We start from the raw sequence: 122,500 nt of genomic DNA, 5'->3' as shown, positions 1-122,500 counted from the left end.
TCAAACCAGAAAGCAGAATGAGACTTTTCCGATATAGTTTGTGAGTTGAGTTTCCGTGACTTTCTTTGGTCTAAAAGAAACAGCTGAAACACAAGGATGACGGAGAGGTGCAGCCAAAGCAGATTGTCCCCTCATCTTAGCGCTCATCCTGTGTATCCTTCATGAATACTTAACCGCTAATCCCCTCAGTCTTAGTGATAAAAAGCCCAAAACATTCGCGCCTCCAGCTCTGGAACTGTTGACCGTAATCATTTCTTTTGTTCTTTGCAGAAACTACAGTAAATTCACCCATTTTACAACGATCAATACAGCGAGAGAGAGAGAGAGAGAGAGAGAAAAACACACACTGCAGATGCTCGAACAGCTGATGCTGGAGGTTAAGTGTTCACGTAGAGGTATGCGCGCTCAGAAAAAAAAAAGAAAAGAAGTGTAAAGCACAGAAGTGATCTATGTCGTTAAGCACCTCGCCGTGCTTTTTGCCGGGGCACCCTTGACGAGTTGCCGCCGTGATTGGGTGGAAAAACAAGTATAAGGGATGTGGCCCTGCAGTCACCTGACCGTCAGCGCGGCGCGGGGACGTATTGCGCAGGTATACGACAGTCGGTAGTTATTCATCGTCCATAATGTTAACGATTACAGCATGTCGATAGCAAACCCAGGAGTTAAATGAGTTTGTGCACTCAGCTACGCCTGCGCCTTTTGGCGGTTCAAGGTCACTCCCTTCCCTCCCTTTGACAGGAGGGATGGTTCCCGTGGCCCGAGCTTGCGAAGCGCACACATCTCGCGCTCAAGGTCAAGCGTGCCACTATTTAGAACAAATAGATACATAAAGCACTCAATCTCGCGGGTCGGTTAAGTACGGGCCGGGACCTTGGGCTGGGATAAAAAAGAAAAAAAGTTGGCCCGGCAGCTCGTATATTTCGTCCTGTACTTGTATTTCAGCTCGACACTTTGTCATCCCCCCCCCTTATACCCCTCATCCCCTCCACTCTTCTTCCGCCCCACTCCAACGCTTTAAAGTCCCTCTTATGTGACTGAACGCACAAAAAGTTAGCATTGATTTTTGGGCACGTAAGAGCTCACCGGAGTGCAATGTGGACGATTTCGTCGAGCGCCTCTGGGACGACGAGCGCCGTGTTTCATCACTCGGCCCGGTGGCCGGCTGCATTTACCCCCTTTAAGCTGCTCTGTCGGACATACCATGACCAAAGCTGCTATTCGCCTGTGGACGGTTTGGGAAAAAAAAAAAGAAAACAAAAAAAAACAAAAACACAGAGGGCCTTTGTGTTGGAGCGAGAGCAGCACAAGGCCGAGGCGCGTGGCGAGAGGACACACTTGATTTGGAGTCAGTTAGCGGCTCATGCCTATCGTAGTGGACAATGGGTGCAGGGGGCAAGTGTCTCCCTCCCCTTAGCTTTACACTCTCTCTCTCTCCGTCTCCTGGCGTGCTCCCTCCCGACTCAACCCCCCCCCCTGAGGAGACACGAGCCGGGGGCTGGGCGCTCTGATGGCCAAGCGTGACATTTAAACCCCTGCCCTCCGGTCGCTTTAGGGGGGCTTTGTGGAGGAGATAGGGGCGGTGGGGAGGGAGGAGGTGTGGGGGGGGGGGCGGAGGGGATGGAGGGGGACAGAGAGGTCCATCTGAGCAGAGAAAGGAAGAAAAAAAAACAAAAAAAAGGGGGTACGGACAGAGGCTCGCCCTATAAACCCCCTGTCCCTCGATGCAACACCCCCCCCCGCCCCGCAGAAATCCTCAGTGTGTCAGTGCGGCGGGGGCCCCCATTGTGCGCGGGGGCCTACCGCTGAAGAAAAGGGCCCTTTGGTGGTAAACAATTCAGCTGTCCACTCTGATCACAACGGGGGCACATCCCATTGCTTTGAGCATCTGTTTCGTCGTAGGTGCTGGTCCCCCTCCGCCGCTCGCTCACCGCTGACCATACAAACCCGGTGAGCGGCTAAATCCCTGAATCTGCAGGCCCACTGCCACCTGCTCTCACCCCACTCCCCTCCCTCCCCGCCCCTTCTTTTTTTTCTCTTTTTTTTCTCATCCACGTATTCGGATCAATACTGTTGACTCCGCCGCGTTGTCTCTCAAAAGACGAGTTGAATAGCCCCGCGTTGGCTGTTTATTGGGGAGCGCATGCTTTTTAAATTGCGTACTGTGCGGAGGCCAACTGTACGAGCTGACTAAGGCCTGCATGGCAGACAAGGTGCTCTCTCTCTCTCTCTCTTCGTCTCTCTCTCTTCGTCTCTCTCTCTCTCTTCGTCTAGCTCTCGTCTTGACACACAGATCATTTCCGTGGCTACTCATCGCCCCCTTGTGGTCGTTGAGGATATTTCCTCCCTACTAAAAATTCATCCACCTGCTTTTTAAAAAATTTTTTTACAGTAAAAGGTTCTTCTACTCACACTATATCTGGAAAACGTTTAGACAGCGTTTGTTAAAAAAAATAGGGTTAGAAGATTCCTTGTTGCACACTGGCTTTTTTTCAATTCACATTTTGTGTATTTTTGGTCTCATACTACATATTTGTATCTTTCTTTATACTTTAAATCATCCAATTTCTTTCTTTCTTCAAACTATAATCACGCCTCATGTCTCTTTCATATTTTTAAATGCGATTTCATGTCAAATGCACATCGATGTACTAAAAGTAAAAAGAAGTCATCGTTCACAATGTAGTTTCACGGCGTTATGCTATTGTGTATCGTGTTATAATGGAAACGCATCATATTTCAAAGTCTGATCTGCAAAGTTACAATATCTGCCAAATAAGATGAAATATCTTCCTCTGAAATGCAGTAAAGCAGAAATAAAAAGCCCCTTTAACATGTGCCGACATACAGTGCTTTGCTAGTTTGATGTACTATAAATGTATAACGGTATAAGATTGTTTAATATAAAATTAATCTTGTTTTAAGCGGACTGCATTTGAGTGACATATTTCCTGGATCATTCTGCCTGATTCCAAAGGGTTAAGAGTGAGCTGGGTTCTCTGCTGGGGAAGCGCTAATCAGCTCGGAAACATTTGCTGCCCTTCTGGCAAGGTCAGAGAGGTCACGGTCCCTGGGCTGTATGTCCACTCCATCCCCCCCCCCTCCCGCTGTAAAGGCCGGCCCCCACCCTTGGGGCCCACAGGCCCTGCAGGCACAATCACTGCAGCGCCACTGTAGGCCCACAGAAGCCGGCTTTTAATCTGCGGATGGGCCGCGGCTGTCTGTCCATCAGTCTGTCAGGGTGCCTCGCCTTGACCGTACCCGCGCGGCCCTGGACCTGAGCTCCCCCTTCTCCTGCTGTTTGGCCAGCTGATTGATCTGTCAACACTGACCACTGGACGTGTGTCCCTGAATTTAATTTCAGAATTCATTTCTGGGAGACGTGTGTACAGAAATGATGTAGAGTCCTAGGGATTGGGGGAACACGTTCGATAGTGGAGGCGAAATAAAACACACCTTCTCCGACGTGAAGCACATGGTCGACCCTCAAAACATGTTGCTTTTTTGCGATTATTTAAAGGGGTCAAAGTATATTTTTCTAGTTTTCTTTCCTATTTTTTGTGACGTTGGATACATTTTATCGGTTCACTTCCTGTGATGCAGTGCTGTTGCAACGTCTATAACCAAGATGCGGATTATCTCCAAGACAGGACGAGAGGCCTGCAAAAAGGTGCCGTTACCCACACTGCATTTCATCCCTTATCAATAACCAGAGAACCCCCCGCCCCCTCCCATCTCCTCCGTCATCAAAGTAATAAAAAAAAATAAAAAAAACGGGTTGTAAAATGCCAGTGGAGGCTGGGCGGTGAGGTTAGCTAACCCTGATTCATTTCACACCTCATAAAATGCTGTCAATGAGTGCTGCTGCTGTGTGTTTGTGTGGTTGTGTGCGTGTGTGTTTCCCTGTCCATTCTGTTATCAGAAATACCCATAAAAAGGACGCACAGACAATGAAATGAATGCGATGCCCGAGACAATGCCCCGTGTAAGGAAGTAAGGGCTGATTTGATGGAGTCTCGCTTGCCCCCCCCTCCTTCAGACACAGATAGGCGGGGGCTGCTTGGATATGCATCACAAAGGCTTCCTGCAGTATTGATCCACAGTGGGTTAAGGCAGTCTATCAGTAAATGTCCCTCTCTTTGGGAAAAACAATAGGAGATTAAAAACACACAGCTTGTCTGGGCGGGAGGTTGCTGATGGAGGGTGGGGGGCGGTGGGCGGTCCTTATCTGGGCCCAAAGGTCACTGTGTACAGATATAATCCACTTTCACTTAACAGCTTCATTTAAGGCACCTTGCATGCAAATGTGTGGCATTTCCTGAGTCTTGTCTGAATACGGCGGGTTTTTGTTTTTTTCGTCCAGACAGGCAGGCGAAGTTGCATTTCCGTCCCAAGAGTTTAAACTGGCAGGAAGCTTAAACTGTTAAATCTTTAAGAAGACGACTGTATTTCCTCTTGACAAAACCAGAACGCGAGCACGTGCAGTTGTCTCTATAAAACTGTTTTATGACTTTATTACCTGATGCTATTACTGACATTCATGCTTCTCTATCACCTATTCTATAAATAGTCCATTTCAACATCCTGATTTTTATTTATTATTATGTATTTATTTTGTCAGATTTGGCATCTTCAAACTATCTTGGTGTTAAATGTTTTGTCTAATCGACTTGTATTGTTTAATTGAGGACCCCTTGGTACATCTCAAGGGGTTATTCATAAAAAAACAATTTAGATGTATTCCAGTCCATGAGGCCGGATTAAAAAAGAATAGCACACACACAACGCACACAAACACAGACTTAATAAACACGCACATACCACAATAATGCCAGAAAAATCTGACCCATCTTCAAGATGAACACAAAGACTCCTGCAGGAAAGAAGTCGTATTGATGTGTGCAGAGTTGTCTCTCTACATGTATATCTTCCTCATAAATGCCAACGTACAGCTAATAAAAATATGACTCACATAAAATCCTCACATGCACCACAGCGTCGGCTCCGTTTCATACTACGTTGGTGAGGATGTACAGGAGCATTTACAGTAACACGCATTTCTTTCCTCCTCTCAATGACTCTTATCAGAAATTAAAATATTTGACCTAGTATATTAAAATACATCAGAGGCAATATTTTGGGAGCAGTGTGACACAGACCTTGTATACTTTTATCATTTGAAATTACTTTTCATTTTTTATTTTAAAGGCGGGGCATTAATACTGAAAATGTTAGGGTGGTTACTTAGTTTTCTTTTTTAAATAATGATTACTTATTATGATAATCTCAACCGAGAGGATCATGCAATTGGTTGAATGTCTGTGTGTGTCCGTAAACTCATAATATTACATTCTTCTGCAGAAAGCTGCACAATAGTTTGCCAGCTCAGAGACTCTTTTTCTGAAAACACCTTTTTATAATCTATACTGCCATCGACTGGCTTACTCCTAACTCACAACTAGTGACCGTAGAGACACAACTGTGTTGTGAAGATCTAACGTTCCATTCGTAATCGGAAAGGCAAACTGATCTCAGACAAAGTTCTCTCAGTTTTTTTCTTTCTTCTTTTTTTATAAAACGGCAAAAAACAAAACTAGACGCTTCTTCTACTTAAACTATTTTAATGTGTATGAAGTCATGGTGACAAAAACAAATCGTTAAAATACAACCGAAAGACCATGTGAATATAAACATTTATTTATCAGCATTCTAACTTCGACGACTACGTTGAAGTAGACTCAAACAAACTTGCATCACAACCCCCAAAAACAATGCAATAAGAAGTGGAAATCCCTTTTTGTTTAAAAAAAAACACCTATGTAACATATTGTACAGTGAAAAAATTGAAATTTAAAAAAACATGTAATGTAAATCAGTACTTCAGCGGTGGCGAGGCGTGAGGTCAGTAGCATTCCCTGGGCTCGCTGAACTTGCGACGCTTCTCCGGTGCAGAGGTGGACGGCGTCTCCTGGCTGTTGATGATTTCGTACTGAGAGACCTGAAAACAGCAGAAGACACACCCGTCTAAACAAACAAACAAGAATCCAACTGCTGAATCGTGTGAGTCGACTGACTGACACAACATCCCACTGCAGAGAAATAGGCAGACTGATCGGCGCTGACTCATCTGTGAAGCCAACGGGGCTCCTACGCATTTTTCACTTTTCAAAAATCCAGTCGGTCTTAAGCAGAAACGGCTTTTTATGTAAAGTACAGCTCTGTATATTTGAGAGTTACAGGTGTGAATGAAATGTTTCTATATGGAAGATGTATGTGTGTGTGTGTGTATATATATATATGTACATATATATATATATATATATATATATATATATATATATATATATATATATATATATATATATATATATATATATATTATTTTATTTCTTTCTTTTCAGTCTCTTTTTTTGTATATTATATAGTATAGTATAATAATGTATTGTATTATAAATGATTGACTGAATAAAACACACACAAACAAAAAAGCTATCGGCCACAGATTTACAGACACTATCAACATTTAATTAATTAAGTAATTCATTACATTAAAAAGCTGGTTAGAAGGCTAACCTTAAAGTCTTAAAAGGTTCTCTTTGTTTATAAGCCAATCACAGAGAATCACAGGTCTTCTCGCTGTAACTGACCGTGGTGGACCTGATGATCTGTCCGCTCCGGGTCGTCCTTAGGCCCCCGGCGTTGGGGGACTTCTTCATCTCAATGTCCATCTGAGAGGGGAAAGACCATTAAAACATTTAATGGGGGGGAATCTCATTTTGAATAACACCCTTTTCTCAAAATTAGCTCTGAAAATATTTGACTTGTCATTTCAATTGTGTCTCTGCTCCCACCAGATGTGACAGAATCGGCCCGTTCACTTCTCGCTAATGGCCCTTAGAAGCTTTTCTTTGGATTTTATGTTTTCCATGAGATGGGAAACACCGGTGGATCCGGCTCATAGGAAATGTTTTGGTTTTTGCGCTTAAATCTTGCCTTCTGCAACAGAAGCTTGAAATTAAAGTTAAAAGATCACACATACCTCTGTGGCTTTCTTGCAAGTCTCGATCTTCTCATGACAGTTCGTCTGAATCTCTAGGGTTAATAAAAAAAATAATAAGCTGATTCCACTTGTCCAATCATATCAATTATTATTTCTGGCTAAGGAGGTTCTCTGTACGTTTCAGTGTTTGTTTTTTTAAAGAGAACTTCCAGCGTAAATGATATGAAATCAACAAGATGGAGACCTCTATAGCTGAATCTCGCCTATATCTGCCAGTTTATAGAGTCCATCATGAACAAGAATAAAGACATCCTCCAGAGTTTGTATGTAAGAACACAGTTGAGGTAAACTGGGCAGAGGACTCACCAGTGCGGTACTGGTCAGTGTCCTCGTTGTCGGGCCTCTCCACGTCTTCAATCACATGGGCCTGAAGATTAAAACATGGTACGCCGTCATCACAAAGTGTCAACACAGTATGACAACACGCGCATTTGCAACATTTAGGCATTTCCCAAATCATAAGTTGATGGCGCAGCCGTTCCCCATGTTACACAGCATCCTGTATTACTACAAACTATGTGACGTTAAAGTGGTTGTTTTTTGCCCGATTTATTCTTCTTAGTGTTGCAGTTTAACATTACAAAAAGTAATTTTGACAGTGTTAAAGCACACAAATATGAACACAAGTGCAGTACACTACTGTGGCTATTGGTTAATGATGAAGAAAAGAGGATAAGAGACAAGGTGGGGAGAATAACGAAGAAGGATAAGTAACAAACTTTATGAAAAGGGAGGAGGTGGGTGCGTTTGGGGGCAGGACGGCAGGGTGCACTATGATCTTATTATAAAATAAAAAATAAGATGGAAAGTGGTCGTTCTCTGGGTGTGGTCGAGGTGAGCTACTCGGTCCACACCTCCGTGGGACTCCGTTCAATAATAGTTTGTGGAGGGTTTTTTTTTTTTACCCCTTTCTTCCCCCATCTTCTGTTCACAATCTAAGTCCAACCAGCCCGATCTTTGTCCTTTCCTTTTCGTTTTATTGAATCTTACAAAATGTTAAATGTAGAGTAATAATAATAACTTGCTAAAAATCCTTTTTCGTGAACATTTGATCACAATGATCACTTTGTCCTGCTGAGTTGTCTGTGTGCTAACCTGAGACAGGACGCTCTCCTCTTCCATCTGCACGACCCACTTCTCCAAACTGTTAAAGCTTCCCTCCACCTGCAGACATTCAACAACATGCACAGCTGTCAGTCACAGACTGCAGGAAACCCGACTGGTTTGGAGACGACAGGTTTAAAATGCTGTCCATTCTCGACAGTGGATTTTAAAAAAACATTTTCAGTTTCTCTTAGTCACCTGCTCCAGCCTATGCCTCTCTGTGGCCATGTCCAGCTTCAAAGTGTGGAAAGGTGTGACCACCTCTCCCATGGTGAGTTTCACCGGCTCTTTGGAAAACTCAAGGGTGTCGCCGTCAGCCTCCTTGAAGCCGGACGGCTGGTAGTCCTGAGGAGTGACTGGAAGATGGACGGACAGTGAGACAGACAAAACAAGAAAGAAGCAGCATTTCGGCTCATACATTCCGACCCGACAAACACACATACACAGATGTTCTCATTGTGTTTTCCCATAATAAAAGAAGATTTTAAAAAAGGCAGGTTTTGAATACGTGCAAATAGCAGAGGAGAACCACTCAAGTCAGATTAGAGCCTCGCCTAACAATGTTGTGATGTTTATATATATATATATATATATATATATATATATATATATATATATATATATATATATATATATATATATACACACACACACACATACAAAACATATATATATGTATATATATGGCTCAATTTAACTGATCCTGCACCTGTTGAAATAACGATCACGATTACCATTGTCGTAGTAAGCCAGCTTCATGTTGAGGCAGACGTTGTCTGGCAGAGGGCCGAGGTTCTGCATCAGAGTGTACAGCTTCCTCACCAGCAGGATGCTGGCCTTCTTCGTGTTGCCACACAACATTGCCGACACCTGGTTGTCGTTCTTGCTGATGAGAAACTCAGTCCAGTGATTAAACTTGTCTTAAACCGGCATTCTCTTTACCGGCCATCAAGGGCTAAGAGGTCTATGAGAAAATGACTTTTCTTCTATCTTGATGTATTCCCTCAGTAAACATTGTAAATGTGAGTTTATGTCTCAATCTCTAGTTTCAACTCTTCTTCAATACAGCATGATGTTCATTTAGTAAGTTATTGGTCCATTTAAAGTAAAGCAGGGTATGCTTTGGGCCAGGCTACAAATTGAGTGACAGGTCGCTTCCAAAGAAGCATACGGCAGGCCAAATATGGTCACTTCCGTTTATCGGTGGCAAAAAGTCAAGATGGCAGCGGCCGAAAAGCCGAACTCGAGGCTTCAAAATATTAGTGCACAAACCCACGGGTGACACAACGACAATGCCCACTTCTTATTAAAAGTCAGGTACTTAATTTTTATAGTTAACAAAATGTCAATGTCAATATGTCGTATGGACATCTGTAGAAATGTGTATTAAATGTTGTCTAAAGATTTTTATTTGTATTTCTCATGTTATGTAATAGTACAGAAATAAAAAATTTTTTTAATTTATATCAAAGTCAGAAAAAGTGACAGAATTTTGAATACATTCTTCATAATTTAAGTCACATGTGACTTAAGGGGTTAATTCCTGTACTTGATGCATTCATGAAGTTACTTCCTGGTAGGTGAGTGTAAAGTCAAAGTCAGAGATATTCTAACTTGTATTCGTCCTTTTGTTAGTTTCTTAAGATAAGAGAAGATAATTCTTTATTAGTTTCGCAGTGAGGAAATTGCAGGATTACAGCAGCAGTGCACACAAGAGACACATAGTAAATAAAAAAATCAGTAATATAAATAAAAAGTAATAAAAACAGAAAGAATACAATAGCAATATTAAATATACAGTAGGAATTTGAAAAAGTATATAAAAGTACTTAAATGTATATAACTTGCATGAATATGGAATTATTTAATGTTTAATGAATTTCTCATGAAGATTTAAAAAAAAAACACCTTTCAAAGTCCATCTGCGCTCCTTCTGCGGTGTAATTGATCTTAAACTGGTAATATTCCGTCACTTTCTGAAAGACAGGTGCTGTATATGAGTACATGAGCAATAATCCTATAAACGGCTTGTTATCTGTTCAGTAGTTTATCATTGTTAAACATTAACAATGGCAAGAAGACAGTCTGTACATTACCTCAGGGTGGTCTGGGTCAGTGTAGATCTAAGGACCAAATGAAAAAGAAACATCCTGACTATTTCTGGATTTATGGTTGGTCTTGATAGAAACGACTAAATACTCAAAAAGTATGTACGGCCACAGTTTCTAGTATCTGCCCGCTTATCTCTTTCATCATGGCGCTGTGACTTTCCCAAGTAAGCATCCTCAACCTGATGTGTTTCTCAATAAAACGTGAAAAAAGACTACACAGAAGAATCAATTAACTGAATACTCACAGACATAATGACCGTCCGCAGCTGATGGGGAGAAAAAACAACAACAAATGACATAACTTTGAACACACGATGAGACACTGGACAAAACTAATTCATGTATCAGGACTTAAGAACAAAACACATCTTCTGATTTATTGAAAAGGTTAAATGTGACTTACATACTTCTTCTCTATGGCTTCAAAGCATCCCTGCATCCTGGGATAAAATTTAAACAACACACATCTGATTATCTTTGACACATACACACACACACACACAGTGGATATTGTTCATGAGACTTTGTCCAGCAGTCGCCGTTATTAACCATTGAACAATCTGAATGGCACCGGGACAGCTGCGCTCGTCTTTGAGGATCATCACTTTCTGATCTGCGGGAAGAAAAAAAACTTCTTCGCAGCTGTTTCCAAACGATACACAGACCTATGTTAGCTCACCGCGATGAGCAGACGAATAACTGTCCGTGGGCATTTTCTGACCTGCAACAAACTTTTTGCCGTAGGCTTTTTCTGGAAAAAGGCCTCGAAGGTAGGTGATGCCAGACACTGCGATGGCCAGAAGCTTCTTCATGAGGACCAGGGACTGCTGCTCGGAGAGAACCTGATTGGGCAACAGCTGAGTCTCCTGTATGACCGAAACAAGTCCGTCGCCTGTTAACGCCAACTCTAAAATGAACTAAACATCTGAACGAGTACGCCATTACTTGGTAATTAATTATATCATTAATGTTACATGTTTGTGATGTAACATTAACTCTCTGAAGTTTGAGATGACTAAAAAAATAATGTTGTGAAGTGGCAGCATTAAGCAGCATAAAATGGACACACTAAAAAGTGCATGTACCTCAAAATTTTAGTACTCACCAAAGTTATTGCTGCACAGCCTTAAACTGAAGCTATGGGTATAGCTATAGGTTAAGGTTTTTATATTTATGATTATACAAACAAATCGTCATTGTATCTTTACAAACGATATTGGCGAAAAATACAATGCACTGTTGTGATTTTGAGTCTTTGAGTGCTAGGAGGCGAGAATGTACAGTTATTTAACTTAAAACATTACAAATATATTTATTTTATTGTTTTTTACTTGTATTAATCATTACCAATTTAGACCTCTGAATTATAAAAGCAAACTCTAACTGCTAAATCAGATTTCTCCCTCAATTAGTCAAGTGCATGACATGATTATATATGTATAATAGATATTATGATGTAACGCTATATATGTTATGAAAACATATTCCTTGGGTGGTAGGAGGCCCTAATGTAGAAGAGGCCTTTCAGATGGATAGTAAATACTTAAAACATTTTACAATTCACTCTGACATAAAAAATTACATGATATTTTTTGTGTTTCTTGTGTTATTTGCGCTTACTTTTAGTGTTGTGTTGCTACATGAATGAAGTGGTTTTACCTGTGAAGTTCCAACTTGGCAAACACGGGTGGCCATTGTAGAAGTGAGAGGACGCAAAATAAAAGCTGAAACAAAAAAAGCAAACAGAGAATATCTGTTAGGCGGATTGAAGTCGAATAGGGGGATTCCTTTAGCTTTCAGCGAGTTTATTGCCATTCAGTTGTAACGTTGAACTATCAAGCTAGCTACATTAAACTACAGCTAGCAAGTGCACCTGTTACTGGTACACGTTAATTATCATGTTACATTTGCCGACTCAACCGATTTCTGACACACAAGGATGGAAGTCGTAAGTTACTTACATAATAACAGATGAACGAGTATCCAGTATTAGTACACCTTTTCTTTTTATACAGACTTGGAAGTAAGCTAACTAACATTAGGTTAGTTCACTAACTAGCATTAGGTGTTCACGGGTGTTAACGTAAAATAACGTTTCCCGCTAATTGTTTGATTGACAGGCAGCAACCCTGGGTCACAAGCATGGCAGTTATCCAAATTTCTGAATGTGACTTCATGGCTGCCAATCCTAACTTTAAACTCACTGTGGTGTAATTATTAATGTATTCATATAACACGGAGTATATTACATTTTAAACCAGCATGTTATATAGATAATATATATGTTCCGTTGATGCAGTGCGTACCTCCCGCCCTGTGACGCCACTTCGTAAACTCATTGGGCAATGGGTTGTCAATCACAGAGAACGGCCCGATTAATGATAATTCATTGGCTCTGCGCGAACCATTACTGCTCTCCTATTGGTTACTGTACATGTCGATGAGAATCAGGGAACACCCCTCCCTCGTTGGTGATGTCACATCTCGTTACGCCATTTTTGTTGGGGAGCAGTCGTGTCCAGAAAAGGAGGATTATATTCAGTACAGGTAGCGCGTATATCCACCTCTTCCGAGTCGTCTGGTGAACGGGACACTCTGCTTGTCCATCACACTCACACAATGTCGTCAGAAAACCTGGACTCGGACATTCAGGTGGACTACGAGGACGAAAAACAGGTGGGTTGTTCTCCTGACTGCTGTCATGAATGTTGTTGGCTAACCAGTGCTAGCTAGAAGGGCCGAACATCAGCTAGCTGAAGTGTGCACACTGCTGCACCAGGGAGCGAGAGAGAGAGGAGGGGTGTATGTGGGGACTCCTGGGAGACGTTGGGGGCTAATGCTCAGCCGCTCGGTGTGTTGAAAATCTCTCTCTCTCTCTCTCTCTCTCTCTCTCTCTCTCTCTCTCTCTCTCTCTCTCTCTCTATATATATATATATATATATATATATATATATATATATATATATATATATATATATATATATATATAAATATATATAGAGAGCTGTCCCACCTGACAGAGCACCACTTGCCTGTGTGTCACTTTGTTTTGTCCCTTGCCTTTGTGTCATTGGCTGGCGAGTCCACAGCAGCTCGCGGCCTCATTGGTGTGTCCTGGAGGTTCCCCAAAACATGTCACAGAGGGGGGCCGACTTCGTTTCCAAATGCGAAGGCGTGTTTTTGGTGTGTTTTGCTTGACATGATTGTCTTAGTCTCGACGTGCACATGGCTAGAGATCCCCCTGACGGTCTTCTCCTGACAGTGACAGCAACTGCAGTGTGACAGTGTTTCCGCAGTGATGTGCTAATGGTTCAACATCTGGATGATCTGTTGACATCTGTGTCGGTCAGAACATGCATTTCATTTATTTTTATGCTATAGTCTGTTGACGTTTGATAATAAATACATCATTATATATATATATATATATATATATATATATATATATATATATATATATATATATATATATATATATATAAATATATATATATAATGCTGATATAACCATGTCATGCACTTGACTAATTTAGGGCAAAATCTGATTTAGCGTTGGATTTTTGTCTAAATTGTTAATGATTCATAATACTAATAAATACACTACAACAAAAAAAAGGCATTTTGGACATAGCAATACTGATGTATTTACTGTCCAACTTAAATAACTGAAATACAGTCTAAGCAAATTTAGGGGGACATTAGGACCTCCTAACCCATGGATTCCAAATCACTTTGCACTAAGAATCTGTTTCTGCAGTTTTCCTGCATCAGGTCGAATATAGTAGCTCATAAATTTCTCCTCATAGACCCAAGTGAATCAGCACAGTCGGTGCCACACGTCCCCCTCCTCCTGAGGGAATGTGTTCATCGGCTTCTGTGTCCTGAGTCACATTTTATCCCTGTCCCAGCAAGCTTTGCAGGCTGAGTGCCCTATCTTGTCTCCATAGTAAAGTAGGTCTAAGCGGTGTGCTACTAGCTCACGGTATACGCCTATGTGCAGGGAGCGCATAAACGCACTTTGGAGTTTGTCCTTCCTGCATTTCACCGACTGTTTCCTGAGACAGTTTAGCATGCACTCAGAACACTCGGCTATGTGCACAAACAAGGTGTGTTCCGGTGGCCTAAATTTCTGACCTCAATATTTGCCTGAAAGTGACTTGAATGACTGGTGTCTGACCAGTTTGGCCAGTGTCAGGCATCCGGGTGTTGTAGGAGCTGGAAAACTTTGTCAACGTATTGTTTCTTGATCTTAATTCCCACAATCCTCTTAAAAAAAAGTGGAATACTTTATTTATAGTAACAGTTTGTTAAGACGCCTATGGACTTGTGTGTTCATTCATCATCAACTAGTTTTAGCTTTGACAGATGTATACATGATGCTCTTTTGCACACAGTCCTTATAAACATGATGGCCAAGGAGGGTTTGTTGTTAGTTAACTATCTAAGCTTATAAAAATCCTTTAAACAACTTTTTAAAAATGTTTTAGATGTGTTCTTCCCAATTATTATGGTAATATATGCAGCTGTAATAGAAGAATATTCATGTTAGGACTCATACTACTTTGAAGTATCTTCAGTTCACTATAGTTATAGTCAGTTACATTTTTTTTTAGCACACCTCAGAAAACAGGGTTTTCAAAAAGATTGAGGATGCTCAGTTTATTTCAGTAAACTTTACTTTAGGTGTTTGTGTAGTTGCAGCATGTTTTGAACTGTTGGGTGACCATGACTGATTGCCTGTCCCTTAAACAGCTGTTTCAGTTGTACTTAGAAGAAAAAATGTCTGAAGATGAACCTGCTGACTCTTTGTAGGAGCCCAGTTTTCTGCAGAGGAGGAGTCTTGATGTCCGTTTGTTCTTGTCTCCACAGGATTCCCAAGAGAAGAATGCAAACCCTGTGAAGGCAGAGGAAGCCAAGCTGAAGGCAAAATACCCCGGCCTGGGACAGAAGCCCGGCGGCTCAGACTTCCTGATGAAGAGACTACAGAAAGGGGTAGGTGACATGGTTTATTTACCTGCTCAGAGACGGGTACAGACTGGAGGCAACCAAAGACTATCTTTTCCACCTCTTCAATTAATCAATTGGTTGATCAGAGCGAAAAAATAATTATTACCTACTCTCGATGAACTAAATGACCATTGTGCACTCTACCTGGTAGCCTACATTAATTATGAATAAACTTAAAGGGCAACTTGCAGCACATCAAATTGTTTTTAATTAACATAATCATTTATACTTAAAAGAACGCTCAGACCAGACCGCTTGTCAGGTTTTATCATTTTTATTGCCCACACCCACGTGACCGATTATTAAAGCTAATTCCGCACAGCGTAACCTGTAAAAATATGCATGACCTGCAAACCACCGACTTCATGTATTACATGAACATGATCTTAAGGACTGTGGGAAGAGCGCAAGCCAGACATGAAAATCCCTCACTTATCGCTGAAATTCGCTGTTTTGAAACCAAAATACGTGACCTACGTGAATCGTGTAGATTCAATACATTTTGGGGGGGGGGGGTATTTATATTCAGTGAACTGCGAACAGGTGCACGTGCCAGAAGGGACCGCAAGTGCACGGTAATATACTATTTTATGGTATATCTAAGTTAAGTTACCCGAGAACTCTGTTGACATAGACTTAGCTAACGTTAACTACAACTTGATGAATTGAGTCATTGAACACAGCAGGAGAGAACGCAACATTAGCGAGCTAGCTAAAGCTCCGGTAGAAATTTTTTAGCTAACGTTAACATTTTTGAGGAGGTACATTCAGACGTCCGGATTTAGGCCGGACAGTCCGGATTTTCAATGCCCTGTCCGGCGTCCGGCGCAGCATCAAGCATGTTTTTACCTGTATGCATATGACCATTCTAATAAAGGTCAATTTTCTAGGTCTGAGTGAAAAGGACAGGTTAACTATTGTTCTCCAGAGCCCTCTCTGCCCTGCCTACAGTAATAATAATAATAATAATAATAATAATAATAATTGTTAAGTTCATGTTGTTCATCATAACAATAAAGAACATGAGCCAAACCAGTAGCCAAACCAGTAGCCTAACCCTTTATTTACAACATGAACTCTCGTTTCCTCCAGGCCTTAACACCAAGTATTGCTTTCTTGCCCCGGGAAGGTAAATTCCACGGCTTACTTGGCCTGGTAAAAACAAAGAAGGAAACATTGTTTTTTTTCAGAAATGAAGGCTTTGTAGCTTCCTTCGCAATACATACACTTTAAAATTAAACATGCAATAAGGGTGCAAGTAATACTTTACCTAAAGCTAATAGATTTCGAAAGTAGTGGCGGAAAAAAAATCGAAAAATTCTATCTCGAGTAGGGTTGGGTACCGAGAACCGGTGCTAATATGGCAGCGGTTCCAAGACGTCCGGTACCTACTTGACCGAAACACAACGCAGATTTTGGGGCTAGAGTTAAATAAAAGTTCTCCATAAACTAAACCTCAAGTAGACCGGAATGCAATGCAGCCACATTGGTGGCACATACAATATGAGGCAAGCTAGACAAATAACATCATAAAGGCATCGTTCCTTCTCGCTCTCTTTCGTAGGTCTGTCTTATGATACAATAATCTCACTGTAATAGTTCCTCCGGTCCGTACTGGCTGTAAAAAATATTACTTCCACAATGTGGTTTCAATTCAAGATATGGGGACAAAATGTACATTCCCAGCATTACAAGGAATTTCATACTTAAATGACCAGTATGGGAACGATGAATCTCTTTCAATGCGCAAATAGGCGTGTGAGGATCGTTTAAAGATCGACATCTGTCAGTTAAATCAACTGTCTTGTTGAAAACAGCTTGTTTCCTCGGCATACTTCTAATGCTGCAGTGGTGTTTCTCATCTCCTCTTTCACGCAGCAAAAATACTTCGACTCAGGCGACTACAACATGGCCAAGGCCAAGATGAAGAAGCTTCCCGTGGCAGGGCCCGACAAGAACCTGGTGACCGGCGACCACATTCCCACGCCGCAGGACCTGCCCCAACGAAAGTCCTCCTTGGTGACGAGCAAGCTAGCCGGCTAGCCTCTATCCTCCTAGAAGCACCGTCACCTCCCCCTGGGGGCTCCCGTCAGATCTCACCCGTGTCCCTCCCTACGTCCACCCCCTCCCCTCTCGTACCCCTTTTTTCATCCCCAGGCACCACTGGCTTTACCATGTCGGGCAGAGTTGTATGAGTTGAAACTCCATTTTGCTTGTATGTGGGTGGGACAGGGTAGGAGGGTTTGAGGTTGTTAGGTGGCCCCGTGAGGTCGCGGCCTTCTCTGCCCTCCCACCACGCACAGCTCTGCCCTGTCTGCGCACACTCTGCTCCACCGCCTCCCTCATGTCTTGGTTTTTCGGTGTTCCAAGATGCATCACAGTAGGTGTGTCATCAGGCAGGGTTCGGATGGGACGAGTTAATGCACTTTGTAGTCTGTATAGTATGCTTTTGTTCTTTTTTTTATTTTTAATTTTGCATCCTAAATAACACCAAAATAATGTGTGTGTGTGTGTGTGCGTGTGTGTGTGCGCGCGTGTGTGGGTGTGTGTGTGCGTGTGTGTGCGTGTGTGTGCGCGTGTATGTGTGTGCGCATGTGTGAGGGAGTTAGGAACCAGGATGGTTGAGCTTTAAGTTCCCATCCGTGCTGGTGGCTGGCTCTAGCGGGAGGGAAAGATGTGAATAACTGCTTGCATACCAAACTTGTGAGGGACGGCTGCCTAGCTTAAGAGCCCTTTAACTTCACTGACACAATTTTGGGGGAAATGGGCGAAATGAACGAAGGCTTCCCTTCATCCCACCTTCCCACCCCCCCAGAGGTCATCCGCTGCTGCTCGGCCAAACAGGGATTTTAAAGCACCACCTCTTTATTCTTTCTCTCTGCTCATGTTGCTTTCAATTCTCGACCCCCCTTTGCTCTCTGTTCTCTCTAAATATGCTGCATGATTGTAACAAAAAGAAAAGAGAAATTTAACATGTTAGGGTTCAGTTTGTTTTTGGGAGTGGGGTAATGTACTTGGTGATAGGAAGATTCAAAACAAACACACGGAGCCCCGAAGCGTCCTCGATCACACTTCCTTCCTCCCTTTCCCTTTCCTTTTTCGCTCTCCCGACAATCCACATATGCACGCTCCTTGTTAGCGGCCAGGGGCGAGACCCAGCTCAGTGTGTTATTATTCTTAATGGCTGGACACTTTGACACGTTGAGTCGCATCAAGATGCGTGTTTACTATGAGCCTGAAAGATTAGTGGGGGCATCACAGCACCCGGCGTCGAGCAAATATATGCTTTTGTAAATACAAACAAGCACGAAATTCGTGACGAGCTTCAGACATATCACTTTCTTTGCTTCTTCAAAGCACCGCTGAAGGTTAGCGGGTCAGAGTGACACACCAAACACACAAAAGGTCCCAGTGAAAAGACAAAAAAAAACAAAAGTTTTTATTTTGTGGTACCGACCGAAATAATTAACCAAGCTGCTTATTATATGCTTCCTCATCTTTTTGTATTGGAGATGGTTTTCTCCACATTGTAACACTTTTAGAATACACTATATATCACAGTATGGTACACTAACGTTAAGAAAAGAATATGACTACAACTGCTTCTCTGAAAAAAAAACTCGCACTTCCACCACCAGTAAAACAAACCGTCATGAACTCATTTTTGGTCTCAGGGGTGACAGCGGGCAAACCATGGCGACAACAGGTGTCGCCCCGGCTCCCGAGGTTGCTGCCGCCGCGGGGCTTAAAGTGGGACACTGCATGCCTGCAGGACACACTCGCTCCCAATACTTGGCAAAGCAGAGAGAGATTTTATAACACAGGGTTGGAAGGGATATGAGTGGGGGGGTGGGGACTCTGCATTTCTTATCCCACCTGTTAATGCGGTTCAACCTCTGAAGCTCTGAGAATCAGCCTCCTTGTATAATAACTGCTTCAGGGAAACCTTCCTCTCTCTCCACCATGTCAGCTTTGTGACACCATCAGACTCTCAACCTCTCGTCTTTATTTTTATTATTCATCGAGACTTCAAAATGTGTCAAATTTCGCAGTCGGGTTTTAGGGGGGGAGATTGGACCTGTACGTATGTGCTTGTCATTGTGTTGTATGAATGCACTGCTTTTACTCTGTTCCAGCCATTTGTAAATAGACTTCGACAGGAAGGGATTATTTGTGTGTGTGTGTGTGTGTGTGTGTGTGTGTGTGTGTGTGTGTGTGTGTGTGTGTGTGTGTGTGTGTGTGTGTGTGTGTGTGTGTGTTGTTTTCCTACCTGCTTTCCACTCTCTGAGTCAATGGTTCTGCTCTCCTTTCCGTTCAACACTACTTCTGCTCTGTCTTAGTGAATTGCAGAGGCTATGTGAATCTGTATCATATGAAAATACATGTAAATGCTGCTGATTCAAAGACAAATCTAAGCGACGATACCCTGTAAAGAACACCTGTCATTGTGGCCCGACAGCACGACTCCCTGAGCATCTCGGCTTCAGGGTCGTACGTGCTCTTGTGACAAAGCCGGTTAAGTTCGGACAAAACCTCGATGTAACTACTAAAATTTCAAAGGTGCATTGTTGCGTTTTTTGATTGGCAAAAACATCATCATCTAGCATCATATTATGTTTCAGTTTCACGCTTAAAAAAGTAACGATTGCTTGACAGAAAAAAAGGGTGTGAATAGGCGCTGACGTGTTCTGCGACACAGCGGTGGACAGGAGGGCTTGAATGCTACTCGATGTTTGGCTTTGCACAGAGCGGTTCCACGAGAGGAAATGGCAGGGTATGTTTCAAACCCAACACAGGGTGTCTCGTTCAGCTATGTAAACATGTGCCAGAATGTATCAAGAAATGACAGGCTGTGTCCTCCGAAGTACTTTTGTGCTGCTTTTAAAACTGATCTTGTCTTTCTTTGTCGTTTTTTGCAAATTATTGTTGTTTTTTTTTCTTGTTTTTTTTCTTGTGTTCTCTAACTGCATAATTAGTATATTTCATCCTGGCCCAAGATAACTGCAGGGAAATCAGAGGCACCCTTGCTTCAAAGAAAGAAGAAAAAAAAGGAGAAAAAAAAACATAAGGGTTTACATGATAGAGGAGGATTACTGGAGAACACGGGAATTATTTTAAGACTTCAGAAAGTACCAGTGTACTTGGAATGTTTCAGTTGTGTGGGATTAGGTGAGAGGATTTTTGTCAGTATTTGAAATAAAATTTTACATTAATATCATTTCCTCTTTGTTTTTTATTGGATGTTAGACCTTTTGCACCATGGGTGTACTAGTTGGTGGAGAGGGGGGGAGGGGCACAGACACGCAAAGGAGGTGCTGAAAGTAGAACGACCTCCCTCTGACCACCAGGGGGAAGCACAATCAAATGTTTATAACGTGACGCTCAAGAGAGAGCCCTGGCTTTTTCCATCATTCCTAGCATAACGTGGAAATTTCTAGTAGGACCAAAGGTTAGACTGTCTCAGACAGGGAGAACAATAAGTTAAGGCTTAAGGAAACGTGTCAATACACCCTCATGTGAAATATAAAGGTTATAATACATAAAGTTGTGTTATGCAGCAGTTCTGGTGGCATAACTCACAATTTAATCTGTTTCATAAATGACAGCTAACTCTAAAAGCTGAGTATAGGCTGCACCAATGTGTAACTTATTTACTGAAGTAAAATGTAAAGAATATATATATATATATATATATATATATATATATATATATATATATATATATATATATATATATATATATATATATATATATATATGTGTGTGTGTGTGTGTTTGTGTGTGTGTATGTGTGTGTGTGTGTGTGTGTGTGTGTGTGTGTAGAAAAAATATTTCAAAAATACATGCCATGGTTCAAATGCCAAAAAAAAAACCTAAATGTTATTATTATAACTTACATTGTTGTAATTATCTTTAATCATAATGAATGTTCATAGTTTAATTGTTTCCTAGAACTGCTGCATAACAACTTTATGTAGAAAAAATATTTCAAAAATACACGCCATGGTTTAAATGCCAAAAAACCCTAAATGTTATTATTATAACTTATAGTGTTGTAATGATCTGTAATCACAATGAATGTTCATAGTTTAATTGTTTCCTAATTTGGGGAATGTTTCCGGTCCCGCCTCCTCTGTCTACGTTTCTTTAGGCTTGACGATATCGTGGGAACAAATGGGGAAATACAAAATATCCCGCAAATAAACCTATAAACCTTCCTGTTTTCATTTTATTTTTTTAGGCTTTTAGTATAATCACAACTCAGATTCCTTTTTATTTAATCATTTTGTATTTTATAAAACATAGACAGACAGACAAAACAGTTTCAAAAGCCGTTGGTTTAAAAAAGAAATGTCGATGACGCAGACGTGGTGACGCAGGACGTGGTGACGCACCCACTCCGATATCTATTTGGAGGAGGCTCTGCGTAGTCTCACTTCCGCCATGTAGACTCAGTGAACGCACTGATAAAGGCTAGCTTAATTTTTTTCGGACACAGGCTAGCAACGTTTCTTTACCGCCCCATTTTAATCTTTTTTTTAAAGAAACAAAGTATAATCGTAACTTCTCAAGAGAATCCAAATGAATATAATTCCAAGCTCGAAACGGGCCGCATTTAAGATGACGGGAGTCATGGGCTGTTTTATGCTTCCTCAAAATGGAGTCGTGGAGGGACCCGTGCACTACGGCTCGGGAGATTCATCCCCGCAGGTCGCCATGAGCTCCGCTAAGGACTCGCACAACGGTAACGTGGGGTCAAACGACACGCCGAAGCGGCCCAAGCTCCTTGGGGTAAACTCGACGAGCGGGTACGCGTCGAAAATGATCGAGGACACGGACGACGGCGGCTCGCTGCCTTGCACCCCGGAGCTAGACGGAGAGATCGACATGTCGGATTCCCCAGCAGAGGCCGAGGTGCTGGAGAACGACACGAGGCAGCTCATGAGCCAATTCCTGCAAGACTTTACCGGAATTTCGAAATCCCAGTGGAACGAAAGCAGAGAGCTTAAGACGATGAAAAGGGTCGTGCAGGACGTTTTGGAGAAACACAGATATGCGTACAATGGTAGGTAGTGTCAAGTGTGTGTGTGTGTGTGTGTGTGTGTGGTAACGTTAAGTCGATGATGGCTGCTTATAGCCTTCAGTGTTTAACCTTTAATTATTGTGTTTATCTGCTTTTGACGCTTTTTTTAAATCGACTTTTACATTTAAAATGAATTCAGAAGTTATAACTAATTACACTTTATGTAAATGGAGGTGATGTCCTCACATAATGTTACTTAAAACGTACCAACAAGAAAGAGTTTTCACTCCCCATACCTTATTTCCCCCATGTTTCTTTAGGTATGATAAACAAATTGTCATTAGACGACAGTAGTGACGATGCCAGTTTTGTCAGAGCTGTAGCCACAAACCTCTTCGCGGACGGGACCACAAACTGGGGCCGCATTGCCAGCCTGGTGGCCTTCGGGGCCGTGGTGTGTCAATACCTGAAGGAGAAGGGCAGGGGGAACTGTGTGGAGCTGGTGGGACAAGAGATCTCTACGTACCTGCTGTCTGACCAGCGGGACTGGCTGGTCAAAAACAATGCCTGGGTGAGTTATGACTAATGACTGAATGACAGGATGTAAGGGGATGAATTACTGGTTACATAACAGCTCTCATTGTGCAACTGTATTGTTACACTCGGATCCCATCCAATAGATGTACTCATATATTTGTTATCTTTTGTTTCCAGGATGGCTTTGTCGAGTTCTTTCGGGAAGCAGACCCAGAGTCCACAGTGAGGAACACACTCATGGCCGTTGCTGGATTTGCTGGCATCGGGGCGACACTGGCCCTGTTGATCAGGTGAATTTTTGGACACTCAAGAGACTTATTTTCACATGGTGGACGAGTCCCTCGACAACCTTTCCTCCACATTGAAATTGGACTTTGATGGACATAAACCGCAGATAAGCGGTTCCTTTCATCCTTTCTCAGGCTCCCTGCCACCCCTCAGCTGCAAATAAGTACACCATTTTTGCTGTTGACAGAAAAAGGACGGACTTTTGCCCACAACAGTCCAATACGTGCAAACAATTAGGGTTTATTTAAATTACAGAAATTTATTTTTCTAATAAATGTAAAGAAAATGTGTTTATATGCAAATTAAAAAAAACGGTAAGGGACAGTCAGTTGACCTGATTTTTTTCTTAATTTTCACCTCATTATGTTTACCAGTTTGGCCATGATAATATCATAGTTCCCTGGCTGTAATGGTGTTTTGTAAGTAAGGCCAAACCAGGAAGGGAAAGCTGCATTTTCCCATCGAATGCGAAATGAATCCCATTTCCATAGAGCCCATTCATAACCCCTTGATCCTTTGTAAGGACGCCGCAACCTGAGGGAAGGAGGTGTGTGGGGGGAGAGGATATTTGCATTTGGGTGTAGCATTACTTCCTTGTTATGAAAATTTTGGATCCGCACTATGAGACGAGACGAGACGAAACCACACACAGGACTTTTTGGCTGAACGGCAGCCTGGAAAGTTTGAGTCTGTTGGAAGAAAATGAACAAGAACTGAGTTGGGGAAGACCCAGATTGTGCTGGTCGAGTGAACCAAAGCTGACCGTAGTTTGTTAAGGGAGGTGTGATGTTGGTCCTCCAGAGAATGAATGCAGACAATGATAAATGGCACAGATCTGGTTGTAAGCTAACAAATCTGTATAGATTGAAACAATAAAAAAGTAACTATTTACATGGCTTGACCTTGTTGATGCTGTCTCACTGCAAAGAACATTTTGCAGAAGTCAGGATGCATCTACACTCACACTGCAGAAATGAAGCCCTCACTTTAAACTCAAAAGTTGGACGCCTCCGCACTTGAAAGCCCTTGATGTGTATTCACACCCCAGCCCGAGTCGTTTCCTAGAAATTTGATGAGGCTGCCTGAGCTCTCGGCTGCATCCGCAGAGTTGCGGTGGTGGGGGTGTTATCTGCAAAAAGAGTTTGTGCACGACAGCTGACGGCACCAGCTAGACTGAGAAACAAGGGTAAAAAACTGTTCACAACATCCTGAAAATTGCACAGCACTACTTCCTGGGTTGGACCATTTCTAAGTCTACCTAGAAACTGATGACTTAATCACATATGCATTTGGTGAAGATATATAATATCATATTTAAACAAATATGACTTATTCGATTGGGTACTTGAACGCTTGTGTCTATTTTGGGCTTGGTTTGGTGCCCTGATGCAAAATTGCAGTGTTTTTTTCTTTTCTTCTCTTTGCTCTTGCAGCTCTGATGTGGCTGTGGACTACAGCTCCTTTCTGCTTTGGTGTACTCTCACTAGTAACATTTTTAACCAGGATTAAAATGATGTTCTTGTACTTATCATCTTAAAACTATAACATCTTCAGTGCAGTGACTCAAACCTCAAGCAGGGGGAATCCTTGGTGATGAAGTGAGGCTGCGCCCTTGTTTGTTCAGATCCTCCCGTTGTCTCGGGTTACAGGACAAACACAGCACTCATCGAGGTCTTGTGTGGAAATGGAGTAGAGCCTCTCCATGGAGACGATCCACAGCAGACCTCCCCGTGTCCTCTCCAGTGGCGAATGATGTTAGCCCGCCACTGTGGTTACCCCCCTGCATGGTTCATTGTGAAGAACGGGCTGCTCTGTTGGGGAATTGAGACTGAGGCAATACCATAGAGCAGTTTGCACCATTCCCAAGTGGATTGGGGGGTTGGAGTGGGGGTGTGTGGGGGGGGGGCGCAGTAATGTCTTGGGGCCAAATATGCAAAGCGTAGTAAGTCTTTGAACAACCCTGACGTTGGTATTGTATGGGAGCAATACAGTGCTTGTGCATACATTTTCTCCTCTACCTAGCATGTTCAATCCTTAATGTTTAATAATACATCTATCAGGGTGTAGAGCATGGTGTTAAAAGAAAAAAAGGATCCAATATGCTATACATTTGCAAACCACTTTATAGGCCTCAAGAAAGTCTGTCATACTGAAAATGAAACTTGTGGTTGGCAGTGTCGACGGGACGTTTGCAGTGGTGAGATGATTAGTTATCTTCCACGACAAATACATTAAAAAAAAAACAGCAAGTTGTCTGCAACATTATTCCGTCAAGAAAACTATAAAGCTCAATCGACTGTGTTGTGTTTCTGTGTTTTTCAGTGTTTACATTTTCCAGCTGCAGCAGACAAACTTGTAGCTTCTCTGCACAGTCAACAGCAGTGCTGCTGTAAATTTGAACGCTTGTTCAAAGGTAAACACATTCCTATCATGGGATAGTTTTCAAGGAGTGTTTTTGAGACTATTGTTTGTACATACTTAACATTGAGTACTGCAGGGAGTATTGATTATACTCATATCTTAGCTGCCCAGCCCAGAGGATCCAAAGTACTCGTCAGCACTCGATCTCCTCTGACTACATGACCTATTTGGCGTTTCTCTGCATTAAAAGTGCATTTAAATTCCTTTTTTTATTTTAAAGGAACTTCTTTCATTCTTTGTAGGCGTTTTTAAGGGTTGTGTGCTTTCTGGGGACTTCAACAAGGAAGTCTCTTCTTGACACACTTGTTGGGAACTTAAACAAATGGTTTCAGATCTCAATAAAACACCATTTCGTCAGGTCTCATTTCTCAACGTTTTCTTGCTTTCAACACAAACCAGCTCGCTGCAGTTTGTAACTTGAGCTTTGAGGAACGGCCTTTTTCTTCTTTTTTTTTTCCAGTCGGTTCTAGGCCTCTCCACTTCCCCGTAGCAACAGCCCGCCCCTTTTTTTTTCTTTTTTTTAAAAAAGCAACTTGTTTCTGGGAAGTCAGCTGACTAAAGTTTATCTTTAACAGGACTAGTCTGCTGCAGAGTTACTTGGTAGAAGTTGCGAATACTCTGAATTTCTGACCCTGAGATGCAGAGATAGTTTGGTCTACATTTTTGCGGTTTTGAAGTGGAGCTGTGTAAAAAGGAAACAGAATGTGTTAAAATAGAAACTTAAGTGCTCACAGGCAGTCCTGCGACATCCCATGTTACTGCAGCTGCTGCACTGGGAAAGACTTACTTTACTTCACTGCATTGCAATATTACACAACTTCTTCATGAAAGGGTAATTCCAGTGTTGGAAAATGCACACTTCTCTTCAGGGGACCCCTATTTTTGTGGTTGGAATGCCTCTGTACTTTACTGCACTTTGTCGTCATCAACTTCAGTGGTTTTTTGCATAAACACAATTAAAATCATTAGGAAATACATTAATGTTTATTTAAAGACAAAAACATTTTATGGTTTGGTCGAAACTTATTCCATCATGACCGTAGTCAATGAACACTAGTTCCTACTGACTAGAGCTTCAATAATAATAACAATGAAACGTTGGCACCATTATTATGCCAAAAAGCACGGTGCTGCAGCTGGCAGTTCACCGCTAACATTAGCTAGCTCTTGTCCTGACGATTTTCAATGCAGATTTGTTCACACTGTAGCATTACGGAGTGGGAGGAATCCCCCAGGTTTCTGTACGCCAGGTCTCCTGTCCAAAACAAACTGAAACATGACACAGCATGTGACTTGAGTGATGTCATTGTGCATGTCTAACTGTCGGGAAGCGTCAATAAGAGTAATGAAAACTCCCCCCGCCCCCACCACTGCCATCCCCGAAAAATATAGGTACAGGTTTGACGTCTGCTCATTTCCCTGTTTGAATGCCCAGAAAATGTTTATGTGCAGAGTACCTCGAGGGTGTCCGCTCAACGCTTTCCTCTACCAGTTAACTGAGCAAAACATGTGAAGTGAATCCTGTTTGTGCCAATTTGTATGTCTGTTTGGTGCTCAGCGATCAGTGTAGCCCGCATTTCTTCCCTTGGCTTTTGTCCTGAAGCTCGAGTAGGTCAAACTCCCCCATTTTTCATTCAGGTATTTTTGTTCTGCAATTACATGCGTTATTAATTCGTTACTCCCTGTGTGCGAAGAGGCTTTGTATTCCCAGGGAACACCTGTTAGTCAACCTGCACCATTTCAATAAAGCCCTATGCAAAAAGTTGACTTTTTGCATATGCCATCTCTGTGAAACAAACTCTGTTCCCTGTTATGGCAGCTATTTTTGAATTCCACACAAGCCTTCCTCTCATTCCTGCAACTGTCTATAAATGGACTTCAATGTTCTCCTGTTTAATCTAGTTTGATGTAAAGCAGACGCTGTCTGTCCATTAGCCCGGAGGCAAAGCATCTTTTGACCCACAGCAGCTGATTGACTGCCATTAGGAGGCTGGATTGACGATCTTGTGTCCTTTATCAGCACATTAGGCGCCTGTTTATTCTCCTATTTGCTTGCTCTGTAATAAAAGCATGCTTGTTGAATATTTACACATGTGTAAATATTAGTGAATGCAAATCTGAGAACATGTTGAACGCTTATGAATAGAAAAGTGACTTAAGTTCAGTCAGAAGAACATTTTGTCCAGATGCTTCAACCTTGTTCTCGTTTTTGTCTAATCACTTTTGCACACAAAGAGAAAATGTGTGTTTGTCACAGTCTTTGTTGAGGTTGTGGTTATACAAATGGCCATATTTGCTTTGTGTGCATACTCAAAAGTTTTCATGACCTGGTTAATGTTGGACAGTATTGAGTTATGGGAGGCAGAATTAGAAGAGTAGCTTTAAATAGACATTTTAAAATGGTCAGATATCGCAGGTTAAAGGGCTCTCATTCATCAGCGCCGCATGTCTAAACTCTGAACTTGTGGTGTTGGGGATACTTATCACATATCAAATGTAATCCACTGGATGATGTGTCATGTTCTTTTCTGAGCGGAGCCATCCCGTCTTTTGAAACTTTATTCTTTGACTGTTGACCATCGTGCAGTATTATTAGACGGCTTATCCTCGTTGGCAGCTCTGACCTGCAGGCCGCAGTTGCTCCGCATTTGTGTCGAGCAGGAAAATAACATCCAAGTGGGATCACAGAGCGGTGGGAGTCTGATCTGCAGTAGATAAAATATAACAATCTCCAGTAAGCTCACCACCATCACATGGCAACCTGTTAGTGGTAGCTAGGGCTGCAAAGGGGCGGAAAGTTACCGGTAAATTTCCGGAAACTTTCCACGGTAATTTTGGCCCGGGAATTAAAAAATAAATAAATTTGCCTACGTTTTTTTTTTTGCAAAAGCATATGACAGGGAACTTAAATGTAGTTGAGAACAACTCAGCCGAGCTCAGCTGGACCCTGAATGCAGCTGGTTGGAACATCGTTTGCCAGAAACATGAACGTAAACATAAAACATTCAGTTGTTGACGTTTTTGTCATCAGTGTTGCTTCTGAACGTTTCAGCCCGATGCCTGGAGAGTGTGAGAGCGCCGAGTTGCATAGAGGCCGAGAGCGGTATTGCAGACAGAGTTTTCAATTATAGCTGCAACATATTGAAAAAAAATAACTGAACGAGTTCATTTTTTGGAGCTGTGAACTTAGTTCAAATTTTTTGAATTATGAACTGAACTGGTTCATGTAGGTCCACGAAGAAAGCATTTAGACCTGAAAGGATTCAAAGAAAAACACTAAAGAAAGAAATTTGTGTTGGAGTGGTGATCATACGGAATACACCTTTTTTTTATTCAACGTTCATGTTTTCGTTGTTCAATGAAAGAATAAAGTTCGACTCACAAAATGTCAAAAAGGTCAAAAATGTAATTTTTAAAAGTTGTATTTTCAATGTTTGCATGCATGTCTGCTCATGACAAGGTAAATACAGTTAAATTACCCCAACATTTCCAGTTTATTCCCGTATATTCCCGTTAATTCCCGTGGAAAGTTTCCAACTTTGAATATTCCCGGAATTTTGCAACCCTAGTGGTAGCTACCTCAAAGCTTCTCGTTGCCATCGACCATGCATTAAAAACTAGCGGAGTATCTCAACATTTTTACGTTTTTAAAATTAGATTAGAAATACGGTGGTGGACTTGCTACGAATTTAGGAAAGATGTGCAGAAGGACAAAACGCACACGACATCAGGGGGACACTAAAAAGCGATGCGCTGCCGGGAGTTACTTGCTTGTTGTCCTGGTTTGTGTCTTCTGACGTTATTGAAGTATTTTTGGTTAATTTTAACAGTGTGGGCTTATGATTCAGATATGATAGCTGACATCTGCAATATTTCTGGAATGAAACAGGCGGCAGGAGACATGATACGCTAACCTCCGTGCTATGGTTAGCTAACTGTTAGCTGATAAGTTTAGTTACTGTGAGAAACCTTTAACCTTTTAATGCTGATGCCTCTATATGACATAAGTAAACAAGAATATCAGCGGGAGGTTTTTTAAAGGGACTCTGGTGCTCAGAAACACTACCACCTTTGTCCACAGGGACCGCCAGAATCAACAACGTGGAAGTTCTTTGTAATAGCTTTAAGCAAAGTGAAAACCTGAAGTGGTAGATTAACTTGCTTGTCTCCCATTGCAGGTTTTGACAGTTACTGTTATTACCAGCTCGCCAGCCTGTGACACAATTAATTGTCTATTTTTCTTTAAATTGGCAGATTAATAATAAGCTAAAATCTGATGCCAGTTTAACAGCAAATATATGCAACAATATCTGGATCATTGGATCACAATGTTAGGATTAACCAAAAGATGAGTTCATTTTTAAGTCGTTGTCCAACACGACCGACTTCACAGCAGAGATGCTCGATATAAAAAAAAAAGACACATTACAAGCTCCGCCACTAGTTTGTAATGGTATACACTTTCTGTCGTGTGTTTTTATGTTTTATTTTGCTAACAGAAGATATTCACACAGCTAAATATTTAGCGTTACAAAGATGAGTAACTGTTCAACAACGTTCGTTTCCAGCTCTCCTGGCAGCTGAGACACAGCAAGGTCTCAAACAAAGAAAGTTTTTTTTCTAATCTTCTGTTTTTGTGGCAGAATGTTCAGAAAATGGTGATTGTGAAAATAATTACTTTGACTATTGAGCGAAAGATTCACTCTGCGGACTTTGCCGAGAGGAATTACCCACAATACATAGCGTTTTGACGTTCAAACACGGGCTTCCAGTGGCTCCATTCAGAGGAATGCAGGCAAAGAACACGTGTTTTATTCATCAACAATTTCGTTTTGTTAATGAAACCGTTTTCACAAAAACAAGTATTTAATTTGACAATTATTGTTGTTGGTCGTTCAAATATAAAAATAAAGTAAAATATATCAAATAAATGTTATTGCACATCACAGGTTCGGACATTCTCACATTCATATTCACAGCATTTCAAGCCACTAAGTCCTCTGACAATGGGATTTAAGGTGAATTGAGTTAAGTTCCAGAGGATACAGTTTAAGACTTTAGGGGGGGACATGAGTCTAAGCGTGCCATCACTTTTTAATTTCACTTCGAATGGTTTCGTCTGCTACTTGCAGAGCATTTCTATGTTGTTTTTTCTCGATTTGCAGTGTTTTTTTTTAATCTAAATGCTGCAATAAATGTTTCCTTAACTTGCTTTCATTTCAAGCATCGATGTGTTTTGTTTTTTTTCTTCTTCTCTCCATGTGAGTTTTCGTGAATGTGTTTCAAAAACCCTCCAGTCCATTTGAGACTGAGACTGCAGCAGCGTGTCGTCAGCGTCTGCCTGCTCTCTGAGAACACAGTGTACTCGACGCTCGTGGGTGACCCTGCGTTAGGTCACTGGAGGCTTTCCATGTTTTGTTTCACAGAGGAGAGAACAGTTTGCTAACAAAGCCAGCATTCTGTCTGGAAGGGGAGTGATGTTCCCAGCAAAAAAATGCCCAGCTTATTATAGACAGGAAGGAAGTAGGAGGACATGTGTTCAAATAACAAATACCAAGCCCCAGGAGTGTAAACTGGCACGAATTCATCTGTCTTTACCCATTGATCAAGACATGCCAGTGTTTCCCTCTTCATGCTTCCGCCTTCTTATTAATCCAGTTTGAAATGAAAAGAAAAAAAAGTACTCTGACTTGATTTGCATAGACAAAAGTGCACAATGACGGAGTACACATTTGTTTAGTTACAGAAAAAGAAGAGAGGATTTGTTGGACGTAATGGTGTCGGATATACATTTTGTGTTTCTTACATTTTTACTTTCGGAACCCGACCGCACTTAAATTTCTGCTAAAGAAACCTGATTCATTGGCTGTTTCTGTAACAGCAGTGTGCAGCTCTGTCTCCTGAAAAATACAACAAAACAGAAAAGATGTTTCACTCATAGGGTGATGTCACTGATGAAGCCTCAAGTTCTGCGATTTCGCCTTCGCCGTCTTGGCTTTGTGCAACCTGATGAAAAGAAGTCACCATTTCTGGACTGAGGAGGAGTGACGTAGAGAGCGACATAAACTCATGTTCACAATGTTTACTGAGGAAATAAATCAAGAGTAACGTCGAGTCATTTTCTCGTAGACTTTTATACAACCAGAGTCGCCACCTGGTGGTCAGAGAGAAGTTTTAAAGCTTTAGTTACAAAGGACCGTAGCTTTGTATGAGACCGATTTGCAGTGTGACAGCAGATGTGCATCCGTCCAAAACAACGAAGTCAACATTCAAATACATTTGTTCCCTCAAAAGCGCTGACCCAAAAGATGAAAATGTAAAACAACTAAACTTTTTGAAGCTGAAGCCCCATCACACCTACAGGGTGCCCGCTAAAGTAAAAAACAATTTGGGTCACACAAAATGTGACACCTGACCATCTGCCCATCACCACATGTTTGACAGTAACCAGGTTATTGCAGTACCAATAAACACTAAGATTTCCTGCCTTAACTAGTTCTCTTCTGCATGTGTAACTCGTACGTTCTTAAAAAAAAAGAAGGTGCATTTTAAACACGCAGATAGCCAAAGTAGGGATGCAAATTCCAACGTTTTTGCCTGGTTTTCTTTTTGTTGGCGATACGGTTGTTAGGGTGCTATGAAACTGGGTGACAACCATCTGAGATGTAGGTCACCTATTTCCTTTCCTAGCCTCTGAACGCGTACAAATCGTGACAGAAGACGCGATGGCGACGGCGTCGTGTTTGCAGAAGCATCGTGACTTTCTCCGCGAGGCGTCTATTTCCATTGACTCCTGGGAATTCTGGGTCAACCTGCGACAGGCCCGGGCATGTCTGACCTCAGTGCTCCAAGGTGTGATGTTGTTACGTCTGGACAAACCATCGGGTGGGTTTAGAGGGTCAAATGGTGTCGGTTGCTGCTCGCCCGCCCTCACCTTCGTGTTTGGAGACCACCACGTGGTTGCTGAGCATTGATGGCGGTTTTTGACGTCTGCAGCCTCCAACATTCCGCAGAACAATCTGTGGCGCTCAGCGGTTCAAACACCATTGAACCGAGCTGAAGGGTGGACAATGTGTTTTAAAATAAACAAACAATGGTGCTGCTGCTGGTCATCTGTTGTTGTGGTCCTTTGGTGAATCATGTGGCTGCGAGCAGTGCATATGACTTATTTTTGCCTTCGTGAACTTGGAGTCATGCACCTCAGGATCACATGTTTACTTTTTTTTTTTTTTGCCAATGGCGACGGCTGAATGGATGACTGTGTTGAAATCCTTGTATCAGCTGGAGAATGACTCTTAGAGAAGTTCAAGGGATGACCTCATTGCCAGCAGGGTAATTACACCCCCCGGTTCTACCCTCTCATCCGAGGCTGGGATCAGCACTCGGTCAGCAAGAAATGAACACAGACGGACCCTTTCTGTAAATGAATCTCGTCTGTGCATCTCCCAGGGCTTGGGGATGAAAAGTCACTACTCGGGCAAAACCACAGGTTTTTTAAGTTGTCAGGCAGATTGCTGTGCTGAAGGCGGGACAAACATGATGACTGGTATCCCATTAATGCCTACAATGTGGAAAATATAACCATGATCACACAAAGTTGGATTTTGGCCTGCGTGAGGAAAAAAAAAGGGGAATTAGGACTACAACGTGTTCCTGCGAGGTCGGTCATTGCTGCTCAGTGTTGTGGCGACCATAGGCCTTCATCTTCAAAGATCTGTGGTTCAAAATGGTGTTCCTGGATCAGTTGTCATTGACTTTGTTCACCTGCACACTCATATTCAATGTATTTTTCTGAATAATATGGTAGTATGAATTTTAATATGGCCCGTGTAAACATTCGTTGGATATTATGAATCAGACTTTATTGATGTTGGATATGCTGATATTGTTCTAGTTTTAGGAGCATTCGTTGGACGTGTTTACAGAACATTCACAATATGACTCAACAGGGGTTTTTTTTACAAACAGCTCTGTGTGTTGAACACTCGCAGTCCACTAATGGTTTTGCAGAGATGCACCGAACAACACCAATTATTTGCCACAGGTTTTTTTCTTGGGAAGGATATGGGGACTTTTCCGCACCTTAGATAAGGTAACTGAAACCAAAACAAATACTTTCTAAGCACTTTTTAAACCTCAACCCAAAATGAAATGTATTTAACAGGACTAATATAAAAATCTTTCCATATTTTTATTATTTGGCTTTGACACAGCGGTGTTAAATCCAATGAGAGAGTCTCAAATGTACCTCAACCGCCTGCATATGAAATAGGAACAATATCAAGGTTGAGTCTCGACCTAGAATTGTTTCTTTTAAATTGTAAATGTACATCTGGTCGTTGGGATGTTGGCTCTCCTGCTTCATTTATCACTTTTAAGCGGGACAAACTCAAGATGAACTTGATCTCGTTAACCTGACCTAATCGCTGTCACATGTAGACGTTGTCAGGATTTCCCCGTTGGGCACCACTTGTTTTCAGCTCGTACTGTTTGATCAGCCTTCGGCAAAGATAGTAAGTGTTCATATTGCCAGTGCAGTAACTCAGTTGTCAACCAGCATTAGCGGAAAATTACAATCATCTATCATGTGGTGTGATCGCACACCTCGGATCACATAGTCAGCCATATTTACTGACAGAACATGAAATGAAAAAGTTTTGCATGCATTGTTAGTGCGCTTAATCCCTTTTATAATGTTTGTGTTTTGCATAGGTTTTTGGCTGGATTGAGTTCAGAAATCTGACGGCAAACATTGCAACGTGACCGGCATGAATTCCATCAGAGCTTGAGATTTGATCACTTGAGGCAGTTTATCATATTTCAACCCCTGGAGCCACAAAAGTATTTGTATACAACATTCATATCAGTATTGCCCCCGCCATGTTCTGGCAGTGAAAGCAGAACTAAATAATTCCACAGTTTTGGATCTGTGAGAAGAAATGTCACTTCATCAGTTGAGATTGTGGTTTTAACTCTTTTCATTCAGGTACCGATACCGATAACCTATCTAATCTCCTTCATAAATGTGTAGTTTATCATTTATTATAGGGGGTTATTACATTTACAACCTACAGTTTATGGCATCTCGGAGGAGTCGAATATTCATTCACCAAAATGAAGGACAGAATGTCAAATACACTGCTTTCTTTCTCTGAACATCAAACGACATTTTGGGACAAAAAACCCTCCCTCATGCTGTCTATTGGAAGTGGAATGAGATGTGATTCTGCAGACCAGGAACAAGCCCTCATGTCAGAATGATAGTTATTGTCCAGGCTCTGGTAAATGATTTACTCAGCAGATGAAATTACTGTTTTCAGCGCATGGTTCCCCTGTTGCATGCCATAGAGCGCAGCCACAAACCTTTAAAAGAAAAATACAATTAGGGGCTTTTCTATAAGCTTTGCTATTGTTTTGTCTCAAGGCCTTTCTGGGAATTTGGGTCAGGGCTGAAATCTTTCATCCTCCCCCATGGATGACGATAGGGGGGGATTACGGTACAGACAAAATAAACGCTCAACTGATAACCAAAGACACAAAGAGGCCTGCCACTTCCCACCTGCTACCCTCATATTACCAGAAAGAAAGCGGTTTGGTTAAAGTGTTGATCCCCGTGTTGTTAGTCAGTCATTTCACAGAGACAAAGAGGTTGCTCACTGTTACGGAAAAATGCTATTTGAAAAGATAATCCACTCAAATTCTCCTCTTGAATGCTCATCGGAAAGATTTCGAGAATTAACAGAAGAAATATTTGCGATATATTGTACTTTGGCTTAATCCAGTGTTTTAATCCTCCTCAAATTCAATCAAAGTTCTAATAAACCAGCTAAGAGGTTTAGCGGTTTAGGAAACAGTGTCCACAAACAGCCTGTGTTCATTGTTTGAAGTTCCTTTGAGCAACAAGGCTGCGGATATTTTTTATTTTTCTTCCCGTCAACAAATGTCTTGAAATAATAAAACCCACAATGAATGCGTCTCTTACAAGTATCACCTGTAGCCAAAGCCAGATGTTTGTTTTTCCTCTGCACCTACATCACCATTTATTCTCTGTTTTTTTCATTTTGACTCAATTTCACATCAGGATGTCCTCACACAGTGGTAGTAGCTATATCTGAATTTAATATGTCAATTGAAATCAATTTTTTATGTCATACTTAAGTAAAACAACTTTTATAGTTTATTTTAACCAGACCGAACTCTTTACCTGAACCTAACTAAGTATTTTACAATATTTTACAAAACCTAAGTATTTCCTGTGAAGATGGAAGTTTAAAGTTTTCCACTGACAATAGTTCCCAACAAGTGTTTGAGAAACATCTGAAATGACTGTTTGAATGAAGACTTTGAAGAAAAATAAATCTGACATTAATGACACATATTTAAAGAAAAAAAAAATTGTGTTATTACATCTCTGCATGCATCTTCACTTATCAACTAAATGTCCAGTTAGTAAAAGGTTATCAATAGGTTATCACTTCAATTGATCAAGTAAACGCTGAAGGACTCTGTTTTGATAACCCCTACGCAATAAAAACATCAACAATTTTATGTTTTTATTGGTTAATTGCAGGTAATCTTAAGGATTTATAATGCTGTTAATTATTTATACTTATAAGTCAGGATGGATGAACAGGAGAAAAGTACCAGCATTTCATTAATTTTATTAATTTCATAATTAAATATCCTGTGTAAACGGCATTAAATGTGAATAAGAATCATAAGACATTAGGTGTGAAATTGCTTTACGCCCTTCTCTCGGGGCCAAGCATGTGGTATTACCCGGATACCACTAAATCTTCTACACTAATATCTTTTCTCTAAATAAAGCGAAAGCTTATGCGGGTTGTAAATCAGATCAATGGGACAAAGTGCGGGATCAAACTCCCTGAGAAATGACTGCGTGGGTTGTGGGATTATCACGTCGGTGGGCGTAAAGCAATTATAACGGATCAGTATTGGTGTAGTTGACCGTTGACGTGCTTCTCAGATTAGAGACTTGTCTTGCTTTTCCTTCCAAACAAAAGCAAAACAAAAAAGTCAAATTTTTTGGTCTTTCCGGTGGATGTGATATTGAATGTTTCGAAGGTAATATAATGTTTCATTAGATTTCTATTTCCTGTGTGTAGAACACAAGCTCACCATAACAATTCAGCAAAGGTATAATGTCCGAGTATTCAAGAATTCAACGTCGTCAAAGTCACCCTTTAGGGTTGTGAACTGACGTTTTCAAGCCTTTTGGCCGACGCCATCTTGGATTACGGCAGTTGTAAATTACCATATTTTGAATGTGGAGCAGTGCCGCCGCCGTAGAGACCTGTCAATCACCTCGTAGCCCCACCCCTAAAGCGTACCCTTCTTTATGGTCCGTTTGACTCTAAATTACCATAATTTACGAAATGAACATCACGCTGTATTGAACAAGACCTGAAACTGGAAACTGAGACCACAAACTCATGTTTACTGAGGGAATAAATCGTTACTTGGCAGAACTGGAGGTTGTGCCTGCATAAATTCCTGTTGCGTAGCTGTTCATAATGTTAATTAGGCTTGGAAAAAGTTCAGATTGGCTTTCACACGAGCACCTAAAGGTCAACATTTCTTCCCATGGATCAAAAGCACCTGACCTTTTTAATTCTTATGTGTACTTTGTGAACGATCATAAAACATCGCAGCTCAAACCACTGAGCTGCTATCCGGTGTCCTGCAGCATGAAATGTGCACGTGTTTTGTATGCAGCGTGTGTACCGTGGGCCGGACGGCGAGTCATCTGATCCGAGTCCATTTGTTCAGGAGCTGCTGTTTGCGTTTCCTGCGTCTGCTTTAAACGGTGACCTGTGGTGCGTTTGCGCTTCATGTGGTCGGTATGAATGGAAGCTTTTCAGAAACCATGTTCCCCAGAGAAACATCACAAGTGTTTCTTCATCTTGCTGATTAAAAGGTTTGTTCCTTACCGATTCAGTTCTGTCCTGTACATTGCGTTCATTCAGAGTCATCTAATCTCATTGCTTAAAGTTCCAAGAACACGTTTCCTTGTCTGAAAAATGAGGAAGTGAATAAAATAAAGCCCAGTTACCCGTGAGGTATGAATGAGTATCAAGCGTTTCCTCATAACGGCGCCATTACGAAGATGCAATCCTGAGTTGCGTGGGAAAAAAGACAAAATTGTCACAATTCAAATATTTTTCATACGTCAAGCATCAAGGAGCCTTTGAGGAGTTTTACTTTTGGTTTTCTCAAAAACAGGGGCTTAAAGGAATAGTAAGACGTTTCAGGAAGTATTTATGTTCATTCTTATTGAGAGAGAGAGATGAGAAGACGAATACAACTCATGTCTGCAGGACAAATATGAAGCTAGAGCAAGGGGGTGGTTAGCTTAGCTTAGCGTAAAGACTTCAAAGGTTCCCTGTTCCTTATCCCTAACATGTCTAATATTTTCATTAAACACTATGGGCTACCAGTGGTAATTTCTACACTCTACACAGAGATGTATGTTTGTTTGCTATAGAAATGCTAATAGGTGGATTTTGGTCAGCTTTAGACAAAACTGCTGCAGCTTCTTACAAGGTTTTAGGCTAAACTAAGCTAAACTTATCCTGGCTCCAGCTCCATATTTAACTGTCCGAACATGAGTGGTGCCGATTATTAGGCAGTTTCATAAATCTTTCCACACAAATGAACACCCTGTAATGTATAGCTCGCACACGAAATCAATTTGTATGAAGCAGGAAGTATAAAGACGGCAAAGAAAATCACACAGAGTGGGAGGTCTTTCACCCAGGAGACCATTGTTTGTGTCTGTATGAAACGAGAAGTCAACGTTGATTTATTTGTCACGTAACATTCATACTAAAGTAACGCCACTTCTATATTTCATTCAACCCAAACCACAATCTTTTCCTGAACCTAAATACATTGTTGCGTTGCCTAAACCGAACTCAGTCGTTTCCTGTGAAGGCAGACGTTTATTTTTAAAAAGACTATTTGCACGTTGGGAGCGTGAATTGACACTTTTACTGGACTTTTTCAGTAAAAAAGATGTCACACAAACAATGAGGATACATTGCTCTAATCTCACCAGCAAGATATCACCATCACAGAGTAGTTGTTTGCATGCTAAGCTAGCTGCTGATTTTGTTCCCTTTTTATATATTTGATGGCAGATAAACATGTATTTTCTTCTTTTGCTTTATGTCTGTACTAGAAGCACAGAAAGAGTTTAGCAAATGAGAAACGATGCAGGAAATCGAGTGTAAAGTGCACATCGGAACCAAACTTTCATCAACTGCATCCTACTCCTGACCACATGCGAGTAAACAGTCCTGTTCACATTACTCTACCCCCAAACACACACACACACACACACACACACACACACACACACACACACACACACACACACACACACACACACACACACACACACACACACACACACACACACACACACACACACGCACACACACACACACACACACACACACCACACATGCGTTCAAGGACACAGAAAGTGAATGTCACACAGGCAGTGATGTCATGCGGCTCGGCTATTTTCACATTTTATGAGCAGAAAGAAGTGTTCAAACACGACCACCGGAACTGTTCAGTCACTTGACACCCAACTAGGGTGAGGGAGGGTTGTAGGAAATTATATATATATATATATATATATATATATATATATATATATAAAATTTGAGAGCACTATTTAGATGTCAGGGAGTTACAAATCATCTGCTGCCAAACACGATCAAACATGTTTGTTTCACGTTGTGATCGTTCTACAGCAGCTCAGAAAGGGCTTTGACCTCATGTACTTCTGACTGAAAGCAGGTTCCTCTGATAAACCTGTGATTAGGTTCTGTGACCTCTGCATATGAGAGCAAACATCAGAGCGGGTTTGATGTTGTTGCACGTCGCCTTTCATGTTTCTCTGAACCAACTCCATACTTCAACCTACCCCACGGCCCCCACACTAAAGGTTGTTGATCACCGCTTTACTTTCTGGTAAACAATCAGAAATCAGAGCTGATTGGAGCCGAGACCTGTGTGAGCGAAAGTCAAACAATCCTGTTTATTAGAGTGTCGGGTCTCGTTTTGATTATGATAAACTCACCACTCAGACTGAACAGGAAACAAATGTTCAGACAAGGTTGTAAACAACAATTTCTTTGATTATCTAAATGAATTCATTTCAAGATGAAACTGGGAATAAGCACACTTGAACTTGAGCCCATACTCAGGAAACTGTGCGGCTAACTGAAGGAGGGTCCGGCTTTTGTTGTTGGTGGTTTGCTTAAAACCTGTCTGATCGTTTGAATGTTTCATTGTTGTGGGTTTGTTCCCCGGTCCTTCAGAGGGTACAATAGTTCTATTATTGAAGCTCACAATGGCCCAGAGTACAACACAAGACTCCAGTTTTAATGCAACTGAATCATCTTCTATAGCTGACAAAAAGGTAATTATATGTGTTTGGTTCATTCGAGGCTTTGTCAGTTGTTGGAGTTTGTTTTCCTCCACTGACTCTCACAGATTCGTGCAGTTAATAATGTTGAGAAAAGTCATCACAGTCGTGTTGACATCAGCTCATTATACTCAGTGTTGCATATCTTGAGAGCGCATTATATTTTTAAGAGCCGGACCAAAGATCTGCTTCGACCAATTAAATCCAACCGCGATTCTTAATTGATATTTACACATCAGAAATGAAAGGCACTGCATGCAACCCTCCCAGCCACTATTTACTCATGTGTTACGTTATCTCCTGTGTGATCCAACAGGGCCTCCGCCCAACCAAAACACACCGGGTTCGGATAGTTTGACTTGAGAAAATAGGTGTCGACTGAAACTGCTTCGAGCTCGAGCGGTGGAACATGAGAGGCGTGAGACGGATGGGAAGGAGCGCTCCCGAGACGACACTCCCGCGTGACGACATGGAGCGCCGAATTAATAATAGACGCGAGTGTCTGACCGATCAAGGACACCCGCTTGAGGTGAAGGAGAAGCTCTCTGCTAAGACTCTATGCCCCCAAACTCCAAAGTCTTTATTCACAAGCTGTAAGCAGATATATATCCCTGTATATCTCATTTCCTCCCCTCGTTTGGTCTTTAGTGAATTCAGGTGTGTTTGTAGTCAAGCAGAGAGCGCACATTTGGGAGCTTTGGCGGGGAAACCCATCTCAACACTGCAGCGCACTTTGTATCAGTGGAGAAAACAAACTTCTGTCAACTATCTTTTGCATTATTCTTGTCTAGGGGAAGTCCAAAACCCCCAAAATATTCACTTCTTGCATGCCGGAACCAGCAAAAACATTCGATGCAGATATTTTCCTCCTTGGCTGAAAGCCTGAAATCCAATCGGAGGAGGCACATCAGATTAAGCTCGCTGCACGGCCCCCGCAGGTATGTGTTGACAAACCTCAGGTGTCGGTGTCACATGCATGGAGGGGGGGGGCGCGTTGCAGTCGTTCAGTGATCCGAGGTGTTTCTAGGCCTCGATTAACATCCAGCCGTGTCCCCACCCCTCCCCACCACCAACCCTGCAGAGTCCAGAATAACAAGCGCTTAGCGTGAAGGAATGCAGAGAGCCCTTCACTGGACCCTGAGGAGCCTCACGCACAGAGCAGCAGCAGGGTTGTGTTTCTCTGGATGACTCCCCGGCCTTAAAAGTGTGTTTTTCTCTCCATCACGCTCCGGTTTGCAGCCGGGTTTCCGCCTGAAATATGCAGTTCATATTGTGGCTGCATGGTTAACACGGATCGGTTATCAGAGTTTGCATCCACAAGATGTCTCGAGTCAAGTATGAGGCAGGCGCCTCGGGGCGATCACTCACAAATACGATTTGTTGACTGAACATAGCTTTCACGCAGTCGCGTTTTCTTAAGTTTCCGTCATTTCCTCGTCATGGCCTCAGGTCACATCCAGATAAGTATGTTTTTTTTTTTTCTGACAGCTTTCCTAGCAGACTGTGTGCTTCATCAACCCCCACACACATTTCTTTTCCTCTGCTTTACCTTAAAAAAAAAAAAACTCACACCTTCGGTGTTTTGAGTTAAATATCCGCCAACTTCTGCCTCCCACACACACATATCTGACTTAATTAAAAGGAGTCTGTGGACGGGGAAAATACACGTCTCTGTTTAGAAAATGTGAGGCAGTGTTTGGCCGTCTCCCCACATTCTTTCACTACGCTCGCCCACGCTCTTAAAGGAACGGCGCTCAGGTTTCATGTTTTTTTTGACGCTCCTATACAGATCTTTCGGTCTTTGCCTGTGCTGATAACTAGTTATGTTTCTGTGATGTTCCACCTTGAATTAGCCCTTTCAATATGATACACTCCAACGCGTGTAGACATGAAAAGTGGAGTTGTGATCAGAAATGTTGTTTATTTCCAGCAGCAGCAGCAGCAACTCAAGCTCAATCATCAGAATCCTTCAAAAATAAAAGCTCCATCCCCACAAACATCAACTGAATAAAAAGAAACACTATTACTAACATTGTTCCCGTTAAGTGAAAGTAAACTGTGCTGTTATTTACTCTAGCTATGTGTTACTGTGGGATTCATTACAGTAATTTACTGTAGAATGTAAGGTTTATGTACTTCAGCCAGGTCTGCTGGAGACATGCTGTATTTCTACAGTGTTGCTTTTTGTAATCTAAATTAATCGTTTCTAACTGTTACCTACTGAATCTACAGTTACCTAGTGAAACATTGTCTTCGAAGTCATAGTTGAATTTTAATTTAAACACAGTCTTTGTCTTTCCAGAAGAGGCAAATATTTTTCCGGCCATCTTTCACAGCAACGCATCCTCACTCCCGACTTGCTAAACACCGCCGCTTGGTTGCTTCTCGTCGCCGTCCGATACAGACGCACGAGGCGTCCTTCATTTTCCGTATGCCACGCGCCGGGCTTCCTTCAACTAACTCCAATGTACACCTGCCGGCGTCACTATTAGACAGACGGTCAGAGCAACAGACGAGGTGTGAAGGGCGAGATCGTCTGTGTGGGGCGGGTCACACAAAAACAAGACTTTCACCCAGAAGTCAGCTGTTCGTGTTGAATTGTTTTATTAAACTTAATTACTACATAGGGACACTGACCAAGCGGCGGGTACAAGTTGGGAGTGAGAGGTTGTCGTTGAAGCTCACAGGGACTGAAAGTGTCATTATAAAGACAAGCTCATGATTCACCTTTGTCCTCCCTCTGGTTTGGAGTGAGTCAGGCAGTGTCCGCGTGAAAAGAAATCGGTTTGAAGCCATTCAGATTCCTCAACCTTGTGTTGTGGTCATGTCGTCTCATGCCGGTGTCATTGAACTTTGTCCTAAATTTGATTAGTCAACTATGGAGCATCCTGCTGGCATCACGCAGCCGGACGCTGGGCTAAACAGGAAATGGGTGACCTCATGACTACATGACTGTGGTTTCAATCAGCTGTGCGGCTCAACGTTTCTGCTGCTTTAGCTCTGTTCCGTTTGCTTCAGCGGCATTTGTCTAAATTTCTCTTCCTGGTTCCTGTTATCCCTTGTGTTCTTGTTTCCATGAACAAGAATGAATGATTTAACTTCCCGTTATTGTCTGCGGGCATGTTTTCGTCACGCTCATCATCGCCGCGGCAGCAGAAACTTTGGACTTCATTCACGCCGACCACAAGTTTTTCCTCTCGCTTCACCTCTAAACTGGCAAACCGTGACGTCGTTTATGCTGCGTCTCGACGAGGCTGTCATCTGTTTGCTGGCCATCTGTCTGTTTTTTCTTTACCCCTCCAGCTCGTCTATCGGCTGTCAGTGTTTGCGTCCTCCTAAAGCAAATTTACCCTGTGGTGCATTTGAAAGACCAACTCACAAGAGCAGGCATGTCTTTGGCAAAGTCGTATACCTGTAAAACGCCCGTCAGCACACAGTTCCCTCTTTCACTGGCCCCATTTGATCTTTTTTTTTCTCGCTGCCCTTTTCGCCTGTGTTTATCCTGAGCGAGCTGCAACTCTGTGCAGAGAGCGCAGCGGTTTGTGTTCGGGAGGAATCTGAGGAATGACGATTAGGACGGAGACAGATAGAGTCCTGAAAGTTCCTGGGAACATGGAGTGCTAATATAACTCCACAAATAAGGGTGTGAACCGTGTGAAAGGTGTTACCGTGTGTTGGTTTGGAAGCTATTCGAGGCCTCTTCCGTAAAACAGGAATAGCGAGAGCTTTTACTTCGGCTGCAATTGATTAAAGCGACTGAGCCTTGGCCTTTGTCCCTGCTGTGCATAGCAAGGTAGACTTTGAAGCGTTGCCCTAAAAAAAGACAATTGAAAGGCGAAGCTGCCAGCTGCTGGATGTGCAACTGCCGTTAGCGCCTCTTAAGTCAAGATCCAACCTGCTCTTGTATTATTAGAGTCACTCTGGCTTCGTTTTTCCAGTTTTCCTTTTGTTTTGGGGAAACAGGTGTGTGTGTGTGTGTGTGTGTGTGTGTGTGTGTGTGTCGTGTGTCGTTTGCAACGTGTGCAACGTGACTGAGGCAGCAGCCGGTGTGCTGCAGAGGCTCAGTCAATAATGTTCCCACACATTTCTCTGGAGATGAGCCAGCGAGGGCCGTGGAGATAAACAAAGTCAGCTGACTGCGGAGGCAGACCTGCAGGGTGGGGGGACACCATCACCCAGTGCACATAACACAGCAGTCGACCAGCAGCTGATGCGCTGTTTACCTCTGGGATTACATTCACTTTCAAATGTACGCTATGCTAATACTAAATAAATGTACACGTATTGCATCCATGCAAATATGCAGTAGCTATTAGCTATGTAAAGAAATAAGGGAGGACTATTACCTGGGCCGAGAAGGAAGTGTTCCTTTTTGTGAGTTGTTGTCAGAGCTCCTCCTCGCATTGTTGACATAGCCGGGCTTCACATGCTTTACAGCTCTGCAGGGCGACTCCTCTGGTTGTATAGAAGTCTATATAAATGACTCTACTTCTCTCTTGATTTATTCCCTCAGTGAACTTTTTGAACATGAGTTTATGTCTCAATCTCTAGTTTCAAGTCGTCTTCTATACAGCATGATGTTCATTTAGTAGATGATGGAGCCAAATCGTGGAACTCAAGGCTTTATAACGTCCACAAACCAGCGAGTGAGGTCACGACGGCGCCGTCCACTTGTTTCAGTCTACGTTCCAAATCCTATGTTTGGCACCTTTAATGATACGTGACAATAGTCGTGTTTCCATTCACATATTTCGATGCACATTTTAAGAAATGTCATTCAAAAAATTGTATGGAAACAGCAAAATTTGATAAAAAACTTCCTTCGTCGCTCAGATATGTTTTTTACACTCGCCTGAGATTTTCTTATTTGTTTCTTATTTGTTGTAACCACCAGGGGTCCAGTGTGGCAGAATTGCACTCACTAATTACATTTCCATATTGTAGCAATCGACAGACACAGAAACCGTTTTCTACGCGCCCCCGCAGCTGATCCTTAGCGAATCATGAACTCAAAAATCTATCGAGTGCTCTGATAATGCTACACTCTTATGTGAGTGCTTTGATTAATAAACTGTTGTCTCATTGTTTGGTTTTAAAAAAAAAGAGCCATGTTTACAGAATATATTAAATACAAAACACAATCAACTGTCCTCACATATTTATTGGCGCACACCAACGTCACACAATTGTAAAAAGCAATAACAGACACACACAGAGCACAACGTTTTCCGTCGCTCGGGTGTTCAGACCTGAAGTTTGCACCGCTTGCATCATCGCTGATGTAAAGTTTTCCTCTGGCCTCTCTTCCTGCCCCTCAGCACTCCGCAGAGTCTGTCGTGCTGCTCAAGATGTTTCGGCTGAAGCGTCACAGGAGGCGATGGGGTGGGGGCCCCGGCTGCTTAGTGGTGCACATCATCTGCTGGTGTTTTTTTTTTTTTTATGTGCACTGGGAAGTACCTAAAAGTTGCTGTCAGTTAGAAATACTTGTGAACAGAAAACTGCAACTTGAACTATTCTGACCTCGGTCTACTGATAAATTTGACTGAATGCCGCTGAGAATGCTGCAGCTGTGGCTTGAGACAACTTGGCAGTGTCAGCGCGTTATTATCAGAGGTGTGTCTCTTCCTGTAAGCCAACACAAGCGGAGTAAAAGAAAGGGAGGATTAAAAAAAAGTCCACGCTTGTAATTATAAAAGGCTATGAAAAGCGTCATCGCTTAGTGATCATTGCTGCGGTGTTTCCACGGCGGACTTCCCAAAAAGATCCCCTACCGATCAACCAGCGTGAGCCGTGATGTGCCGTCCACTTCCAGTCATGTTTCTCTAGTTGCGGCTGAAAAAAATATTAAACTTGGCACAACTTTTTACTTTCCGAACATCAGAAGATTCCCCCGTGACAGAACCACCATTTTGCTACGATCCCGATATAGTACCACCATAATCAGTCCAAAATCCTCCGGCACAGTCCTGCAGCTGACATGCTGTTACATTCACAAATCATGCATCTGCAAGGGTTTCATTGTGCACAAGGAAAGAGATGTTGCGTGTTTGAGGGTAGTGCACGTTCAGCTTCTTTGAAAAACCTTCAAATTGGATCATTCTGTTTGAATGTGTTAGCCTTCAAGATTGCGTTATAGCTTACTTTAACAGGTTAAGTTTAGTGACCACATACACAAATATCTCTAACCACTCTAACTAACCACTCAGACGGAAAACCAAAACATGTATTTACCAGCTGTGACTGGTTTTGTTTTCACTGTGTGTGTCTCATCGTGGTAAAACGTTCTCCTGGTGACGGGAACTGCCACCGAGGCGCTGCTTACTCAGCAGGTGTTTATACGTCTGTGGATGGATTTGTTAACGTTAGCAAAACCCCGTCTTCTACAAAGTTACGTTTCCCTATAAATAAACTGCCTCCTCGATTATGTGTTTGAGAGAAAAGCATGGATTACTGTTACATGTGACTAATGTTGTAAAGCGCAACTAAATGACTTGTTTGGCTTGAAATAAGCACTTTTCTTACGTCGTTCAACTTACAGCCGTAAATTTAATTGAATCAACTTTGACTTGAGGGTTTCATGCGGGACACAAACACCGGTCTCCTGGGTGAAAGTCTTGTGTCGACTGACCCGTCTACACTGACTTCTCTTCCCACTAAGCAGAATTCGCCGAACTATGATGAGAAATATATCCGTGATACGTCAAAAACAAACGTGACCTGGGAGGAAAGTTCCCTCAAAACAATCGAACCCTCCGGTATGGGAACGTCGTCTTTGGGAAACCAGACTGGATAACGCCTCCACCGTACAGGATGCAGTCACAACGTTTTCTAGGCGTGTAGTTGAGACCAAAATGAAGGCCGAAAGGTTTGGCGGCCAGACGTGGAGCGGGGCCCTGATTTGGCACCGCGGCTGATGAAGGACCCAAGTCGGCCAGCTTGCGTATGTAATCCTTTTAGATCCCTATAAGGAGCAGAAAAAAATAGTCATGATTAGACCTGTCCTCACTCACTGTGATTCATGTCAAGGTTTGTAATCCCCTCCTTGTTGTGTCACTGCAGCTGTCTCTGTAGCAGAGCCCAACAGCTGATAGGAGATCAAGGCTCCAGGGAGCTGGATGACAACATGCACTCTAAATAAAAGGCTCCCATCGTGAGTAATCTGGATTGCACAACATGTTTAAAGACCACTTGTGTGAATTATTTGGCTGTCGTGTCACATCCCTTTAACCTACATTTAGAAGGCAAAGGCTTTCTTGCTGAGCTCATCTGCTTTTGCCGTTTTATTGTTTTGTTTTTTCGATTCCCGTCGAGCTCGGACAGTCCACCATTGGTCACAAAGCAGCTCCGGTGAGTGAAGAGGGTTGGTGTTGACTTTGCTCAAGGGAACCGGGTCAGAAACTTTTTCAACTTAAAGAGACGGGAGAGATCTCACACCAAGCCAGTCTTCCAGCGTGGTGTGAACCACACTGGATGGCAAGAAGCCATGCAGCACAACAGTTTATTTTAGGATAGCCCCAAACAAGACGAAACAAGAATCGACAGCCACTGCAGCAAGTCTTTGAGGCTGTTCTTAGGCACAGTAGTGCTGTGAGCTCGCTGCTAACATCAGCATGCTAACATCAGCATGCTAACATCAGCATGCTCACGTATCCTCATCGCATGATATCCAACCCTGTAAGCGAAAAACGGCAACACGTGTCAATTTCTGATTGACACATGTGTGCAGTCTTTTCTGAATGAGTTTCCATTCTCACGAGAAACTACTTAGTTGGGTTTAGGAAAAAAGGTTGTCATTTAGGTTTAAATAACCGCAAAGTAACTACATTAACTAACTACATCAGGCACGTTGCGTAAAAAGCTTCTCGTTTCCCACGGAGAACAACTAGCCGTGTCTTTGCCGAAAGATCACTGGTTGTTGAATTAAAGAGTTCAAAAACCTAAACCTGCATTCTCTCTAATGTCCATCAGGGGGCGACTCCCCTGGTTGTATTGAAGTCAATGAGAAAATGACTCGACTTGTCTCTAGATTTATTCCCTCAGTCATCATTGTGAACATGAGTTTATGGTCTCAATCTTGACTTCGTCACCCGTGGGTCCAAAAAAAAAAAAAGCCAAACTCGTGGATTCAAAGCCGTAGTCCACAATTCATCGGGTGACCATCTATGAATCACTCCCAACACTTCTTCCAGCCGTGGCGAGACATTATCAGTCTGTAACTATCAGCATGATGTTGTAAAAGTGGTGAAGAACCTCTCGGGGTGAAGGTCGATGGTGGACGGCTGAACGTTGGGTGGAGATTTTTGTGTCGATAAACGATAAATTTATATTGGATGGCTTTGCCAAAAGTCTCTCCAGACCAAAGAAACGTGCTAACTCAGAAAACATTATGACAAACTCGGAATAGGTCTGTTAAATCGGTCCGGTTGGAGGCCCCATTTCACACATCAACAGAAGATAGCTCCGGCGCCGCGTGTAGCAGAGCCTAAAGTTACACCCTCTGATGGCAAAATGGGTGCTACGTGGACCGCATGCTGGCAGGGCGCGGAAACTCTACCTTTAGATTGGTGGACTCCCCGGGCCGTTACTAGAGGAAGAAGGATCGTGCCCACCGTGTGGTTTCTCGTGTGCGGCTCCGCGAAATCAAGCGCACCTCCCGCTAACCACCGCGATCTGCAGCCACGCCAAATTGCACGCAGCTGGTGGTTCGCGGTAACCTCGTCAGGTGCGGCGGTTCACGATTTATTCTCCTGCAGTTATTTACTAAGGGCACAAGCAGGTTTGCACAATTGAAGTGTTGCAGACAGTGCGCACGCACACGCGGTTGACAAGCGAGTTGGCATGCGAGACAAAGACCTGAGAACTCCAGAATCAAGCCCATGTTATCTTATCTGGTGAGCAATTTGACCCCGTATAGTTTGATGTCCTCAGGTAGACACGGCCAGAGTCACCTGGCCAGGTGTGTCGGCCGCATGGGTTGCAGTAAACATTAACTTGTAAGTGCATTCGTGCTGAGAATTGTCAACTCCAGCTGTACTGTTTTGATTCCATGGATCAACATTGGATCAATTCTTCATTCCAACCAGATCGCTACACACACACACACACACACACACACACACACACACACACACACACACACACACCTTTTTGCACACACCCCTGAGTGCAATCACTCTAATGAACATGACAAACATGACCACGCCAAGTGCAACAATACAGAAAGCTGTAAAGACATGAAAAGAATGAAACAGCAAAGCTCTGATCGCCATGTTGTTTTACAGTCATGTGGGTTCAGCACGCCCACGCCGTGCCAGGAAGCTGGTAGAACAATACTGCGTTTTAAATACTGAACGAAGATGCCAACGGTCAGGGTTGGTGCTTCCAACCAGGATGTTTGCCGGCTCGCCGAGCTCGATAACTGATTGGAAACTGATTGGCAGGCAGTTGGGATTTTTTTTGCGGTTGTAACCAAAAAAAGGTGCCAAAAATTTCAAATGAAAACACGCTGCTGCTTATCTGGTCCTGGTGGTTGGTGAATCATTTATTTTTTACATGGAATGAGATCACAGCGGCATGTTTTGTTTCTCCCTAAAACAGTTCACCAAAGAGATCAAATTATAAGGCCCATCTGTCACTACACTGATTACAAAATGATAACATTTTTTTTTGACAATAACTCAGGAATTCATATGATGATTGTGATATTTTTATATAAATGTGTGACGGACTATAATGATGAAGTGATAACGTTTTGGACTCTAACTGGCCGGCATTTATTATTATTACATATTTGAGGGTTTTTTATTTATATAATGTTGCATTGAGATGAGTGTTGGGTTCACAGTGTTTGCTGTGGACGGACGTAATGACCTCAGCTTTCTGATTCCTGCAGCCACTGCCATGTGATGTGAGAGCCAGTGACATTCGACACCGTGATGAAACCTGCACGTGGAGGGAAGTTCGTCCGCCCAGTTTTATTAGCACTTTAATATCTTTTTTTTTAATTCCCTGTGCATCCACTCTAGTGCACTAATCTGTGGTTAAAGGGGCAGTTCACCCAAGTTACCAAAAGACTTGCCATTAGTGGTATCGGGCCATGCAAAAAGACTTCTGACCCTCCCTCAGTCACTGGAGACGGATGTCTGTTTGTTCCTGTTGATCACATGATCAAAAACTGACATTCAAACACATTCAGCAGAAACTATGTTTCCGTTTCTTCACTTGTTGTCAACGGCTTCCTTCGGATCCGTTTTCGAATGAGGAAGTAATTCTTGTGAAATTGGATTCACCGTTTGTAAAGGAGGTATTATATAATGCTTCAGAGCATGCAGTTATTATAAATTATTACCACTGCTGAGACAAACACTTAACTGCACACTATGCAGCATTATATAGTACTTGATTTACAAATGGTGAATCCGTCATTTAAAACAAGTGGAACAATGCTTTAAAAATGACGAATTGAGGGTTTACTCACACTTAACTCATGCTTAGCATACGGTTATTATAAAGTGTTACCAAAAAATGTGAAATCCATTTGCTTTTTTTTTTTTTATTTGAGTGGAAGTTCAGATCCTCAGCAAAAGAAACGAGAACTGCTCAAAAGGAGGAGAAACAGAAAAATATGATTAATTAGCTTTCCTCACGAGACACGGTAAATTTGGGAATTTGAATTACAAATGTAAAAAAAATATGTATGTGAAATTGTTTTATTCTCGATAACTTATTTAATGTTGTATCATCAGAAATAGGGATGCACAGATATGACTTTTTCAGTTTCGAAACCAGACACCTGGTCCAGCTATATCAATCAGCATGGCCCCGACACCAGTATTGGATCGATGCATCCCATGTCAGTTTATTCCTGATTTTTGTAATCAGAGTTCTGAAAGTAATATAACTAAGGAAAAGTATTTATTTTTTATTTTTTGTTCATTTGTCTCTGAAGATCCTCTATATTTTGTTCCTTTGAATGATGGAAACCAGATCTTATAATGTTAGGCATTAAATAGGCTTTTAGTTTTGTCTAAACCGGGAAATGCTTTGATTCTTGCACTTTGAATAAACATATTTTATTATTTTCCTGAACCAAAGTTGTTGAGAGAGAGAGAGAGAGAGAGAGAGAGAGAGAGAGAGAGAGAGAGAGAGAGAGAGAGAGAGAGAGAGAGAGAGAGAGAGAGAGAGAGAGAGAGAGAGAGAGAGAGAGAGAGAGAGAGAGAGAGAGAGAGAGAGAGAGAGAGAGAGAGAGAGAGGTTTAACATATCAGTTTGATTGAAGAGAATATACTTTAAAATACACACCTTCAATATATTGAACAATTATTTAAAGTTTAATAATACTTAAAGTATATACACCTTTGATTTTAAAGGCTCAAACTGAAAATCATGTTGCCATAAAAACTTGAAATACATTATTTTTACACGCAGTAAACTATGCAGGATTTAAGGAACAGATAGAAATGGTGGTTTGGTTTTTTCACCAAATGTTACATTTTTGTGTGGAACTCCAACACTTTTTTTCTCCATCTGTGTAGGTGGATGTCTCATTTTGGAAATAAAGTCTTGGGCTCTTTGTTCTCATGCATGTATCTATACAAATGCAAATCAGCTTTTATCCTGACTTTAACAGCATCCACCATGTTGTTCACTCCTTCCAGACGTTCACGGCCTTTAATTCCCTCCCTACACCCTTAAGCTACGTTTTTTTAAATCAGACGTGTTGCCCCAAAGCTTTTTTTTTTCTTTTCTTCATTTTTCCTCAAATGCTTTCAATAGAACCACAAGCATGTGGGCGGGCATGCTTTTTCTCGCTACAGTTGTTGGATGTCTCTAGGGAGTCTGCTGGATTATCGAGGGGGATTTCTGTTGGATTTCTGTGAAATAAAGACTGTTTTTTTTAACTACTCTCTCCTGTTGCGTCAACCAATCACAAAGAGTGCAGACGTGACGTACCCTTAAGTGGTGTTTACATTCGTTCTTTTACATTACACATCTCAGACTGTAAGCTGTGTATAATAGAGTGTTGCATCATGTCAGTAACTGTGTGTGAGAGGCTATAAGCCCTTTAAAACAACGTTGGCCTACTTTGAGCTCTAAATTACACAACATATGGGACTTTGTTGTCTGTGATGAGGTCTGCTATAGGAGGCCGATAATAGTGATTGATAATGAAAATGCATTTTATTTAGCAAGTGCTTTTCAAGAAACTCAGGGACACCTTATGAAGCAAACATAACAGAGCAATACTTACTGTAACTATGAAGATTAAAGTGGTAAAATAGCACCTGAAGGAATGGTAGAAACATTACGGCAGCAAAGGAGTGGAAAACAACAACAAAACATTTGAAATCACATGAGCTAACAAGGATGATGTTAAGGTGATGTAAAACAAAGTCCAGCTGAGGCTGATGGGAATGAAACGGGCGACAACCTCGGGTTCTGAAAAGTGAAGCCATTGCTGAAGTGTCTTAAAGCTGCATTATCTCCACTGACCACCAGGGAGCGACTCCTCTGGTTGTATAGAAGTCTATGAGAAAATCACTCTCCCTCTCTCTTAATTTAATCCCTCAATAAACATTGAAACATGAGGTTTATCTCTCAATCTCTAGTTTCAAGTCTTCTTCAATACGACATGATGTTCATTTAGTAAATGATGGTCCATTTAGAGTTAAACAGACCATAAAGCAGGGTACGCTTTAGGGTTCGCCGTGTTTTTGTCTTACAACTTTAACCTCATCACTTAGCATCCAGCTACACTTGGCTCCACCCTCTCATGTCACTTCTGGTTGCGCATTAAACGGATAACAACGGCCAAAAGCAAACTTAAGGGAGGAAGTTGGCTTTGCTGGTATTTTAAACCAAAGACAAAATTTGGCTTTTAATAGAAAGTTATTGGATCTCCGAAGTTCCGATTCATCTTGACGTGAAACCTGAATGTCTGAGCAAGTTTCTTGACAAGCCATCTAATAGTTGTTGAGACGTATGGCTAAACACTACAAATGTCAACGCATGGAGGCGCAGCAGGAAGAGGGGGTAGGCAAATTCATTAGAACTCATCCTCTGGTGAACATGAATATCCTGACCAAATTTCTTGGGGATCCACTCTATCGTTGAGTTATTTCAGTCTGGACCATAGTGGCGGACAGACATTACCGTCTATAGCGCCATCCTGGTAGAATGGCTTTACATGTCGTTAAAGTAATTATTTCCCTGCATTATTGTAAGAATTGTACTAGTTCATTACAGAAACCTTTGTCCAGAAACAAAAGAAACAAAGAAACAAAAAAAAGCCCAGGGATTCTGGAACATATAGGTAAAAGAAAGCTGCAAAAAAGGAAGAAAAACACGTGTTTTATTGAACATAGCACAGCCTTTAGAGTGCACAACAAGGACGTGCAGAACTGCAGCTTGTTTTGATGCTGCCTGACATTCCTCATAAATGCTGCATCAGTAGGTCGGGAACATCTCGTCCTGAGTTGCAGTAGCAAGGCAGATTTCTGCACGAGGCTGAAATAACTGGTTGAGAAGTGCATGTCCGGACTTGCCGTGCCTTACATAAGAGGTGGATGTAATCCCATCAGACATGACTGGGCCTTATAATAACATGGGCGGTTCATAAGATGGAAGGAGTTCAGGCGCTGGCTAGGCCCCAAGCTTTAGTGATGACACACCGCCGCAAGAACGAGGCAAGAAGATGAGAAGGAAGTGCTACTGGCTATTTTTACATGAGGCTCTGCATCATTGCAGACACGCGGACTGTAAAGTCATAACCTGTGATGTCTGTGTCGTTAACCCGAACCCGAGGTCACGTGGTTTTATTTATATTCTGTAAGCCCTCAAACCCTGGGTCCTTGATTTAACTCAACTACCACAGACAACCGGACCTGTGATTGGTGATTGTTCAGCAGTTTCTAACGACTGGACTCAATTCAACTTCGTCAGAGCATCTGGATGACGCGTCAGCCATTTTACAGATGACATCGTCAAAGACATGCGTGTGCACGTCGGCACGTTAATCATTTTCACTGAAACAGCATGCAAATGCTGGGTTTTTTGCACGTTGATCCAGAATTCATATTCAAATTCATATTAGCAAGACCGTGTCAGAGCAGCAGGTGTTTCAATTTAAAGTGTGGCCGCGTTAACTGAAGGCTTTCGGCCGAATTAGTCCATCGTAGCTTGTGATCGGAGGCCGTTTCAAGGACAACTTCATGTTCTGTTTTTGTTTTCTATAGCAGCCGTCACTACGAGCAACCGTCATTGGGCTGAGAGTCATCACGGTCACGATGCGCACACAAGTATGACATCGTTGTTTACAAATTTAAAAAAAGGGTTAAGAAACACAACAAAAATAGAATGTTATGTCATTTGGCAATTTTCTTATTTCGTCTCACTTCTGTTCTGTGCAAAACATGTTTTACTTTCTTTGCTTGGAGGAATCATGAAGAGACAATTATTAGTTTTTTCCTTTTGGAAAATGAAGGTTAATTGCCAAACATCCTTATTTGTGGGGTATTTGGTACGTGAGCGATGTCATGTCATCCCATGCGGAACGGACCGTCATTGATTTGACGAAAATAAAAATAAAAGACTGAATCCTTTTACATAGCGCTGTGTGAGGGGAAAGCTGTGCGCCAACGCTTTCAGGAAGTCTCATATGAAATACCCAGGCTGCGTTCAGACTGCCTCCGTAGCTATGCCGACTCTTTTATTCGTAGATAAAACAACAAAATCAACATAATCGTGAACCAGGAAGTATATTGACTGGGAAAAAACCCTTGGTGAATCATACAAAAACCTTTGTCCCAAGAAGTCAATGTTCATTGATTTGTCCCAAAACTTAAAGGTTCAGTGTGTATCATTTGGGGGGGGATCTATTTGCAAAAAAGGAATATAATATTGATAAGTATGTTTTCTTCAGAGTATAATCACCTGCAAATAAGATACATTATGTTTTGGTTACCTCACGATAAATCTACAGATGGAGCTCCTCCATCTTCACGGAGCCGGCCGCCATGTTTCTACGGTAGCTCAGAACGGACAAAACCAGCTTGCTTCTGCTGGCACTTCCACTGTCCCTTCACTTGAAATCCTCATCCGCTAAATTAACTCTCAACTGCCAACTTGTTCGCTCACGCAAACTTGTCCCGCCCTGTCTCTTCACCACTAACTTCCCACTGCACAGACACAGACACACACACACACACACACACTGGATAGGGGCCATTCAGGCCATTGTTCACCAACAGAAGTTCAAATCTGCACAGCCGTAAGCTCGATGTCACAAGATCCTGCACACTTCCATATTTCTTTCAGCCCAAACCGCAATCATTTCTTTCACAAAAAACCCACCAAAAAGGGACCAACTTTTTGTATTTTTGTCAGAAATCAGACGAACCGTTGTGTGAGGATACGTCATAATATCAGTATGTCTGTTTTAGAAATCCTCTGGCGGGAGGGGCTGAGAAACATGCAGATGTTTAGTGACACATTCCTTCCACAGGAATGTGTTGTCCATTCATGGGACAAGTCGAGGCTATGTGGAGACTTGTCTCATGAGTGAGTAATGCATGAGAACATCCATTCCCAGACAGGATGAAGTGTATCAGAGTTTTGTTTGAAGAGAGAGACGTCATGTATCATCATTCTGGTTGTGAGGTGTAACTACAAGAGACTCTCCCTTGGCTTTAGTCAGACCTGTATGGGATGCGTATGTTTGTTTTTCATGCTGTGATATCATCAAGTTTCTACCTTTCAAGTTCTTTGATGCCCTGCTGGTTCTGTGATAACTGTTTTTGACGTCTTACGTCTTCATATTTTCTTGATCTTGCTTGATTTCCTCTTGATTTCTTTAGAAAACTCTCTCATTTGTACACAATAATCATCATAAGACATCTTTGGCTTCTGCATTGTTGCTGACTGCAGGGCTGTACCAAGCATTTTAGGATATTTGCGTGATTTAAATGCACTGCCAGAGGCTTTTATGTGGCTTCCCTTTGTTGTCCTTCAGTTGTTCAACAGTGCGCTCCTTTCACTTTCATCCTCCCTGTTCTGTTTTTGTTCTGAATTGGTCTGCTTTATTGAACTTGGCATGTCACATGCTTTATCCACTGGATTAAGTTTCCCTTCATTTATTATATTAATTGAGATTTACTCTGCAGACGAATGAAAATGATCATCAGTTTGGGACTTTTCGGTTTTATATCAATCAGTTTATGACCCTTTAGCCTGTTTGAGTTTTTGTTTACAGGTCCTTTTGTTTTGAAAAATGTTTGAAATAACATCAGCTAAACTAATGCTAGCTGCGATGGCGTGCATGTTTTCGTCTTTTCAAGAAAGGCATGTGATATGTATCTGTTTTGCATAGTTTTGTAACATGTTTGTATATTTTTTATCATTTAACCTGATCTGCATTGTGATTATGTTTCTGGCTACAAGCCCAAAATGAAACGAAACAAAAACAGTACCCTACTGTCAGTGGCAAAGACACTCTTGTGAATATATTTGGCCACTATGCTATTTTACTTACTTTTCTGAGAAGATCGATAGCAACCACCAGGAGACGATTAGCCAAGTTAGCCTGGTTCTGCCCAAAGTAAAAAAATAAGCCTAATTTATCTAGATTAGCTTCAGCAATTAGCCTATTAGCACTCCAGTCATATAGCTGGTCCCATTTGAGGTCCCGTTTGAGGTCTCACTTGTGGCGTGTGTATTTGCCGTCATATGATGATGATGAGAAGAACGATACCACTATCACGGCTGCCAGGAGACGATGAGCCAAGTTGAGTGAAGCCTAGATGAGCTAGCCAGACCAAAGATACTGTAACATCTAAAAACATCTGGACATCTGAAATGAGAGTGCCACTTCTTCTTATCCAACTCTAATAACGCAAAGTGTATTTAATTCCCAAACTATTGCTTTGACCGAGTGCGAATCAGGTCATGGATAAAAGCCATGTGTTCAAGTATAAAAGATTAAAATTATGACCATGTGTCTAACCCAGCAGATAAAAGACAACCAATATCGTTTGGTATTCAAAATGAAGAGTTTATGAATATTGGAGTTCATATTTCTTGTGAATTCATTTGTGCACAGTTCAGGAGATTACCAGCCACAAACATGTATTATCTTTTTAAAAAAAAAAAAGTTTTTAATGCAACGCAAACTCACATCCGTTGCATCTAAGTCACAGTTTGTACAACCCAAACACTGTGGCTCCTTCCTCGTAGTCCACCAGGGAGAGGTCTGGCACCCACACGGTGAGCTGGTTTCCTCTCTCCAGTGGGATCACGTCTCCCTGCGTGGCCGTGCACAAGCGAGGGATCGATGCCGACTCGCCGCTTCTGTCCACGTTGCAGAAGGCCTGCATCACAACCGCCTCCTCTCCTGTCTCGTTCTTCCTCAGCAGCACCCTGCTGACCAGTGGGCGCTCAATGTTGCCATTAGAAAAGGTCACCCTGGAGTAGACGTGGTAGTCACCGGCCTGCAGGATAGTCAACCAGCTGTTACGATAGTAGCTGATGCTTGTACGGACTGAATGGTGCAGGTCCCACTGGAGATAACCCCGTGTAGATTCCCCATTCCACAGCGGCTCAACTACCATGCGTGCAAAGGCTTTGTTGTGCTGTTGCTTTGCTGTTTCCTGCTTTTCTGAAGAGGGAAGCTGTATTGAAAGCTTTCTGTCTTGGTGGCCGAGAAAGATGAATCCTCCGACCGACAGAATTACATGCAGCGACACTGCGGCAACCAGGATGCGGCTGAGAGACGCGCCGTGTCCTCGTGACACAAGTGGAGCCGGTGGGAGCACCGGGTCGGACCTGTTGAGGCGCTCAGGCACCATGTGCAGGCTGGTCGGGTGAGTGCTGATAATGCTGAAGAGGAGAAGTGAGGCCTGGTCACTGTGACGTTACATTCACTTCTGAACCACAGCGCTTTGAAGCAAGCAAGTTTTTCTCTCAATGGTTCCTTTTTTTTGTTGTCAGATATCCCATGGAATAAAGGCAATATCAGACTCATGATGAAAACAATGTGTAAGAAGTTGACAATTCGGTGTGATGTCAGGCAAATAAGTGCAAATAATAAAAAAAAACTTATCAGTTGCAAATTTCAAAGAAAAAGGTTCATGCTTAGACATATATTCAGCATCGCCTGCAGAAAAAAAGAGAAACCAGGAACAATAAAACAAACACACATAAATAAAAAGAATATCCAAGTGAGAAAGTAGCTTTCCTTTAAAATCTGCTCTACATGCCCCATTTCTTTGACTGTGTTTGATTTCTTTAAATCGTTTTCAGATGATGAACTCATCTCCTCACAAGACATTTCTCCTCTTGCATAATTTGGAGTCTGTCACCTCAAACAAACCGTGAATCCAGACCTCAAACTCCACTCAGGTTTCCAGAGGGGTCTGTTTTCTCAGTTTGGTCCTCTCCCCCTACCCCCTCGCTCTGGTTGTGTGTGTGTGTGTGTGTGTGTGTGTGTGTGTGTGTGTGTGTGTACGTGAGCGTGAGTGTGTGTGTGTGTGTGTGTGTGGCATGTGTTTTGGATTCCTGCCCAAGGACTATTCACTGTGGGAGAACAAGGCCCCCCAGTGTGCTCTGTTTTTTCACATTCCTCGGCCCTGACATCAGCCCGGCTGCAGGAAGGACGCTGCCTCAATCGCGAAAACGGCTGTGTGCGGGAAGAGGCCCCCCCTTGACCCCGGCAGTCTGGCTGGCGGACCCTGCCTGTGTGGGGGGCGGGAGGGGCCCCCCTGCCATTTCTGACCGCACACAAGCTCCCAACAACAATGCAATCAAAGGGATGCTTTGCATACCACATGTTGTTTTGCGGCATAAATTAGACGGCGATGCCCAACGATGGTTAAGATGGATTATCCCCGCATAGACGGGCCATATGGAAATTTAGGTCACATGCTGAATGTAAATATTATGCTGAGCAAAATTGCAGCGTGAAGGCAACTGACAACTTGTTTAGGTTTGAATTCAGGCCTGCGGCATTTTAGCCTTGTATTAAAATGCAGTCAAGTTTTAGCACATTAACACACGGTGAAGGACAAACAGCTAATGTGAGGTCCTGTTCTCTAAATAGACCTATTAAGGTTTTACTTCCAGAGTTGCGTGAATTCATTTTGGGTTAGGCCTCTCTGTGTCTCTTTAAAACACAGGATTCAGCATGCTAACATGCTCACCGTGATGTGCTAGCAGGTGTGGTGTCTTGCTCTCAACGTGCACCGCCTTAGTGAAGGTGTTAGCATGATGGGAATGTAATTCGTTGGAACTTGGTCAACAACCATTTTGACCTGACGACGGCGTTAGAAGGAAAGTGAAGGGATCGCTGAAGATATTACACTTTGTCTCGAGGGAAACATGAATGTTTGTACAAAAAACACACGAAAAATGAAAAAAAAATCAAAATGAGAGAAATACACGATTATAAACATTGGAAAGTTTGTCATAGAATGAAAAAAATAACTTCTTCATATCACACCAGATAACATAAACAGACTTTATACTTCTGACTAAAGGCATCTAGCACACTAATAACCTGCTATCTTGCACCAAAGATGAGCCTGGACCTCAAAGTCTCTGACGTGTGGTCAACTTGACATATAATGAAAGGCTGTTGAGCGGAGCAGTCCAGGTATTTAACCCTCGGACACCCTGTTTGTGTTGTTTGAGTCTAGATTATAACAAATCATTTATCTCTGTGAATGTAAACATGATGTATCGGGGGGTTAAACTTCTTTAAAGGCAGACACACTCATGTCAGTACTTGTGTTCTGTGAAAGATTAGTAGTTTAATCTATTAATGCATTTATTAGTTGTTCCTATTCATGTATAGGACTCCCTCAAAGTTCTACATATGGACGGTGTAGAGTAATAAAACTGGGAGACTGTTGCCTCTTAATATTCACTCAAGTTTCTTTGCATGAACTTGTACAATGACCTTCATGTTTCACCCTTGTGGTTGTGGAAAGCAACTAATTGTATTTAGACACTTTGTTCATTGATGACATTCAAAAAGCAGTAATCCTCCCAGTGGATTTATCTTTCCCCTTATAAGGAAGTCCGTGTGCAAGAAAGACACTGACCTTCAGTTCGGCTTTGCTTAAATTGGATACGGACGGGTAAGGAATTCAAGATGAAAGATTTGTTTATCTTCATTCCTCAGTACAGAACATTTTGTTTCCACACAAGTGATGTCCTCTTAGCAAATACATGTTAGTGTCTGGACATAACACTGAAGGCGTCTTCAGTTTTGCTTCCCTGCATGGTTGTTGTTTATTTTATCCTGAATGTTTCCAACTGTGGTCATGCGATAACGTATTCAGGCTCATGGCCGTTCATTCACCTCCAGATGCAGCCTTGTGTCGTGTTTCCCGTAAGCAGGAGGCAAGGCCAAGTGTGTGTGTGTGTGTGTGTGTGTGTGTGTGTGTGTGAGAGAGAGAGACTGCGTGGGAGGGCGAGTGGCTTGGTATGTGGTTGGGGGAGAATGGAAAGGAGAGGGGAGGAGGGGATACGGTCTGAAAAGAGGAGGCGTGGGAGGAGGAGACATCAAAGATGAGGGGAAATCGGATCCCCTCGTTCACACAAAGCAGGCTGTGGGGTTCAGAGACAAAGGAAACTAGATCCACCACGTGACCGTGAACGCCACGCATGCCTCCCCTGTCTGGCTCCATTCAGCTTTTCACTCATTCAAACTTTATCTGGTCCCAGTGCCACAACAAGCACTGGGACCAGCGCTACACTTAATTAGTTTATGTTGTATGGTTTTTCATATATATATATATATATATATATATATATATATATATATATATATATATATATATATATATATATATATATAATGTTTACTTTGACGTTCCTTTTGAGAGTTTTTGTTAGATTTAAAACAAAACATATGTTTGTGGTTTTTATCTCTAATTGTTGTTTGATGGAAAGCACCCTTTCTTTGTTATCCGTGTCACACAGAAAGGTCAAACAAAAGAAATATGGGGGATGTTTCTTTGTTCTACTCTAGGTATTATCCGCCGCACCTGTCGACCTGCTGTTGTGTTCTTCTTTGTAAAAATATGGGGGGTGGGGTGGATTTTACTGCAGATGTTTCACTTGTCATATTCATGGTAAAATGACAAAACAAAGTGAAATTCGAAAAATGTCATCGTGCAGACTAAAATATCAGCGATGACAAACATTGTGATGTGTTATTGTGAAAACACTGACCTTAAGAAGAGACATTTCAAGATAATATCATGATGTATGTACCCCAGGGACTAAAACCACTGCACTCTTTACAATTGTATTACAATAGGGAAAGTACAATACTTAACAAAGACCCTTTTTGGGTTTTTAAAGTTTTAATTCTCCAATGGGAATACTACAAAAATACATTTTAAATAAGCAGGCAGAAGTCACAGTTACAGACAAAGTTTAATGCACTTGGATAAGAAGTATGTGTGTATGTTTTTATTAAATTATCTATTGCAAAAATATTTTTTTCTGCGCTAAAGGCCAACCTGGAGATGAGAAATTCTCATGTGAATCTGGCGGCAGCTGTTTTAACCTCAATAACAGGTTCCCGACCGCGTTTATAAAAAATGGTATGAATAGTATTGTCAATCGACATTAACAATGTTTTTTCTGATTATGGTTATTATTTTGTACCCCGTGCATGTGTACATCCAGTGTGCGGTCTACATGAGGAGCAGCTGTTTGGAAAACACACTGCTCTTGATCGAGCTGTTCTCGACAGAGCTCTCTGTTAAAGCTGAGATGACAATTACACCTTTGTTTGGCGTAAAACATCAAAAACCAGCTGAGCTGGTAAACAGGCTTCATGCTGGTAATCCATTAAAGCCAAGTCACATGATTTCTGAGCATGGGTGTCCTTACATTTGAAACTGCTCCAAGTTGTGTCCAGCTGGTTCCACCAATCATGAGAAATGTCCGAATCGGCAGTAAGGCCCGTTCACAGAGTCATTTAAAGCAGACAAATCAATTAATTTAAATGCAATCACAGCGAATCTTTTGTGTTTTGACTTTGGTGAACGTTGACACCTAAATTTGCGCTGGTGACCCACAACACACGGACTCAACAGTGTTATTACCCTTTGAGGCATCAAGAAAGAGCTCAAAAGGGAGGTGGCCTTTGTTCGAGCTGTGCATGAAGTTATATTCAAGCCTGTTGCATAAACTGTTTCACGAAAGAGACGTGGGTTGTAAACAGGGACAGAGATCAATGGTACAAATGTGTCTTTTGTCTCAAATCTGAAAACAGTTGATTTCTGGCCTCAAAAATTCAGAAGAGATATATTGATTAATTTAAATTGTAGAACATGTTTGACCCTGCTAGCTAACTTTCAAACTACAGGAAGAAATAAAAGTGAGCTGTCATTGCTGAGCGGCTCTTCTTTACGTCCTGTCTAGTTTGTAGTGCTGGTTAGATTCATGGCTAGGCTAACGTTAGCGTTAAGCAAACACCTGGAAGGAATTAGCTAATCAGAGGCAGAGAAACCAAGCTAATGACCGTTAGCGACCAAGCTAATACCAGGTAGTACGATGTGGATCAGAAAGCTTGTTCCGCCTCTTCAATAAATATTTCTTAATTATTAAACAGTCGCCATGTATTTCTGCAAAGCATGAGTTCCTTTAACGTCAATGTTTCTTTTTTCAGTCAGAGCAAAAATTGGAATATTGGGTTTTTATGTAAAAACAAGTAAAACGAGGGAGAAAGTCGACGAAATGCGGTGAATAAATCGAGTGAGAAGTAGGCTTATTTTTTCAAAGAATTCTATACAATCTGACTTATTTTTGCAACCGGAGGAGTCCGTAGCCTGCTGGTCAGTCGAGAGAATGCAAGTTTGAAGACACTTCTGTATCGACTTTACTCATCAGAACCGGAGGCTGCCGCCATGTTCAAACATAGGACTATCACCCATGAGACCGCGGTTCATGTCCTGTGTGAAACCAAACCCAAACGCTGAGGTTACACTTGTTCTGTAATGTTGTTACAGGGTTACATAACGTCACATGGAAAGGCTGGTTGTTATTTATTCATGCTTGTTATGAACTGTTGTTACATGATGTTGTGTTTGTTATAATTTGAACACAAAGTAGTCGTTTTGTTGCCTGAACCTAACCAATCGTTTTTAACCACGTGGTTAAAATAGGAAGTACTTCCGTCAGATATACCGCCTCCCTACAGTAGCTCACCAACAGACCTCGCGAGCAGTCGCTACGTTACCAAGCAACTTATCTCGTGCACAGTTGGATAATCCAAAACTGGCCTTTTCTTCATTTGTGTCTTTGTATAGCCAACAACTTTATTATCACACGATCCTCAGGTATATACGTCTTGACTGTACTATTTACTGTGGGGTTTTAATCAAAAATGAGAGGAAAGCAAATTCCTATTGGAGACAAGAGATACAATTGAGGAACCTTTAGTTGTGATGTAAAGTTTTCTTTAATGGTGGATATTTAATCTTGGAATGGAACTCCACATCATGGTTTACTTTACATCTCCTGATCAGGGTAATATGGCTGACTTGGACTCTGCAATCACTCCAAAACATAAACATAAAGCAACCTTGTTGTTTTCCCACGGTGACATAATGCCTCACTGTGAGCCTTTACTCATCACTTCGGCTCCTCCGTAATGCAGTAGAACACAAAGTGAAAAACCAAGAACATTGTTTGCCTCAACATGTCCAGTTCAGTGTGTTCTTCCACAGCTTGTGTGTTCTTCCACAACACGTATCACGTTGACTTGTCAGGCTCACACCCTCACTAGAGAGACTACTAATGTGTTGACAGGTGCTTGAGTAACACACAAAAAATGTGTTCCCATCACTGACCATCTGGAAGCGAGCTGTTTATCTGTTCTCCTGCGTGTTGACAGTCATTGTTTTAAACTGCATCGCCTTCTCTGCCCCACCTTCATGACCTTTCATGGCTTGGCTCCACCAAAAATATATCAAAGGTTGCTGTAAAAGCTTTTCGAGCCCGCATGACTCGCGTCTCCTGTCTGCATCTGTACGATCAAGATGTTCCTGCTCTCGAGGCTCACAGTGGACCACCACCTTCCTGCGACTATTCATTCATCTTATTTATTACCCATTAAACTATTTACAACATCCTGATTGCATAAGTTGAAACCGGATTCGTCAATACTTCCACTCCTCAAAGTGGCGCTACATGTTACATATGGGTGACCACACCTTGCTGGGTGTGACCACGGAACAGACTGCAAGTCATTGCTGTGTTCATGGCTGCAGAGTTGCGTCTTCTAAACATGTCGCTGACGGCTACAGTTTGTAGCTCCTCTGCAGATAAACACTTAATAACCAGTATTAATGCATTAACAAACAGTACATATAACAGTGTGTTTGATCCAATATGTGTGGAGTGACAATTGATGAATCTGTAATGTAATGAAAGATCAACACAGCAGATCAAATAACATCCGTCAAAATACACAAAATATAAACACCGAAATCACAATACATTTATTTAAATAATAACAAGAAATGTATACGTAAAATGCATGAATAAAATCATAAAACAATGATAAAAATGTGTCCTGAAAAGTCTTTTGTACTTTAGAATCATAAAGACGTTTTAATTGCTTGTCCCATTCAGGTTGAGTCAACAGTTTTTTCCTCATATAGACGTTCCGGAGATGTAAACTACAGTCATCAGCCTTTTTTTACGAGATAATAAATGCTCAGAATGTCTTTGTAGATTAGTTTGTACTGGTATGTGAGTATGTGTGCAGCCAGAGAGGTTTAACCAAGCCTATCATACAGTACACACAGTGAATTAAGTCAAAGAACGAGGCCATTGGGAGGCGTGGTCAACTCAAATACTTTAACGGTGCTTACGTGTCCAAGTGTAATCATATGTATCAAACATATCATTCTGCATAATGAGTAATATAACTGATTATACGGCATCTGCCGGCTCCTACCGTGGTCTGACAGCCTTCATCCTCTGCTCCGAAGACTCTCATGCAGTCGTTTCAGATTTTCTTCATCTTCACGGCTGGTTTTGTGGATTTGTGTTTTGCTTCTGACATTCTGGATACATCCTTCAAACCAGTGTTTTTTCAACCTTTTTCAGCTTATATTGCAGGCTCAGATGCTCATGAATGGAAAATCATTTGTGGCAACTAAATAATATGTTTTTGGATCAATTAAGTGAAATTGGACATTTTCCCACGGGACACCTGACGATCTCTCACGGCGCAGTGGTTGAAAATCACTGCTTCAAACGCACTGCGTTTGCCAACAAATGTGATATTTATTCCAGGAGTAAGATTAGTGACAGTGTGGGCTCTGACCGCCTCAACAAATCGCAGTGAAGGGGGCGGGGCTTCCTGAAACCTGCATTAGTGGATCTGTTGTGGCCACCGGGGGCAGCACGTCATGCCGTAAACACAAAGTTAATATGTCGGTGAACTTGTTAGCAAACAGCGGCTCAATTTCACAACCAGCCGGCAACAGAGCAACGCTAGCATTCATCTGGAGTCGTGTTTCTGTCCACTTGATGAACGTATGAACAATATTGACATTAAGCTATATTCAAATTTCATTCATTTGTGCACACGTAGTGTCATCCGTGTATGTATGAAAGTGTAAATGCAGAGGGCCAGCACAGCCGGCCGGCCCTCCGCCCAAAGCACGAGGCTGCAGTGCACCTGCTTCAAGAACAAACATCCACCATTCACCATGACGTTGTCCAGGGACCAACTGACTACACTTGTCAGAGAGTCGATGAAGGTCTCAATATCCTCGTTGACTGCCTTTTACTAACAATAATCTGCCAAGGCTTCAAGCTAAAGTAAAGATAATTAAAGAGTCAATAATCAATAACCAAGGTCGAGTACTTTAAGGAGGTTGAGTGTGGAGCAAATGACTTGGCCTTTTGCACTGGCAAAATGACTTAATGTGTGTGCACAAATTTATGAAAACGGGGAGCAATTAAATGAAATTATGGAAACAAATGATGTATTGTGTGCAGGAATTAATAAGTCGTGGCCTCAATATACTGTATATTTATTTTTGGGGTATTCTCTCGGCTCTCTGTAGTTTTCCTCTCCAGCTAAACATCCAGTAAACATTCATGAGCTGCTTGATGCTCCACTATGTTTACTAGCTCCTTGCTAACTTTGGTGCTTTAAGAGCTTTTCTCATTATGAGCGAACCTCTTTTTTTGTTATTTGAGCTAATATTAACTTTCTTTCATGACCGCATAGCAACTTTAAGTAAAAGGGTTCTCTTCTACCACTGTAACTTCATTTCAGGCCTTTCAGGTGTATGTGCTGGATGTCCCTATGACGCATCAGAAGCTAACTGCTAACTACAATCAAGGTTAACCGTTGCCACATTTACCTTCCATCTAATTGCTCATAACGTGATGTACTGAACAAGCGGACTAAACACCGGCGCCACTCCTCTGTGTACAAACTGATATTCAATCCTAATTTAATTGTAGGGGAATAAGCAGAACACTTCCTCAACAACCGGAGTGAGCGTAATGACTTTTCTGTTTGTTGGCGGCACACAGACCGAAGGGCCAACACCTTGTGAGGCTCAACCGCTGAGAGAGACGGGTTCGGGGCTGAATCAATCTTCGCACAGTGAAGCGTCCCTCGTGTGGTTTGTGTTTGATATTCACTCAGTCTTTAGACGCCGAGCGGGATGAAAAAAAAAAAAAAAAATCTTCACCGGGAACATCATAAACATGGTGAAGGAGTGAAGGACAGGACTTGTGTTTGCTGTCAACACGGCCAAAAGTACTCCTGCTGAGATCACGCTGCACACACACACACACACACACACACACACACACACACACACACACACACACACACACACACACACACACACACACACACACAAAGGAGAAGCAGGAGAAGGGGCTGCATTCTTTATAAGACAAAGACCTTTTGTCTGTCTGTTTGTCACTGGAAAAAAAAAGAAAATACCCGCCTCATTTGCCCCCTCTAGTGATGGAAAATTCACATGTTTTTTTTCAGGAATGCCATCTATGTCTGTTCCTCTTTTAAGTGAATGAGGAAGTAGCTGGTCTGAAGGTGTCTGAGAGGAAACGATGCGGATGTGTGAGCGAGGAGCACAGGGACGAGGAAAGACTTGTGATCACACATCACACAAAGAGGAAAAAAGACTCCTTGTTGTGCTGCTTTGGGGTTTTTTTCTTTTCGACGTCCCCAGAGGTTCTTGTGTTTGAATTGAGGGGAGAGCCCCCGCAGACTTCCTGTTGAGGCGGTAGAACCCCGCTTCATAAGTTACATTCAAATGAACTTCATTGCCATGGCCAGAAGACATAAGTTCAGTATGTCTTGCAGTTGTCTTTTATTGTGAAGCAATTTGTGACCTCTGCTTTAGACAGGAGCTGTATACGGTCACGTAAAGCTACGTTTACTTTACAGAGAGTTGTTTTCACACTATACTCTGTGTGCAATGCATACACTATATATTACAAAGACACCACGCACGAATAAACATGTCTTTGTGCTGAGCTAAGCTAACAGCACCGTGTATTGACTGTAGAGATGTGAGCGGTGTCCTCCCATCTAACTCCACGTGAGCGTACATTGAACTAAAACAACTGAACATAATGTTTGTTCTTCAAGGTGCTCATCGTCATGTTGTTTCTGCCCTTCAGCTTGTGACTTGCGGTTACATATTGCTCGGACATCATTTTTTCTCAGGTAAATATTATGTCTATGTGTAATTTTGGCCCTTTATTTGTCTTTGTGAGTCTCTGTGTGTATTGGCAATTGTGTCGTTGTTTCAGTTTCTTCGTAGTCTTATCGTGTCTCTAAATAGTTGTTTTGCATCTCTATGTAATTATTTTGTGTCTCTTTGTGGTTATTTTGTCCCTTTTTAATCTTGTTTTGAGTCTCTATGTAGCTGTTTTGTGTGTCTCTGTAGTTGTTCTGGTCTCTTTGTAGTCTTTTGTTGTGTTACTGTCATCATATTATGTTTCTTCTCTGTTGTCACATGGCGTCTCCTCCTGATTTGGTATGCGTCTATTTGAGTGACGTTTTAAAGGTGAAGGCCAGCAGGGCCGTGACACTTTGCAGAGCAGCAGGAACTGTCTCTCTGTCTCAGCTGAGTCTGTTTTTTCTTCTTCTGTGTCTTAACATTTGTCTGAGTTTGCAACTCACAATCTCTCTCTCTCTCTCTCTCTCTCTCTCTCTCTCTCTCTCTCTCTCTCTCTCTCTCTCTCTCTCTCCCTCTCTCTCTCTTACTCACTTGTTCTGTCTCATATCACTTAACTGGCTCACACTTCCTCCCTCCCTATCTGGTGACTGCATCCTTTAACTGGAAACACCCACGCACAACACGCACAAAACACACACACACACACACGCACAATCTCTGGTACGAAAGGGACTTATGGAAAGTCTCACTTCTGATTAATGTCTTTTCGACTAATTATCAGCCAGTCAAAAAACATTAAAAGTCAAGATGAAAATAAGAGCAGGAGGAAGCTGACTTGAAGGGTAACAACATATTTCACAACAACGTCACTTCAGTTCCAGCTACATTTAAAACAATGCAGCTGATTGATGCAGACATTTCAGGCTTGTTTTGTCTGAGACTCAGATGATACATTATTATACACCAGGCATTGTTGTCTTGAATTGTAGTCAACGGTTCCAAAAGAAATGTAGGAGCGTAGGTTTGACAAACACTTCAGAAGAAACTGAATCCGTTTGAAAGGTCAGTACACAAACAGTATTGTTCACCCAGACAAGCAGATGGTTTAGATTTTATGTTGCGAGATATTTCTGCCATTGAAACAGCCCAGCTGCCGGGAACAGAAGTTCATTTGTTGTGCTCAAAGCGGAGGAAACGTTGCAAAATTATAATACAAAAACTCCACATCCAGAGGCATTGTTGTGGCTGTGGATAAGCATTTACATCACTTTTGACAGATTTCTTCAGTATAAAGTACCTTTAATAACCCAGGATGTTGCCGAAAGACGCATTACATATGACACATTGGTCATAATTTTCATTTTGCAGTATTCAAAGCTGCACCTATATTATCCATTCATCTCAAATGAATTGGTGCTCACGCAACATTCTCGAAGATGGATTGATCGAAAACGTATTTGAATATAACTAATACTACACTATACATGGTATAAGTGAGAACATATATCGCAGCATATGACCCACATCATTTGTGTCTTGGAATCGTCTGCATTTGTTTATCCATTTCTTCCCGCTTTTCCTCTACTGGCATCCTTAGAAAACTCATCTTTTAAGAAAGTCATATGAAAAGATGCAGGTGCAAGAGGGCGCGTCAGGGCGCGCAGAGGAATGTGCCGACATGCAATAACAGAGACAAACACACATAAAGAAAGTGCCGATATGACAATAAAAAAAAGTACAACCTGTGTGAGAACTCAGGTGCTTTTTCGTTCACATTCGTATCGGACTGTGGGAAAAGAAAAGGAATAAATGCTGAGTGCACTTGTTTGTTGTTGGTATCTCTATGGGGAGGAAAATTAAAACAGAATGCAGTCAGGTAGCAACTATAAACCACTAAGGTGTACACTATGTGCGGAATTCATTAGGGATGAATGGATTTTGTGTTGTGTAATAAGGTTTAGGGCTTGGTCGGGACGCAATAGTCTGCAACTAAGTTTAACTTGCATGACAGATGTCTTTCACTTTTATATTAATAGCACATTTGAAATAATTCTGTTGAGTAGAATCAATCGATGTTAACCAGTATCACTTTTCGATTTTTCATGCACACAATTTGTTTTCCTAACAACATGATACATTTATCATGTCAAATAATGAGCTCACTATTGCTCATTGCATAGCTTGTTTTTCCTCACGCCGCCCTCTGGCTCTTTCACAGCCCCGGTGCCAAACACTGGAGGACATTGTACAGTCACAACACACAGGGTTGCCTGTTTGAAGGCAACGATTTCATAAGAACATCAGAGCTGCTGCTGCGTTTACGTCGTGAGTGTCTATCTGCTGCCACCTAGTGGGCGAAGAGGAGGCGTGTAGGTGTCAACAAACGTCTATAAAGTTGCAAAGAACGACCACAACACTTCAAAGGTCATGTGGAATGGAAAGTTTTCTGGAAAGTCCACTTTTAGTGCGGGTATCAAAGGAGGGGAAATACCTTCCTCCCCTGTCATTTAGAAATACATTCTGGATTTATGAATATATTATTCTACAAGTTAAAGTCAGTGGTTGAACGTGTTTAGTGCTGTATTTAAATCATGTCTAAGTTATTGGGGAAGTCCCTGTGGGGATGGCTTCACGTTACCATTGTTGGTGCTGTGGTGAGTGTGGGAAAACAATCAAGAGCATGTGCGAAGCTGATTGACCCTTGTCCCGCCCCCACTTCAATTTGATTGGTTAACCCTCATGTGGCGTTCATATTTTTTATTTATTATTGTGTTTTAGCTGTTTTTATTTAACACAATCACACAGTGTTATGTTAAAATACTCAACAGATGTTTTCTTCATCCTAATAACAAGCAATATAAACAACATGTATGGTTTAGATTTGCTTTTTACCTTCCTTTGATCACATTGAATTAATGTGCTACTCGTTTTTTTATTTTGGTATGTAATGTAACAAAAAAGAAAATCAATTATGAACAAGATGAGTGATACTCCTGCATCAGCAGAGAACCCTGAGGTTAGAGCAAAGAACCCTGAGGTCAGAGCAAAGAACCCTGAGGTCAGAGCAAAGAACCCTGAGGTTTAGAGCATAGAACCCTGAGGTTAGAGCAAAGAACCCTGAGGTTTAGAGCATAGAACCCTGAGGTCAGAGCGTAGAACCCTGAGGTTTAGAGCATAGAACCCAGAGGTTCAGAGCATAGAACCCAGAGGTTTAGAGCATAGAACCCTGAGGTTTAGAGCATAGAACCCAGAGGTTTAGAGCATAAAACCCAGAGGTTTAGAGCATAGAACCCTGAGGTTTAGAGCATAGAACCCTGAGGTTAGAGCAAAGAACCCTGAGGTTTAGAGCATAGAACCCTGAGGTTAGAGCATAGAACCCTGAGGTTCAGAGCATAGAACCCAGAGGTTCAGAGCATAGAACCCTGAGGTTAGAGCATAGAACCCTGAGGTTAGAGCATAGAACCCAGAGGTTCAGAGCATAGAACCCTGAGGTTTAGAGCATAGAACCCTGAGGTCGGAGCGTAGAATCTTGAGGTCAGTGCATAGAACCTTGAAGTTAGAGGAACCCGGAGATCAGATCATCCATATTTCTTCACTTGCTAGCTGCTGACGGTCCTGGTGCTCGTCTTCATTTTGTAGCTGATGCTCGATCTCATCCTCTTCTTCAAAGTCGCTGTCAGACTGTGAATTCTCATGAATGTGATCCTCACATTCTGAAACCTCTTCCTCTACATCATCATCAAAAGCTTCTGTCTCGTCCGAAATCAATTGCAAATCTGAGCAGAGACGCTTTTGGCCATTTTGATCAGTTGTGATAAGGAACCACACGGGAAAAGCTCTATTTGTTGTGTCCCGCCCAGATTTGCAGCTGGGATGGAAAGTGAGGCCATTGAAAATGGATTCTGAGTCTGAGTTTGAGTTTGAAAAAAATCGGATCATTTTTCTTCTGAAAAAAACCCCCACAAACACAAGGACTAAAAAAAAGTTACAAATACGATATGACTCGTTTAATTAAGATATAAAATCAAGATACAAAGTCAATACGTGTACCTGTAAAAAGTAGCATTGTTTTGTACATACATTTATGAAAATGAGAGTCATTACAGTATCAGCTGAAACTTAAAAAAAGAAGCAAAGAATTTCTTAATGTCTTAAATTTGGATTCTGTAGCACAATCTAGGAAAGTTATTTTTATAAGAGCAAAAAAATCATAAAATTTACAATACAAATAGAATATGATGTGTAAAAAAAACTTTTAAAAGGGAAAATAACTTTGAATGGAAAGCAAAAGACTTCAGTCTCATTTCCAAACTGGACTGAAACCACTAGATGTCAGCCCTCCGCTCTGTCGTCTGCACTCATGTTTTAATTGGATGGCTGGTGAGGATGAGTTCTCCCTCTCAAAATGACAATCTGACCCCCCCCGCCTCTCAGCCAAAATAACAAAATGCTGACTTCTCAAAGTGCTCTCCGTCAGTATGCCTGCTTCAGCATAGCAGCCACCCAAGAGAGCAGGGGGAGTAGGGGGAGAGAGAGAGAGAGAGAGAGAGAGAGAGAGAGAGAGAGAGAGAGAGAGAGAGAGAGAGGAGGGGGGGGGTGAAGAAAAAAAAGAAACAACTTTCTCTGGTTTCTGACTGCAGGCTCTGCCTTGCTGAGGGGCTTCATCACTGCGCTTCTGTGAAGGTAGGTGTGAGGCTGCTTCTTTCTGTTGCTCTGTCTTATTTTTTATTTATTGGGGGGGGGGGCTGTCCCCACTTAAATCTGTTGCCTATTGGGGGAGGAGGGAGGGGGTGTGTGTGTGTGTGTGTGTGTGTGTGTGTGGAGGGGTGGGCGGGGGCGTTTTAGGCTAGACCCTCTAACACTTTGTGTCTGAGATGGGACAAATCTACAGAATGAATGGGGGCGAGTCCAATAATCAAATGTCCCTGTGCGGAAGTTTGGTGACTTAATGCCCAACTGGATTTATTCTTATGATCTATATTTTTACTGGATTTCTTTTTATGCTGACACGAGTTCACGGTCTGAAACCCTCAACCTGTGACACTCGATGTGGGGCTTCTGCTTGGGGGGGTTAGCTCAAAGCTAAACTGAGATCCTGTCGCTCTAATGAAGCTATCGGTGTGGTATGTGGGGGGGCCGAGCTGCTCATCGCCGTGCCGTTAATTCGTCAGAGGGGATTTGGAGATGTTGTCTCAGTATGATGCAGGGTTTGCGAAAACCGTGATGGAGGGTTAAGTTTGCCCTCCGCCGGCATACCGTCCACTTAAGGCCCATTAGTGTTTGACATTTGACTATGTGTCACTGGATTAAATTGTCTTGCGGGGACTGATGCCTTAATTGTGGCGATCTGATGAAGCTGTATGTAGATGTGACCTCACTGCAGCCACCAGAGTGACAGTGAGTTGTGTATTTTGCAATAATCAATCTGTCCTGTGAAACAACTCCACTTCATGCCAATCTCTCCACATGTTCCAAAATTATCTGACTTTTTTGAATAGTGAATATTGAGTGCAACTTTTTGAGCCCCCACCCCTCTTTTTTGGTAGCAAAAGCAAAGCGTCCAAGTCGTTCTCCGGGCCTCATCGTGGTTCTCTGATACGGTCTCGAGGAGCAACCCAAGCCGGAGAGGATTCACGCGGCTGGAAGTCGCTGACTTGTGAAGCTAAAATTAAGCCGAGGGCAGATTTGGAATGTTACACTTTGGCGGTAAGACGTTGAGGAGACGACCTGCGGATGGTGGCGACTTGCAGTTAAAAAAGGTTTTGCTACCATTACTTACACACAAAGAAATCAACCTCTATACCGCACAAAGATCAGGGAAACTAAGAGAGATGACCTCAAAGTTTATTTTCTCCTCTAGTAAAAACAAACGCCCTGGCACAGAAGCCCAGTGTAAATCATTCTGGAGCATTTATGAGTTTGCAACCTTTGTCACTGTGAAATCCAAACCCTCGTAATGGTCTTCGACTTATAAAACACAGAAACTCCCCTGCTGCTGCTCGGCTCAAAGCACTGCTTTCAGGTTGTTGGATGCTCTATGTACTCATGTTGGATGTACACGAGGACAATGACAAACGGGGCATGTATCTCCAAAATAAGTGTCTTTTTTTTCTCTCTCGTGACTCAACCAACATGTATCGACTTGGACTGAAGCGCCAGCCGTGAACTCTCTGGGTATTTTAACGACCGTGATCAAAGCGCCCATGCGCAAAAGAACTCAACAGATGGGTGGAGGTGGAGGGCCCACATTGGTTGCGATAATCAGGGCAGTCAGAGCAGCTGCTTCAGCTCCTGTTGGAGGAGACGTGTTAGCTGTAATTTACAATGGTGGAGCCCGCGTACCAGTTCTGAATATATCCTCCGCCTTCTATTCAATGCTATCGAGACTATCGAGACCCCAGTGACAAAACAAACTTGACAAAAGTCAAAGTAAAGCAGATTTGTTTCTCACTGTTACTTTCAGGCAAATGGGATTTGTGTTTCCAGACGTCGACCAACACCTGACTTGCGCGGGTTTCTGTGGTCAAGGTTTTGGGCGTTTGCTACGCAGTAGCTATGCTAGCTACCGTGTAGCTACGCGGCTTTCTAACGAGGGCACGTTCGCCTGCGAAACAATCGTTCAGTCATTCACCATTAGTCTGTATTTACTGGGTAGTTTCCTCTTCTGCGAGCAGCAAACTGACCCAACACAACGGGGGAGTATCTGTAATAAACAAGACATTATAGTGTGCGGGCCACACCGCCATCTTTGTTCCTTTTATAGCATTTGAGGGCATTAGTGTGCATCAAGTTTAAAAGGACATTTTGGTCTTGAATATAAGTTCAAGCACTTTTTTTGGTTGTACAAAGAAAATAAGATCCTGGATGATGAGCTTTACGTTTAATAGGATTCAGACCCGATTGATCTTGTCTTATGCATATAGTATTTTTCTGACCGAACGCTCCTGAGCTCTTATTCTGAGTAAAAGTTAGCTCACACTCACAGAATGAGCCCAACGGCTTTTCTGTGATGAATCCGTCGTCCTGTTTTAATGTTCTGTTCCTTCGTCGTGCCACTAAGCCGTAATTATTATTATTTATCTCAGGGGGAAGCTAAAAATGACTTATACTTACGGTTGTGCTTTGCAGAGACGAGTCACAGTAAAATGTGACTCCGTGAGCTTTTTCTGGAGTTGTCACCAACTGTGTCACACAACACACACACACACAAACACACACACACACGGGAGGGGAGAATCAGAGCGCTCTCCTGGGGTTTGAATATTAAATATCTGTCATTAACCAACCCCAATAAAATGCAGACGTACATGTTACACCCGGGCTCGGCTAATGTCACGGCTCTCATAAGACAGCGACTGCAGGTGCAGGAGATTTAAGAAGTGGAAAAATAAATGCCCGGGGCCAGCTGGCGGCAGGCAGGTGCCGGCCACCGCTCCCAGTTTGTTGCGGTTCGCGGAGAAAATCCTGCTGGGACTGCTGGTGACAGATGCACATTCATTGACCAGCCTGTTTCCAGTGTGGTGGGAGACTCACGTGGCGCGTGTTAAATGAAATGTCAAAACGAATGACAACACAATGGGGGGCTGGGTTTAGTTTTATTTGATCACTTGCCAAAGTCTTTGCAGTTTTTTCAATATCATAACTATTTTCATGATGATTTACTGCAGTGCAATCAGAAATGATACGTAATCTGGATTTGTAGTTCTCTAAACGACCCGAGGAGAGGAAATGTGCCGTTCCAAGAAACCGTAGTGGGTATGATCTCTTTTCTAAAACCATATATGTCAAAGTATTTAGCTCTTGGGCTCCTTGACTGGCGGGCTGCTGGCACGCAGCCGTCGGAGCTCAAGTGTCAGGACACAGCCATGCATTTAACTAAACAATAAGCACGGCTCAAGAGCTTGACGGCCGGCAAATCACGCGAGCCTCGTTTGGATGGAGCGCCGGGTCACATTCACGTCTTACCTCACAGATGGCTCTCTACGTTTGAATACAGGAGAAAACTAGATTTCAAAAAACAGCCTCTCAATGGATCCACATCAAGCAGAGTAGAACGTTTGGGTAAACAAAAACAAAAGTTGTGTAAATGAAGTTTTTTTGATATCTGACTGATGAAATTTAATGAAGAGTAAATCATTTAGTGACGGTTTCTTCAGTGATGGTTTGAAAACCCAAACTTTAAGTTTAAATGTCCTCTCACTATACTCGCAACACAGGTGATACATGCAGGGCTCAGACGTGTTCATGACGTCTCCCGTTGATTTGGAGACTGTCGTTATGAATGTGCTGTCGCCATCTTGTTTTTGTTTTTTGCAAACAATGAACAGAAGTTACAATTTTTGGAATTCGGAGGAGGGACGTAGAGATGTCGTATACGTCTCTAGAGACCTGTCAATCACCTTGTAGCCCCGCCCTAAAACATACCCCGCTTTATGGTCTGTTAGACTCTAAATGGACCATCATTTACTAAATGAACATCACGCTGTATTGAAGAAGACTTGAAACTAGAGATTGAGACGAAAAACTTATGTCTACAATGTGTACTGAGGGAATAAATCAAGAGAGAAGTAGAGACATTTTCTCATAGATTTCTATCCAACCAGAGGAGTCGCCCCCTGGTGGGCAGTAGAGTTAAAGGCAGGTTTAACCCATGGAGCATAGACTTCTATACAACCAGAGGTTGGTGGGCAGTAGAGATACTGCAGGTTTTAAGACACCTCAACATTGGCTTCACTCGGCAGAACCGAACGTTGCCGCCTGTGCCCGACAGTGAGTGTTGCTCATTGTTGTTGCCTGTTGTTTGTCATCAGTTTCAAACACTTTTTATTTGTTTGAAAAAAATGACACAGCAAGTCATGAATACAATTAAAATGTTTGTTGCATTTGTAATTTCAAAATGTTGCTGTTAAAGGTGCATTCACTTGTGAGACAATGACGAAGCAAAATAGGGGTTGAGCCCTGACTTGTACACATCAAGGTGTTTTTTGGTAATACCATAATAATGTAGCTGATATAAAGAGTTTTGAACATCTGTCCGTTAAGACTTGGAGGCTGTATAAAAGCGTTTTTCTCCCGCAGCCGAGTAGATTCATCCTCCACCTGGTCCTTTGAGCTGCAGCCTCCTTCATCTCATCCCTTTAAATCTCCTCCATCTTCCTCTACAATCCGGTGTTTGTGTCATTGGCTTTACGCATTAGAGCCTCACGGCGTCGGCGAGGAGACACTGAGGGAGAATCAAAGGTCTCGTCCAAGGAGAAGATCGGAAACAAACGCTGAGTAGTCATTCTTTGATTTAGTGGCAGGTATTGTTTCATCAACCATGTGGTGTGCATCCATCTCCGGTCACAAGACGCGCGTGTGTGTGTGTGTGTGTGTGTGTGTGTGTGTGTGTGTGTCCGTCCTCTCTAATGAAGTGTAATCTGATCAGTGACTCCAAACAAACAGGCGTTACCTTGAGAAGAACAAGGTTATGTTCACATAGTTTGTGTTGCTCAGTGGTGTGTGAAGTAAAAAAAACAAAACAGTTTGACTTCCAAGTGAAATATTTTGATGTAATGACTCGGGTATTCTGTCAATCTTCTGCACCCACGTCTCGAGCGCGCTTGCAATTTATTTCACTTCGCCTCCGAGCCCTCGCACATGAATAACCGTGAATTTGGATGTTATACTACTTACTAGTTACTCGTTACACATTGTGATCGTCGTTACCAGTTGACCTACATCTTACAGTATTCGCTGCAGTGCATTACCATTCATTGTCATTCTTGGCACATGTTGTTCTGCGGGGAAATAGACCTTTATGTAGTTGGAGAAAGTTATATTGATGATGTTGATTATGGCCTGTTTCATTAAAAATCCCTGAGCAATTATTTGAATGTGTACTTGTTGCCATCACAGATCCACAGATGTGATTGGTTCACACATTCTTTGACCTTCGAGCTGCAATGGGTTTTCTTTCTTCTGGCCAAGTTGGGATGAAATTTGGACTGAAAATGAAAAACGTAGGATCTCACGAACCAGATTGCTGCATGACTCACACTTTGACCCAGAGCCATCACTGTGGGACTGTATTCCCTCTTCTCAGGGCTCTTCTGTGGAGCTCTAAATCGGCTGCTCTTCGCTTTATCAGTTTGTCGTTGGGTGTTTGTCTTCATCACTGTGTGCAGAAACATTTCGGGTGTGTCCACTACTGTATGAGCGCGTGTCCGTCAATGATAAATAAGGGATTGCACTTTCAACCCCTCTCCGTTCTGCTATTCTTAGTCTTTGTGTGGCGAGCGAAGGGTTTAGAGTTACAAAGACTTTGCGCTCTCTCGCTCTCGCTCTCTCTGTCTCTCTCTCTACTCTTTCTGCCTCGCTCTACCTCCTCGCCTCGCAAGCGGCGGGACGCCAGTGGGTGGTTATTTACCTCTGGTGCGCTTCTTAAGGTGAGAATGTAGCTCGCGTCGGCGTGTGTCCTGGAGGCCGCTGCGAGCATGTTCATACAGACTCTGCCCTCCGGGGTATTGCAGACTTGTTTTTGGAAATGCTATCTATTATTATCATCACCACATTATTGAAGCGGTCTGCATAAGGCAGTAGATAAGCTCAACGAAGCTTATGAAACTGTTTGACAAGGACAGTGGTACTCCAGCGGGTCGGAGGGGGAGTCCCAGGTAAAATAAGGACGGAGTCACACAGCTATGTGACTCGCAGTGAAGGGAATACACCCATTGAGAAGTGTAAAAAGATTTTGGGCTCATAATGAAATATGATGTAACACAAGGGACCGCCACAGTCTAAGTGATAATGGCACCTCCGATATGATAAAGTGCCACTTTATTTACACTAATTGTCTTGCTAAGGGCTTCAAATCTTAATAAGGACACAAGACACAGAGAGTAAAACAGACTCTGATACCCTCCCCTGCCCTCCTCTGTCTTCCCTTCTCTCACAGTGCCCTCTTGTCCAGGGGTGTGCAGCGGTGTGTATGAGTGAGTGTGTGTGTATGTGAGCCAGAGCCTCAGGAGCCATGTCGGACCCCCGGGACATCGACGAGGATGCCATCCTCAAGGGCCTCAGTGCTGCGGAGCTGGACCAGCTGGAGGGTGAGCTGCAGGAGATGGACCCCGAGGTACGAGAAGGCGCTTGATGTTTCCAAACCGGCCGGGCGCTCAGGCATCTGGCCTCCATTCCCACAGGGTGGTCCGCTTAGTCGCCAGACGTCCAGAGATCCTGCAGGTTTTTGGTTCCTGCATCTCCGTGGTGTATCTCATCGACGGTCAGCAAAACAAACAAAGAACCTGCAGGATGAACAACCTCAAAAAACGACCTCAACCTTTATAGCAAAGTGAGCCCACGCGCTGATTACATGTGTTACAAGAAGTGAGCAGCGAGAGAACGAAGGGCAAAAGGTCAATTGAGGGGAAATCAAGCAGCAAACTGTACCAGTAAAAGTAACTGTTGCCATAACAAAGTTTCCCGAATGAAAATGGCGGCCGGTTGGATCGGGCAACGCCCACAGGTTCTAAAATTGCGCGATACGTGTTATGAAAATGAGAAATGACAAATTCACACCCCAAAAAACAGCTCTAACTTGTATGGTCACTGCAGAACCGTGTGGATGCTCCTCAGAGGTCTTACAAACGTGTCTCTTTTAAACGCTCCAAGAGTCCAGTCGGTGCATCCAGGAATGAGGAACACCTGAAGCAGATTCATAAAAGTGTCTAAAGCCTTTTTCTTCCACTCACTAAAGTTAACGTTCCCTCCTGTTCTCTCGCCCTAATTCCACGACAACATAACAATGGACGCCCCCCCCCCCCTCTTCCTCGTTCTCCCAGAATGCCATGCTGCCCGCTGGCTTCCGGCAGCGGGACCAGACGAAGAAGGGCCCAACGGGGGAGTATGACCGCAATGCCCTGCAGCAGCACTTGGAGAAGGAGGCCCTGGAGCACGAGGGCAGGGATGACCTGGTGCCCTTCACTGGGCAGAAGAAAGGTCTGTGTGTGTGTGTGTGTGTGTGTGTGTGTGTGTTCATCTCAATCTTATGTAATGACAAAGACACAAAACTGTGTGTGCAAAGTTTTAAATGCCCCTCACACAGCTGTGCGGTATTGTACTCTGCAACGCATCACTGCACAGCAGCTCAGGCTCGTAGCTTCAGGCCTGCGGGGGTTTTGCAGCTCACTAAGTTTCGGGTCTTTTCCATCAGAGTCCCACAGGCTGACATGTCCTTCACCAGGAAAACAGATTGGCTGAGAGTATTTTTTCCTGTGGTTCTTCTGGAACTCATTTTAAATAGAAACCAATACCAGAGACATCCATGTCCTGCTTTTTTTTTTTTTAGTTTTGTTGTTATTCACAACTTGGTTTTGTGAAGATAAATAAGAAAAGGGCCCTAAAGAAAAAGATAAGAAAGCACAATCCAGGCTCCGGTGGAAAACTCCAGTTTTATTAGAGCTGGAGCACACATTTGTGATAAGCCCTGAAACATGATCCGAACGGAGCTTTTACCAAAACAGAGACAAACGTACGCGTTAAACTATTTAGATGGAAGAAACGCGATTAGAGGGTATAAAAAAGGCCTTGCGATATTTTATTTTCTACATAAATACACAAGACACGCTAATACCATCCGACTCGATATCCTCATGTCTCATCGTCTCTCTGCCTTGTTTTTTTTAAAATGATTTTTATTTAGCATTCTCTGGTTTTTGCCCCTTTAACTCGTCCGTTCCTCCTCTCCGTCTCCAGGAAAGACCTTCGTGGCCAAGAAACCGGACGAGATCCCCGCTCACGAGCAGGTGATACTGGAGCCGGAGCTGGAGGAGGCGCTGAAAAATGCCTCCGACGCAGAGATGTGTGACATCGCAGGTCAGAGGAACACTGTCACTGCCACTGATAAGTCATCAATAACATGTGGGAAGAAAGAAAAAGAAGCTCTATTTATATATTGCGTGACTCTCGGCAGCAGAAGCTGATTGACACCTGAGTGTTTGGCTCTGACCCGCATAGTTCGACCACACAGGTTCTCTCTCTGCCGTCGGCTCCGTGTTGTTTCACCTCAACACCGATGGCAGCTCAGCGGTCCCTGGTCTGGTTTTACAGACGTGCGACGGGCTCCAATTCTCCACGCTCAGCAACACCAAAATAAATAAGCCTGGCCCGCGACCAGAGGGAGGGTGGAGTGGACATGGGGAGGGAAACGATACGGTATCTGTTTGAAACAGACCTGCGAGGAGCTGCTGGGGTGACAGATGGACGAGACACCGGCTGTTTGTTTTTCTTTTTTTTTCATTTAATCAGATCTTAGAATGAACAGTGTGACGGGACACGTACTCTTGGAGTCTTTTTTAGAAACCATTGTTTATTTCCACGTCATTAATGTACTATGTGTAGTAGCATAATTCCTCCATCATCAACATTACTGGCAAACAACAAACAGACACAATGGATCCTTGATTTCAGACACAGGAGGACAAACGATTTTGTCGTCTGAAATGAATAAATGATGCGATCCGATGTAAATTAGTTGAGCTTAAGCTAATTGAGGTAGCCTTAACGACCTGGCTGGTTTTTAGAATGAACACATGGCCACACACACAAAATGTCAGCCTCCTCCTCATCAGCTGATGGTCCTTGTGGAAGACGTATGAACTCAGTTGGCCTGTTCAGCTTCTATAGCTTGTTTGTGTTTTTTCAAACGGTATGTTTAGGGTCGACCATGAAGCCAATAAAGAGCAGGACAGTTTGTGCTTCATCTTGGCGGAAGGCTTCAGGTATTTTCTAGTTAAAAAGGGTCCTCCCCTCTGGGGAAACACTGAACCGAAGATGTGCTGGCTGTGACTTGAGCTTAACGAACAGGACCAGATGAGGTCATTTCCTGCTCGTGTTTCTGTTTTTGAAAAGCTTTTTGAAAACTCCCCTCTGTCATTTTAAATGAAGAGCAGACTGGTGCAGTTTGGCAGGAGGGGAACCCCAAAGCTCGTCCCTGATAATAGACTAAATAAAGATGTTGAGCCCGACTTCTGCAAGCGACCCGCTTAAGTTACACAAACTGTATCACACAGCCCTCTTTGTTTATAAATGAGGTTGAATTGAGACGTAGAGCGTGTTTTATTGATCGAGCGTGACCCTCCGAACAGCAGGAACACGCGGCCACACAGCGAGAGGCAGGCATCCGGAAAGGCAGAGCAGGGGAGCGTGTTTGTCCGGCTCCATCGGCCCTTTTGACCCTGGATGGAGTCCAGAAGAGGATTAAACCTCCGTTAGCCTCTGTCAGTCTTTTGTTTGGGCTTTTTGGCAAACAGACTAAACGGGGGGCTGAATAGCTGGGCCGACCCGCTTCATGAGCCCGGGGAGACGGGGGGGGGCTGTCCAACAAGTTAATTTTCCCATTTTTAATGATATCACCAGGTTGCTATATTGAGCTATTTTTAGTTGCTGCAGTCCAGTTTGTGTTGTGAAGCTACCGTGGGTTATTCTAAGGAGCCAAACCGGATGACGAGGGGGGGTGTTTATGCTCAGTAAGCCCCCTCCCCCCACTCCCCTCACCCACCGAGCAGGCAGCTGTCTCCCTGGCCTCCCTCTCCTCACAAGAACCGGCCCATGGTTCCCCCACACCGGGTCAGGAGGCTGGGGAGGTGGAGGGGAGGTGGAGGGGAGGGGGCTTGCAGTCACAGCAGTAGGAGCGCTGCCTCCTGCTGGTCATAAAGAGCAAATAACAGAACAAGAGAAAACTGTCATCCATTCAATAATGGAGATGTGGATGCTATTCACTCTTTACTTCATTTGGAAGTTGCTAATTCTGTGTTTTAATAGTTTTTTGAAATACATTATATTAAAAATGTATAGATACATACGTGCAGTGTCTCAAACCAATGAAACTGTAGTTAATACAAGGTCAAATAAATCACTTAATGACAAAAACCTGTCTAGAAAGTACATTCATCCAAGTATTCCACTCCACACAATTTTGATGTACTTTAATATTTTCAATTTGGGCTCTTCTACTCCTCCGGGTTTCAAAAGGAAGTATTATGCTCATAAACACAATTTATCTTGGCACCCATAGTTACTTCTCACTGTGCACCATCAGATTGCACAAACTAATATATATATATATATATATATATATATATATATATATATATATATATATATATATATAGAGAGAGAGAGAGAGAGAGAGAGAGAGAGAGAGAGAGAGAGAGAGAGAGAGAGAGAGAGAGAGAGAGAGATAGATATATAGATATACATACTCTGCAATATGCATAGTACTTGTCAACATGTTTGGCCTAAGGAGACGTGGAAGTCACTCGGTTTCTATTGCAGCAAAATCTACAGAGAGCCTGAAATCTATTTTCTATGGACCGACGTCCTGCTTCACTGCCAGCGGTCCAGCAGTGTTCTCCTCTCCTGTGTGTGTGTGTGTGTGTGTGGTCTTTTAACACTGACTCAATGTCAGCAAGAATGACACAGAGAACAGTGAGAGGCCCACCGTGAAACCTGTGATTTAACCTGTGCTATCGTGACTTCCTCCGGACCCCCATGGAGATTACAACCAGAGACGAGGGGACACCGGTCGTGGCTCTCTCCTGGATTTGGGCTGCGGGGGTCACAGCGTGCTCTCTTTCCAAAACATGTTGCTCTCGTGTTCACAGTGATTATTTTCCTTCCACTTGCAGCCATCCTTGGAATGTACACGCTGATGAGCAACAAGCAGTACTACGACGCTCTGGGCACCACAGGAACCATCGCCAACACAGAGGGCATCAACAGTACGTGCGGCCGACAATCTCATCTGTGTTGTAGATATATTTACGTATAAAGATATTTTGCAAGCCTGTCACGGCTTTTTTATGTTGGTTCCCCATGCGTTCTGGCCAAACGTTTGATACATTTTCTCCAAATTTCTCGAGCTGAGAATGAACGACTCTATGGATCAAAGCTCCTTAAAAAAAATGGATAACGTTGCAATCTGAAAGTCACGTTCAGGATCAAATTAACATTCATAATATAATGGTAGTTTATGGACAGCAGTCTGTTACGCTGTGAACAGTGAGAAACATATTAGTGTCTGTCGTATGAGCCTGAAAATGTCCTGGGAAATCATTTCTACAACGGAGAAGGAAGCCTGCAGAATCTTGCATGTATTTTAAAACGATTTCATTCAGACACATTTCTTGCATAGCTGTTTTGAAAAAAATGATGAAAAACTGATGCATTGGAGAATTTTTAATAATATACTTACAGTCCTCAGAGTCAGGGATCATAAAAAGTATTGTTTTGGTATTGTATTAGCACCGGTAACACAAATTCCAAAAGACATCCGTACCGTGAAAAGCAAACTTTATGGCGCTGAAGTGCCAGTGGGCGGGGTTAAGAGAGGTGGCGTCTGAGAGGAGGATGCTGCACAGTTTGAGAACCACTAATAAATACAACTACTTTGTCTTGATGGCGTTCCTTCGCTGGTGTTTCTCTACTTCCACATAACCTGTGTGTCTTTGTTGAACACTAACACATGAATGCCAAACGTAGCATTAAAAAAAAAAGAGTTAAATGCTGCAGAAGTTCAGTAGTAATCAGTATGAAGCCTCAAACCTCCATCACTCCGCCCCTCTGGAGCCTGAGCCGTGCCGTTGTGTCTCCTGCAGGCGTCGTGAAGCCAGATCCGTTCAAGATCTTCCCCGACGAGCTGCCCAACCCCACCAACGTGGAGGAAACCCTGGAGAGAATCCACAACAACGACAGCAGCCTGACTGAAGTCAACCTCAACAACATCAAGGTCAGCTGAACCAAACAGACAAGAGTCTGGAGAAGATTTAAGAGAAGTGCATCGCTTCTATTCATTAGTCGCGAAAGAAACCGAGCAGCTGATACAGTTTAACTTTTCACCGTCAACGCTCTGAAAATGACACCAGCACCAAAACCTCTAAATGACTCGGCGTGTTTGCACTTTTGATGCTTTTAAACATCTTAATGAAGACTTAATAGAAATATACATCATAAAGTTGCCGACGAGAAGCTGAGATTAGTTTTTGGTCGCTCTTGGGAAATGTATCTACACTTGAAAAATGAGTTTATTTGTTCAAGTTTGTTTTCACGCAATAATCCAAAGTCCAAAATCCAATTGGCTTCTTCTGGAGGGAACCGGCGTGATCTCGACTTCCTACTTCCTGGATCCTTCATGCTTTCACTGTGTCTGTGCTGCAGGACATTCCCATCCCGACGCTGAAAGAGATCTTCGAGGCGATGAAGGGAAACTCTCACGTGGAGTCTCTGAGCATCGCTGCCACCCGCAGCAACGACCCCGTGGCCTACGTGAGTACGATGTGAAACGACAAGTCAGCTGACAAACGCCGTGTACGTGTATCCTGTTTCGGTTTGAATTTCTCATAGCATAGAAAATATAACACATGATCCTAAAACCACTGGTTTTGCTTTATACTTTTCTGCATCACTGCCGTTTATACTCATTGGCATTGCCACAAGTAACAATTTAGTCGGGTATTTAACCAATAATCCTTTCCATCCTCAAATAGAATAAATGGTAAATATATCCGTGTGTGTGTGTGTGTGTGTGTGTGTCTGTGTATCTGTGTGTGTCAGGCCTGTGCTGAGATGCTGCAGGAGAACACCAGCTTGCAGAGTCTTAACGTTGAGTCCAACTTCATCACTTCGGACGGCATGATGGCGATCATCAAAGCCATGGCCAGCAACGCCACACTGGTGGAGTTCAAGATTGACAACCAGGTCCGAGACAACAACACATATCGGTGTATACACCGGTACATCGCCTTATACGTGTCGTGAGTTTGTTGTCGTGGAGTTGTAACACTCCGTCTCTCCACACAGAGGCAGAAGCTGGGAGACTCGGTCGAGATGGAGATCGCCTCCATGTTGGAGAACAACTCCAGCATCCTCAAATTCGGCTACCACTTCACCCAGCAGGGTCCCCGCGCCAGAGCTGCCATGGCGATCACGCGGAACAACGACATGAGTAAGCGGGGAAGAAAAATGATGAAAGATGCACCGAGATTTGCGTGTGAAGTAAGAGTGTGTGTCTCGGGGCTTCGTCTGTGACGACCACCGTCTTTCTTCTCTTTGCAGTTCGCCAGCAGAGGTTAAGATGAAGATGAGCAGCGAACAGAAGAAGAGCCCCTTTCAGCCCCGCGGCGCCTGCGGACAGACCGGCCTCGTGCCAGCGCTCTCCAACGCGGAGCGCCGGAGCTGAACCCATCCTCCCAAACTAACCCGGGTTGTTGTGCGCGGTGCGACCCGCCCGACTAACACTCATGCGCAGCCATTTCATTTCATTTACCGCGGCCAGCTTTTTATTTTTTTGTTGACTGCTGAATTCATCATAAAGGCATGTATAGGTCACAAGCAAAATGTGAGGTGTCTTTTTTTTTTCTTTTTTTTTTTGTGTGTGCTTTAAATCATCAACCTCATCATCGTCATCATCCAAAAAACAAACAAACAAACACATAAGTCTTTTCATCCATGAAAAAACATTTTCAAATGTGGTGCTATCTGTGAGAAGAAAACAAACTGTAAATACTTTAAATAAAAATATATATTCAAGTATTTTTTTTTCGGAAATGTTTGGCAAGTTTAATTCTAGTGATTTCTACACCTTGTCTGAACATCACATATTTTACATTGGCTATATGAATATGACTTTAAACGGGTTCAAAGAGACGACCACTCTTTGGTGCGTTTGAATATCAGCGGCTGAAACTGGACCGGACTGGTTTGCAGAAACTCAAATGAACTCTTAATCTGCAGTAGATGCAGACGAGTCCATCATATACTGAACGTAATTATAATGAATATTCCTCCTCACAGTTTATGGTAAACATTTTGGATCATTGATAAACACTGCAGCATTTTAGGGCTGAACCCTTCAAGTAACACAGCGCTTTAATCCCTTTAAAGTCTCTCCTGATCCTCAGACTCCCCTGAAGCACTTGAGCTATTTTTACCCCCTGAACCCTGATGGGAAACGTAACCTCGTCCGCTGGGCTTGAGTTACCTTGTTCCAAATATACGCGCACCAACTTGAAGAGGGTTGCACCCGCAGAGTTTTTATGAACACAAACAGCTGCTAACCTCTGAGGGTTCCTTTCAACTACCCCCCCCCCCTCCCCTTCAACCTATTTTGCCCTCATTTCTTTGAGGCGCTCGGCCTTAATGTCAATCTCAACACGACCATCGCATTAAATAAACGGAGCAAGCAACACTTCTGTAAGGTCACTTCTTTGAAAGCCACGCGGGGCTACACCGACAGTCGGCACCGTGAAATGATTAAAAGTCGGCGTCGCCTCGCCTCTCTCCTCTTTGGCCATGCGGTGCTTATTTGTGTAATGCTGAGAGAGATGTTTCTATTGTTATAATGTTCTATACAGATTTGCTTTCACAGCATTATGAACGTTGCAACGGCGATATGAAATGGCAGGCCAGAAATTAAAGGTCACCAAAGGTTAAACGTTGATACATTTGACTTTAAAGCCTTTTCCGAAGTGTCCACATGTCATTCTGCCAACGAGGGAGAGGATATGAAGTGGTGACGCTATCGGCTCCAAACTAATGAAGCGAGCGTGCTCTTTGACACATATTAGCAGTGTCATCAGAAACTAACCCACGCTAAGTCCTGCTGACCCTGAGGGTGTTATCCACTTTATACCAACGAAGAAGAAATCTAACCGGTGGCTCAGCTCCCGAGATCACATTATCAGACTGAGGACCGGTCCAGCCAGACGGGAGGTGGAGCTCCAATGGAAAAAACGGGGTTTTTGTAATTGAATAACACAATAAATAAAAGGGAATGGAAATATGGCATATCTTATCCTGCAGGTTATAAGAGATATTGGAGACATGAAGCGGATGTTGGTCCAGTTAGTTTGTAGCACTGATTAAAGTCACTGAGATTTAGAAAGATTGCATTAAATAGTCAGATGGGGGCAATAAACAAGTGGAGTAAAAAAAGAAAGATGTAACCTTGTTTTGAAGGCGAGAGGTTAAATAATTTGAGCTGCGCTCCAAAGCGCACACATTTTCTTTTCCTTCCTGCTGCAGCTATCGTCACATACGACTCTCTCATAACATGAACCTCGCTCAATGTCTGCTGCGCAAAGGATTGTGCGTCAAAATAGCTGGCAAAACCCATACTGGCATGCAAAAGGCAAAAAAATAAAAAAAAGTGCCCGGGTTGTCGCCGAGCATCCTGGTGTTTTTAGCATGCTGCGTTTGAGAGCCTATGAATTGCTACATTTTTTATTCTGGCATACTAAGTAGTATGGTGAGAGGGCTGTTTCCTGTGCAATGAGAGGCTGTTAGACATTTTGGGTGCACTCCCTTTTAGTTTTAGCTCCAGACAAAAGCATACCGTCCGTTCATCTGTTTTTTCTTCTTTTTTTGCCAAATCGATGCAGTAATGTGAATATAGTGTTATTATTGATAAAATGATGGCCTGAACAGAGAAAACAGTTCTCGTAATGAACTAGAAGTATCCGTTTATGGGACACAACCATGGATGCAGTTAATGTAAGTAAAAAAACACCCGAAGATCATTGTTCAACAATTTTATAATCGGTTTATGATCCACATAAGAATAACAACTATAACAAACATTTTTAGCAAGTTAAAGGGAAAGGAGTTTTATGTAAAAAAGTAGAATAACTTTTACTTCTCCTCACTGTTGGTTCTGATTATGTAAGTCATATGTAATAATGTACTAAATAAGCTGGGTGAAAATACTTATTTTTGACTATTTTTTTCAAGAGCAGCAGCAGATCTGTAGTTACAAGTTACTACAAAGTGAGTGAGTCCAAAGATCACACAGAAAAAAACTTGGGATCAATAAAAGGTTTACGAAGAGACGTTTCAAACGCCCCTGTAGCCTCTGAATGCACCACTGTGCTACAAGTTCATCTGGGTGTCCCCCCACAGTCCTTAGTTCTTTCTCAGCTACCTGGAGGAAGGGGAGGGGCGAGCAAAGTAGGCTCCTCCTCGTCCGAATCAAACTCCACATTCTGGTCTCTCACCCACTGGCCACTCCGGTCCTTCAGCCAGCCATCACTAAGAAACAGATGAAGCCCGATGAAACGAAAGCCCCCATGTTGGTACAAATATACATATTTTAGTTATGGCGCACAACGTCAGCCAGACCAACAAAACCACAGTCGGTACCTTTTCAGTTTTATGTAGTGCTCCAGCTCGCTCCTCCTCTGGGGGGTTATAGGCTCCGCTTCCTGCGTCACGGCACCATTCGCTCCTTTTCTGTCTTCTGATAGATGTGATCTTTCGTCAGCTACACGCACACACACACACACACACACACACACACACACACACACACACACACACACACACACACACACACACACACACACACACACACACACACACAAGCACACGCGCACACACACCCCCAATTAAAGCATACTGGGAGCAGGGTTCCACTCAACAAAGTGTGAACATGAAGGATTCCTTGTGGCAGACTTCACCTGCTGAGGTGTTCTGTGATAAACGGTTTGAAACTTTGAATTGCTGACATGCTTTTTTTGGTTCCAATCCCGTTTCACTGGAAGAGTTGTTGCTGATTTCTGAGCCAGCGCTCAGCGACCCCTTTTCAGATTTCGTGCTGGAAAAGAATGATACATTTATGTTATAAAAACAAACAAACATTGTGTTTATAAAGTTTTTGCGGGACTTTATATAAAAACACACTCACCTTGTTTTTGTATGGCAGCTGTTATATGGTACGGTCTTTAATAAAGCATGATGTGTAAGCCTCCGTGTTTGGGCCAGTAAAGGGGCCGAACAGGAGGGTTCCTAAAAACATAAACAAAACACTGGATGTGGAATTGTAGACGTGTCTCAAAAGCCACAATATGGCTCAACGGTCTCAGTCTGTTAGTTCAGCTCATTTTGTTTTTCTCCAAAGGACGATTCCTGGATCTTCTGCAAGTTGGATGATCTGACTCGACTCTGATCTGTTGGTCCAGAAACAGCTTTTCCATACAGCGATGTGCACCTGCAAGCGTTTTTGCCTGAGAGTCGACTGAACAGCAACAGTTATAGTTACCAACCTGCCGCGTGTCTTCAGCCTGGACGTAGTTTTCATGGTGCCTTTTTGTCCTTTCGTTCTTCAGTCGCGCTTTCTTGCCATAGAATGCTTTTAATCCTGATGACATGCAACACAAAAAAAAAGAATGAATACATATTCTGCGATGCAATACACATTTGCCATACCGTAGTTGTCTAGCATCATCAGCGATGCAAGCCAATAAATTAGTCAGCTTCATGCTAATATTGGATTCTTATGGTTATATTTTTTGTATCATTGTTACAAAGTGAGTATAATTAATTGTCTGCATTAGCTATACATAAATACATAGATGTTACATCTATGTCCGGTAACAACAGCCTATTGATTGTCTGGTGTACAGATTGTAAAGCCCTCTGAGGCAAATTTGTCATTTGTGATTTTGAGCTAGAATAACACAATTGAATTGAATTAATAATAAAATTACACTGTAACCACTGCTGAAGCATATTAAGGTTAATTTGGATGTTCGTCAATTGTAGCTTTCTTATTCCTTTGAAGTACGTTGGGGACATAACGTCCAGATGATGTCCAATATCTTTCTCAGAAGCTAAATCGTCAACAAAATAAAAAGGCTGAAAATTATGCTAGACAATCATAGGAACACGTTGCCAGTTTCAATTTATTTACATGTATTGTTTACCGTTTTTTATTGACAATTTATGAACTTGTACACTTGCAATTGTTGAATAAAGAATACAAAAAAACACTTTGCCCACAGAATGACTTCCGGCATGAAGTAAACATCCTAAATGGTGACGTCTCACCTTCCAGATGCCTCTTTCCGTTCCTGTGGACCGTCAGCGTGTCGACCGTATCAAACACGGGACGGTAAGAACACACGACGCACGTGTATCTGGAAACAGAAAAAAAACAACCCAGAATGTCAACACATGCTCATGTGTGACTTCACAGCCACTAACAACTAACAACACGTGTCATTTCACCTTCCGTTTTTCATAAGAGCCGCTTCATCTTCTGGTATAAAATGTGACAGAAGGTCAGCTACGCGACGTTTCTGAAACACAGAGACAACAAGGCTGGCAGAGTCGACCCACTACAGATGGTTAATGCAGTTAGCTAGCAAGATGCTAACCACAACATTATGAATAAGTTTCTACACTATCTTCTACAAAGGCTAAACAAGCAATATGTTACCTTAAGTATGTTCAGTTGACTCTTGTCATCGCCTTCCCGTTTAAAAGACATGACTGTTACGGCTGACAAGAAAGCAGATGTCAATAACAGTTTAGCTTATCTGCTAAGTTGTTGTTTCTTCTTCTACTACTTAATCTTCTTCTTTTTCTTCTTCTTTAGGTTTTTACCGGCAGTGGCATTCTTAAGTTGCATTACTGCCTCCTACTGGATATCCTGCGCAAAGTCATAATAGCAGTGTGGCGTTCCTGGTCAAAAAAAGGAAATGGGGAAAATACATTCTTCCCGTTTGAAAAACACGTTTAACCCCAGTTTGTAGGTGGTAAATTGTTTTGATATAAGTGTTTGTAGTGATTGCCGATTTCTTATTGTTTCTCTTAATTTATAGAGACATAGAAACCACGACAGATTATAAACTAGGCAAAGCCATTATATTCTGTATTTGCTTGCTAAACCATGAAAAGTTAACTTCAACATATATTTTAAATTTACCGTAATTCTTGTGTGTCTAACGCTCCGAAAACGGTAAAGAAAACAGGGGAAATATCCAAACGCCTCGTGGCAAATGGATTAATAACTGTTCACGGCCTCAATTAGTTGCGGGCATTCCAATTATTTGAACGCAACGCATGTGACGGCTCATGGGACCGGTGACGGAACTACTCGGCAGTCATGGCAACATATGGCAGCCAACCGAGCGCGATAGACGTGAAGCTATCAGCAACTTTATCAGCAACTTGTTAGGTGTTTAGCTGAGAGACAGCGAGGAGATACGAGTTGATGGGACTTGATGCCAAGTATGTCGCCAGCTGCCACATCGTTTCGACGGGTAACGTTCGCAAGACAAGGGTCGTAGTGTTACGACTGTCGAAGTTAATTAACGTGAGCGAGGTAATTCGTGACCATGTCCGGGGAGCGCGCCCCTGCGCCCGCCGGAAAGAACGGCCTACTTTGCGGGAACCGCAGCAAGTCTTACGGGAGTTTGGTCCGGTCTCCGCTGTCTCCGGTCCGACAGAGACGCGTTGAGCACAACATTCAGCCAGAGGACACACTCCAAGGCCTGTCCCTGAAATACGGAGTGTCTGTGAGTGCTATTTATGTCTGGGTCTATTTTATTTTTTCATTATTATATTGTACTATGTATTATTTGCTATTTTCTGTGGTTTAGAATTAACACTAATTGTTGTGTGGGGAGAGGTAGAAGCTTCATAGTTTAAAGTTGGATATCAACCAATCGTCAGAGCACGACAACGCCACCTCAGGAATTGCACCTAAAGATTAAGTTTTGCCCACAGTATTCAGGACTCAGAGGACACTCAGTTTCTTATGCGGAATCAGGTGTAGACGTGGTTCCAGTTCAAAACCATTCTGTATTTTAACCACAGAGGTTCACAGATAATATTAAATACAAACTACTTATAAAAGAGCCTTTATTTAGAAAAAAAAGGGGTGTACGACTGCCACTTAGCGGTAGCAAGGTGGACCAGTGCAGGTGAGGGTCACAAAAGAAAAGAGGCACCCTAATCACACGTGCCCAAATTTTCCCCACTGTGGCATTAGTAAAGGATTCTTAATATATATATATATATATATATATATATATATATATATATATATATATATATATATATATATATATATATATATATATATATATATATATATATATATACCACGTTTGACTTCAGGGAGGGGAACCAAGGAAATCCTCGTCACATTTATCAATATATACTAAGTATACTACTTAGAATATATATTAAGTGGAATTTTATTATGTTTAGCTGTACGGACCAGGAAACAATTCCATTAGCGCTCAAGTTTCATTTTATTTTTTTTAAGTGAGATTCTGTCAAGTTTGAAGTTCCCCATCTTCCAGATGGAGCAAATCAAGAGAGCCAACCGGCTGTACACCAACGAGTCGATATTCCTGAAGAAGTCCCTGTCGATACCTGTGCCGTCAGACCTGGACCTCTGTAGCAACTGGGTGGATTTGGTTGCGGAGGATGTTGAAGAAGAGGGCTCCGGGAAGCGTGCCTCAGCGACAAACAGGGTCACGGGGATCTCCTCTGAGAGGAAGCCAAACGACGGCAAAGAACGGCCATCGGACCTCACTCCAGTGGACTTTTTGAAAAGGTTGGACGGCTTGATAAGTCAGTCCAAGCAGGCTGTCACCAAGGGATGCCAGGACGCAGAGAAGAGGTAACTCACTGCTCGTCTAAATGGTGACACGCCAGTGGGACTAGTTTTTTTTAATCCTCCTGTAACTTCTGAATACATGCCAGTTGCTGCTGGCTGTAGAACAAGTCAACCACTTTGGCTCCTCATCGTTTTAAACTGCTTCCAGCACTTCTAGCATCACATTATGCAACTTACTAATTTAAAATGTCAATAGTTGTTGCATGCAAGTGTAATTTATAAGAGCTCTGTTATATATTCCAGTCAGACTCAAACTACAAGAGGAAGAGGTGCTCTATTAAAATATGACTGACTGCTGACTGTGCTAATCACATTAGTCATCTCATCATCATCATCTTCTTCTTTTTCTGTTCGTTCTTCACAGAGTTGTTGCTATAGAAGCTGCTTGCAGCAGCGGGACATCGGACTGGCGGCCGCTTACGAGGTCGCAGAGTGTCAGTTTGTCGCCCAGAGTGCAACAGCAGCAGACATCGTACGTGGCCGTGCCCCTGACCGTGACCAAGCTTACCAAGAAACTGAGAGACCGGGAGGATGAGATCTTTCAGCTGTGACGCGTTTGTTCCCGTTGCCTCACTCTGCTCTTTAAAGGAACCTCCCTCTCAGAAAGCCACGTCATGAGGGTTCGTCCTGCAGGACGGAAGAGATCCTCCAGTAATCCTATTGCCGTATGGACTTGAAGCTCAAAAGGTTTATTTTAATACAGCTACATAATATAGACCTATATTTATAGGAATTTACACTGGTTTTTAAAATATTTTTTTTTAGCCTTCTTATTTATTTGTTGACACATATTGTAGGTCAGCGGTCTCCCAACAACCAGCTCTACCTTTTGAGTAGTTGTTTGAGTAGCTTGCTAAATGTTGAAAGAACATATATTATTATGATGCAATGTGCATGACAGAAAAAAGAGAGAAAGTTGTCAGTCACAGGCTCGTTTAGTCATGTGACTCTTCATAAGCTCAACTCCACAAGTAGTTTGAGGTTGACGCTCCCTCGCAGCCTGGTACTGCTGCCAAGTTTTCAGCCACGGCAAGAATTTGAATTTACGTTCACTGAAATCCTAAGTTATCTCTTATTACTGCTGAATAATTTACATGTAGCCAATTTACATGTAGCCATATAAAAAAAAGGATTTTGGAGCATCTTTTGACAAATCTTTATTATTGATATGCATTCTTTTTTTCATTTTGTATAGTTCATTTTAGAATATAAGAAATGTATTGATCCCATGTTTCGTATGTATATGTGTGCCGGCACATAAACAGTTGACTCTCAAAAGCATATTTCAAAACACCTGTCTGTAACTTTATAGTTTCCACTAACTTTCCTCCGTAACATAATATATTAGCTAAACTCAAAATTATTTGACTTTTCTATAAGGTACAGTGTCCGGCCCAGGCTTGATTTTCTTTGTCTTTTGTATGATGAAAACCAAAGAGTAACACCTGTCCTAATTGCAGCCATTGTCTGTGATCCAATAGCCAAAAAAACACGAATTACAGGATTAACATTTCAGTCAAGTTGTTGTTGTTGTTCATCATCACTAAAACATGTTTTGAAGCGGCGGCTGCAAAGTGTCAGTGTAAGTAATGGTCTCCTGTGGCGGTCATTTACTTTTATTACTGGCTGCTTTTGTCTCACTGTAATTACAGTCTGTGAGCATCGTGTTGACCACCAGGTGGCAGCGCAGTATTACAGTGGCATTGCTCCCTCATCTGCTCTCCTCACAGCTGCTTGAACTCCTCCTCATACACCACATCAGTAGTTCATATTGAAACATGTCAAGGTCTCAAGTATTTACATGAGATGACTGTTCATTATCTAACATAACAGCTCATATAGTCTAAACCGGTTTATATTCAAGTTTGGTTTCTGTGAGCTTTGTCTGAATAGACAAATACATTACAACAATACACTTTATATATCACCTATAAACACTAACTTGAGGAATAAGTCAACCGACTGCGCTATCCCACGTGTCTTATGCTGCCGGTCCTCAGCCGCATTAAGACCAGTTTTGTCCGACAGAGTCTTGGAATGCGTCTGCCCGTTGATCTCCCAGTGTCTGTGTGACTCTACTTTATTATCATTATTGTTCGAAGGTCATATTGTCCCTTCCTCCACCATCTTGTCGAGTCCTTTGCAGATCCTGGTGAGGTTGGGTCTGAAGCTGGGCTCGTACAGCTTGGTCAGGAGCTCTGGGTCCGAGTAATGGTTGAAGACGTGGTTGATGCGGCCGTGAGACTTGGGGGTGAGGTGGCTGTTGACCAGCTTCAGCAGCAGATCCCTGCAGCTGGTCAGGAGCTCCGCCATCACCGTTTTGTCAAAGGTGAAGTCCACCTGCACCAGAAACACAAAGCGAGAACGTTATCAGTCGGAGCTTCAGCACCAAATATGTGTATTTGACAAAAGGGCGCCATCGAAAACGCAGACGGATTCATGAGTTAGTGCATTAACCTAGCATTTTATTAGGATGTCTGCACATCATGAAATAAATACTTACAATACAAAAACTAAAACTATTTCTATCTTTTACACTTTGAGGCCTCAATCACACTTTTAAAAAAAACAACAATTTTTAGATGCGCGAGTTAAATGTGCAGTGTCACACTGCACGTCACTTGGCCCACTACTTTACCATTAACTTCCTGTTTTGGTCCTGGTGGATATGGTCGAGCTGGCTAGCTAAACGTCGTTGGGCTTTGATGAAACTCATTATCCATTTTACTCTACGTTGTTTTACATGACCTTCTTGGCTGAGTTCTGGCTGCCATACATCCTGTTTGCTGAGAGGTGAACACGTGGACCCGTACCTCGTAGAAGCTGATGGCCGTCATGGCCCCCTGGTGCAGCTTCTTCTTGAAATCCGTGGCCACTCCCAGCTCCTCCGTGTTGAAGCGGTTGTTCCTGAACAGCAGGCCGATCTTCACGGCGATCTTGATCAGGTCTTTGATCACCTTCTGGGCCTCCGTCTTATTCCCCGAGTACTCCTTGGAGACGCGGTACAGCTCGTCCAGGATCTCGCTGGTGGTGTCGTCGATGAACATCTGGACGGAGCTTTTGGTGGCCATGGAGCTGAGGATCTTCTTCTGCGCCCTCAAGGCCATGTCCTTGGAGCTGAAGGCGTCCATGGTGGCCTGAACTGTGAGGGAGAAGGGCAAAAAAACATTGTTCAAAACAGTTGGGTGATTAAAACTGCAGCAATAAATGTTATGCGTTGCTAGTTTCCAACATTAGGACTAGAGTAGTGTTCCAGAAAGTTGTTCTTTATACAACAAGTGTTGCTGGAGTTGTACCAGAAGTCCCACTGCGCTAATCTATGGCTGACATGAGAAGAATTGTATGTCAAATTTGAAAGAAAATGGAACATTTGTAAATCCGGCTTTTCTCTAAATGGATTATAAGACGGTTGTGTTTCAACCAACATTTTGAATTAGCCTCTTCCTGCAGATGGAAAGAAGGAATTGGAACGCTTGCATGGGTTTTTTCCTCCTCTGCATCAATACAGAAAGTGCTACATGTAACATGCCCACTCGACTAAAAATAAGGAAGATATTAAAAGACACGGTCTGAGAAGAAGCGGAAGAGGAAGAACAACGTTTTTTCCGTCTGGTTGCCGCTCTCTGGCTGGCACAGTGGCGAGCAGCTCTAGCGGACGAGCTGGAAGTCAAGTGGTGCATTCGAGGGCCAAACGTTTGTTCTTATGGAAGCTGGACAGGACGACGTATGTTCACTTGCATCATCCACGCGTCCCAACACGTCCTGGGATGTTGAAAGCGGCGGCGAACCTTCCAGACACTACTTAGACTCCTCTCGCCTTCGGATTGTGACACCATCCAGATGTGTCACACAAACATGTCGTGATGCAACCGTTCAGTCGGAGCTCAAACATTTCTTCATTTGGGGAAATAAAAGTACCGACGCTGAAAAATACAGCACACCGTGTCGAATTTGAAACACTGCCTTCGTGTAACGTTGGTTCCAGTTTGTTTGTGTTTTCTTTGTATCTGTCGTGCACAAGTGCCGCCAAAAGGGAAAAGCACCACACGAGAAGAGTCTCTGCAGAGGCTTTTAATTTTTCCACAGAGACTTTAACCACACCTAGTATCCATCACAGAGCAGCCCCCGCGGGAGGTCATCAGCATGCATGCTGCAGGCAATGACACACTACAAAATCCACTGTTTATCTTCCACTGTCAACACAGTTTGAATTAATTCCTTTTTAATTGCGTTTAATTCCCCCCTTCCTCCTCTTCCTAATCTCTAACATGAAAGCCGACATATTCGGAGTGGATCATTCACAGAGGAAAGCCACGTTTACGTCTTTTATTCAGCTGGGGAAATTAGAGAGGAAAATAAAGGCCGAAAGGATCAGATTAACATGACTCTGACAATAGATGAAGCTAAAGTGTGTCTTCGTAGAGGGCTTGGCGCTTGTTACAGCCCCAATCTCACAAACGCATGGAGAACAATGCGCGTCTGGTTTACATTCTCCTCTCCCACTGCTCCTCAATCCACAAAGACGTACAGTATTTCTAACGTGCATCGGTGCCACTGGGACTTCCGTGCCTCCTCTCCCACTTCCTGTGTCATCTGGCCTCGCTTTCACACACGTTTTTCAGTGTTCAAACAGGCACCGAGCATCTTTTAGCTGTAACTTTCAGTGCACTAACTCCCACCTCTGGCCTGTGTGGACAAGTACTGCAAGAGGAGCAGGAAGGCTGCATAGCTGAGGCAGGTCCATGCCCGCTTCTCCCAGATTGCATCAGTGGCGGGGCTGCAGAGATCACGTGTTTTTGTGAAGTTAGCGTCGCACTGGTTCCATGTGGATCCTGGTGCTGCTGCCTCTTGGCCAGGTCATCATTGCAAATGAGAATTGGTTCTCAACTGATTTTACCTGGTTAAATGTAGGTCTAATAATAATAATAATCCATTTCTACGAAGGCTAAAGTTATCCTTTTCTTGCACTGGATTTTGGATTGTTGCAACAAAAGAAGGTTTGTCTTTTCCTTTAGTTTGTACTTACATGTTTTCTTTCAGCTGCTAATGCTTAATCTCTGCAAACGATGGTTTTTGAAGCGTGAATGCAATCGGCAGAAGTGAAAAGCTGACGTTGGGCTGTAAACACAGTTTGAGTGTATACACGCGACTGTAACACGGGTCTGGTCGATGTTTCCTCGCCTCCTTTAGCCACTAGTTAGCAACCGCTACCTTCCCAATCTCCGGAGGGGCATGTACGGACGTATTTCACATCGCAGATGGGTTCGATCTCTGAACCTCGTGGTAATCCCAGACCTCATTTCAGGCATCGAACCAAAAACCCCTCGACTGAGACGAGTTAACCAGAAGGTTAACAATGCTAGTTCTTTGCAAGTTCTTTTTTTTTCTCATGCCTGCAGCACTCTATGGGGATCTTAATTACTGGCCTGGGGTCTTACAGTTCCTGTGTTATTGAAACACCCGGTGCATTAGCATTAACAGCATGTTGTCCGTAAGCTGTCAGCTAAATGGTGGCCTCACGGTTGCGTTGATGTGTTTCTCTCCCGCTTGTTAATATTGTCGATGATTCACTGTCAGCGACCTGAGCGAACAAAAAATGAAAAGAGATCTCCTCGAATTAACGATCATATCATGCAAATACGCAGCGCTTTCCCCCCCGTGCCCGATGTGCACCCCCGATTCCCAGCATGCGACATCCATAATAAGCATAACATTTACTTTTTTTGTTTAGTTTTTTTGTTAATAGGATGTCTCACCGGGTTCCATTTTACATGCACAGCCATTCATTTCCACCAAGTGTCACATTTTCTAATAGCTCGCTTTGTTCCAAAAGCTTGGGCTTCCCCGTGGGGAATTAAAGAACATTCATTAGATTAATTTCCCTTAACGACGATGATGGAAGTGGAGCCGCGTGATGGCTGTTTCAGATCCATGCTTCAATCTCGTTTATTTTGCTCAAAAAGACAACAGGGATTTGAGGGACACGCACAGTGTGTCCCCATCACCCATAGTGGGACGTGACTGGAGACCGCCGGCCGCTTGGCTCCTTCTTTTCTTTCTTTCTTTCTTTCTTCTCGTGGCCCTACATTGTTTGTTTTATGCAGATCCACAAGCAGATTGAGGCCGCTTGACAAAAGCGCATTGCCATGAAACCACTTTTCCGTTAAGGGGTGTCGTTCAGTCGGTCACATCAAGGACGCTTTCGATTGCTGAGCATCAATTTGCTGGTGCAGATGAGTTGAAGGGGGCTTTTAAGCGTCGCCTCGTCGTTGGCTTCCACCAGCGAGTGACTGCATTACATGTTCAAGTGTTTGTTGCCCCCCCTCTCATCCCCTCCCCCCTCAATGCCCACTGGAGTTGACGAGCACCTGTAAACTGAGTGGGATCTGAACCCATTAGAGGGGCAAAATGCAAGACAACAGAGGTGGAAATATCCGGAAACAGCCAGGCGAGGAAGAGTCCTTTCAACTCTAGTTTAATGGACAGTCAGAGAGAGAGAGAGAGAGAGAGAGAGAGAGACAGAGAGAGAGAGAGAGGGTGCTTATTGGTGGAGCCATCCTGGAAAGCAGAGAGGTAAATATTTAGCATTCCTCAGATGACTCCGGCATTGAGCCTCAGCGTCTGTGTGTAACATGTGTGAACTTGTGCATGTGGACGTGTAGTTTTAGAGTAAAAAAAGTGGCTTCTGGTAGTTGTTTCTTGCATCCAGGTGTGTGTGTGTGTGTGTGTGTGTGTGTTTCTACCCTCTCACAGGGCTCAGGGTCTGACTCATGAAGCCCCCTTTTGATTCCACTGATCAAAATGTGCCTGCCGCTGTTATTAGAGATCAATGCCATGAGCTCTCCACAGATTGACATCCTCACTGACTTTCATCACCTGGGGTTGAGCAGAGTGGGGGCGAGGAGGGGGGGGGCGGGGGCAGCCTTTTATCAGATTGAACAATGGGAATGTTCTGTTAAAAAAACCTGCACACACACCAGTCAATTTGGATGAAAACAAGCAGGCCATTGTTGGAAGGTTCTCACTGAGCTACGAGGCTGGTTGTAGTTCATGCTGGCAGAACCATTTGTAGTTTCTCCTGGTGATGAACCAAAGACAATTAAAGGATACATACTGCAGGGTTTCTGTGCTCGGTGAGCGCTGTGTCAGGGTGAAGTGCCACTTCCGCTCTGTGTTTTGAACCGGGGGGAGGCTGGAGGTTCAAATGTGCCCGTCTTTTTTCTCTCCTCAACTCTGATTTACTTTAGTCTCATATCAAAGTCTTCATGCGGATCTTTAGGCATTTGGTCGATGTCACGGGTAGTTTTGCTGGTGGACCTCTCTTCGTTTGACAAATCATACTTTTTAATAGGACACGAAAGTATTTTGAAATCCTCAAAAAGACACATATTGCACATTCTCTCTCTCTCGCTCTCTCTCTCTCGCTCTCTCTCTCTCTCTCTCTCTCTCTCAACATTGCACAACCTTATCCAGATAGCCGTTGCTCAAACGGGAAGCGAAACAGAGAGCCGTTGGCTTCAGCGACAGAGAGCCACCAGCCGAGGCCCTCAAGATAGGATCCGTGCCTCGTATCTGAGCTACGACGAGAGAGACATCGCACTCTTCCTCTCTCCCCCTCTCCCTCGCTTTATCTATGACTTTCCTTCCAATCACAGCAGGCCAGTGAGCGAGGGAAAGGTCCACCGCCTCGAGATTTAAGTTGAGCAAACAAAAAGCGTGAGCGCAACATCTGTGCTCGTTCCATGTCACCCAGCTCAAGATGGGGAAGTGGAGAGAAGTCAGACACAGTTTGTTCCAATCCTCGTCCGTCTCTTCTGGGTTGAAACGCTCTTAATGTTTCCACCAACAACAAAAAAATCCAAAAAAAAAGGAGGAACATAACACTAATCTGGGCCTAGAGGATTATTATTACTAATTATTTTCTTCCTTTCTGTCACATGAACACGGCAGTAGTTCTCTTACCTCCTGGTCTGTCAGATAGCTCTCTCTCTCTCTCTCTCTTCCTTTGCTCTGTCTCTGGTTGACAGCGTAGGCCGGGTTGATTTAATTTGATCCCTTCATCTTCTCCACGAGCAGAACCAAAAACCTGAAGAGGAAAAGTAGCCCTCCTGTGGCGCTTCTGTGAGTGCTGCCACCCTGTCTTAAGATAATGTTGAGTTGTACTTCCTTGAGGAACTAAATTGCTATGACACACCCCTTAGTGTGTGTGTCTCTCTCTCTCTCTCTCTCTCTCTCTCTCTCCCTCTCTCTCCCTCGCCTATCTTCTGTTTGCCTCGAATATTCAAACTCTTCAGAACTTTCCTCTCTTTGCTCCTCACCCCCTCGGCTCTCTCTCTGATTTCGTCCGTCTCTCCTCTCGCTGCTCTCTCCTCGGTATTGCTGACATTGTGCCTCTGCTTGTTCTGACAAGTGAAAAGCCCCAGAAAGAATTTAGCAATAATCCAGGGATGCAGCCGGTTGAAAAGGGGAGTGGCTCACCCCCCCTCCCACCCCCCTTTTTGTGTGTGTGTGTGGTTGTGTGTGTGTGTGTGTGTGTGTGTTCACCTTCGCTGGAATGCAGCTCCTGTCAGTGCGGCCCGAGCAACACGTCCCTCCCCGTGTGTCACCTATTCAGGGTAGCATGAAAACAATGAGTAGCCAGCCAGGAGTGTGTCTCCGTCTGACACACACACACACACACACACACACACACACACACACACACACAGTCACTGCCAGCTGACTGCACTGAAACTAAACACTCCTACCAACCTGTGGGGCTTGTTGATGTAAAGTTTATGGACAAAACGCAGCGGAAACGTGAGAGCAAGACTTTGTTTCTGTTGTCATATCTTATGTGTGCTTTTGTGAGGACGTGTTGGATCTTAATCCGGTACGGCTAATTTATTTGTCCACTAAAAATGACCGTAACACAGGGGTCAGGTGAGGAATTATTGAAGTCAAATTTGCAATTATAAATGAAAGCTTTGACAGCATTTAAAAAAGTCCTCTCTCGACATAACATGGAGACCCGTTTGCACCGGAGCATAATTAGGTCTCTATTACGTACTATATTGTATTTATGAGTAATATTATTTTAATATAAGCCGGTGTGAGGCGGAGCCTTGATGTGATACTTGAGGGGGATAACGGCAGTAAATGTGAGTCACATGCAGACTTTTCTTACGCGCAATAAAGGCTAAAGCTGTATGTTTTCTACCGGTTATTAAATTCTGTCAGCCTTTTGTGTGTATTAACGCTTTAGATGCGTTTATGGTGCGTGCATTGACACGTTATTGCCGTGAAGTTTGGTGTCAAATGCCAAATAAACCTCAACTAACTGCAGAAAAAACGATCAACATTAAATCTCATTGTCATCATTAGGATGCAAACCAGTGCACTTTGTCCCATTTTTATGGAGTGGTGATTTTTCATTGTCGTCGCAGACAAGGCTAATAAAAATCTGAAGGCTAATATCACTCATATGACAGGAGCTTTTTGTTTAAGCTGGCCGCCATAAAACTTATCAGTCATTTCAAAGTCTCATTTCAGTGAAATCCAAATACAGAGACCCATATCGAGCCGTGTCGTTCCCAACAGAGCGACACGACGGAAAACAGCGATTCACTTAGAAACCAGGAAGTGTGGCCTTGGTTCTTGAGCTGTGTGTTTATCTGAATGGCAACCAGCTGTGTTGAGGGGGAGCTGCTGGCTGACGCTCCGGCCATTCAAAAACGAAAAAGAAAAGACCCGTCCAGTAAACCCGCCGCAAATGTTAATTGTTGTCAGATGTTCGGGGTCAAAGGTCGCGCCGAGACCCAGCTGGACTGAGGAGCGCCCGGACGCGGCGCCAGCCCACCGGCGTGCACGAGAACACACCTGCCTGCTTTGTCTTGCGTCCCCCTCCCCCCCCGGCCCCCCCCTCATTGTGCAAGAAATTAACTCGGCTGAAGTCGTGGTGCACTGTGCAACTGCAGAAGGAGGTCTGTCGTCGTGGCAACAGACAGGAAGTAGTGCTTAAGCGGTTTCCTGATGGCTTCCTCTTTATCGTGTAATGACATCTCGCAAGGAAACATCGACAGGGAGCACTCTGCGCTGTGTGTGTGTGTGTGTGTGTGTGTGTGTGTGTGTGCGAAGGAGCACTCAAAATGAGCTCGTACCTGTCTCACCTCCGTACTGTACACCGCTTGCACACTTGCCTCTTTTGGTTATGAGATAATAAGAGGAACTTCAATTATGTCACTTATCTTTCATTAAAAGATCGCGCGGACCTTCCAACCTCACACACACAGACACACACACACACATACAGTCACTCACATAATGGCAGCCTGTTATCACCAGATGACTAAGACAGGAATAACTGACCCGCTAACCGCTGAGGTCGGGACATTACGCCTGAAGATGCGGAGACTGAATTGGACGGAGGATTTGGGGAGCTTAGGTGCTTTCCACTGGCAGCGTCACGAGATGGATGCTGAGCGCACATCGAGAGGAACAGCTGCTGGTTCAGGGGAGGCCAGAGATTTAATTTGATCGGTCTGCAGCTGACGGGGCTTCACTCCCCGCCCCTCAAGATGATCAGATATGAGATCTTTCCATCTCATGTATTTTAGATGTGAAAAACTTCAGGAAACCAGAGAGAGAACTCCTCATTGTCCCTGATTTATGAAAGCCTACCTGCATAATTTTTGCAAAAATGGGAGTTGAAATGGCACCACTCCTGCAGAAACAGGTGTATTGGGGGTCACACCTTTTAATTGGCACCTTTAAACCACCGCCCCCTTCAACCTGCAGATGAGTATGAGTGTCTTGACCGCATTACAAGCAAATGAGAAGACTTTTAGTGGCTGTACACATAGTTTTTATAGAAATAAACACTATCATACAGTGCAATGCAGTCAGTTACATACAGGACGTAGAACCAAAACTCTTCAAGACAATGTTGTGAAGATCCAACCAAATACTGAATTACTAAATGTCTAGTTTAAACAAATAAAATACAACCTCTGACGACGTCTACTCTCAGTGAATTCATTGGAGCATCCACAAAAATGAGTGGTTTCGTCTCTGGATGCTCACAAAAAAAAGTGGCTTACTTTTTTCCAAAGCATCCCGTATTTTTTTTTTTTTTTTTTTTTTAATGTCATTTTAACGTAATTCATAATTCCAGGAGCTGTGGCTTGGTGAACGGCTTGTAGAATGATACAGCAAATAGCATGAAGGAAAACTAAACTCATCGTCATGGCTGTCAACACCTGTGGTACAGTTGTAAAGTTCTCTGGCTCTCGGTGCATGTGCTGTTTCCGTGCAGAGGACATTGCACTTCCTTTTTCGACATAAGGAAGGCGTGTTGTGAAACTTGTTGTGAAACCATGAAATTATTCTTTTTTTTCCTCTTTTCTCTAGCCATACATTTTGCACAAACTTTACCTCAATAAAAAGGGGGCTTCAGTACGAAATGGTCAAATGTGTTTAAAAGTGAGTTTAAGTTGCGATCAACAAATCACAACCCTCCGTTGGCACGACGTGGTGTTCAAAAAGCGTCAAAATTTAGGTTGTCGATGACCCGAGGATGTCCGAAACGTTGAAATGACACTCTTGTTTAGCTTTTGCCCCCCTGATTTTGAACCTCGATGATATTTTTTCAGAGTCGCCCTGTAATCTCTCGCACTGCGACCGGCCGCTCACAGGATGCGGCAGGAGGCGCTGCGCATGGGCAGGTTGGTGGGCAGCTTGGCGTACTGCTGCCGGAAGCTGTTCCTCTTCATGCTGAGCTGAGGAGCCAGGTTCTCCGGCCCGCCGGTGGGCGACGAGGACTCCGGCACCGCGTCCCCCTGGGGCACTTCCAGCTTGACCCCCGTGTTGTTCTTAGTCATTTTGCCAGTCTCCTTCTCCGGAGGCTCCACGGAAATGGTGGGGGGCTTGATGGAGACCTCCGGCGGGGTCAGGGCGTCCTGCGGGAGGTTGCTGGGGCTCGGCTTCCCCTGGGCTTGCTCCTCGCTGCTGCCGATGTGGAAGTTGGAGCCCATGCACTTGGGGTTGCTGCTTATGGAGCTAGTGTGGTTACAGATTAGTGCAGCGATTCACAAAAGACATAAAAAAAAAACACTGCCTTATGCATGTATGATGCTGCTGTGGGATATCAAACAGGGATGATAGTTTCTTCAAACAAGTCAATAAATTGATGAGTTGATGGAGTGACATTATTGTGTCCATTTTCAACTCATTACATTTTTAATCATTTTCCAGAACAGGAACAAGTCTTAAAGGTTGGTTTACGGCGTTTCCTCTCCGTACGTTTTGTTTGTACGCCCCCTGCCATTGAGCATGAACGCCTCATCGAGGAACTGGTTTTTTTGGGGGCCGTTTTGCCTGCTTTGTCTCACCCCATTTTTGTTTCTGTGTTGCTTCGGTAACCCAACAGTTGCATTGCCCCATCCAACTGATAATGTAGTTGTTGGCCGCTTTTTTTTACTGGTCAGCACGACTCCTCCAAACAAACATGAGCGCCTAACAGCCTCTCGGTCTGTTTGCTGTCTGGCTGTGCAGGGGAGCAATGAGCACAGCTGTGTCTGAATCAACGAGGGGGCGCGGGAGGGGGGGGGGGGGGGGGGGAGTGAGTCCACGAACGAAAAAACAACTACAACAAACAAACTAAAAATGAAATTCATTGGAGCTGACTGCTCTCCTTTTGTCAACTCACCCATTAGAGCTCTTGTCGTCAGAGTCCTTCTGTTCGCTGCTGTAGCGCATCTCCGCCGGGGTCTTGAACGACAGATCCCTCTTCCCTTTCAGCCAGTAAGTCTTCATGTAGCCTTTACCCTGGAGGATGTCAGGGCGGTAGTGGACCAACCAGACATCAAATTCATCGGCGTATAAAGAAAACATCTCTTTAGAATTGGCACAGGTAGTTGATTTGGAGGACTCACCTTCACAAAGATTTTGCCCCTCTCCTCGATGATATAGGGCTCGTGCTCCAGGTGGTCTTTGGTGGTCTGACTGATGTGTATCTGCATGCCCTGCTCAGACAGACGCACACACGCACGACTGCTGTGAACACTTTGGATACTGAAAAGCATTCAGGGTTTTCTTCCTTTTCATGAGCAGTAAAGTAGTGCTCAGACCGCACAAAACGCCTTCCCGCAAAACATGACATAATTTTACTGCAAGTAATGGATGCAAATGAGGCGATTTGCCAGTTGCATTAACTAAAAAGCAGCACCCACGTTGGCTTCATTAAACAGAAAATGGTTTTCAATACTAATCTACTTTAGAATTTGACTGAGGGAGGTCGTGAACGTCGTTGTGGTCGATTATATTAATGTTGTGGGTTATTTGGCACATTTTCGCAGAGCGACGGCTTGTAAAATATGTGAGTTTAATCACCACTCCGTTGCTCTCCATCCTGGAGGCTGTATTCACGGTGTCGCCAAACATACAGTAGCGAGGCATCTTCAGACCCACCACGCCGGCTACCACCATACCTGAGTGAATACCTGAGAGAGAGAGAAGGGTTGTAGTAAACAGGAAACACACATGAGCTGATTTATTCATGAACTGTCACGTTTTAATTCAACTATTGTCAAATGTCTTACGGGCAAAAAAAATCAAGCTCTAGCGTAAGATCAGACAGGAAGACCATCCCCTTATGCTCGGCTCATAGGCCTCTCACTCGTACTACCCCCTCGTCAGCAGCGCACATCCAATACTGGACATCACTGTCACAGAAGTCATAGACTCTCAGCTGTTTAACAGCTGGGCGCGCTCAGCCAGCAGCGCAGGTGAGTTCAAGCGCCAAACTAATTCTGTGTCGCTCATGAACGCATCATCTGGCATAATAAACGTTAACTAGTAATCACTCACTGTCTCTCCTGATCGAACTGGTATGTACATGGAAAGTAGTTATTGAAGAAGAAGAAGAAGAAGAAGAAGAAGAAGAAGAAGAAGAAGAAGAAGAAGAAGAAGAAAAAAACACAATAGTTGGCCTAAAATAATAACAGTGTACTGCAAAAATGTCGGTGGTTAGGGTTGGCGTGAGAATAGTGGCCTCTTGTGGCGATATGAAAATTTGTCCATATATATATATATATATATATATATATATATATATATATATATATATATATATATATATAGATAGATAGATAGATAGATAGATAGATAGATAGATAGATAGATAGATAGATAGATAGATAGATAGATAGATAGATAGATATGCATGAAGATCTCAAGATTAGGGGTTAAACAACAACATAGAATAGTCTGTGTAGAAGGATCAAGAGACTGCAGAGACCTCCTGATGGCAAAACCCAAACCAGAGTGGGGACGTCTACTTGTAAGGTGCACAGAAAGGAAAGTCCGAGGACGTCAAAACTCCAGCCCCAAGCGTAGGCGTCAAACAGTCACCGGTAAAATAATGACATCTGAGCCTCCAAAAGGCTCCAGACGGCCGTACTGCTCACCGACTCTGATCTGGATGTTGTCTCCGGTGGAAGGGTCTTTCAGGTGGTCGATGGAGCTCAGCATGTCCAGGGCCATGTCGCAGATGTGGTGCGCGTGGAAGGTGGTCTTGTTGGGCACGCCGGCCACCACCATGTAGGCGTCACGGATCGTCTCCACCTGGACAGAGGACACAGAATGGACAGAAGAGACAATGGCGATTTCTACACTGTAATAGGACACTTCATCTCTCAATGTACTTTCTGGGTGTTCCGCCAATTTACATTTGGGGAATAGACAAACTTTAGAAGGCAACCAAAACTAAACAAACATGTAAGGACAATCCCCCATATGCACAAGACGATTAAAAGCAACTGAATGATGCGCAGACTTCTTTCTGAGACGGACCTTGTAGACGTTGTGCTTCTCACTGAGTGTGTCGAAGACGATGTAGATCTCATTGAGCATGTCCACCACCTGCATGGGTGTGATGTGCATGCAGATCTCATTGAACTTGACCACGTCGCTGAACAGGATGGTCACATCTGGAAAGACCTGGACACAAAGAAACATAACGTTATGATCATCTCAAAATACTGCAACTGCTGACATTTGTTCTGCTATGCATTTGCAGTCTGCTGCTCTTATCTACCATTTATAGACTTTAATCCATAGAGTTGTCTTTGCATCCGTTTTATGCAAGTTGGGTTGTATGTTTTTATCGTAGACTTTATACAACAAGTGGGCGTCATCATCCTGCTGTTACCTGTTGGTGGACTGACACTTTAAAACTTTGAGTTTGGCGATTTTCCCGTCGCCATCTTGGATTACAGCCGTTACCATGTTGTTGTTTTTTACAACCAGTGAACGGAGGTTTCCATATTTGGAGTGACTCTCCCTATACATCTCTGGTAGCAGCTGTGGCCTGTCAATCACGTTGTAGCCCCGCCCTAAAGCATACCCTGCTTCATCGTCTGTTTGACTCTAAATGACCATGAATTACTAAATGAACATCTTGCTGTATTGAAGAAGACTTGGTTAGCATGCCCATCTTTCAGTCAGAGGATCGGGGGTTCAAACCCAGGCTCTGCGAGGCCACGTCGTTGTATCCTTGAGCAAGACGCTTAACTCCTCGTTGCTGTGTCTATAGTGTATAAAGCAAAAATGTAAGTCGCTTTGGATTAAAAGTGTCAGCTAAATGAAATCTTGTACGAAGCCGAAATGAGCTCTCGCTCCTCCTGCAGCGATCGAGTGTTTTTCCTTTGTTGGTCGCAGAGTATTTACTTTACTTGAGAGAAAACGGCATTTCCATTCCACTTGGAGGTCATTGCCAAGCTAAGAGCACTATTGCGTGCCTCAACCCGACCTCCATGTGCAGTGTCGACGGGGCGAAAAAGTACTCGAAATGCAAGCCGCGCGCTGCCTTTTGAGTAAAATCTGTGCTATGATGACACCATAGAATTGCAGCGACGCCTTTATGACCTCAGGTTAGCGGTTAGATTGTGCACATTGCTGGTGATATTTGTGGTTTTTCGAGTACCGCTATCATTGTTAGCGGCACTGCCTTGTACCTGGCATGTCTCCAGGGCAGTGATCCCCTTCCTGAGGCGATCGGCCACAGCTTTTGGGATCATTGCGTATAGCAAGGAGTCTCCTCTCTTCTTCTCCTCGTCCAGCTTTAAGATGGTTTCCTGCAGCTGAGCATATTTTTGTTGCTCCTAGAGGATCAGAAATGGGACAAAAGAGTCAACGGTTACAGTCTGACCTCTCTTTAAGCTAAATAAAAACCCCTCTTTGACTCCTCTAATCCTCTTAATCCACATTTCTCCTGCTTGACTGAGTTGGATTTAATGGGTGAAATCAATGCGGGAGCGGAGCTTTCAACTGGGCTCACCTGGTCAGGCTGTTTCAGGGCACTTTTGCTTTGGATCATTTCAATGAATTTCACGAGGAGATTTTGTACGTTTGAGCTGCCCTTGGTTAGTGGGAGGCTCTCTCCCGTCAGACTAAAGGTTCACCTGGTCGAGGGCCAGCTGCAGCTCAGCCGACTGTTGTGTCCCGGCCAAAATCAGCTCTCTGCTGGAGTCGTGCAGGTTCAGATCATTCACGTACACACCCATCTTTATCATGTCCTCCACTGTCTCTATACTTTAAGAATAAGGAGAAAGACATTATGGTAAATGAACTGTAGGGAAAAGCAAGAGAATGGAAATGGATTCACTGAGTTACTTGGCATACATAAATCCAGTCTCCAAAACCCCAACTTTAGTTGCATAATTCAGGATAACTAGGGCGCTAACAGACCACTGAACACAACTGGAATGTATGTTGCATTTGCAATTGTTATTACCTTAAATTCACCAATAGCTCAAATTGGTTGCTTTATGTACGAAACATTCAAAGGCCTGTTATAAATAAATATAGTGAGGGAAGAATGGAAAATGACCTGCACTGCAATAGCTCTCAGAATAATCCATAAAAATAAAAAAAATCATCCGACAATCGTACTCTGTAACTCTGGAGTTTCTCTTTTCAACAGAAAGACTGCTCTAACATTCTGCTTCATTCTGAATATAATACATGTACTGTTTTTTTCTTCTTCAATATTTAGCATAACACACAACAAAAGCCTGCCAAAGAAGGAATGTGAAGATATGCCCCCTGCCACCTGAAACAGATGAAGAGATGAGATTGTGTTAACAGCATTATGCTAAAACCGCTAAAAAGGACCACAGCGGAAAAAAACAGGAAGCCTTCTTACGAAAGTATCCCGTGAACTTTAGGAAAAGCAGTTTCTAGGAACCAAGCGGACCTGGCGAAGACATCTTGTTCCAAGTCTAAACCCTGAGACGGAGCCGGCCTGTAGGCCGTGGTCTTACATGGGCGTCCCCAGGAAGATGAGGGAGTCCCACTGGGGGACGTACTTCATCTGCCCCTTCAGGTGGAGGGGCTTCTTCGGAGGCTCTCGCGTGTCCTCAAAGATGGCCTTACTGCACTTTCCTGAGGAGAAGCACGGGGGACAGGTCAACGTTAATACATGGAGGAAGAAGAAGAAGAAGAAGAAGTGGTGGAAAAGACTCTGACCGGTGATGGTCTGGAACGCCAGCAGCTCAATGTCCCCGCCGCCAGAGTTCGCCGAGCTGTTGTATTGGGTGAGATCCCTGTTGTTGTACTCCTGGTCCGTGCCCTCCATCTCCTCCACTGCATTGGGCTCTGACGGAGGAGGGAGAGAGCAGCAGCCGAACACCGAAGGAAGGAGTCAACGTGGGGCATAAAAAGGTGGAGAATTCAAATCCCCCCCGATGGCAACGTTCAACACGAGAATTATATCAGAAATTCATCGCCCTGTTCTAATGCGTTCTTGATGGTTATGTCCGTTACGTTTCATTCTTACTCATGAACATAAAACAATTGAAATATGCATCTCGAATCGTCCTGTTTCGCCAGGCTGCAGGCTTATGGGGTTTTGGTGAGCTACTCTTTTGTTCCAGCATGTATTTAAATATGTTCTTTTGAGGATGCTGCACATTTAACTTTATTATATGAAAAATAGTAGTTTGGCTTCTTTCCACCTGAATATGTTATAAATATTTAATATTTCTCTTTCAGTGACCTTGAAATGATGAAAAGGAGGCAGCGACTTGATGGACCTTCTGTGATCCCATCTATTTGTAATGAGACCTTTTCCTCTTTTTTTTTATGACACAGAATGCATTTGAAATGATGGAGGTGGAGAGACTGCGATACCTCTTTCTTCTTCCCTCTTCGCCTTCTCGTTCTCCTCCTGCGTCACCGTGATGTTGACCTTCTGCTTGCTCTCCACCACCGCTTTACTCAGCAGCTCAAACACATTGTTCAAATGGGTGTAGATCTGATTGATGGGAAAGCAGGAAAAAAAACAAAAAACACTTGAGCTTTTTAGTATCTACGGATAAAGACGAGAAAGACTTGACTCCTCCGCCCTGAACTCACGTTATCCCAGCTGAACTCCAGCATGGGTCTGATCAGGGTGAACTCCTCATCGACCTTCTTGCCCTGGAGGTCGGAGAAAACCTCCTTGAGGCCGTCGCCGATGCGGTACATGGTCATGTCGCGGCGGAAGATGACGCTGAAGGGGAACATGACGAAGAAGATGCCCCGCTTCATCGGGAGCTTCTCGTAGCCCGGCGCCGTCTTCTGCTGGGGCATGCGGTGTTTGAAGGCGGCGTTGTCGAAGTTCATCTTGTAAACCTGGACGAGCAGCGTGGAGAGAAATGTGATGGCAGTCAGTGTGAATGTTTTTGTTCCGATCTGCGAAAGGAGAAAATATGAACTCCACTGGACAACTCAACATACATCTTTACGCTTTTTATTTATTTTGCACAACTTAATTAGTTTATTTGCGACGCAATGGTTCAGGTTTTTTGTTTTGCTTTTTCTCTGCGCAATATTGAGGTTTTGTATAAAAGTATGCCATAAACAACAAAAATATATGTACGTTAATTGCATGAAGCAAAAACAACAACGACCCCGGTGTGTAGAGGCCTTTAGGCTGCATTAGTTTTAGCTAATCAACTTTGTGGTCTGAAAATAAAAGGCAACATTATCTATTACTTTACGTTGGGGTTTTTAAGTTGCAACTACTCATGTTTATGTCAGTAATAAGACGACATTCAGGTCATCTTACTTATATATTGCTAAATTGATGCATTTCTCACCTTCTAAGTTGCCATTAGTTATAATGATGAACATGGAAGTGAGCCATTCATGAAGGTTATTCTCTTGTCCAGTAACTGCCAATAATGTTAGTTACAAAGATCTTATTTTGGATCTATAAAGCGTTAATTGGAAGAAATACATTATTTACTCTGCTATTTGATCATGAAAGGAATTCCAGTGGGCATCAGTCAGTCTCTGTGGGATAATAAGGTCACGCTGGCTGTTTCAGTGACAGTCAGCTTGAGAGAAACACCTTAAACAACAGTGGTGAAGTTGATGGACAGCGACGCAACAGGTATATTCACATTCACTCTGCTGTAAATTCAGAGTTTACCCAGAGTCCCGTCCCAATAAACACTTATCTCCATCCAATAAACACTTGCTGTCTGAGTGCAAACAAGAACTCCGCCTCCCGTCTGAGGGAAGGTGATGGAAATCATATTTTATCCCCCACGCTGATAAAAACGAACAGGCGGGGTCGAGGTCGGACGCTCGACCTTGATCCCCGAGTACATACCACATACGTCATTTTCTCCGTCTCCTCTTTGGACAGGATTTCCACTTCGATATCCGTGTTGTAGAATTGCCGTCCCACCTGAGAGAGCTGGCCTGCAGGAGGCGGTTGGGATGCGTGGAGGTCAAGATTCAGTCACAAAGGGCTTGTTTCATTCAATATTTTCAATTAAAAAACAATTGAAAGTGAACATGATAGTCTGAAAAACCTGAAGCTCATTAATGTCTTCTACGTCTTAATACATTTACATTTCATTTGCATCACTGCAGACTACTTTAGGAGTTTCACACTCCAGTGCTCTATAATGATGCATCGTCCGCATAATTCTGCTTTCATATCATCAAAGTTTAATCATCTTTTCGTGGCAGATCAGCTGAAAGTGCAGATTGAATTTTTTTTTTCTGCAGTGCTTTACAACTAAATAGAAGAGATGTTGTACATTTATCTTTGGAAACTTGGACTTTAACAGTCAAATGTGGACCTGCGGCAATGTGGTAAGCACGATGACACCCAAAACATGATGGTGCTTGTTTTTTTAATATGTGTACATGAGGTGAGATGTGCAAAAAAAAATACACCACCTTTAATACTGTGTGTGTGTTGTACACTGGACACGCCAAACAACACTGACACTGTCAACTGTTCTTTCCACGCTTCACCACGTGAGGCTTGTCGAGCCTCTCCCAGCATGCAACGGGCTGGAACTTCCCCGTTACCTTTGACGAACTGGGTGAAGCCCTTGCGGGTGCTGCGGTAGTGCAGCGTGAGGCTCGTCTCGCACTCCTCCTCCACGCAGAAGCTCGGCGGCTGCACTTTGGGGAAGGAGAAGCGAAAGTACTCGTGCAGGTTGTCCAGCTCGTTGATGAAGTCGCGAACGTTTCGCCCCAAAACCTAAAAAAAAAAAAAGATGGAGGATGCTGCCATTTAAATTGCAAACAAAAATGGCAGTAACATTTTATTACACACACACACACACACACACACACACACACACACACACACACACACACACACACACACACACACACACACCTACAGTTTATCAGGTGCAAACACATTCCTCTCGTTTATTTGCTATTCTTGTGTAACTGAATGAATGAGACCTTTGTCTGGAATTTCATTGGTATAAATATGTTTGGAAGAGATGCTTTTTAATATTTTCGTTGTCACCGCCCATCTTCTTTTCTTCTTTCCTCCATTATAGAACATAGTTTCTTTTGTGTGTTTTTCTTATGTCGCAAAATGGGTCGACAATCGGAGTTTTGTTATGCAAGCCCTGTTGTGCAATGACAATAAAACAATGACCTTGTGACCTAACGACACGGTGCTTATCAAGATTCAAGGTTCACGGGGCTGCAGGTGAGAAAGGTTTGCAATTAGTCACGGATGCATCATCCGTCAGTGACAGAGCGGAGGCAGGGCGCGCATTTAATGCTGCCGCTAGCCGAAGACAACAGAAAGGAAAGAGGAGAGGGGGAAGGGTCGCTGTGTCACCTTCAGGATCCGCTCGTATCCGTAGTTTCCAATCCTCTTGACCATATAGACCCCGAAGGCGTACATCAGCTCATCGTGGGTCTTTCCCAGCACCTCTCCAGCGGCCTTCGCCAACCGCAGGATCAGATTGTCACTTTTAAAGTAGAGCAGGAAAAGTTGATGAATCATATTTATTTTTCTTTTTTTCTTGGTATTTTTGCTTACAGGTGTTTTTTGTGTCCGTATGACTTGATTTATTTGATGCGGATAGTGGCATTAAAATTCATCACTCACGCATATGCACAGAAAACAGACACACTGTGTTGAGCGTTTGAAGCTAAATGCTAATTTACAACACCTTTTCCTAACATAATGAAATAAAGTAGAATAGAAAAGAGGATACATTCACAAATACGTACATAAATACAAGCACAAAGTGAAACTGTGTTACAGGTTGTGACAAAGCTTGAATCAAACCAAATCAAATTGGTGAGCAAAGAATGTAACATCTAAAGTTAAAGACTGTAATTTATTTAAGGTAACAGTTGAACAATACAAGCTTTTGCAAGTGTGTAATTGTCGCACCACTGTGCTTAATTGTGTTCCTCTGTGCAGCCCGTTTGCGAACGAGTGTTGTTGGAGTGCATCGCCAGAGAAAAAGCAGATCAACACTCACTAGCCAGCAGTTCGACTGCAGACTTTAAGCTTAAGCTCCTCACCAGAGTGTGTCCAAGCCAAGAAACAAATCAGGCCCTGACCAATTCAGTGTCCTTCGCTATAATATTCAATATAATGACAATAGTTAGGACGAAACGGGATATTTTCTGAGATGATTATTTAGTTATTACAAGCCTTTATTCTTGATGTGGGTCTGGTGAGAGTGTGTTGCAGTATTCACCACGCTACAACAAGCAGCAACCTACTTGTACATCTGATGCCGGACAAACTTGAGGTGGGGGATCTCGGCCCGGTTCTCGATCAGCCTCCACACGTCCTCTCCATAGGATTCATTGATGTAATCGTTCACTGCTTCCAGGTACAGGCCGTACATTTTAAGGGGGTTAGAGACCTCCATATTGATCCTGAATTAACTGCTCAGCTGAGGAGAGACAAAGGGAAGAAAAGACATATCCAAATTGCAGGTCGGACTCATCTTTTGTTAAGGTCAGCAGATCAAAATATCACTGTTGAGGAAATTTCTTTAAATCCATTGTTCCTCTAGGAGGACAGACCTTTGGTACCGTCTTCCCATGAGATTAAAATAAAACACTTTTGCGTAATCTTTCTGTGCCAAATGTAAATGCACACTGCTCTATCCACTCTGCATGCATGGAAGAATAGAAGGAAGTCTGGCTGAGTCACACACGGCCCCCGTGCAACCTCAGCTAACCTTCTCAGACACTTGCTTCTTCTAAGAAATAGAGCAGGATTCTCAATAAAGGAAGTGTTTAAGCCGAGACAGTGCTCCGTCTGCAGCAGCTGCTTTGTTCTACGCTCGCTGTAAAATGTCACCACCACCGTGACAAATACGAGCTACTGAGAACAAGAATTTAAAAAAAAAAACATGGCAGCCCGGGATGCTCCCATCCCACAAATAAACTACAGTAAAAACATGTCAAATAAGAAGAAAAAAAGGATGCAAAGGTGTAAAGTCCCCTTACATGCAGTCCCTCCGCGCTGTGATATCCTGGTCTCTAACTGAGCCAGACAGAACCTGCAGCATCGCTCCCTGCACAGGGTTTTCACCTGCAGCTGACATGGGAGACACTTGCTTGTCAGGTCAATAGGTGACTGAGGCCAGAAATAGCAACACTGAGGCCTGTTTGTGGCAGGTAGCACAAAAAAAATAAAAAATCAGACCAGCAAACACACAGGGTCTAATTTGGAAAGCATTTTTGTTGAGATTGAGTTTGCGGGTGGCAGCTACAGTATAAGGGATTTCCTTATACTGACATTTAGTTTCTGTTATGTAAACCAGAGCGTACGACGTGAGGCTCATTATCCAAAATTAGCCTGCGCTCTCTTGCAACAACTCATTAGGGCGAGCGGGTTTTCTCGGGCTAATTACCTCACATTTGCATAATTACGGTCAGGTGCACATTAGACTGACGCGCATTGTGTTCAGATTGGCGTCTGAACGGTTTTGCATTTGGTTTGTGAAGTGAAGCTGAATAGATCCTCGCACAAAAATACATTTCAGGGATCACTGGAGACAGAAATGTGACAAACATTTGTGTTTTTTTCTTTTCTTTTCTTCGAGTCATGCATGATATTTGTTTTGACATGTGGGAACTACTTTTATATTTGGGAAAATAATATAATTATTAAAACAAAACAAGCATATGTGGTCTAACAAGCACCGGAGCTTTATTCAACAATTGTCTACAAGTGTGGCTGCTTCATTGTCTGTATACAGTATATATATATATATATATATATATATATATATATATATATATATATATATATATATATATATATATATATATATGTATATATACATATATACATATATACATATATATATATATATATATATATACATATATATATATATATATACATATATATATATACGTATATATGTATATATACATATATATATATATATACATATATATATATATACATATATATATATATACATATATATATATATATATATATATATCCTACTTCAAGGTTAATGCTCACCACTTTTGTCACCACAAGGGGGCACTGTTACAACACCCTGGATTTTGTTACTGGTTTATCCAACGTTTCCACCGGATGAGCTTGGAAATTAAAAGAAGTGTGTCACTCCGGCCTTCTGGTGAGGGACTAAACATTCTATTATTGTATGACATTTGGCGAAATTTTCACCATACATCGAAAAACATTTAAAAAAAGATCAGATTTAGGTCATGGACAATGACAAATGACTTTAACTTCTACCGTTTTCATATTTAAATCCTAGATCTGGAAGGTTATGGAGGCTCACACTTGTCATGTAGAGGTCTAATTATGAAAACACTGTCAGCCAGAATTAATCTTTCCTGCTACTCCTCCCCTCCTCACACCTCCACTCCACCGCAGAACCAAAGGTGTGCCAACAGCTCGCCCTCTGGGCGATAATGAGCCGGCCTCTGCTTCCATTTCTTGCGTGGCTTCTTCTTCCCTCTTCATTTCCTCTCCGTCTCCCGCCGGTGTTCTCCCGTTCGCCAGGTGCTGCCTGCCTGCCTTTTTAATGGCCTGCAGTGCGACCGTGACACACGGCGGCGGCACTGGGAGGTCCGCCGCTTACCTCTTAGCAAGTGGGGGAACAGAGAGAGATAACAATGTGCTGATGGCGCCAATACCACAACTCCACACAGATGCCGCGGACGCTTTCATTAAAAAGAAGACATGACTCGTCTGTTTTTTTGTGTGCTTTTTTTTTTTTTTTTTTGCCTTTGCTCCTCCAATATTACATCCTGCTTTTCTTGCCACAGTAAGAGCGAGAGAAGATGCGGCTTCGTCAAAAGGTGTCCATTCGTGTCATTCTTCAAACGCTCGCGGGAGGAAGCCGAGGAACACCTCCCTCCCATTGTTTGATGTGAACAACACCAACACACACACAGTTCTGCATACGCATATGGGTGGTGTCAGTTTCGCTCAGTTACTCATACATATTTTCCTTTCAGTCTTGTTATCTGTTCAAGGAGTTATCAGACTCAGCCAGCCCCACGGAGGGCTGATACAATCTCTGGGGAGTATCAGGGTCACTGCAGGCAGCCATGCATAGCCAGGACCTTCAGATTGATTGTCATGGACTTCAACAAATCAGATCTTTGGTTTTGACAAGCTGGGCATGTTCTTTTACGTGTAGGGCCTGCGAAATGGCGAAGATGTGTGATTGGTCAGTGGCAGCGTGACACTTAATATGCGCTGTGATTGGTCAGTGTGTCGACAGGGCGGAGGTCAGTGGGAGCTTGAATGATTCGGCTGAAGTCGTGACATATGCGCTCAGTGGCTGAGGAGGAAGAACCGTAGGTATCAAATTCACGGCCATCCACTGACATATATATATATATATATATATATATATATATATATATATATATATATATATATATAGTCAAAGCAGGAGAAAGAGCTTAGAGCATTAGAGCGTTGGCGCTAAGCATTACGACTGAGGCAGAAGGTTGTTGGGTGACTCCCGCCATAAACTGCTTCTTATTGTTTATAACCGGCAGCCGCGAAGGATACAAATTGTAAATCCCTGGCGGTTCTGTGACTGCACAAAACGGCTGTAAAAGGATGAATCTTTTTGGATGTGGCAAAAATGGAAATCTCTGCGAACACCGTGGAGGAGCTTGCAACTGTTGAGACCCCGTTGTTGAATACTTAATGGGAGTCTATCTGTATCCCCAACCCGTTGCAAAGGAATGTGCCATATTTCTCCAGCGCGGTCCCACGACACCTCCCCCAACCCTTGGTTTCATTGTCGACACATGGGCTACGATGCTACGCTAGCTGAATGCTAACGACGTCGGGGCATCTTATTGTGGCGTCATGCGGCAACCAAGGGCCCCTCTCCTGTATTTATAGCTCCTCTGTGAGTTCTCCCTCCTCCCCTCCCTGCTTCCTTCCTCTCTGTTTCTTTTCAGTTTCACTTGTCAGCATCTCCATCATCCACCACTATCCTTTACTCCACCTGCTGCTTTTCTCCTTTTACTTTCTCCACGCCAACCTGCTTTCAATCTCCTTTAATGCTGGCTCTCTCTGTTCAGTGCCTTCCATCATCATTTAATGCGGCGTTTTGGCAACATAAGTATTGCTGTGGTTCGTCACATGTCCGTGCAGCTGTGTCCTCCCTCTCCGTCTCTTTCCAGCATTAGCTTAATTGGATCTAAAAAAAAAAAAAAGTAAAAGTATACGTGATGTGGGGAAGTGTGTTGTTACTCCTTCAGCATTGATTTCCACGTGGTGCGGTAAGGCTAATAGCAGCTGAATTCACTCTGTCTCTCTACAGGCCCTTTTAACTGCAGCAGATGAAATACAGTTCTCTTGGAGGTGTAAAAATAGTGTCAAATCCTAACAAAGGCAACTCGAGAATGAGAGATAGGCCGAGGGGAGACGGGAGGGGGGGTGTGTGTGTGTGGTTGCACATCGTTCGTGAAAGAAAGGAAATTCAGGGTTCCACAGTCTGCATATAAATATTCCATTAACTTCAGCCGGGCTCCATAACGGCATGGCGGCGCGGTTATGCATTCAGTGCCTGGAATTTGAAATTAAATTATTGTGGGAGGTGGAGGTGGAGAGGGAGGTATTGGTGGTGGTGGTGGTGGTGAAATAGCCGTTTCCTTTCTTCCAATTTTCTCCCTTTTCCCTCTTTCGCCCCTTCGCCTTATCACGGGTGACACTAATCCAATTTCAGCTCTGCTTGTGACAGCTCTAACGTGGTTTTGTGTACCGATTCCAACCCCCCACACCCACCCAGTGTGCACTCACACACACAAACGCAAGTGATGCACGCATACTCAAATGGTCATATACAGTATCCAGCCATACACAGTGTACAGTCCATACATATGCCGTGTCTGGGAAAGTAAATACACACACACACACACACACACACACAACCATCTGTGCCGCCACACAATACACGAAGCAGTAACATTCCTCCTGCCTGTCACTTCCCAGCTGACACACAACAACCCTGCAATCTGTGAGTTCACCACCAAACCTCATCTGAAACCAAAACGTATTCAATCAATCCGCTCAGCTTCGAGGGGATGCAGATTCTAAAAGGTCCAAAAAAAAAATTATATTGACGATAATTCCAAACCCAAATGACTGCTGAGTGGATGCAGCAGTGCAGGTGCTTTCGGGGTTTTTTTTGCTTGTGTTTCTATATATCTTTTCTGCTCAGACTCTGCAGCATTAACAGTGACTCACTTCCTCGCCTTAATCCACAAACTTCGTGCTGAAACTTTCTGTCTCATAACCTCATAAACTGAAACAATATTGCTCGGAGAAGCTCGGGGTTCTCTCAAGGCTTAAGGTATAGTTGAGTAAGTGAGGTTGTTATTTTCTTTGTGCATTTCTAAGGACAAGAATGAACCTCCTCAGCATTATTGTACAGGAGTATTGTATTGCAGTGTTGAATACAACAGTTCACCAACAGAGTTCATAGCTATACCTGCAAAAATGAATCTCAAGTAAATTGTAGATATCTGGCAAAATTATTTGTGTGTGTAATCCACGTAATCGTAAACAAGGAAGTATAAAAAAACGCAAAAAAAACAACAACAACCACACAGGATGGGTGGAATGGACAGCGAATGCGTCATACAGTAAAACCGGTTAACTTTAATTTATTTGTTATGTAACTTTGGTACTTTAGTAGCGTCACTTCCTTAGTCCTTTAATCCAAACCACGATCTTTTCCTAAACCTAAACGAGTAGTTTTGTTGTGTAAACCTAACTAAGCAGTTGCGTTGCCTCAACCTTAAGTTTTTTCCTATGAAGACAGAAGTTTATTCTGAAAAGACTGTGTGCACGTAACAAGCAGAACTTCACACGTGCTGCTGAACTTTCAAAGGAAAATTGGCGTGTTTGTTTTTTGTAAATTTATATATAATAATAATTTACAAACTGAAAAATCTAAACATTAAATTATATTTTTAATTAAGATGATCAGACTTTCAGAGTAAATCCACAGATTTCTAAAATGTTGCAGTTTCTGTTGTGCATATTAGGGAAGAGAGCAGCATCATTGGTAATGAGACTTTGAGTCGTTTCTTTCGCTCCCAACACAACACGTGGATGGATTGCACTCAGTCTCTTGGGGCAACTGTTGATGAAGAAAGTAGTCTCTGTGCGCCTTCTGTGATGGATTTCTCTCTGTTTGATTATTGAATGTCAGTGCGGAGTTGTGAGATTAGAAATAAGCCCTTGGCTCTTTGATTCTAAGTGACGAACACTAAAGTCTGACGTTTGCTATTGATGTTTTAAAAATTCTACTGTAGCATCTGAAAATGAGAAAAATACACCACCGAACAACAATGGCCAGAAATGGAAGTCTTTAGAATACATTGTTTTTTAAAGGTACGATGCTTAAAGAGATCATAAGAGGGCATACGAAAGAAAATGGTGGTCGTTGTTATTATGGTGACTACCACATCACTGGTAAGAGAGCGGCGGCAGCTAGTCGGCTAGTTAGCTCGATAACTAGCTTGGTTTGTGGACTACCGTTATGAAGCCTTGAGTTCGACGATTTTGCCGTTGCCACCTTGAATTATGGCTTTTGTTATTTTATTTTATTTTAACCAATGGACAGAAGTCACCATATGCGGAAGAGTGATGTAGAGACGCTGTTTACAGCTGTGGCAAAGACCTGTCAATTACAGTAAACCCGCCTGGCTGAACCAGAGGTTCTGGTTGGACACACCAGCAGATGTAACCAGTGTAACGTGGCGGAGTTAGCAAGGCAGCTAACTAACCAGCTGTTTACTACTTAGCTAGTTATTTTACTAATTCCAGGATACTTAAATGCTACACTGGTGACAGAAAATATTCTGAACAAAGTTGTAAATTATTTGCCTATAGCAATGTGCTTTAACAAGCATGTGTGGATAAAGCGTTAAGCTGTTTTGTTAATGTACTCTGGTTCTCTAGGTTTCTAAACATTACAACTGCATTGCTTATTTTAGTCGTTATTGCAGAACCTCACCTCAGTGAGTCCGCAACATACCGTAAATCTGTTTAGCTTACACGCAAGTTAGCCCCATTACAGTATTCATAATGGCAATGGCACAGTTTGTGGCTTGGAAGGTAATCCAGAGACCCAAATGTGCAAAGTACATGTGCACTGAAAGGTTTTTCATAATATTTCCCACATTTTTTCAAAGTAAAATCAGCATTAGGATTCAAACGTGGAAGACTACCATCAAGCTCTAGCGGGCACATTTTCAACAGGCCAGTATTTAAAATTATAGCTTGCAACTGTAATTTTCTCAGATGGCTAAAACCTAGGCATGCTCAATACCTAGACCCATGTTCAAGTTTACAGAGACCTCTAGTGACCATGTGACTTATGGCTCTTGTTTGTCAGTGACAAAAGCGTAAGTAGTGTGACGTTGTCATAGAGCTGCTAAGCCATGTCGGGAGGAAGTCTGAGAGGATGGATTAGTCAACAAAGCGTGTGACTTGGGCATGGGAGACTGCTATTCATTTCCTGTTTCCCACCAACAGTTATTGTTGTCCTCTTTTAATCCACCACCACA

General features: G+C 43.0%; 9 protein-coding genes across 9 annotated transcripts; 4 read left to right on the top strand and 5 right to left on the bottom strand.

Moving 5' to 3' along the window:
- Positions 1–5,678: 5,678 nt before the first annotated feature.
- Positions 5,679–12,537, bottom strand: hormad1 (HORMA domain containing 1). The gene is made up of 15 exons (XM_068569482.1): positions 12,234–12,537; positions 11,932–11,996; positions 10,994–11,138; positions 10,822–10,885; positions 10,676–10,712; positions 10,518–10,538; positions 10,258–10,284; positions 10,070–10,137; positions 8,896–9,047; positions 8,360–8,517; positions 8,153–8,221; positions 7,364–7,424; positions 7,037–7,089; positions 6,645–6,725; positions 5,679–5,995 (listed from the first exon to the last, which is right to left on the bottom strand). Exons 2-15 carry the CDS (start codon positions 11,965–11,967, stop codon positions 5,900–5,902), a joined length of 1,068 nt encoding a protein of 355 aa, XP_068425583.1. The 5' UTR covers positions 11,968–11,996; positions 12,234–12,537; the 3' UTR covers positions 5,679–5,899.
- Positions 12,538–12,753: 216 nt separating this feature from the next.
- Positions 12,754–20,497, top strand: ensab (endosulfine alpha b). Its single transcript, XM_068569483.1, has 3 exons — positions 12,754–12,948; positions 15,142–15,264; positions 17,158–20,497. The coding sequence occupies exons 1-3, from the start codon at positions 12,892–12,894 to the stop codon at positions 17,320–17,322; spliced, it is 345 nt and encodes a 114-aa protein (XP_068425584.1). The 5' UTR covers positions 12,754–12,891; the 3' UTR covers positions 17,323–20,497.
- A 1,229-nt stretch (positions 20,498–21,726) lies between these two features.
- Positions 21,727–24,021, top strand: mcl1b (MCL1 apoptosis regulator, BCL2 family member b). Its single transcript, XM_068570541.1, has 3 exons — positions 21,727–22,345; positions 22,624–22,874; positions 23,018–24,021. The coding sequence occupies exons 1-3, from the start codon at positions 21,862–21,864 to the stop codon at positions 23,132–23,134; spliced, it is 852 nt and encodes a 283-aa protein (XP_068426642.1). The 5' UTR covers positions 21,727–21,861; the 3' UTR covers positions 23,135–24,021.
- Positions 24,022–57,195: 33,174 nt separating this feature from the next.
- On the bottom strand, positions 57,196–64,309 carry LOC137781191 (tumor necrosis factor ligand superfamily member 6-like). Its single transcript, XM_068569787.1, has 2 exons — positions 64,218–64,309; positions 57,196–57,880 (listed from the first exon to the last, which is right to left on the bottom strand). The coding sequence occupies exons 1-2, from the start codon at positions 64,307–64,309 to the stop codon at positions 57,196–57,198; spliced, it is 777 nt and encodes a 258-aa protein (XP_068425888.1).
- A 7,975-nt stretch (positions 64,310–72,284) lies between these two features.
- On the top strand, positions 72,285–86,076 carry tmod4 (tropomodulin 4 (muscle)). Its single transcript, XM_068569464.1, has 10 exons — positions 72,285–72,387; positions 78,641–78,817; positions 79,524–79,680; positions 80,437–80,556; positions 83,370–83,462; positions 84,339–84,469; positions 84,898–85,005; positions 85,294–85,437; positions 85,540–85,684; positions 85,795–86,076. Exons 2-10 carry the CDS (start codon positions 78,716–78,718, stop codon positions 85,815–85,817), a joined length of 1,023 nt encoding a protein of 340 aa, XP_068425565.1. The 5' UTR covers positions 72,285–72,387; positions 78,641–78,715; the 3' UTR covers positions 85,818–86,076.
- Positions 86,077–88,149: 2,073 nt separating this feature from the next.
- On the bottom strand, positions 88,150–91,076 carry scnm1 (sodium channel modifier 1). The gene is made up of 8 exons (XM_068570226.1): positions 90,953–91,076; positions 90,742–90,812; positions 90,562–90,650; positions 89,778–89,872; positions 89,420–89,520; positions 89,193–89,329; positions 88,876–88,996; positions 88,150–88,764 (listed from the first exon to the last, which is right to left on the bottom strand). The coding sequence occupies exons 1-8, from the start codon at positions 91,001–91,003 to the stop codon at positions 88,650–88,652; spliced, it is 780 nt and encodes a 259-aa protein (XP_068426327.1). The 5' UTR covers positions 91,004–91,076; the 3' UTR covers positions 88,150–88,649.
- Positions 91,077–91,374: 298 nt separating this feature from the next.
- lysmd1 (LysM, putative peptidoglycan-binding, domain containing 1) lies at positions 91,375–95,072 on the top strand. The gene is made up of 3 exons (XM_068569619.1): positions 91,375–92,033; positions 92,826–93,148; positions 93,510–95,072. Exons 1-3 carry the CDS (start codon positions 91,854–91,856, stop codon positions 93,694–93,696), a joined length of 690 nt encoding a protein of 229 aa, XP_068425720.1. The 5' UTR covers positions 91,375–91,853; the 3' UTR covers positions 93,697–95,072.
- On the bottom strand, positions 94,295–101,293 carry tnfaip8l2b (tumor necrosis factor, alpha-induced protein 8-like 2b). The gene is made up of 3 exons (XM_068569620.1): positions 101,108–101,293; positions 95,959–96,287; positions 94,295–95,485 (listed from the first exon to the last, which is right to left on the bottom strand). Exons 2-3 carry the CDS (start codon positions 96,274–96,276, stop codon positions 95,249–95,251), a joined length of 555 nt encoding a protein of 184 aa, XP_068425721.1. The 5' UTR covers positions 96,277–96,287; positions 101,108–101,293; the 3' UTR covers positions 94,295–95,248.
- Positions 101,294–104,020: 2,727 nt separating this feature from the next.
- Positions 104,021–115,981, bottom strand: LOC137781074 (soluble guanylate cyclase 88E-like). Its single transcript, XM_068569618.1, has 17 exons — positions 115,913–115,981; positions 115,175–115,350; positions 114,273–114,405; positions 113,495–113,669; positions 112,782–112,873; positions 111,539–111,796; positions 111,314–111,437; positions 110,651–110,779; positions 110,446–110,566; positions 109,585–109,714; positions 109,138–109,284; positions 107,975–108,121; positions 107,590–107,746; positions 106,514–106,623; positions 106,057–106,146; positions 105,831–105,949; positions 104,021–105,181 (listed from the first exon to the last, which is right to left on the bottom strand). The coding sequence occupies exons 2-17, from the start codon at positions 115,324–115,326 to the stop codon at positions 104,812–104,814; spliced, it is 2,454 nt and encodes an 817-aa protein (XP_068425719.1). The 5' UTR covers positions 115,327–115,350; positions 115,913–115,981; the 3' UTR covers positions 104,021–104,811.
- Between the last annotated feature and the right edge of the window lie 6,519 nt (positions 115,982–122,500).

The sequence above is a fragment of the Clinocottus analis genome, unplaced genomic scaffold (assembly GCF_023055335.1).
Source record: "Clinocottus analis isolate CAN_PGR_092001 unplaced genomic scaffold, fCliAna1.0.p SCAF_9, whole genome shotgun sequence".
NCBI classification, from domain to species: Eukaryota; Metazoa; Chordata; class Actinopteri; order Perciformes; family Cottidae; genus Clinocottus; species Clinocottus analis.
This window is presented reverse-complemented; position numbering and strand designations above follow the sequence as displayed.

Coding starts and splice junctions, on each gene's coding strand:
- tnfaip8l2b (XM_068569620.1), bottom strand. CDS start 96,276: ATGGACGCCTTCAGCTCCAAGGACATGGCCTTGAGGGCGCAGAAGAAG. Junction 95,486..95,958: donor CGGCCATCAGCTTCTACGAG/GTACGGGTCCAC, acceptor TTTCTGGTGCAG/GTGGACTTCACCTTTGACAA.
- LOC137781191 (XM_068569787.1), bottom strand. CDS start 64,309: ATGTTTAGAAGACGCAACTCTGCAGCCATGAACACAGCAATGACTTGC. Junction 57,881..64,217: donor CAAGGTGTGGTCACCCATAT/GTAACATGTAGC, acceptor TCTCCTCTTCAG/CATTATCAGCACTCACCCGA.
- LOC137781074 (XM_068569618.1), bottom strand. CDS start 115,326: ATGGAGGTCTCTAACCCCCTTAAAATGTACGGCCTGTACCTGGAAGCA. Junction 114,406..115,174: donor GTCCGGCATCAGATGTACAA/GTAGGTTGCTGC, acceptor CTACTTTAAAAG/TGACAATCTGATCCTGCGGT. Junction 109,715..110,445: donor ATCTTCCTGGGGACGCCCAT/GTAAGACCACGG, acceptor TTATTCTTAAAG/TATAGAGACAGTGGAGGACA.
- lysmd1 (XM_068569619.1), top strand. CDS start 91,854: ATGTCCGGGGAGCGCGCCCCTGCGCCCGCCGGAAAGAACGGCCTACTT. Junction 92,034..92,825: donor CCCTGAAATACGGAGTGTCT/GTGAGTGCTATT, acceptor CCCATCTTCCAG/ATGGAGCAAATCAAGAGAGC. Junction 93,149..93,509: donor TGCCAGGACGCAGAGAAGAG/GTAACTCACTGC, acceptor CGTTCTTCACAG/AGTTGTTGCTATAGAAGCTG.
- mcl1b (XM_068570541.1), top strand. CDS start 21,862: ATGAATATAATTCCAAGCTCGAAACGGGCCGCATTTAAGATGACGGGA. Junction 22,346..22,623: donor ACACAGATATGCGTACAATG/GTAGGTAGTGTC, acceptor ATGTTTCTTTAG/GTATGATAAACAAATTGTCA. Junction 22,875..23,017: donor TGGTCAAAAACAATGCCTGG/GTGAGTTATGAC, acceptor TTTTGTTTCCAG/GATGGCTTTGTCGAGTTCTT.
- tmod4 (XM_068569464.1), top strand. CDS start 78,716: ATGTCGGACCCCCGGGACATCGACGAGGATGCCATCCTCAAGGGCCTC. Junction 79,681..80,436: donor CTTCACTGGGCAGAAGAAAG/GTCTGTGTGTGT, acceptor CTCCGTCTCCAG/GAAAGACCTTCGTGGCCAAG. Junction 83,463..84,338: donor CAACACAGAGGGCATCAACA/GTACGTGCGGCC, acceptor TGTCTCCTGCAG/GCGTCGTGAAGCCAGATCCG.
- scnm1 (XM_068570226.1), bottom strand. CDS start 91,003: ATGTCTTTTAAACGGGAAGGCGATGACAAGAGTCAACTGAACATACTT. Junction 89,521..89,777: donor AGGCTGAAGACACGCGGCAG/GTTGGTAACTAT, acceptor TTATGTTTTTAG/GAACCCTCCTGTTCGGCCCC. Junction 88,765..88,875: donor CACTACATAAAACTGAAAAG/GTACCGACTGTG, acceptor TCTGTTTCTTAG/TGATGGCTGGCTGAAGGACC.
- ensab (XM_068569483.1), top strand. CDS start 12,892: ATGTCGTCAGAAAACCTGGACTCGGACATTCAGGTGGACTACGAGGAC. Junction 12,949..15,141: donor ACTACGAGGACGAAAAACAG/GTGGGTTGTTCT, acceptor TTGTCTCCACAG/GATTCCCAAGAGAAGAATGC. Junction 15,265..17,157: donor TGAAGAGACTACAGAAAGGG/GTAGGTGACATG, acceptor TCTTTCACGCAG/CAAAAATACTTCGACTCAGG.
- hormad1 (XM_068569482.1), bottom strand. CDS start 11,967: ATGGCCACCCGTGTTTGCCAAGTTGGAACTTCACAG. Junction 9,048..10,069: donor GCGCAGATGGACTTTGAAAG/GTGTTTTTTTTT, acceptor GTTTCTCATCAG/CAAGAACGACAACCAGGTGT. Junction 5,996..6,644: donor AGATCATCAGGTCCACCACG/GTCAGTTACAGC, acceptor TGCTGTTTTCAG/GTCTCTCAGTACGAAATCAT.